Here is a 115,839-nt window from a genome sequence, read left to right on the forward strand (position 1 = left end):
AAGGGTTATTGCACCTGAGGGTGGAAAACTCCTTGTCAAGCCCAAACGTACATACCTACCACCTTCTCCTTTGTTCAAGACACAGCGTAATCCAGGCGCAGTCGATTGATTTGGTGATACCCAAACAAGATGCTTCAGTTCCCTGGTATGCAGATACTGGACAGAGGGGGCTGAATTGCTACACGAGAACATAATCTTTGTGGGTGTGACACTGCATTCTCATGTCATGTAACTGTATACACAGTAGAAACTACTTCACATTTTATTCACACCAAGGCAGCTCCTGCCAGAATTGAGGCTATTAACCAAGACAGACAATACACTCTTGACACTTCAGAATTTTTGTCCAAAGAGACCTTCGCCAAGGCAGAAGGTTCTTTACTTAAAAGTAATCACGGAAAGAAATCAGACCTTGGAGAGGGAGTACTGGCTCTGTACTAATGCACTCGACGGTCTATCCTTAAGGAGGCACTTCCAGACAGAAGGAATATGAAAATCCATGGGATGTCCTACAGCATGAGAATGATTCATGGCCTCTGGGACACACAACAAGGACAAGACTGCAATTCTGAGCAGACATAAGCAGCAAGTTCTGCTTCACTGATGAACACCTGATATCCTCAAAACAAGCTACATCTCAACAATGTCTTACACATTTGTGTAACTGAAATTTGAGTGCAAAATTTTTAAGTGTCCAGATACTCCAGAGCGGACAGCTATATGAAGAGACCTAGAGAACTATTCATGGTTCATAGACTAATTCTGAGTAATTTTAATGGATTGTACAGATTTCTACACGTGGTTTTATGAAGTACATTATATTCTATATAGACGTGATGCCATCTGGTAGATGAACGCGTATCTTCTGCCCCATGATGAAGCAACAAGTGATCCCATAAGGCTCTCACTGATAACTTTCCAAAAAGATGTATTTCTTGGCTAATTGCAACATGAAAGAGTCCTTGTTGAAAAAAGCAGAATGCACTCCAAGTTTTGCTCATAGGCCTCTCTAATTTTCACAGACACGCTAGGATCATATTGCAATAGAAGGATCTTCCAATAACACAAAGTTGACTGACACATTTTATTTTTACTTTCCAGTGTATAAAATCTATTCTTGCACTTCTTCCTACAGAAATATGCCACAAGTAAGAAGCAATGGATTAGAAGCTAGGCAGAATCCCTACCATATAAACTGAATGTAAAGGATAAAAACAGAGATGGCGAAGTCTCAGCTAAAACCTTTCATAGATAGCAAAAATTTTGCTGCATTCGCTTTCCCATAGTCAGGTACAATAAGTTACAGTAACTAACAGACCTTTTAAAAAGTTTTTAAAAAGAAAAAAAAAAAACAAACCAAAAGAAACAAACAAAAAAATCATATCAACTTTAATCCACCTGAAGAAGAAAGCCTGAACACAGCAGGCAAAAAGAAAATCCTGTTTCAAGGAAAACACCATCTCCAATATTCATATATCATGCATTAGAGATCCTGGGACTGAACCGCTAACACTTGTATGCTGCTAGAAGCTTAGGCATATTGTAAATGCATTATCTGCTGCAAGCAAGGATATTGTCATATCAGGCTACCTGAAAACCTGAATCTGAATAAAAGCTTAACCAAGTCTTCTTCCATAATTCATTTTACATGTGAAAAACAGTCCGCAGTCGGATCAGTTCCTTTCAGCAAGGCAGAAGTTACAAATTAACAATAGTGTCATAACGATGATTCTTCAGTCTTCATCTTTTTTGTTTGTCCATTCGAACCATGTTGCAGATCCTGCCTTTTCTTTTTCTGCTGCTGTAACCTTTCCTCCTTCCTCTGCAGGTAGGTGGCCGTGTCATCAAATGAAGCCTTGTAGAGATGGCTGTAGTGGCTCTCTTTGCCAACAAAACCTGCAAGTGGGCAAAGCAAGAACACAAGACAAGTATTAATTCCCTTCGAGGTCTCATCAATTACTTCCTGCACTGTAATTCTAGATAGTGGCATTTCAACTCATTTACTGTGGTCCTATACACTTTATTAAATATCAGCATTTACACTGTGTAAGCCTCATTTGTGCTGATCAGCATCTGTTCAGTATTCACACAGCCAAGCATAGCCTCTACTTTTAGGCTAAAAAATTTGTACAGAGGCAAGCACCTGACATTGAAGCAAAGAGCACGCAGCTCTCCTTACACGTTGGACACTTGCAGACTTCAAGGCTTCTGTTTCTACGACTGCTGTCACAGCTTATTGTTAGACATCCCATTGCAGTTGTTCCCCAAGACCGAAGCACTGCAAAGGGCGTAAGCTACCTAACTGTGCTTAGCTGACTTCTCTCCTGGAGTATTAACTTAAAAGAAGTCAAAAAAACCAGACTTCAAACAGGGATGTCCTACAGCACATACACATTTCTTAAGCATTTACTTCAATGGTTTTGTAACACCTTCTGTGAATTCAGCTAATATTCATCACACCATCTCCAAGACTGTAAGTTTAGATGAGTTTAATAGGGAACAAACTGCTATCCAAAAACCCCCAATCAGATTGCTTCTGTAGAGAATACAGAACGAGACTAGCTGACTAGGTCCACATTTAAAAACATTGTTAAGAGTGGTACCTGACAAAGCCAGCTACCTCTAGTTCTCTTTGTATTCCTACCTTTTCTCACTTCCAAACATTCTTGATCTTAAAGGGAAAATGCAAGGAAATCTAGTATTTGCCAGGGTTTGGTCCTGAAGCTAGCATGCTGCTCCACAGTAATGTACGTACAGCATCCCCTTGCTTCTTGGTAGACAAGCAAAGCAACTTTCACTTGCTGGTACTCAGCAAAGAGCATGTTTTTACTTTTGAGGGTCTTGTGCTCACATAGTAACCAATTTATTGGCCTTTGGCCCTGGAGAAATTGCATGCTGTCAGTTTGAATATCCATCCTACTGCCTACTTGATCAGTCTGCGCTAAATCTTGCTCCATCTTCTTCTGGGATCAGTTATAACAGAATGTCAAACTGTTAGACATCTACTTCAAGATTGTCCTATGCGTCTTAAATACTACAGAATCAGCAATCAGGTGAAACAAGTTTATAGAAGGACAACACGCAGGCATTAAGTCTGGGTTTAAACAATATAATGATCACCTTTTAAAAAAGAAGTAACTACCTTTTCAAGCACTAATTATGCACCGGAATAAATGCTCATCAAGTGAGCCTCCCCTTACTAATTAACAATAATAGACCCTGTCATCTGAGCAGTCCTCCTTTCCCAGCTGCAGATGTAGCCAGCTACCGTGTATCACAGTAATTTGCTACACTGGCTAATTATGCTCAGAACCTCTTCCCCTGCCTGCTCTTTCTACTTCTCTGTTGCTCATTTGCACTCAGACCTAATTATCTGCCTGTCTGTAACATCTACATGCAAACACTCTCCCTTCCAAAGGAGTACCTCACTTGCACTTAGATTGCAAAGACTGTACCAACTTAATGACAACTTAATGACAAACTTAATGACAGCTACACCCTAAACCATCCAATACTAGATATTAAGGAGACTTTACATTAGACTGCACATTCCTGCAACTCTTCCATCTTTACGTATGACCACAAAGAACAGACCAAAAAACTGGTGGGGACTGTAACACCTTTTTTAAGGAAGGTTCCCAGTCTCCCAGCAAAGTATGGGAGAGAAGTTTCAATTAATCAACTCTCAGTACATAATGAGATACCCACTAGCACATGCTGCAACCCTTGTCTACCCTGCAGCCAACACTGCCATAATTTCAGCTTCTAAATAAAGTTGGGTGGGTTTTAAATACAAAAAAACCTTGAAACATAGGGTGCCTCCCAACCAGTAAACCATATATTATTTTTCTGCCAGAGTTTGGGTTGGAGTAGAAATCAAGAATAAAATGAACCAGCCTTGACACCAATCAGTTTCATCTGTGATACCATCCAGGGTCACATCCTCCAGCCTCAGCAAGCTCCACAGAAGCTGCCGTACCGAGGTGGAGCCGAATGGTCCATCTTTATTCTGAAGTTGCTCCTCCCATGGCTATTCCATTCTTACTAACTCCACTGTACTTCTGATAAAGTGTCACGCTCAGGTAAGAGACAAGACGACAAACAACAGTATTCGCTATCACAGCAGTAAGACAGACTCCAGCAGCTCTGTCACAGGGTGTTTAGATACATCCCTGTGATAAGGTGTCTATGTAAAACAGTTATAATGCTATAATTCGGATCTAAATACCTACATCATTTTGTAATAACAGTAACCTGAACACGCTTCACGATCTACACTAACTTCCGTACCAGATGGAGTGATGAAACTGAGAAAACTGAAAGTTTAAGCGACTTCAACAGCCAGTTAAACTGACATGAATTCTGATCTTGCACATAAATCTTATGCTTTAGCTGTAAAAATTGCATTTCCTGGGCCTTTAGGCCAAATTTCTCACCTTTAAACACTGTCCAGTTGTCTTGAAGATATTTTGACATCTTCTGTAATCCTTTGTCATCAGTTACAGGCTGGGAAAAGAAGGAACACTGCATGATATTTTGGGAATAATAAACAATCTCATGTTTCACAGCACACTGAAAAATGCAACAGCTCTCAGATGAGTACAGCGAAAGGAGAGTGAATGTAAGCCCTCCATGATCTCCTTTAGGCTCCTTTTTTCGAGGACTGCTATAGAAACCTGGCCTGAGTTCACATGTTCTGCTGCAGAATCTTTGCAGCTTGAAGAAAATGGATTGCCACTCACTAATCTGTGAGGAAAAGGAATATCACAAGGAATACGTAGGGGTTAAAGAACATACTCAGAAGTTTAATTTAAAACCACTTCACAACCATACCATAACTAGCTGGGGACTTACAAGGACAACAAGTGAGTTTCCAGTTGTGTAATAGGCTATTACAGAGAACTTGATAGCACATACCTCAAATCTGACTCCCTTTTCTCAATTAAAATAAGAAAAAACCCTTAATGCTCCCAGAATGCCCTGTCCCCCAAAGGATCCCTCAGAGGCAGGCACAGGGGAAGCTGTGTGGAAAGCATTCCTGAGCAAACCATGAAAGGATTTTGTTGTTTTGTGGGATTTTTTTAAATAATCAAATGTAGCACACAGAAAGCACAGGCAATGGTTTAAAGTATTGAGTGCAACGGCTGACAACCACTCTGCTTGATCCCGCTATGCCAGATGTTAGCTTTGCCAGAGAAGAGATGGGTATTCAGAACAAGTTCTCATCAGCTTTGTGTTATACACAGGTGAGAGAAGCAGAATGAGTTGTGTATCTGTGACTTTTACTCAGACTCAGGACACAGAGAAGTGTGCCACTTAGCTTTCATGGAACATAGTTTACTCCATTTTTCTTATGGCCTCAAGACAACACAAAACATTCAGGATGTTAGTGTAACAGAAGTATCTACCTTCCACTGTCCATCACATGGTCTGTACAATTGAAGAGGAGCTTCACTGTCTTCCTGAAAAATCCACAGATCTCCCGTTTCCTCAAATGCAGTGTCCCAACCTTTATGTTTCAAAGAGATTTGCTGTCTGTAAACTAGCTGCCGGGCAATGGCATCAAGCTGAAAGACGTAGACTGTGGGAATACTTTTGAGAGGAAAAACTTAATTACCATTATTACCAAATCCACCTACAGCCATCACTTGTTCAGCAAACTACAAACACCCACTCTAATTCCACACAGAGCCAAAGCAAAGTCATTAGGAATTGAAAAAAATATCCTAGCACTTCAAGTGCAGTTTGCTTACATGATCTGAGGCACAAGCTGTAAATATCTAACACATCAAACGGATCTTCAAGTGTTACATGAAAGAAAAAGCAGTCAAGGCTGCCTTTTCTTTACAACAAAAGGTAGTAAAGGGAATTTTATAAGGATTACTAAGATTTATATAAGGAGTGTTGCATCACAGCATACTGGCCTACAGGGTTTCACTTGAAGGAATATGTAGCTGAGCACCAGTCAAAATAAAACAGGAAAGGAATCACATGGTGGGGAGGGGAGAAGGGAATGAGAGGGACAGGAAAGCTTGACAGGGCTGAAGAACAGGACTCTGGCACGGCACACATCTCCACCTCTCCCATCAGCACTCGCTCCTCTAACAGCCACAGCCTCTACGTGCAGAGTTTCCTAACATCCCTTGAACAGGTCCCCAGTGTGCCAGGCAGGACACCTTGGCTCCCTCCCTCCTGAGTGCCCTACCAGCTCCACATGACAGCACTGTTTAGAAATGCTGGGCTGTGGAGCTGGAAATAAAAGCCTGATGCAGAGCACAGTGCAGCCCCTGGGCTAAGTCAGACGGGTGCAGCCCTCAGCTGACATGGCTTCCCCTTCCATGGCCAGTTTGGATGCCCGTGCAGAACGCATGATGGGAGCAGCTAAGGCTCCTCGCTCTGGCAAAGAGCAAGCCCACTGAGGGGACAGATTGCCGATTTCACTGTACAGGCAGCTCTGGCAATCTCTCCCTTTCCTGTTGGCAAGCTTTTGTCAGGAAGAAAAGCTTCCTCGGCAGGCTTAAGATGCTGTGTAAAGAGAGGGGAAGAGGGCTTGTCCATCCCTGAAAGATGTTCCCCTGCTAGTCAGACTTTTAAGGTTCCTCAGTGCTTGGGCCCTTCAGCTCCTGGGTGCTCTCCCCCTATGGGAATGCATACGTTTGAAGCCAAAACTCAACATAGCCTCTCCATAGTTTTAAACTGAAGCAATGCTGTGGTTTTAAACAGAACAGCTGAACCCACTAAACAGGAGCAGAACACAGTAACAGAAGTTTGGCCACTATGTTGCCACAGCACCCTGAGCAAAACAGGACCCAAAATACATGGGTCAGGCACAGTGATTTAGGGAGACATCCTGAGCATCGAGCAGAGCTCTCGCACATCCTAGCCTTGTGTTTCCTCCCGTGAGGAGAAAGGCATCACAAATTCTGCAAAACTTAACTAAGCCTGGTAACCCTCACACTCACGCCAAGTACAATAAGGACTCAGAGGCTCCCTGTGAGGCCAGAGACATGCCTGGGACACTCGGAGATCCACACTACCAAGTACTTCAGGCCAGGGTAAAGTTAGGACAGCCAACAAGGGAAAGCTGCTCTTGCCTTCACAGGAGCTGTGATGATTTTAGCTCTTACTCCATTTATTCTTACCAGTCACACAGAACGGCAACATAACCACCTTGACAGCAATAGGTTATTCTTGACACAGTGTATTTCTATTAGGAAAAGAAAAAGAAACATCCTTGTAAGTTAAGACCATTCATGGGCAGAAAATTCACATTCCATTTCATGTCTTAGCCTTTAAAATTTAGCAGATGTCTTAATTTACAGCAAGTTAAGCAACGTAATTACCTTTAAACTGCATTCAAGTATATTTTTGTACCAGTGTTTGCTGTTTTATGATGTTTTCCATTAAGCCTCCTCAGCCGGGATATCATGCTAGCATCTTAGAGATTATAAACACAAGCCATTAGCTGCTGTTATGTTTGTTAAAAAAAAGAAGATAGTGATGCATAGCTAATATCCTTGCTGCGTTGTTTCTGTTTTCAACCTTTGTCTGGGTGAAGCCATATAACTTAAAAGAAAACGTGTTCTGAAGAACAAGTCAAGACTGTCTGAGGCCATTTTCCTCATTTAAAAAAAGCACAAACAAAAAAAAAAATCCCACATCGAACTACAACAAAAAACTCCACACCACACTCCTAATTTAGAAGATATATAGTTTCATCCGGGAGAGAATCAGTGAAATACCTTGCTGCATAAACCATACTACTTGAAGTATTTAACAACTGAGAGTCCTTGAGTGGGAAGTAAGAACTTGGGAGGAGCAGAGAAACTGCAAGAAGATGCCTTAGGGTGCTTTTTCAAAAGTGTCTGTTACATAATGTGAAAGATGAAAGTGCAAAGCAAAAGGCTGGTTCGCAAGTACATTTTATAAGCAGTGATAACACCAGCACTTCTGATTAATAAAACCTTCCTACTAGAGAAGTAGTAACTTATTCCCTTTAGGGCAGGGAAAATACATCTTCTTGACACTCGCTGGTAGAATTCAGATGCATCCTCTAGTCCTCTTTCCAGCCTTCACCTCTTTCCCTAACACAACACTGGTCACTACACAGAACCTCTGGTTCACCAGGTTAAGCTGAATTTGGGAGTAACCACGGGATTTTACCCTTTGAGCTACCACCTGATGTATAAGCATTGTCAGGTGCTTGTTTCAGAATTTTGCAATCAATGTAGGAAAGCAAAACAAGCTGTACAGTTTCCAAACATTCAAGTCAGCAAGTTTAATAGCAAAAGCTATTTTGTACACAGTACATGATGCAACTACTAAAAGATAAACCAACTGCAGGACCTGGAGGTCCTAGTGGACAGCAGGATGACCATGAGCCAGCAATGTGCCCTTGTGGCCAAGAAGGCCAATGGTATCCTGGGGTGTATTAGAAGGGGTGTGGTCAGCAGGTCGAGAGAGGTTCTCCTCCCCCTCTACTCTGCCCTGGTGAGGCCGCATCTGGAATATTGTGTCCAGTTCTGGGCCCCTCAGTTCAAGAAGGACACGGAACTGCTAGAGAGAGTCCAGCGCAGAGCCACGAAGATGATTAAGGGAGTGGAACATCTCCCTTATGAGGAGAGGCTGAGGGAGCTGGGTCTCTTTAGCTTAGAGAAGAGGAGACTGAGGGATGGCCTCATTAATGTTTATAAATATGTAAAGGGCAAGTGTCATAAGGATGGAGCCAGGCTCTTCTCAGTGACATCCCTTGACAGGACAAGGGGCAATGGGTGCAAGCTGGAACACAGGAGGTTCCACATAAATATGAGGAAAAACTTCTTTACAGTGAGGGTAACCGACCACTGGAACAGGCTGCCCAGAGAGGTTGTGGAGTCTCCTTCTCTGGAGACAATCAAAACCCGCCTGGACGCGTTCCTGTGTGATATGGTCTAGGTAATCCTGCTCCAGCAGGGGGATTGGACTAGATGATCTTTTGAGGTTCCTTCCAATCCCTAACATTCTGTGAAAGTAAGTTAATTAATGGCATAAATATAGCTGAAAACCAGGGTTACACACTGCATCTCCAGCACACGAGAGAAAAAAATAAAATTCATTCTGTGATACAGTCTCATGGGGGGAAGCAAGAACAATGGCATGCATATACTTTTCACTCACATACTTGATTGCCTGTTTGGACAGAAGAGGAGCACTTTATAAAAAACATTATCAAAAGGATATGTTTCAGAGCTCTTGGGAACAGACGGGACTAAACTCTTGCTACTCTGCAGAAATACTAAGTTGTTAGTCCATATTTGGCATTGGGACCCAGGACCCCTGTTTAACACAGACATAAAAAATGTTCATGGTTCCGAATACCGAGTAGGATGAGTGGGCTGAATCAGAAAGGTTCTCTGTAGCTAATATGTCTAAATGTAGTTACTGCAGTATGGAGCCATTTACACCACAGCTTTAGAATAGAACTGACAGCTCCTATTGTAAACCACCAGTGGGTTCTTTAGACATTTAAGAGAGCAAGCCAAGAGATATATACATATTAAAAAAAAAAAAACAACAACAAACCTGTGATATTTGTTTCTAATAACAAAGCTCTGTCTCTCTGCCTGTCTCATGAAAAACATGCAGGGCAAGTGCAGCGACAGGAAGTGCCCACCTACACAGCTTAGTGCTTTGTCAGAGAGACAAAGAGTTCTGTGAACTTGGAGCATGCAGCAGCTCTCCCCCACCCTCACTGGGGGAGGGAGGAGGGGGCTTTTATGATTTGAACCAAGTGTTATTCACAGCTGGAGAGACAAGAAAATGCATCTTCTTTGCAAGCTCTTTCCTTTCCATGTGTCGGTAAGTTAACACTTAGCAAACTGAATGCAAGCCCCAGCATAGTATCTTGTTCAAGGACAAGCCTATGAAATCACTTAACTTAAAGAAGAGCTACAAGAGCAGTTTGTGATAAACAGGTGTTCACTTGATACTCTCTGAACTTATTCAGCATTTATATGACACTGTTATCAGCCTGCCAACACCTTAAAATTAACTTTTGATGTCATCTGTGAGAAGAGGTGACCCTATGAAAAACTAATGTACTGAAGCACTGAGGTAGAATTGTGCAATTCATGTTCTGGACTTTAAACAAGCCTCTGCTGTCAAGAGGATCAGATGAGGTGAAAGCTCCGAAGCAGGAAAAATATTTATATAGCACTACAAAATTAGAGAATTATTCCCATTCTAGTGGGAAAGTGAACCGAGGATCTGCAACCCATCAGCTGAAACCAATGCTGCACTGCTCGAAAACACTCCTACGTTCCCAAAACAGACATACAGTCATCATCTGCCAAGCAAAATAAGCCCGCATTTATGTGCTCACGTGACCCACCATTACTAATGATTCCATTATCACTGTGCTTCAAGTTGTGTTTCAAGCTTCAGTGCATTCACTGTGGTTATCAATGGTAAAAATGAAATGCAATGCGAAAGAAAACAACACTTATATTCCCATCTGATCTTTGGTTGCCAGAGTCATTTGCAGACAGCATGCTAGTTACAACCTAGAAAGTGCTGACTCAGGACACTGTTCCCTTAAATTCAGACTATAAATATCACACTAAGTTGTGAAGATGACCTTTGATACACCTGGATGCACAGCATGACTAAATACTACCACCAGACATCCTCTCTGGCATTTCTAACACTATGATGCCAGGAAAACACAAGTCTCCTTTCCCCTTTGGTCCTGCTAGTCATCGAGACAGTAATTGCTGTGAAAGAAGTACATATTGACAGCTGTATAGCAATACAGCACACAGGTGGCAATGCACCACTTCGAGGTTTAAATCTGTCATTTATCTCTCTGTAATCACTGGGACGCTGCCTGATCACCGTTCCAGGTATGTACAAACTCCGGAAGTCAACTGAGTCTTCTGCACCCCTCAAGCACTGTGCAAGTTTAGTGTCATTGGAGACAGATTTTAAAACGCCCGTAAGAGTGGGCAGTAAGCAGAATTTCACAGATTCAAGGAACAGGCCAGCCTGAGGCTTCCAAGGCCACCGTTAAGAGACACATAAGGCAGTGGATAGCAGAACTGCAAAACACTGCAGAAATAGTTTATTAAGTGCTGTGTTATATTTATTAACCCACAGTTTGTGGGTTTTCCCTTTCTGTCATTGCTTACTCACATCGAGGTAAAGAAGCTAAACCAAGACTCCTCAGTCAAAGGGCACCCTAAATTTCTACTGAGAGACTCCATCAGCACACAGAGTATCCTATGGAAGGGACTTTATCAGGTGTGTTAGGAGACAAGGCAAGTATTACTAAACTACATTCAAAAGCCTTCAAAAATATTCTAAGAGAGTTGGAGATTACTTTTTATATCAGTTCCTGCTTGTAGCAACAAGATTTTTTCCCTCTAACATTTGTTAGTTTACCCAATACTACATTCAAGGTTTATTATATAGTTTAATATTTTTTTTATAAACTTGTTTGTAAGCAATGGAGTTCGGATTCAGCATGAGATCAAGCACCGTTAATTTACATGCAAGCTATCTTACTAAATGCTAAGCCAGTCTAAGCAACAAATACCATTTTAAAAATTAATAATAGGATTCCGAACTTCACAGCTAGTTGCTTACTAGTCCTCAGTGATCCAATAAAGCTACAACGCAAAGTATTTTAAAATAAAAACATTCTTCCCTCCAAAAGAAATGCCTTGCAACATTACTGCAGACATGGATTCCATGGCTGTCAAACCACGTTGTTTCAACAGAGTACTCTCATTTGCTACTTTTGAACACAAAGATAAACCACTTTGGCTTTGAAACTCCCCAAGCCACTTATCTCCAGAAGGCTAAACAAGGCAAAGTAATTCTGTAGGTTTGCCTCAATCTTAATTCTCCCTTCCTCACTCAAATACTGCTGCACCAAGACTATAAGAGGATACCAGCCAGATGGGTTCGTCACCTAATTTGGTACACCCATTTTTTTTGCTTGTGAAAAAAAACAGCAATAGTTAGTTCAAAGATTTCAAGCACTAGATTCAAGCTGAAATGAGTCAGAGACCTTGTGAATGTGTACAAGAGGTCTCTGCCTCAGGTGTGCTTTAAAGTATACTTTCAAGTTCAGGAGTAGGTTGAATTGTCCATATAGATACTACTCTGAATTCCTAGCCCAAAACCAAGATTGCCAGTATCTAAGCTTTGAATGCTGTGATGCAAGTGGCTGCCTTCCTGGGCTTATGTACAGACACAAAGTTGCATGTTATTATGCCAACACAAAGAACTTGTGTCTTCTGCACAGAAAAAAACCTTGAGCTGTCAGGTCTGTCCCTAAGAGCTTGGTCCTTCCATGGGATCCCTTCCAGCGGGAATCCCACTAACAAGATCAGGCCAGATGTGCACGGACAGCAAAGAATCTCTGCGAGATCCCCAGGAATGACTCCCAACTGCTGGGAGAGGCCAAGCACAACACATTTTGACCAACCAAAAACCACAATAAAACACAAGGGAAGAGAGAGAGAACTTTTCAATTCATTTCAGCCTGGATAAGAATCCTGCAGTGGATTTGCCTCAAGAGCCATGCATGGCTACAGGCTTCCCAGTCACCTAACAACTGGGAGACAGCTGTGGTCTTCAGAGAAAGAAGTGTTTTTAGAGATCCACGCGAAAAACACAACCAGGAGGATGGGTGGTAAGATTAACAACTCTTAAACGACCCAACAGATTAGCAGCTGGCTTAATATGATGTACACAGCAGGGACAAGAACGAGTGCTGTTTCACTGCTAATAGGTCATATGCCAATTCACATGACAAGAAAGAAAAACCAGAGATCAAGTACTACCAGAACCACTGCTCACATCAGATTAGCACTCCAGATCACAGTAGCACCTCAAATGCGTACGTTTGACACCACTCATGTACAGGTTAAGGAGAGCTCCTGGGGTATTCAGTTTTCACATAGGACTCATACTTTTTAATTTTGGACACTGCCCAGCTTCAGAACAACCCAAAGGAACAAGCCCAGTCTTCTGACTCCACAGGGCAGTACTATTGCAGATGACTGGTTACAAACGTTACAAAACTTCTTTTTGCTCAGATAAATTGCAACTTCAACAATTGAAATTCTAAGTATTTTTAAAAATGGGTGAATTTTTAGATCTTTCCAGTGTTACAAGATATTTTCTAGCTAAGAGACTAAGGCAACTGTGTTTTTGGAAAAACTTACAAGTGAAGGCTTCGTCCAGTGTGCAGAACTTATATTTGTGAAGAATTACAAACAGCACCTTTTGTTCACTGCTTGGCACGTTTTAGAAATGCACACAAGACACAGGAACGAATTTCAGGGACTGACTTCCTTTCCTGAAATCACAGGATATTTTAACAGTTTCTAGGTCTCACATAACTTCCAAACCCACTGACAGAAGGGAGGCACTCCTGACAAAATGCAACAAACACATCTGGGAGTCACAAGAATCAGGAGGATAGCAAAAGCACTAACACACATGGGCGTACCTGGTCAGTTTTGGTTGTCTCAGGCCCACAGATGCTACTCAGATGACAGCAGTACACTTCTTCCCCACTTTTGTACTCCCAAAGTCTCAGAGTCGAGTCCTGGACAGACAGAAGTGGACACAAGTCTATTACTAACGGCACCTCAGCCAAAGACAGGCCACTTGTGGCCTTCAGCTAAATCCTATTTCCCTGAAGAGCTTCCCACAGAAGCTGCTAAATAGTCAGTTAAGACCTCAAATTACAGATAAAGCATTTTAATTAACATAATTTTCCCCCTCCATTCTAAATTATTCAATCATGCTAATTTTAATTCTCCTTTTGAAGTGGAAATTGGGTAGCTAGAATTTGAGACAGAGTGCATTTCAACTCTGTCTCAAATAGCACAGTAATACATGTGTTCAGCATTTTAATGGCAATTCTTTCAGGTTGCCCTTCTCCGCCCCTACTCTTGTTATCACCCAAATTCTCATTTGATTTAGTAACCTCCTGGACAGAAGCTAAACACCTCTCTGGAAAAAGTCATCAAAGAGCGTTTGCTAAGAATGAAATACAGCCACACACAGCGCTAACACTAGAGTTGCTTCAAGAATTAGAGGAACAAGAGACAAGAGCCTTAGGGAAGCAAGAGCAGCAACTAAAACCAAGTGCTAAGAATTACTATGATCTTCTCATCTTCACAGAAAACATTATTTGATTCCTATGCAGTTTTGGTAGTCTGGGAAACAAAGAATATTGTTTCCCTTCTTTTAGACCAACTCCCTCTACCCACTCTGTACAGGTCTAGCATGACAGCAGGATGCCATCAATTTAAGAAAAGGGCTGGGGGGAGGAAAAGGAGGGAACACTCACTGCTTCAGTCTTCATCCAAGCATTATGTAGTACTGCACTGCAATCTCTACACAACATGCACTGTACATACTACGAGGACACACAGACAAGGACATTAACTCAGTACAAGTCTCACAGGGGAAAACAAGTGTGAAGGGGTAGAGGGAACAATTTCCTCATCTTAAAAGCTCTAAAAAACTCTGTGTTTCTAAGGCCATTCCTTCTCAAGACACTCACTACCATGGTAGGCTGGCATAATACCCATTCACTTCAAAGTTGTTTAATAGTCCAATGATTAAATTTTGCCTGTGCTCCAAAGCAAGAGTTAATGATGAAGAAATACTAAGGACTTTGTGACTTCTCCATCCCAAAGATCTTAGTAAGAAGCTAGCCTTGCTATAAACACAGTAAATGGCTCTTATATAATCTAGCAATAGAATGGCTGAACACTGAGCAGAAAGCTGAGAAAGGGGGGGAAGGAGTGAGACAGAGGGCATGCGGGAACCCATGAAAGGTTATTCCAAGTGTCCCAAGGAACTTGGGGGAAACACAAGCAAACAATGGTTTTAAAGTCTAAATTCTCAAGAAAAAATACTTTTTTGAAGAAATTGCAATACATACCCCAGAAGCTGACAACAGCAGATCAGGATAGTTGGGTATTACGAGTATTTTGCTCACAAACCTAAAGGGAAAGTAGTCAAAAGTTGAACTCAGTTGCATGCCACTCTGGTCTTCAAACACACACAGTAAGAGAAAACATGAATTTTAAAGAGAACCTTATAATAGATTCATGTATTATGGACTTGTTTAGCTGTGTGCTGGACATTTTATCCAGAAGGATACTGTGAGAGACAGTATCAAAAGCTTTGCTAAAATTAAACACATACACACACACACACACTCCCCCCATCTCCTGGCTTCCCTTGGTCAACTAGATGGGTGACCTTGTCATAAAAGGAAATTAAGTTGGTTAAGCAGGACTTTCCCCTCATGAACCTGTGCTGGCTATGACCAATGACTGCATTGTTTCTCAAGTGTTTTTCAGTAACTCCCAGAATAACCTTCTCCATAATTTTACCAGGCACTGAAGTGAGACTGACAGGCCTGTAATTACCAGGGTCTTCCTTCTTACCCTTCTTGAAAACTGGGACAAGGAGTCAAACCTTATAATAAACAAACAAACAGATTCTCCACATCAAGCTGATTAGGAAGAAGAAAAAAAAAAAATGTCTACAGTACTTAATATAGTATATATACTACACAAACTACTGACTTTCTATTTAATAGAAAAAAACATTTCCTCATCTGCACTCAGGGAATTCTACTGACTTCCTCCCGACTGAGAACATGCCATTTAGACCAAAAAACGCCAATGGAGACAGATCTACTTGGGTAGCATGTTCCCCTTTCTCAATTCATGATGCACATTAAAAACATGAATCAACAGATGCTTTTAAAACATAGCAGTGATGACTCAGCTTTCAGAGTACCACATCTCTCCCATCACAGTTGGAGATAATTCAAAAGCAGTCTTTACAAAATTTTAAAACAAGCATGTGGCAATTTACCATCAGTGACTACATTCAGCCAGAAACCTTGTTTTTCAGAAGTATGTAATACTGCTGTGTCTACCGTGACTTGTCTTTGCAGAGTAATGAGGACCCGAACTTCCGGAGTTTGTTATTATCTCAGAGCTCAGCAACTTAAAACATAGTGACCTGAGCAGAACATTACCTGAGTGGGACAGCCTTGCTTTTGAAAATGAGCATAATTTTAAGGTCATTAAAAAAAAGAAAGAGAAAAAAAAACAGAAGAGATTTGGTCACTGTAATACAAGCTTCCACGACAAAGCAGTAATGGCAGGTGCATGCAGACATAATAGATCCAGCAAGAATCATCGTGCACCCCTTTGAAAGAAGAAAATCCAGGAGCATGAAACAAGACAATTATAGTTGCTTTATGTAATCCTTTGCTTATTCATTCCTAATCTAAATATTGAATTTTTAAATATATTTCAATCGATTGACAATAAGTGCCTTTCCACTCTGCAGCCACTAATGAACTCCTTATGCAGACACAACAGCCCCCATTTAAACGTGTCTTTCTGACCATCAAGTTCTATTCATTAGAAAGAACAACCCTGTACACAGTAGGTGGAAACATCAGACATGACTCTGTAAATATGCTATAGAAACTGACCTGATCAAAGACTACTTAGACCTTTAACATGAGTAGTCTCTTGCTTTTATACTATGCCAATTTTACAGAGGTTAGACTACTAAATGATGTTATTAAAATCAGACTGACACTCCAAATTAATTCATGTCCTAAATGCTTCATTAGAACACCTTGGTGGGCAAGTTTAAATAGATTGCTACCCATATCTCAAGTTCCCCAGTCACATCGTCTTTCTTTAACTCTTGTTTCTGATATAGTGCATAGACTGCACCATGTTGCATCACCTCATGGAAGAACGTGCCTGGAAGGGTGTTGTTATCCCCAAGTAACTCTGTGGCCAGACACGGAGTATTATGAACATTCTCACCCTGTGCAGGGTCACGACTTCTCTGCTACTTTGTCACTGTGGGCTTCAAAATGTAGCAGTGGCCACACAGAAAAAAAACTTGCACAATCCCCCTACCCTACTCAAAAACCCTAACAACTGACAACAACAAAAAACCTCCAAAAGCCCACAAAACCACGTAGAGGTGGAAGGCAAAGTCAAGAAACTTTGAAAATACCACAACTGACAGACATTTTAAGCAGCAAAATGTAGAGGGAAAAGTCTTTTAAAAGTCTATTTGCCATGTGAGTCTGCTTCATGGGAAAAGGACTACTGAGAAAAGGGAAAGTACAGTCCCTCTTGTAGGCTGAAAAGGAAGTCCTGATAATCCGTCTAGAAGACAACCCATATTCCTATACCAAAACAACTACCTGTCTCCTAGTAAGTTAGGGCACATCTGAATCACATCAGTATAGCCAGCAGGTTGCTTTGCTGCCTTCTACTCTTCAGATGACTGTAATTAGAAGGAAACTAACAATCTCCAGGCTCTGGAGTCTCTTGTAGCCAGCAGGTCGAGGCAATTCTGCCCCTCTACTCTGCTCTCGTGAGACCCCATCTGGAGTACTGCATCCAGCTCTGGGGCCCCCAACAGAAGAAGGACATGGACCTGTTGAAGCAATCCAGAGGAGGGCCACAAAGATGATCAAAGGGCTGGAGCACCTCTCCTATGAAGACAGGCTGAGAGAGTTGGGGCTGTTCAGCCTGGAGAAGAGAAGGCTCCAGGGAGACCTTCTAGCAGCCTTCCAGTACCCGAAGGGGGCCTTATAAGAAAGATGGGAACAAACTTTTTAGCAGGGCCTGTTGCAATAGGACAATGGGTAATGGTTTTAAAATAAAAGGGCATAGATTTAGAGTAGATATAAGGAAGACATTTTTTTTACAATGAGGGTGGTGAAACACTGGAATAGGTTGCCCAGAGAGGTGGTAGATGCCCCATCCCTGGAAACATTCAAGGTCAGGTTGGATGGGGCTCTGAGCAACCTGATCTAGTTGAAGATGCCCCTGCTCACTGCAGGGGTGTTGGACTGATGACTTTTAAAGGTCCCTTCCAACCCAAACCATTCTACGGTTCTATAATTCTAACACAGACCTAGATGCTGTTTAATGTGATTTGAAGAGACAATCATTTCATCCACTGAGGCACAGGGAAGAGCTGCACACAATGAACTTACTCTTTGTGTCCCAGACAGAAGGATACAATATTATAAGGAGCCTTTGCCAAGCTGACTCTGATCTTCTCATCTCTGTCTGCAGTTAGGATATACCGATCATCAGGACTCAGTGCCTGTTAGTAAAGGGAGAGTTTTAGTGCCCAGTAGTTCAATGTTTGTTTTAATATAATTTTTCCTAACCAGGAGAAAAATATAAGCAGTAAACTATCTGTTTCTCCTGACTCTGAATGGCAGGTGCAAACATCAAGCCACGCTTTTCCACCAACAATGGAAGCATAAATCTTTGACAGTAATTTTCTTGCTCACTAAGACAAGCAACACTGACTACTGGGTCCAGTGAAAGCCACTGAGCTCCAACGGTACAGGCAGAGGTCCCACTGCATCTTAAAAAGAAAGAAACTTACCACATTGAAGAGCTCAACTGTTATTACAGACTGGGTGAACTCCCATATACATTCCATCACCAAGTCTTCTGTGACCGTAACATGAAGACTTTTTGAACACCCACACTCCCAGAACAGATAACCCTTTGGTAAGTTTGTTTCATTACCAAACTCTGCAGACACAAACTCAGTATGAAGAAATCCAGACCACAGAACTCCCAAATCTGGGACAAGAGCAACAATGAAAGACCCAAACTGAAGCAGGAATGCAGGTTTGTACACTAACTACAAAGAGACACATATTTACCACATCCAATATCAGAGACAAGTGACCCAGCTCAAGTTTTCCATCTGCCTGGGGTTCTGTTATTGAGTAAGAATAGACATCACCAGACTTGTCTGCAACCAGAATCTTATCCTCTGCAGTTGTAATAACCAGGCAAGTGCATCTCCTGTTCACGGACCTGAAAGAAAAATGGCACAGTATGAACAGCTCTGGATGGCAGCCTCAGCAAGTCTGGATTCAGACACAGTTAAATAGACCAAGAGACTGGACAAAAAGCTCTCAGATGCAACATTCGTGAAACAGCAGCAATGAGAATAATGTTAAGGGAGGGTACGTGGCTGAAATAGCACTTTTGAGGTCTATTAAATGACTCAACTATATAACAGCAAACACCTGGGGGGTGGGAGGAAAAAAGGAGAGACCATTAAAGCTTCATGCCTGCATTTTGCTCAGGTACTTTCTCAACTGAGCATTTTGCCTAGGCAGCCTGCCAGTACTCTAAAGAAAGCTGGTAGACTTTCTTGCACTCTCCGTAACAAAAATACAAGTTAAACACGTAGAAAAGAGAAGACAAGGTAGGAGTTCTCCTAGTAAAAGTCCTTTGCAGCAATGTATCTAAAAACTGTGTTGAAACTACTTTTCCAGTTGCCACTTTGTACAGTAAAAGGAAGCCCTTCCTTGTGAACCCTAAGGACTCTTCCCCTTTGCATCCAGAGTCAGAAAGCCACAGTCTCAGGGTACCTTGTCCAGGCAAAGCCCTGAACTTGAACTCTGACTTTCGCTCATCATCTGCCAGTATCTTACAGTTCCAGTTGCCAGCATAGCAGGTAACTGTTTTCTTACAACTTTTCAGATAAATGTAAGGACCATATATGTCAGAAAACAAGTTTTAAAAAAGGTTTAATCACTTAATCTGGAAAATGCTTCTGCAACTTAACAGCTATTGTTATTACTGTTATTCTTCTCTTTTCATAACACCTCTTTTCCAAACCGCTTTATGTCCTGTGTGTTAACAGGACTGCGGACATCGGGGATCAAAGGCAATGGACATTTCTGTTCACCTACTCTGAAATTCAGTGACTGTCAGAAGGCAAAAGAACAATATACTGTACTTCAGACAGGAAGACAGAAATTTTAATACTTCTTAGTGACTGTTTAAAGGAACACCATAACAATGGGAAAACATAGGCCAAGAATGCCTACTAACACATTGCAGGCTCAGGCAGCGCAGTCTCAAAACAGGTTACCTTGCCAACAAGAACAAGTCTTGCTCCAAGTTCATTGTACTGCCTTTGATCTTAAACACAAAGATTCAAAAGTTCACCTTGTCTGAAATGAGCTCACTACAAAAGCTAGCACCCCATGAAAACTTTTATACACCTTGCCACAAAACACCAACGCAAGTTACGTAGCTCAACGTTGGCATTCATTTTTTCATGCAGAGACCCTTTTGCCTGTATGCCCAGTTTCCTAGTAGGAGGTAGTGATGTTCCCAAAAAATCCAGCTGTGGTCCTAGCTGATCCTTTAGCAGAAAACTGAAACATCAAACAATTATCCAACGGTATATTACGGGCAAGACATACAGGGCAGGGCAGCAGGGAAGACAGAATATAGAATAAACAGAATTCGCCATTTCTGGTTTTGTCAGTGATTACTTACTCACTACAACATCGGTTAACCCACCAAAGGTTCATCATGTACCCTATGCACACGGCCAAGCTGCCAGAGACTCCATTTTGTTTTGCAACCAGGACCTCACATTTGTCAGAGACCACCAGAAGCAGAGACATCACACTGAGGTACTTTCTCAGGAAGTCCAAGGTCCTCTTCTTTACACACCATTGTCACAAGCAGCAGCAGCAAACTTGTAACTGGAGGACCTCTGGTGGACAGCTACAGACTGTTTTCTCAAGAGGACCGTACTACAGAAGGGAAACAGTTGGCAGCATCTGTAAAGATATGCTTTTAAGAGAGTTCACAAACTCCCCAGAACATCTTCTCCTCCAAATCAACCGAAACGGACAGTGCACTCACTAAACTGCTCAGTATCGCTCTTACAGGCCCAGCCTTACGTGTTCACTCTGAGTGGATAAAGTTGCAGTTCTTAAAGATTCAGATATTGTCTTTTGGAATAAAAGAGATTATCCTTTCCTTGGCCAATGATATAAACATCTGCACTCCCATTCTTGGTGTGGGGCACACCACACACCACTTCTTAACAAATATCTTTGAACTCCCAAGAACATTAAATTTGTTAAAGCAAGTATAAGGAAAAAAAAAAAAAAAGAGGAAGCTTAGTGATAACAAATGCCAACATCCCAAGTACTACTATTTTGTAACTCTAACTTGCGTCAGGGGAGGTTCAGGTTAGACATTAGGAAAAATTTCTTCACAGAAAGGGTTATTAGGCATTGGAATGGTCTACCCAGGGAGGTGGTGGAGTCACCATCCCTGGAGGTGTTTAAGAAAAGACTGGATGTGGCACTTAGTGCCATGGTCTAGTTGACACAGTGGTGTTAGGTCAAAGGCTGGACTCGATGATACCAGAGGTCTCTGTAAATTAATCAACCAGCACTCTGTAACAAAGTGACATGCAACATCCTCTTTCTTACCTGATGCTAACACATTCCCAGGTAGGTTTTGTATGGAACAGAATCAGACGTTTGTTGTCATCTGTCAAGGCAAAATAATCTCCTGATGGGGAGAAGACAAAAGCTAGGATGTCATCACTTCCTTTATCTGTTGGTTTTCCATCCTGCCTAATAGAAAGAAGGGGAACAACAGTTCACAACCTGAGAGTTACTGAAATCCTTAAGAAGAGAAAGCTGTTCTCACACCACCAAGGAGCATGAAGAACAAAGCAGAACACTAGAAGTTTTATTTCTTGAGCCAACTTGAACATTAACGCAAAGAAAAAAAGCCAAGAAAAAGGAAACTGATATAAGGTCTAAGGCTGTATCATTACCTGCTTAAAAAAAAAAACCGCTAGCGTTTGTGCTAGCAGATCCTGATACAAATTTAGGGGAAAACAGTAAAATTGGCTAGAGGTCCAGTGGTTGAATTTAAACTAAGAAAAAGGCTTTTTCAGGTTTTGAAATCGCATGACTTAAGAGAACAGACCTGAAGGCGGAGTTACGTAACTGGTTTGTGTTTTTTTCCTAACTGTCTTAAACGGTCTAATAAAAAATGCAGCATTTTTCCATAAATGTCTTGACCAAGAAGAGTCACACCGAATCACCGATTATACTACCGTTGCTTCTCTAAGTGTACAGTCTCCCCTCTAGGATGAAACAGAAACAAAAAAATACATACCTATATATCCATCAGGGCTAGCAAAAACAACCTAGACATCACCTGATCAAGGAGTCATCCTGTGACCTTCTTTTAGTATCTTCACTGCCACATAACCTCAGGAGGAGATGCACCCTCTAGGAAAATAGCAGATTGCCTAAACAGATTTTCTTACCCTTTATTTCCCAAGGTCTTCTTCTCTGCATTGACACAATCATACACGAAGAGACTATCATCACTGCAAATAAAAAAACAACAGATTAAAAACGCTGGAACTAGAACAATCACGAGCTTAACTATGAAGAGTGTCAACTCTTTTGTAACATGTTATTATTTCGTGGTTATTTGCACAACTGACCCCTATCTCGAGGAACCACACCTGTGAAATGGGCTCCCAAAGTGCTACAAATCCAGCAGTAGCTTAAAACCTTGGGGCTGTAGATGCATGCCAAAAAAAAAGAAACTGCCATCTGTTGGCAAAGCAACTGTGATGTTTTACTTTTGTCAGGCTTAACATATTTGTCACCAGCATTTACCCTGTTGTTCACATATCAGTGATGTGCATCTGGTGGTGCATAATCGTGTCAGAAAACCATCAAGGCTAAAAAGCTTTAAAGTGATATTTCATAGAATCACAGAATAATTTTGGTTGGAAAGGACCTTTAAGATCATTGAGTCCAACCATTAACCTAACCCTACCAGGTCCACGACTAAACCATGTCCCTAAGCACCACATCTACACGTCTTTTAAATACCTCCAGGGATGGTGACTCCACCACTTCCATGGGCAGCCTGTTCCAATGCCTGACAATCCTTTCGGTGAAGAAATTTTTCCTGATATCCAATCTAAACCTTCCCTGGCACAACTTGAGGCCGTTTCCTCTCATCCTATCACTTGTTACTTGGGAGAAGAGACTGACACCTGCCTCGCTACAACCTCCTTTCAGGTAGTTGTAGAGAGCGATAAGGTCTCCCCTGAGCCTCCTTTTCTCCAGACTAAACAACCCCAGTTCCCTCAGCCGCTCCACATAAGACTTGTGCTCTAGACCCTTCACCAGTTTCGTTGCCCTTCTTTGGACTCGCTCCAGCACCTCCATGTCTTTCAGTAGCAGAAAACGCACACAAGGAGCGCCGTAAGCCCTGCTCTCAGCCCCTGCAGAGCCCGCCCGAAAAGCAGGAGCCGGCAGAGCCTCCGCCACGCTCCCACCTCCTCCCCCCGGCTGCCAGCTGCGCAGCCCCGGCAGGCAGGCCCCGCCGCTCGCTGCGGAAGCCGCAGAGAACGAGCAAGCGAGCCTAGCGAGCCCCGCCGCGGGGCAGCCCCCGGCAGCGAGCAGCGGGGCGGCCCATGCCGCTCGGCCCCGCCAGCCCCGGCCCGCCGGCGGGGCAGGCCCCAACCCGGGCGCCTAGCACTGACCCGAGCTCCTTGTACCGCGCCGCCAGGAGCCGGCCGCCGCCGCTGGCGGCCATCAGCGCCCCGCGGAGGGCCAGCACCGGGCCGGGACAACGGCTGCGCCCCCCGCCACGGCCACTACCGCCGCCGCCACCCTCCATCCGTCAACACCACCACGTGCGCGTCGCGGCGGGCGCAGCGTATAGGCGTCACCGCACGAGGCGATGACGTACATACACCGCGCCCGCGCAGTGGGAGCGGCGCTGCGAGGGAAGAGTCTGTCCCGGTGCGGGTGACGTGGGGACCCGCTCGCATTGCATGTATAACTGCGGATAACGGACAATATAAGTGTCCGCTTTTAACGTAAAAGCAGTGATTCTACATTAAAATACTCGTCACTCCCGCAGGCCCCACGCAAACGCCGTCCCCGCCGCGGCGGCTGCTGCCACTGGCCGGGGGCGGGGCCTCATCGCTTAGGCCACGCCCACCGGGAGGGCCCAGAGCCGCCCCCGGCGTCAGGGCTCACGTCAAGATGGCGGCTCCGTCGTTACTGGGTTGCGGCCGGGCGGCGACCCGCAAGGTAAGGGGGCAAGGTGGGCGCTGGATGAGGGGAGAGGGATTAGGGAGGAGCTCCTTGGGGCGCCCTTATCCGTGTTGGGCTCCTCTCGGCCGGTCACCTTCGTTCTCCCGGCCTCAGGCGAGGCGGCCGGCATCTGCGCAACAGTCCTGGGGGAACGGAGTGCGCATGCGCCCTGGGTTTTGGAGCAGTGGGGAGTCGCCCCCGGGGGCTCCTTGTGCTCGGGGGGTCATTGTGGATCCAGGCAATCCCAAGCACAAATACAGGCTAGGCGGAGAATGGAGTGAGAGCAGCCCTGAGGAGAAGGACTTCCCTGGCAGTGTTCAAGGCCATGTGGGATGGGGCTTTGAGCAACCTGGTCTAGTGGAAGGGTGTCCCTGCCTGTGGCAGGGGGGTTGGAAGTAGATGATCTTTAAGGTCCCTTCCAACCCAAACCATTCTGTGATTCTATGATTTTTGTCCCTCTTCGTTCATTTGATTTATACGGTGCCTTGCAGGTTTTGCAGCTGGAGGCCCGGGCGTTGCGAGGGCCAGCCCCTTCCGCAGCACTCTGCACCAGGCCGGTGGGATCTGGGACGCCGCCAAAGAGTAAGATGCTTGTTTTGTCCTGAGTGTTGATGGGGGTGTAAATAAATGCAAATTGGGGGTTCAGGCAGGAAAGCCTCCTTTTCTGGTGCTAAACCAGCAAGGTAGCTAATGGCCTTCCCCTGTAGCTTGCCAGCTTCAGAAGCCCTCTGCACCCTGTCCAGACCTTAAAAGTTTATCTGCCTGTTGGACCGAGGAGCACCCGTCTGAAGATCAGGTCCCTTTGGTTGTCATTAAATAGGCAAGAAGAGCTTAGAAATGCTCATGGCCACGTCTCTTACATATGCTGCGAAAGTGAAAGGTCATCACCATGTAAACAGGGATTTTTATTCAAACGTACTGCATGGTAAGAAAACTAAAACTAAAGTCTGGTAGGAATGGGTCTGCGTGGATTATATTACTATTTATAGGCCACACTATGCGCTTGACACTTTTGTGTTTACCTGCACCTTAATATATTAGCTACTGTAATGCTTGATGAGACTTGAGAGCTATCGTTACATTTATCTTAAAAAGAAGCTTTGCAAGTTGCCTGAAATTTGATGGAAATGAGTGTAGCAAGTTACTTTTTTTAATGAGGTGCAAAATCTGGTTTTGAACTTCAGATGTTCCCCCTTGTCTTTTGAAATGTTTGGATTATGAGGGTCAAAAGCATCCCATTTTACAGAAGGAGAGAAAGACTTGCAAGATTTGAATATCTGCTCCAGGCAACAATGTTGAGAAGCTGCAGAAAACTAGCACAGCCCTGTTGTGGTAAATTTAGTTATAATGCTTCTTGCCCTGTAGGCTTGCAGGCAAGGCAATACATGGGCCTGGGTTTGGATGCTGCAGTGCATTAGACATTCAGAAGTATTTGAACCCCTTCGGTTCCTGACCAAAGTCAAAACATGAATACAAATTTCAAAGAGGGGTATCTTGTGCAAAATGCTGTTTGTAAATAGAGGTTCACTGATTCAGTGAGTAGGATTCCCATTCCAAACTGGAGATACAGGTGCTTAAACATCAAAGCTCAATGGGACCATATGTAGGAGTGATCAGACTTGTTGACAGCTGTTGAAAGATCACTGAAAGAGTAGTGGAATGCAGACTTCTGGCTTCTAACGTTAGCTTCTTAAATGTCAGGGCAAATAAAAGCTTGGTTGTTCCATTAAGAAAGACTTTGCTGCATAGATATAAGCTTAATTAAACAACAAATTGCTTTTTATTATTAATTTTTGTTTGCATTATTTTATGTATTTGAGCTGTACTTTAGCATCAGTTTTGAGATTCATTGTCCTGCAGCTCTGATTTCAGAAGGTGTCAGGAGACCTCTTAAGCCACCTCTTTCAGCCAGCTGCTTCCCCTGCAAATGGTTATGGTTAGTTGAGGTGTACAGGGTGCAGCTGTCTCTTTCAGATTCTAGCTGGAACAGGGTGTGCAAATTTTCTTTGCTTTGATAAAATGGTCGTGTTTATTTACAAAGTCATTGGTGGGGAATAGACCTGTGATTTCTGCATGCCACCTTTCTGAGTGCGAACATGTTTTAAACACATTCCGATAATGATACAGATGTTACAAGCATCAGTAAGAATGCATCTGGGAATAATATTCTTGTTACTGATTTGGATGTATTGTAGTTTTGGCAAAACGATGCAAATACAGAGCAGGTCGTACAAAGTTTGAAGTACCCTAATTAAAGTGTCTGTACCAGTTGCATTAGACTTTATGAATAAAAGCTGAAACATATATTTTTCACATACTCACATATTACTGTTTAAAGTATTTTTTCAGTAACACCTACTGTTAATGGTTAAGTTGAGTGTTACCTGCCTTCTTGGTTTCTTAGGATGTCTTAACATTAATACTTATTCAGCTTTTGCTCAGCTTTCACTTGTCTGTCATCCCTTTGGGCATTCTTGTATTAGTTCGACCTTCCTGTATGCTTCTTTGAAGAACTCCTCAATCCTGAGTGATGCTTCCTCATGTATTAGTTTCTACAGGCTGCTGTTTGGCTGTCAGTCTGTGCAGAGAGTCAGGCTTCTTTCAAAGGTGGCTGCCCATCCTCCTGCTTTCCCCTGCCCTTCCTCCCCGCCCTGCACCTTCTGTCTGGCAGAGAGAATATGCGTCTGAAATAATTCAGAAGTATTACCTGTATAGTAAACTGACATTTTTTTCATTTGTATGTATGTTAAGAACTCTATATTTCTTCCTTGAGTACTCTGCTGTTAATTTCATGTGTCTGCCTCTTCTGTGATGTTTTCATTTGGACATTTCTAAAGACTTGCTTCTGTTCAGAACTAATTATAGTAACTCCTTGGATCATACAAGTTATTACTGTAAAATACTAGTAAGGGGGAAAACTGCATCTAGTTTATGGTCTTGTAAAGTAGATCTGGGTTTCCAAACTTTGCAAATAAATCTGCACAATAGATTGGAAATCTGTTGAATTACACTGCTCGTTGGAAGTGGTGCAACTCATAATGGGGCTGGCTTTGCTACAGCAAATTTCAGCAGTGGTGTATCTTCTTAATGTGCTCCCAGCCCTCTTTGTCCTCCTGTTTTCTGTAACCACAACAGTATTCACTGTTGATCAGCCTCTTGAGGGCATCATTGGTGCAAGCATCCAAGGGGCATTTGGTATTCTCTGAAAGCGCCTGAAAGTTGCTGCTTTCTCTTCAACTGTTGGCTCTTTCTCTGGAGAATTTAGCTTAATGAAAGTATCTATGAGGGAGAAGAAATAAAGTCAGGTTAACATGAAGCATTAGAAGATCTTCTAAGACTTTTTTTACAAAGAGGTCTCAAACCAAAAATAGGAATTGGAGACTTGAAAACTGGAAGAGATAAGGTCTTGGGGGAATTAACATAACCTGTGTTAGATGCAATTCAGTTGGTAGGTCACATGGACACATGAAGGAGTAATACTTTCATGTATGGCCTCAGGTATCTCTTATTCCGCTACTTTGTCTCTTGGGAGTCATCCCTTCCTACTGCTTTAAAGATAACTATTGCAAGAGGCTGGCTATTGCTATGTCTGTTTACTATGTCTACTGCTTTGCTGGCTTGTTCATAGACAAGTATTATTTCTGTATCAGCACATTTGAAGAGCTCTGCTAACAAGCTATCTTAATGTTCATCTGAGATAGGAAGGTGGCTGTAAACCATTTTCAGTGATGCAGAATTGAAGCACAGAGAAAACCAGCTCTTGCAAGGAGTCTGGCAAAGCAAGGACCAAAAGGCATTATCTCATGAGTTTCAGCATTTCAACAGCAAAAACTGTTAAGTGCTAACTAGGAATGTAGTTTCTTTAACTTAAAATGTCTTAAAACTTTCTGCTTCGTAATGCCTGTATTTAGTATAATAACTTCTTTCAATTTGCTTTTTGTACCAGATTATCTCAGAAAGTTAAAATTGTATGACTAAGATCACTAACTAACAGCAGTGTCGGATATAATGATGATAATCTTCTTTATGCCGTTTCTTAGATGTAGTGGCACCACAGGGAGGCACCAAGCTGCTAGCCATCAAGGCACCAGCTGAATTTCCTAAAATGTTGTCTTCTAGCTCTCTCCTATTATCAGCAAACAAAGGTGAGAACATATCTAGTGCTAACCTCGAGGAAGCTCCAAAACCTTCTGCTGAAGACATGAGGATGTTTATGTCAAGAAAAACTGTGGTTGCATTTCCTCAGCGAGTAGTTCTTTCTTCCCTTGAGGAGGAAAACCTCACTACACCTACAACAGAAGGAGGCTTGAGGAAAGAGTTAGTTGAGGAAGAAACTTCATCTTCATCCAGCTCGGATTCAGATTCTAGCTCAGATTCTGAGGAAGAAAATGATGATGATGATTCAGAAGTTGCCATTAAAACCAAAGTTGAGTTTCCTAGACGAGATTCCGTCTTTTCTGAGAACATAGCAGTAAAGGCATCAATGCTAGCAAAGGAGAACTTGTGCCAGAAATCCCACAAAGAATATGTAGCTAAGAAGAAGCTGCGCAAAACAGAAACTGATGTGTCTCCTATCAAGCAGGTCACATTTTCTAAAACATCAGTCAGCCATGAAACATCAAAAGCCAAAGCAAGAGACACCAAAGTAAAATCAACTCCAAAAGAAGAAGATCGGCAGAAGCTGGTCTTGGAACCACACATGGCTGAAAGCCAAGAGCTGACTGATACCACTCATGAATCTGTTTATTTGGAGGAAAAGTCCATTGGAACCCAAGTAGCAGCTATTCGGCTGAAAGCTTCATTAGTGACTCAGGAAGACAAAAAGCAAAAACTGGTATCCAGAGAAGAACAAAAAAAGGTAAAAGAGGCACAGGAGTCAGAAGCAGAAGTAACTGCTCCTAAACTAGAAGAGGAGACGTCTGAAAACACAATGTTGGTGATGGGCACTACAGCAAAGAAGGAGACCATTCAGGAAGCAGGGGTCCAGGCTGGAGAAGGAAGCACAATAGAGGGTACAACTTTAAATTGTTTGAACTGTATTGATTCATCTGGGCTAGGGTTTATCTTTTTTTTAAAGGGTTTCCAGATCTTCTCTGTTCATGATTCTCTGATCTTTATAGTGAAGCTAACTGTGCAGCAGTGACTTTCTGGAAGAGAAATTTTTGTTCATTGCTAATTGTTAGAAGCACTCAGTAATACTCAGTTTCCAGTTATGCTGTGAAAGGAAGCGGTCTTCATTTCACTGTATTTATAGTTTCATAAACCAGTTACTTATAAAATGAAAACAAGATTGTTTCCATTGTGAACAAAATCATGGGTTTTATATGACAAAACTTGTTTTCCCTCTTCTCTTTTCTCAGAAGGATTTGGTAGCTGCTTTTCTCCTGAGCCAAATTCAATGCCATCTGATTTTTGGTTAAATCCTGCTGTCTTTCTCTTTCTTTTTTTTTTTCTTTTTTTTTTAAAAAAAAAAATCTTACAGCATTTCAGATTTCGCTAGACTTCAGGAAATCATAGCGTAATGCCAGAAACAGGTGTTGATTCTGAGATTGGTAGGCTGTAAGCGAGTCATGTTGAAGTACCACAGAGTTGACCTTATAACCGAGTGTTTGTAGTGAGTTGGGAAGGATACAGTGATATGTTTTAGGAAAGAGCATCGTGCATCATATAATCCCTAGCTATATTTCCCTATCTACCTTACCCTTCTTATTTACTACCAGTCCTGTTAACTTACCTACTGATCTCATTCTGTGTTATTTCAATAGCAAAGGCCCTTCTGTCCTGATCTGTGGTGACTTACCATTCTTGCCTTTCGACTTAGGCAGCATACCATTCTTAAGACCCTCACTTCTGGGCTGCAGCAGGAGGAGTGTCGCAAGCAGGCTGAGGGAGGTGGTCCTTCCCTGGTGAGATGCACTTGGAGTGCTGTGTTCAGTTCTGGGCTCTCCAGTACAAGAGAGATGTGGAGCTACTGGAGAGAGTCCAGCGAAGTGCGACTAAGGTGATGAAGGGACTGGAGCATCTCTACTGTGAGGAAAGGCTGAGAGAGCTGGGACTGTTCAGCCCAGAGACGAGAAGGCTCAGGGGGGTGGATCTCATCAATGTATGTAAATACCTGAAGGGAGACTGCAAAGAAGACAAAGCCAGGCTCTTCTCAGTGGTGTCCAGTGAGAGGACAAGAGGCAGTGGGTACAAATGAAATGCAGGGTTTCATCAAGAAACACTTTTTTTTTTTTACTGTGAGAGTGATGGAGCACTGGCACAGGTTGCCCAGAGAGGTGGTGGAGTCTACATCCTTGGAGACATTCAAAAGTTGTCTGGACATGGGCAGTGTGCTGTAGCTGACCCTGCTTGAGCATTTGGGGTTCGACCAGATGACCTCCAGATGTCTTCCAACCTCAACCATTCTGAGACTCTGTGAAGTGTCTAACCAGGTTAAGTGACAAATAATTGCTTTTGTCCATCGGTTTCCAGGATACAGTGCTGGGTGAAACACCTGCCTTCTCTTTTAAGGGGATAGACTGCTCATAATTTGATCTGTTTTAAGAGTTGGAAGCTAAGCTTACCTTCTTCCCTGATGGCAACTCAAACAGTAAAATGCAGCATTTTTCATTTACTTTTCCTCCTTAGAGTCAGCAGCAGAGGCTTTCTTTAAAAAAAAAAAATAATTTGGGAAGGGCTATTTGTGGTTATCTACAGATAACACTTTTCTCCCCATCCATCCACAGTGGAGTTCTAGATGCTCGAGCATTATTTTTTTTTTTCCACATTGAAGCTGATATGAAGACACAAAAAATGAGTTCAGTTAACTTCAAGTATGAGAGGGAGGATTTTGTCTTAAAACATGATAATGATTCAAGGTGAAGATTATGACACATCGAAGATCTATGAAACAGCCTCCTGTACTCTGATTCTGTAAATGCAGAATAAGGTTAAGCCCACATGACGAACTTTTCCTGCAGATCTGTATCGATGGGGCAATAGTACCACTGTGCCTCAGACCCACTTTTATCATAACCACACCAGCAAAACCCTTTTGGGTAGGACCAGGCTTTGCTCAAAACGGCACTTTTGCTGCTGAGCTTCCCTTGCTCTGTGGAGGTGGTAAGGCTGGGACAGCAGGAAAGTTGCTGTTGGGTACGTGCTAGAGGACTCTGCTGCAGTGGCTGTAGGAGAGGTGGGGGTAAGACCAGGCAAGTTCACACCTCTTTACTGCTGATGTAATGTTTTTGTGTGCTGAGGGTAGCAAAGAGTCAAACCTAGCTACACCGTGTTTAACAGTGTCACTGGTATCTCCAGGTGTATCTTGTTCTCTCTTCCTTTTGAGGCGTTCTCTGAGAACAGCTACTGCTTTTCCGTTAATGATACCTTCTGTAATTCCTACTTCTGTGCTGTCCCCGTGTTCTTTTGTTCATCTGCAAACTCTGCAGCAGGCACAATGAAGATGTAAAAGCAATTTTTTCCCATTACAAACCTGCATGTTAAGGTGATGTCATCCGCTTTGTAGAGCAGGCATGCTAAGCAGTCAGCAAAAACTGCTGACTTTAACTGCTAAGTAGCAAAATAGTACCATGGTAACTCAGAAATATATGTCTGATTCATTTTGGAAGAACATCCTGTGAAATGCTTGCTCCTTAAGAGAGAAAGCATAGATGAAGTCTGAAGTATGGGAAGGATGAACTCGGGGATAAATTTTTCCTTCGAGAAGCCAAGTACAGTGTATTTGGGTAGGAGAAATGAGACTCCATCTGCTTTTCTTACTAAGCATCTGTCTCCTAATTTGGAACAACTGTCTCTTGCAGGTTGAATGTACACTTGCCTACGCTTGCCTGTTCTTGGGGCTATTTGCAGCAAAGACTGCATCATCTGGCTTTTATATCTGTAGTGTTGTCTCCTATGAACTGTCTCAGTAGGAACTAAGCAGTAGGCACAGGGATATTTCCTTTCACAGGTTGTGTGTGTTGTTTTGCTGAAACCACAGCTTACTACATTGCGTTTCATAGGCAAGTCTTGTTAAATGTTACGGATACATGCTCTTAAACTGATAGTGTTACATTGCAATAATTATGTCATAATTAAAGGAAAATTCTGATGTTCCGTTGCTTGAGTTCTTGTATTTTTATTGTAGACGGTTGTATTACAAAAAGAAGCTTAATATGATCTAACCTAAATGACTACACACAAATTCATATGACGAAGCTTTTAGCTAGATTATGCTTATATCTTTCCTATTGTTAAAACTCTGAGTATATGAGAATGAGAATAAATTAATAGTGGGAGTAAAGTTTCATTTCTTGCAACTTCCTTGGTTGTAAAATCAGCCTGTTACAGGAACCTTTTATGTAAATAGTACTGCCTAAATTTGCATAATATTCTAAAAGTGTAAGAATTAATGTTGGCTTTAATGTGAAGTGAAGAGTTCTAAATAACTTTATTAGGTTATTCTTTTAGGAAGAAGAGCTGATAAAAAGTTTAGAAGATGATATTTAGAAGAAAGGAAATTTACATCAAAGGCTTTTGTTCAGTATAGCCATATTTGAAATTAAACTGTGGGGATCTCTATAATTCCAGCACTTCTCTCCATGGAAAAAAAATCAGCCTGTAAAGTCATTCTAATAGCTCTATCTCATGGTCTGATATGATGATGTATCATTTGTACTGCTGCTTTGCCTCTCCTGGCTTGCTAAGAATGTCACCTACTGTTCTGGCTGGAATGAAAACCAAGCATCTATGAAGAGGCCAGGAAATGCAGACATATGTCTTCAAAAAGTAAATTAAATGTTCTGCCCTATCCGCCCCCAGCATTAGGTGGTAGTTTGGATTTGAAAACCGGTGCTGTATTAGATGACTTGTACTGATTCCTGTTCCCCTACTGCATACTAATGTGCTGCTTTAGGGCCAGACAAGGTACCAGCAGAACTTAGTAAACTTACCCTTTTTTTATAGTTGCTGACTTTTTTTTTTTTTTTAAATGTTGACTGGATGGGGGATCTGACAGTATACGAAGGCTGGCTCAGTAGTTAAGAATATTGCCCTCTGGTGTGGCATCCTTATAGTCACCAGTTACTGTTTGTTTTCACAGAGACCACAGCAGCTGGTGAGCCTGCTCCAGAAGAATTTGATAATTCTACCTACAAGAACCTCCAGCATCATGAATATAACACTTACACCTTTGTTGATTCTGTTGTGGTTCTCTCAAAATTCAGGCAACCTCAGCCATCTTCTGGAAGACCATCACCAAGGCACTGAAGGAACCACATTTAAAACAAACGCCCAGGCAGAATGATAAATTGTTCTATTTAGCACTGTTGCTTCATCTGTATTATAAATCAGATAATAAATAGTAAATAAATACATGATAACCTATGCTTGTGCTTTTGAACAGTTCTTCTTGATTTTTGGAGTCTCACTTGACTTCTATGAATAAGCTGCAAATGAATCATCACCGAATAAAAATAGCTTTTCTACCTCTCCATATGTATTATTTGGTGGTAGTGTAAAAAAGTCCTGACTTTTCAGTGTCTCCAAACTTTTGAAACTGACCCATTCTTTCAGTACTGTCTCAAAGAACGTAATGGCCCTCGTGCGTGTGCCTGTTTGGTATGTGCTGTGATTTTAATAGGTGGTGTTATCACTGTAATGCAGCGGGCTGTTCTCCCTGCACACAAGCATGTTCCAAGCTCTGAAGAGGTTATGTTTGCTCTGGATTTGAAGTTAAAATCACTGGCTGGAAACAGCATAAGAAGTATTTGTCTTCTGTGGCAAGACTGTATGTTTTGTGTTAGTAGAGGAATGTAAATTTATCTAATGTGATTGAAACATCTCAAAACCTCTGCTGTTGTAAAGGGAGAACGTACTACTTTTCTTAATCTTCTGTTGGGGGTTCTAGCATCCAGGTTCTGCAGTAATTGAAATAATTTAAAGCATAAGAGAATCTCAGTGGGCAGTTCCTAATGAACTATACTACATTGTTTAAACTCTGAGATATAATGTATTTCTATAGGTAGAATCACTTCAATGTTATTTTTAAGTGCAATGAAAATAGCGTTATGGTAAGATCAGCTCCTGGTACTAGTTGTTCAGTGGGACTATGTTTCAGTTTCCACTTTTTGCCCCCCCCACCACAATAAAAGTTAAGATTGCTGTCCAGCTTTGCTCTCGCCCTGCAGAAAATGTGAGAAATGAGGCACTTCTCAATATATGTTATCAGCAGTTATAGTTGGTCTCGGTAAATTTTGTATTTCCATCCTATTAGTAACAGTCTTCTGCCCTCTGGGAAAACTGCCTTGATGACCACCATCTGTTGGGGGTTTAGTTCCATTTTGGCTTCTTGTTCATTTTGTGTTTTTTGGTGTTAATTGGTCTTTGAGCAGTTGTACTTGCAATAGCTCCAGCATTTTCCATCACCTGTCTGTATTCTTTCAAGCAACAGAATACACGAGATCAAAGGGAAAACTTGAGTCAGCTTTAGGAGTCTATCTGGATATTGGACGCAAATCCCTGGGTGCAATTAGTAGAACAGCTATTTTATACTCTTAACTTGCCAAAAATGTGGTAAGAAGGATCAAGAGGCCTACATCAATCTGCTGTGTAGAATTTTAAGTCAGAAACTTCTGGCAAGCAATTTTATTGTCCTGTAAAAACTAAAAAGCATATTACTGACTCTTAACTATGAAACTTAAAAATCAGCAAATGTATAAATCCACGTGCTTAGGAATAAAGAGCAGAAAGTCACTTTGAGGCACCAGTGGTACCACGTATGCTGTACTTGTAAAAGGGGAAGAAATTTGCTGTTAACACTAAAAACATGAAAGAATAAGGAAAAGGGTCTTCCTTTATTAAGGGCCCACCAGAGGCCCCCAGTAAAGCTGCTGTGTTTTGTTATTAACTGAGACTCGGTGTAGTAACCTGAACCTTGTAGCTTAGATCTGTGTTTGTGATTACAGAAGGAGGCTGCAAATTGTCGGATAGAATCTAAACAGTAAAAGTGAAATGTAATCCATTAGTATGCGTATGTATTTACTAAATCTACCTACAGTAGCTATGACTGTTAGCTGTTTGGAGTCAGACTTGTTCACCTAGTGCCCTTTTCATTTCTAAGGAGGGTTGGTGTTATAAACACTGACTTAATCAACTAAGGAGGAGTGGGTTGAAACAGAAGGGTGTCTTGCTTTCAGTCAACTCCTACGCTCTCCTTAGCTGCATTTCTAGCTAAGGAGAGTCTAATCTGTATTTGGGCTAGGCATTCTGCTACCCTTGTCTCACGATTACAGCAAAAATTAACGGTGAATGCCATTCCTATCTGTGTAATCCCATTTCAGTGTCTTCTGGTGATCTTTTCTGCATCTCTAAAATCAAGCTGGAAATCAAGTGACTTCATAACTCTTCTGGTACCTATAGTGTATGTCTTAATGTTTGTTCTGTTCAGTGAACCAGTCTGCTCCGGGAAGGGCAGATAATGCGAGGAAGGGCACCAAGACTTTTTCCCACTGTTGTGTTTTCCTGGACTTCAATGAAAAAAGCTTCATTTTTTTTTGTGGTTGACTATTATCAGATGTTATTGTGTTTGAGTCATATGCTAGCATTTAGATTTCAAGCAGGATGTGATACAATATGCTCCCATTCTGTAACGTTAGTAACTTTGTCTTGCTGTGCTAGGCACTTGTCAGATACAGTCAGGGACTTTGTTTTAAAGAATGTGTCATCCAGGATATTAACGTAAGTCCTGGAAAACCCCAAATGTGAAAGAAATTAAGTCTCAGCTTAGTTTTTGTGAAAACCAGCTCTTCAGAACCAGCAGAAACTTCAGAATTGGGGTCTTCAATGTAAATAGCATGCTACTGTGGGAGCGCATGAAAATCTGGAAAGTGGAATTCACTGACTTCTCGTTGAAAAGATGAAAACTATTTTCCTTCACAAAGGGAGTGGTTTTCAAACTTTAGGTCCTTTGAATTTTTTTTTTTTTAGTATAGCAAACTGCTAATAAAATTGCTTTTCATAACTTACTTCCACTTAGATCCTTCAAAAGTAACTTATGAGCCCAGAAGGTTCTGGACAGCAGTCGAAAACCCACTAATCCAAGATCCAGAAGTAGGAATGCAAGCAGAGTTTGTGGTAATCACTTATTACAAAGTCAAGAGGTTTTTTGTCCTCCTGGTGCTTCCTTTGGCATCCAGTCATGATACACACTGCAACCTATAAGGCTATCTTCAAGATTTATTTTAAATTTGGGAAATGCGACTTTGAACTGGGTGCACTTACAGAGCTTCCACAGTATGTCCCCAACTTTCAACAATCAAAACATGTTCAGTGCATCTCACTCTAGTTTCCTTTAAACTCATAAGCCATAAAAACCTGCCCTTAGGCTTTTCTCCCACCACAAGAGATGCCATCATCTAAGCTACTTGTACAATTACTTTGAGTCTGCTCTTAACATGTGATGAATGACATCAAGCTGTGCGGTGTGGTTGACACGCTGGAGGGAAGGGATGCCATCCAGAGGGACCTTGACAGGCTTGAGAGGTGGGCCTGTGCAAACCGCATGAAGTTCAACAAGGCCAAGTGCAAGGTCCTGCGTGTGGGTCGGGGCAATCCCAAGCACAAATACAGGCTGGGCAGAGAGAATGGATTGAGAGCAGCCCTGAGGAGAAGGACTTGGGGGTGATGGTTGACGAGAAGCTCAACGTGAGCCGGCAATGTGTACTTGCAGCCCAGAAGGCCAACTGTATCCTGGGCTGCATCAAAAGAAGTGTGGCCAGCAGGTTGAGGTGATTCTGCCCCTCTACTCTGCTCTTGTGAGACCCCACCTGGAGTACTGCGTTCAGCTCGGGGGCCCCAACATAAGAAGGACATGGAGCTGTTGGAGTGAGTCCAGAGGAGGGCCACGAAGATGATCAGAGGGCTGGAGCACCTCTCCTGTGAAGACAGGCTGAGAGAGTTGGGGCTGTTCAGCCTGGAGAAGAGAAGGCTCCAGGGAGACCTTACAGCAACCTTCTAGTACCTGAAGGGGGCCCACAAGAAAGCTGGAGAGGGGCTTTTTACAAGTGCAAGTAGTGACAGCACGAGGGTGATGGTTTTAAACTGAAAGAGGGTAGATTTAGATTAGATATTAGGAAGAAATTCTTTACAGTGAAGGTGGTGAGACACTGGAACAGGTTGCCCAGAGAAGTTGTGGCTGCCCCCTCCCTGTGAGTGTTTAAGGCCAGGTTGGATGAGGCTTTGAGCAACCTGGTGTAGAGGAAAGGTGTCCCTGCCTGTGGCAGGGGGGTTGGAACTAGGTGATCTTTAAGGTCCTTTCCAACCCAAACCTTCTATGATTCTATGAAAAAATGTGAGAAGTTTTAAGGCTATCTCGGGATGATGTGCACTTCTTCCTTCAGCTACCCACAGTAATGAGAACGTGAGCTGAGAGCACTCACCAGACTGTCCAAGTCTGCTGAAGATCCATAAAAGAGCAGGACTTCTCAGCTTCATGCTGACCAGAGCCCCACAGCTCATAAAGTGTTTTGGTGAGGTTTTGTGATCTTGCGGCATTTGGGAGGAAAAGGAGGAGAAGCTGGTGAGAGCAGCCACTTGTCTGTTCCAAACAGTTTTAATTCCTGGTGGGTCCAATCAATGACTGTTGTGCAGTGAGTGAGCAGAAAGCATGCTCACAGTATCCTGTAGCATTGTAACATTAAAATCGTGCGAACTGAGGTTGGAAGGGAAGTCTTGAGATGATCAGTCCTCTGCTCTGGAGCAGGTGCAATTGGATCAGGTTGTCCTGGACCTTGTCCCATTGAGTTTGGAATATATTCAAGGATGGAGATCCTACAGTCTCTCTGGTCACCTTCTCCAGCATTTGAACACCCTTATGATTTAAAAAACAAACAAAAAAAAGCAAGTAAAATCTTTACCTGTTATCTAGTTGGGATTTTTGGTTTTCAGACACTGATCCTTACTACACGCCTCTGACAAGCCTGGCTTTGTCTTTTCTGTACCCTCCAAGGAGGTAGTTGAAGGTAGTAGTAAGTTCCTCCTTATTCTCTCCTTCAGACCAGATAGATAACCTCCATTCCTTCAGGCTCATCTTGTGCGACATACTCCGGGCCCATTTGCATCTTTCTGAGGTCACAGTGCACTCTCCACACATCCTACTCTGTTCTGTAGCAATGCAAGTTGCCTAAGTGGTCCCTGACTCTCTTCCTCCACATAGCTTATGCTTCAAGGTCTAACAGCCAGAAGGGGCTTATGTTAATTTTCCTAATTTTTAGTGTGGAATCTTCCCCAGTGAATGGGAGCAGACCTGGGAAATGCCTGTTTCTCAGGATGCTACACAGAGACAGTAGTGCGGAGCACGCAGGTTCAGGTCCCCACTGTGTCCTGCTGTAAAAACACAAAAAAGTCTTGGAATCGTTCTTGGCCCCAGTATTTGCTGTCCGCCTGTGATTTATAACCTGCCTATGCTATTCTGTATTGTATGCTGTTGTTTGCATACAGAGTTAGACAAAAGGAGCTAACACAATGAGGGTAACACAGACACTCTGGTACAGGTGCTTTGAATGTTTGAGTGATTGACTTTACAATCGTGGTGTTCTTGTAATGTGGCTTTCTTTGTTTATTTGTTTTAATTTTGTCCTTTGAAAATAACTCCTCTCAACTCTGGATGATTTTAGTTAAACTCTTAGGACTCTAAACAAAATATCCTGTCAAGTTTCCAGATCATCCTTGTCCTCTCATGGTTCTGTTTCATGGAATTAGAAATACTTATCTTTTCTATAATTCTATGGTTTTTGTGCTTACATATTATCCTTAGTGTTCATCTCAGGATGATATCACACGCAATACTACCTGCACATATATTTTAGCTTCCTTATTTTTTTTGCCTACACGCATTTAATTACCTTTGGAAATTCATACCCACCTCTGAAAGTCTTAGGGTATGCGGCAGCTTTGGGATAGAAAAGACTGTGTTAATGCATAGTTAGGGACATAAGTTTAAGCATGTGTGTTCGCTATAATAAAGTATCCCACAAACTTTGGGTCAGTGTATGGAGTCCGTGGGTCGGCTCTCAGAATTTCTTCTGGGCTCCCCTGTGATCTCAACAAACTTTTAACTGCAAAATAGATTAACAGGGATATGGTTGTGTAAATCTGTAGCCTCACAGAATGCAGCCTATATGCATGTTAACATCTAATACTCACAGAACCCATGCTATGTGTCTTAGTTAAAATTAATGCCTAAAATTCTTAGCAGTAGTTGTCTTTGTTTCTCCAGTCTGACATGTCGTTCAAATGGCAGTATCCCTTTCCAAATCTAAGTAAGTGTTTTATCAAGTCTAGATAGATAGTTCCTAAAGTAGTTAACATCCAGTAGTGTAAAAAGTGAGCTAATTAAGAATATTTATGCTTTCTTTTTTTGTTGGTTGAGTTTTTGATTCGTTTTCTGTTTCTGTCTTGCCCCTCTCCATGGTTATGAGGTGATCTTGGTATTCCGTCTGGCTGTTTGCACACTGGAGATAGATACACTTGGTTTCTAAAATCTGTGACAGCATCTAACTAGCACCGGAGAGGGAACATGCAAGCCACAACACAGCTCGTACTAGGCAAATGCTAATGTCTTGTATCAAAGAAGGGGGCAATAGTTACTTTTCCCTGGAGGCTTGGAAAGGGACTTGAAAGAACCATCCCTTCATGCTTTCATTTCTCATTTTCATGCACTCCTCCTCCAAAAAGCATCTCCTATGCTTAATTTAGTTTAAAATCATGCCAGACTAGGCCATTCTAAACTGTATTGATGTTTCCTGAATTCTCCTGTGGTATCCCTAAAAGAGAGCTATATTCTATTGTTTGAGAACTGGGAGAAATATGAGGGAAACTGGAAAGAAATTCAGAATATAGAAAACAGAAGGATAATGTAGGAACTGAGAGCAAGGATGGTCCTTATGACTCAGGTATTGGACTGGCTCTGGATCATTTGTGAGACCCCTGGCTGCCTGTGTAACCGCTGGCAAGTCACATCATTTCTTGGGTTCTCATCCTCACTGTATACATGAGGAGTTAGTGCTCCCAACTTTCTCTTTGTACATCACATCTATTTAGCGAGCAACTCAGAACAAAAACTAGTAAAAAATGGGAAAGATTTTTTTCTTACATCTTCTGTGTCAAGCGTGCACACTGTTTAGAAACTCTGAGCTAGCTGAGGTTCTCCCAGGAGATGCAACACTTATTAACAGCATGACAAAAATACGCTTCAGATAGTCTGCACGGAAATGCCAGCAATTTTGAAATTGCATTGAGGCAATGGCAAGGCTGTTTAGATACAAAAAAAAGCTTTACAACTGTTCCAAATACTTACTAGTGGAAGACTGTTAACAGACAGGAAAAAATGGGGAGGTGTCCAAAACCAGCAATCCACCCCAGTGAGAAATCCAGCTGCTGGGAAGTGGAATGGTGCTGGAATTCATACCAGGTTGTTGTCTCTGGATGCTGGTCAATGGACTCCATCTTTTATATCACCCTCCCATTAGCCATAAGGATTCGGTATTTTTCAGCTCCTTTTCTTTTGGCAGCTGGATATGGAGAAGGAGCTTTTTCTCTCAAGTCCTTGCTGAAGAACCGTTTCAAAGCTGTTGTCCAGGGGAGGAACATTACTACTCTTACCCCACTCCTGCCTCTTGAAGGTTGCCATTGGGCAGAGAAAAATCGACCAGTCTACCCTTCCTCCAGCTGCTTAGCTCCTGCTGTACAATTGTTTACTGCTGAACCCTGAGCTGCTTATCTTCATAGTCTTCCTCTGAATAACTTTAGGATTTACCTCTAGAATCAATGAGTGCTTTCCTCTGTGCAGTCTTGGCAAACCAGCCTGTTTGAAAACCTCAAGAAAGACACCTCATTCCCCCTCTCCACCCCTGCAAATTTGAGATGACTATAAAAAAAAGAGAAATAAAGAAAGAAATAATTGGGAGTTCTTTTCCTTGATGTTAGTCGTACTTTTATGATTGTGTTTTTTGAGGTTTTCCACATAGCCTAGAGGAATGGGGAAGCTATTTTTTTGGACGCTAAGATTTCAGGTAACAACTACAAGATTCCAGCTGCTCGGGCCTCGGGCTTCATGATTCTCACCGATTTATGTGCGCTAATGTTAAGAGATTTGGCAGTACTTCAAGCAAGCGAGTGAAAATAACGTGTTTATTCTAAGCTTCGCTCTTGCCCTTTGACTCGACAGTGGCTGTGCAACTGGCCTGGCTGCTCAGCTCCGCTTTGCCGGAGCATGGGAAAAGTAGGAGCAGCAGCAAAGAGACAGCTGGCTGGCTGCTGACTTAGAAAGACATCATTGCGTCACGTCATGCTTGGTAAGTTATCTTTGCAATCAGAAGGGCCAGGATTTTCCCCTTTTTTAAAGCGGAAGGTAGGTGCTGCACAAATTGACCACGGGGATTCGGCCGTGTCGAGTAAAGCATCCCGTTCGTCAGTGGCAAAGTGGTTTTTCAGCCCTGAAATGTAATGCTTTTCTGACCCTTAAAAGAAAGGTCTCTGCTGGATGCCTTTTGAATTTGAAGTTTGTAACCTTATTAGGACCTTATTAAGATTTTCTTTTTCATTTTTAATATGTGGATTGTTTGAATGGAAATACTAAAGCCGGCACAAGCAATAAAGATGGACTGCCAGTAAAATAAACAGTTTGGCCTCTGACACACAGAGGAAGCTGATCAGTTCAAGAAAACATTTCCTAAAAGTCACTTCTCTAACTGTAAGACTATTCTAATAGCTGCTTCTTATTTAAAACCTGCACAATTTTGTAGCTTACTAATCCAGACATTTAACTCGGTGTGGAAGTGCAAGTTAATTGACATTCTGCTTCCAAAGTGATACTGAAATTATGAAGAGCACTAAACTGATACATGAAATACAGAGTAAAAGTGAATGGGAAGTAATAGAGATATATTTCTGAGAATCCAAAAAGAGTTTGTGAATGATTGATAGATAACGAGTGAACATGAAATAGTATTTACATGCATATGGGTTGCTAGTAAAATTCTGGGTCTGGATGAAATCTCATGGAAAACTTATGATAGATTTCTGTCATGCCAGACTTTCGCCTTGTCTCTTTAAAACTCTTATGGTGAAACTCATAGGGAGGTATGTCACATTTACTGTTGTAAAAGTATACATATGTAGAAGACTCACTGGTAGGGAATCACATATGGGACTCTATCCTTGAAGTCACTAAGCCGGTGAGTTTATTTTACACCTATTTATGTTAAGCGGGCTCAGCAACTTGCATGAGGAATGTAATGTCCTGAAGGGCTGACTTCATAATTTGCGGCTGTGTATATATTTCCTTCAAGAAACCACATTTATGTTTCTTCATTATCCTTATTATTTTAAAGGTTTTTAACTACTCGCAACTCCCGTTTCTTTTTCCATAAGTCCTGCTACCCCATCTTCAGTATTCTGACTTTTTAGATTTCAAATCTTGGCTATGGTGTTGAGGATCAGGTAGCCAGCTGGGGACATCTGGATGGGTTTGAGATCTGTGCATATCATAATCAAATCTCTCAACTATATATTTTGAGTCCATGTTTTCATTCTTCCTCTGCATTTCTCATTGCTTTGTATCCTCTCTATTTGTGTGACTGTATGCAGTCTCATGCAATTATATAAAAATGGTTTCCTTATGCATGGTATGAATTTTTATAGCTTCACATTCACTTTCTTTCTTTCTCTCCATCATCCCATTTCGTGTTTAAATAGGTAGAATAAGTTGGGTAATATGTACACCGGAGCTCTAAGTATCTCTGTTAACACATGCTGTAGCCAAAGAAGTTTACAGCATGCAGAGGGAAAAGGTTATTGTTAGTGTAACTGAATAAGTATTAGGGTTAATATATAATGTATAGGTCTATGTAATGGATAGTTTTTATTCATCATAAAATGTTCAAATGACTTGCAGATGTATGACTGCTGCAGCTGTTGCAGACCTTGTAATGGCATTAGGCTCTGACTCACAAAGCAGCTCGTTTGCCAAGAGATTCTGGCACTGGCTGCGGCTGTGATATTCCCATTGAAAAAAGTATTGTCAGCAGTGGAGGTGGTGATACAAAACTGAACTGGACTATGAGAAAGGGGCAAGGCTGGGTCTAGGTACGACAGGAAAATGGGGGTTCTGAAAGCTTTAATTTTTTTCATGTTTAACTATATCAGTAGCATCCTACCACTACACAGTCTACTAGGGGAGCAGCTGGAATTTATAGTCACCACAGATTCTGGCTACATGCAGCTTATGTTATACTAACTGGGGAAAAAACACAAAACACCAAACCTTTGATAATGTAAAAATTTGCTCCTGAGTTTTAAAAAAAAAAAGCAAGCTACAGTCTCTACAAGCAGACAGAATTGAATCTCACTGTGCAAACGCAGTCTGCCGCACAAACTGTGCAGCATGGGAGCTCAGATACTTGCTGCCTATGTGCAGTCAGGGAACACACTTGCTTAGCAGTCAGAGGAATGCCATCATCCTATGGATGCGTACAGTACTCTGAGATAGTACTGAGGAAGAAGAAAAATCCCCTGCATGTTTTGTGATTGTTTTCCTAGGTCTTGTTGAAATAAAGAAAAGCATGAAGATTGACATCCGAAATAATAGGCACACATTTTATACATGTGATCTCATACTGAGATAAACATGCTGGGTTTGACACAGCTTTTTGATTCCTGTGCAACTGGAAAAGCAGAAGCATGATCACTTTTAGAAAAGAATTGGAGAAGGCAGTGCAAAACGAAAGCACAGTTTTGACAGGGTTAGGTGATAATACTCAGAAAGTAGGACTGAGGGAAGCAAACCCTAGAGACAGCTGAACTGTAAATCTCTGAAATGGTGAGGGAGCATAACAAGAGTCACCTCTTAATGAAGAGTGGATTTCATCGCTGCCTTTTCTGATGCTTTAAACTACTTATGGAGTGTATGGGTTAGTTATGAAATGGACTGCAATGCTGACTCTTGCTTTCTATGAACAGTTACAAAGCCATAAGCAGTATTGTTTCTGGCACTTTTTGAAAGGCCTCTGCTGATTCCAGTGTGTTCTTTCTGACCCTGTTCAATGCCATATTTTTGAAAGTAAAACTACCAAAATATACATCTTATTAGAAAATAGATGCAGTCTACAAGAACTTCACTTACTAGATTTAAAAAACAAAAATTTCAACCCTTACTGATATGACCTATGCCTTACATGAGTAAAAGGGAATGAGTTGCTAATAGCTCGCTTCTCAGGGGCTCAAAATTCCTTGGATAAGAGAAAAAAAGCCAGCCAGCATGACTGAGTTGGCTGTTTGTTGGGGCTGTGAGCTGGGACCTAGATCTCCCCTCTCCCCGGTAAGTGTGCTGCTCACTAAACCAGGGTTACTCGTTCAGTCTGGACAAGTCTTGGTCAGCAGACCAAGGTCTGCTGGAGAACTTTATCAAGGTCCCATCAGTGGGAAGTAGTGTTTGACAGCAGTGCACTGTTGGGCACACCAAGCATTCACCCTGCCTCAGGGGCTGCACTTCAGCTCCTTCCTAAGAGCATCGTGTGAAGTATGGGGCTTTCTGATGGATGCAGGATGTGACTTGGCTTGGACATGGGGCATAAGAGCAATCAGGACATGATACAGGGCAAATTTAATTTCTGATCTGGTTCTGGATCAGATGTGCTTAAATAATTATACAGAGCATCATTCCATCATTGTCTGCACTGGTCAATAAATACTGTGTCCGATGAGGAGGAATCTCAGTAATGGATGGGTGCAGCTCCTGTCCCAGGAGGCCCTGTAGCAATGGCATGAGGCATGTGGTCTGCAGATCTGTGGGATTTCATGCACCCCTTCTATGGGAGGAGGCTTAAGTCTCTCCCTGGGAATCTGCGTACGCTCTGGAAAATAAACAGGATGTTGCAAACTGAAAAGAGCTGAAAAGTCACTGCCCCGCAGCTTCCAGGTTAGATGGTCCATGGGGGGAGGTGGGTCTGTACCCTCAGGCATTGCAAAGATTTGGGAGCACACCTCTCGGGATGTGCCGGTGGGGCACAATGCATCTCTGTGCTGCAGATCCCCAACCCAGGTCTGAATGGGCCAGTCTTTCTCGGAGGAAGGAGCAGACCTTGGCAGGGATACAAGCTTGGATCCCAGAAGCAGTATGGCCTTGCTAGCACAGTGCTCAGTCTCAAGCTAATTGGCCTTGCCTCTCAGCCCACCAACTAACCTAGGCACAGCATGAGGTTGGTATTACTTCTGCTGCTTCCAGATCCAAAGCTGTTTCATGCAAAGCCAGCACAGGGATCTCTGTACGTTATTGCTCTGCAAGCTGTTGACATATCCTTTCTTTCATAGAATGTTTTCTCATTGATAAATCTTAGGAAAAATGTCCAGAAAGTCTCCTGTATCTCCTCTTTCTTGTGAGGAAAGGCTGACTTCGGTAGTCTAACTCCAGGAGAGACTCACTGGTGGGCAAAAGGACATTTTAGAATTGCAATCTGTAAATGGGTTCAAAAAAGGGAATAGAGGAATTAATGGAGGAGAAGTCTGCCAGTGGCCATTGAATATGATGGTCTGACTGCAACTTCTGATTCAGAAAGGTGCTAAACTGTCAGCCCCAGGAGCTCCTGAGATACACCAGAGGAAGGCTGACCCAGTTATTTTCATATTTCTTACACTCTTTCACTAAGCACTTACTACTGGTCACTGTTGGACTCAAGGTAGTTTGACCCACATGTACATGTGGAAGGAAGGACTGTCCTGCATTTAAGAACTAGGTGCCAGCTAGGTCCATCCAGGCGGTCATGTGTGCATGTGTTAGCCTTGTACTCAGATGACAACAGCCCTTCATGTTGAGGAAGAGCCTGAAAATGTTAATGGGAATGCTACCCCAAACACCAACCATCAGCTGGTCCAAAGCCTGGTCCAGATGCCTGACTGCTCCAAAGAGGAAGGGCTTCAGCTAAATGTGGTGGTAGGAACGTGTATCACATCTGGAATGGCAGTGTGGATGTGGGCCTGGAGGACTTGGTGTAAGAACTGCAGTGTGGACCATCAGAGACAGGCTTGTCTGCTTTCAGCCCAGGGGTGGGTGTGTATAGTAGTTTCCACAAATCCCAGCTTGGCAGAGAAGAGAAGGGGAATGTTTGTGGAATGCTTCTGCCCTTGGCATTTCCTATTTGCTTTTAGCTCAGTGCAGACGTCTGTGTGGAGCTCAGCTTTTCTTTTGCTTTGTGCTAGGAGTTCAGGTGCCTGGCTAGACAGTTGCATTAGGCAGCAAAGCACCTAATACTTGCTGAAGGCCACCTAATCCTCTCGGCCTAATGGCCTTCTACTCCTTCAGATAGTCACTTCTTTATTTTTTCTCTGTTTGCTCAGCAGTTGAATTCTTTCCTCTTCCATTTGCAAAACAGTGTCGGGAGCAGGCTGGCTGGCTGGCCATTCTCATTCCCTGTTACCAACACCTCTCAGTTCTTCTAGGCTCCAAAATGCAGAAACCCATAAAAGCAGCTGGAAGTAAATGAGTAATGGAGAAGAGAGAGAGGTCTCTACGGACTGAAGAAAGTGCTCTGTAGACCACTGTTTGAGAACCTCTCATTAATGCTTCCTGGTTATTTTTTAGGCATTTCACTTTGCCGAATCCAGCTCCCGCTTAAGCCAGTGGGAATTGTTCCACTGACTTCTGCGAGAGTTGGATGTAGCCCCTGGTCTGGAAGGTAAAACTAGTCTCACTGGTTTTCTTTTATTTCAGTCAGTTTCACTTTCTGCTTCTCAACTCCCCGAATAACATGAATGCATTCATAGTCCTCCATGGTGGGATTCATACAAAATATTATCTTCTTATGTTTTTCATAAAATAAAAATCAAGATGTGCATTAGCAATTCCACCTCTGTCCTTCTGACTCTGCTTTTCTGCCCCTCTGCCCTGTTTTTTGCCCCTCCTCGCCCTTCCACAATGAGGTAAATGAAAATGTCTTTCTAAGTATAACACATTTTTGAATAAACTTTGCAGTCAAACAACAAGATACTCTCAACTTTTGGTATCATTAAAAGCAGACAGTTTGCCCTCTGAAGGTAATCTGTTTATAGTATCTCAAGTGGAAAAAAGATACATTAGTTTGTGAAAGATATTTGTTCCATCATCATGGAACTCCTTGCGCAGTTCCCAGGGCAAGGCATTGCGTGTGAGGAGGTGACAGTAGATTTCTACATCAGAGCTCAGTCTTCAGCTTTTAAGTGGAAGCTGTACTTTTATGATAAGCTCTTTTTCCTGAACAGCAGTTTGTTCAAATCAACATCTCTGATAGCAGAAAGCGAGCGATGTAGAGTATGGTACTACAGAACATACAGAAGGGAACATTATCTTATAGAGCTTTGGGGTTTTATCCTCCAGCTCACCTCAAATTCTTTCCAAGTAATGTGTTAAGTCACTGGTAATGCAGTGACTCAACCATATAAACAGATGGAGTGAGTAGTATGCAGCCAGTGATTCAGCTAATGTACAGCTTTGGAAATTCAAATTCAATTTAACAAGAGGAGAAATGTCTAATAAGACATTTATAATTTTTCCTTTTTTGAAGGAGGCTTTAAGTATGTTGGTTTTTCTACTGAACAGAGAAGATGATGGAAAAACACAGGACAATAATAGTTCAGCAAAAAGATGGCATCTTGATCCCCATATAGAAACTCCTTGCAAGTAGTACTGCACTGCAGTGCCAGCTCTTGGTCCGAGCCCAAATCCTGCTGTGGGACATGAGCTCTTAATTTCTCCAGAGGGAGTTACACAGATCTCCATGATCTAGTTCAAGCAAAGCTCGACATTTATTTAGGCTGAGTTAACTCATTAATTTCAGCTTTAAAATCTTAAAAGCCATATCCATTATAAAATAAGTCACACATTTTTCCCAGGCTCCTCCTATACCACGTAAAGTTGTGGCTGCAGATGTGAATGTGCTGTGCCTGCAAACAGGGCTTGCAGAGGTTGCTTTTTGGAGTGCTCTCCAAAGAGCCAGAGGACATCTAAAAGTCGTTGACATGTCTTATTACATACTTTTTTCCCTTGGAGTGATGAAAGAAGAAACTGGTTTGCTGCAGTGGCCTTCCATTGTTAAGAGGTCAGCACTGAAAAACTCACCTGTTTTTATGGAAATCTGGGGAAAACCCTGCTCTGTTTAGATTATTCCAGTCTTATCACTGCAATTTCAGTCTTTATTCAATAAGTTATGAGTACAGATTACTGCCACCAGCATGGAAACCCATCCCTTCAGCTCTATGTAAATGTTTCCTTTGAAAGCTTAATTATGAAAGAGTTGCAAAGTACACAATCAAGAGCCATAAGAAGTCTCCTTTTTCTGAATAGGTTAAATGCGTATGAATGTTATATTATGCACACAGTTGTAATATTTAGAACTTGGAAATTACTAAAGGATGTCAGAGTAAGCCTAATTCGTCTAGCAACTGTACGTAGGATCCAGTTTTGCCCTCCAATACATTTACGCAATCCTGATATCACTAAATTGCAACTGAAAGTGTGTTTCAGAGAATAGATCTGGGAGAGTGCTTTCCTCATTTGGTGAGATGGGGCCTTCATAGCTTAGTGTTTGCAAATATTTGGTCCAACTGTGAGGAATGCTCTTATATATCCGGCACTGTTCTCAGTAACCAAGTAAGGTCCTGACCCTACAAACATATTTGTGCATGCTTTAAGTAATGAGCTGTACTTAGTGAGTGTATTTAATACATATGATGTGAAGAAAGTAACAGAAGTTTGAGAATCTGTGTATTCTGTTATTTGCAGTTGTGAGCCTAAATATTACAGAACCTCATTTTTACTACTTGTAATTTGCAATTATAAAATATTAAAATGGCATTCACCCTGGCATGTAGCTTTTGCTTTTTTAGGAAAAAAAAAAGCAGCACTCTCACCATTGCATTTAAGTGAGTACACCCATACCAATGGAAGTTCATAGCATAAAACTACATCAGTTGTGTAATAATCCTTATAAAATGTGTAGTATGGAGAATTTCGTCATGATTACTGTCTTCCGTGCTGTGTATCGAACCCTTGTCCTTTTGCAGAACTGATGAGGGGCAACACAGTTTTTTTTGGACAATTAGAAAGAAAGAAAGAAAAAAAAGGGTACCTATCCTTTCCCTTTTTGTTTGTTTGGGTTTTTTTTGTTTGCCTTTGAATCACTTGTCTCAGTTACTTCGTTCTTTTCCCCTGCTGCTCCTCTCCTCCCAGTTCCTTCTATTTTCCAAATGTTTCAGGCTTCTCTCAAAACCCTTGTAATTTTTAGTCCTTTTCTTAAATCTTCATGTCCTGGAGTCATTTCAGCTGTGAGATTTTAAAAATTAAGCTTAGCTTTTGAGACTGCAGGGGCAGTATCAGAGAGAACTGAAGACAAAAAGAAAAGCAGGGAGCTCTCAACACTAGTTGGGAACAGTGCATTCAGTGAGCTTAGAGCTGGGCAGCTGGAAGACATAAGTTAGATCACAGGGGATTTTTAGGTTACTTTCTTATGGGAACGAGGTTTATAGGGTTATATCATCTAGGTACAGGTATATTTGGGGGTGTATCCATGTCGCTTAATAACATTTGAACCTAGCAACTTACTCCAGCACCGTAGGAGATAGGATTAAAGCTGTCAGAATATTTTAGTTCCTGTAACTTTCATGAAAATGAGTTGTGGAGCAGGGAAGTTGTATCATGTACTCCCTAAATGATGGAAAGTCTGCAGTGGGAGCTTTCAGGCAACAGCATCCACTGACTAAAGAGAGACCTTATGTACACCACAACTTTGGAAGAGATTTCAGTCAAAGCTTGTACCTTAGACCCTAAAGTTAACAAAACATGAGGCACAAATGTGTGGGGAACCAGGCTTTCTTAATTCTGGTGTTTGGGGAGTCACGTGCTTTAAGATCAAGGTAGTCAGAATATTTATTGATACCAAGAAAAGCATAAGAGGCTGAGGAGAGTAAAGGATGGAGTAACCTTAATTACAAAGGAGACTAAGAGGTGGGATTACTGGGGTGAGGGGAAGACAGCAGATGAGGAATTTCTACACCTGTTGTGTGTGAGGGGGGAGCTGGGGAAGAGCAAGTGGCAGGCAGGAAGGAAAGGAAAAGCAAAGGCAAGCAGGAGGAGAAAGGAAAATTCAAGCTGGGAAAGGCATCAAGAAAGTCTTTGAAGATCACTGGGAGAAGAGATTAAACAGAAACTAAATTAGTTTGAATTTGATCTGTACTTTCTCAGAAGAAATTGGTGAACTCCTATCCAAAGAAGTGCAGGCAAGGCAGAAGGAGAACAAAGGGTTTGCAAGGAGAATCAATTTTGAAGAAGAGGCAGGTCTGGACACGGGAACCAGTTAATTTTAAGCACTATTTAGTGAATGTGTCACTGATGAATGTGTCAGGGATAATGAGAGACGAAACTTGTGGTAGAAGAAGCCAGCCTCACCACAGGAACTCTATTAGAGGTGGTGTTACACAGCACAAGAACAGAAATAGAGAAAGAGGCTCTTGTGAGTAAGACAAACTGAGAGTTGTATTTTTTTTAAATCTTGTTTAAATAAGTCATTCACATGAAATTTGAGACCTGATTCACACATCTGAGCACTCTGGATTAGCATAGTTCATTTTCTTTCCCACTCTCTTTGCTCAGTGTACAAGTTCTTTCTCTGTTCACAAGCCTGACATCCACGTGGTTCTGACTGTACGGGGAAAAATGGCTCAAAAACGAACTCCTGTAAAGGCTCCAAGTGGTCTAGCAAGGGGATGAAACGACGGTTTTGTTAGTGGACAAATGGTGGCAGTGTGCACAGAGCGACTAGATTCCCGAAGACCAAGAGCAACTGTGTTGGCTGAGCAAAATTTTGACACAGGAGTTATGCTCAGAGGACTGAAGGCAGACCTGGCTTGCCAGAACGTTTAAGTAGCCATTTCTATTACCAGTCTATTAGCCAGATCTTCTTTTAAGTGGCCTGGCCCAAAAAAAACCAAACTAGGCGGCTTGCTACAGTTAAACCAACACAAGAGTGTCACGGACCTTGAAAAAATGTAGGGCATTCCCAGCTTACTGGGGTACAGGATAATCAAGTAGATTCCCAGCTGCTGTTCTGTGGAGGAACTACAAAACCTGAAACCAAACCTGTTTTGGTTTTGAGCTGAGCTTCCTAAGACGAAATTTGCTCTGTATGTATCAGCTTCTTACCCCCTTGATAACTTTTGCCCTCAGAGGGAGAGGTCACTCAGATGATCTTTCATGTGTCTTAAGAATGAGGAGCAAGGTAGAGATGAGAGATCATCTCAGTGACCCGACTGTGAGGTGTACATTCAAGCCCCTTTGCACAGCAGAGAGTCTACAAGACAGAAACTTTTTAAATATCCCAACAGCAAAAGGGCTAAGCCACAAGGCACGCATCTATCAGGAACCGCATTTGCCTGGTTCTCCTGCTCCTTATTTAAGAACAGTTTAGGGAAACAGCAGTGGCCAGAACAGTTTTGTGGCCAGCAGGTCGAGGGAGGTGATTCTGCTCCTCTACTCTGCTCTCATGAGACCCCACCTGGAGTATTGTGTCCAGCTGTGGGGACCCCAACATAAGAAGGACATGGAGCTGTTGGAGTGAGTCCAGAGGAGGGCCACGAAGATGATCAGAGGGCTGGAGCACCTCTCCTGTGAAGACAGGCTGAGAGAGTTGGGGTTGTTCAGCCTGAAGAAGAGAAGGCTCTGGGGAGACCTTATAGCAGCCTTCCAGTACCTGAAGGGGGCCTACAGGAAAGCTGGAGAGGGACTTTTTCCAGGGGCATGTAGTGACAGCACGAGGAGTAACGGTTTTAAACTGAAAGAGGGTAGATTTAGATTAGATATTAGGAGGAAATTATTGACTGTGAGGGTGGTGAGACACTGGAACAGGTTGCCCAGAGAAGCTGTGGCTGCCCCCTCCCTGGCAGTGTTCAAGGCCAGGTTGGATGGGGCTTTGAGCAACCTGGTCTAGTGGAAAGGTGTCCCTGCCTGTGGCAGGGGGGTTGGAACTAGATGATCTTCAAGGTCCCTTCCAACCCAAACCATTCTATGATTCTATGAAACACTGCATGTTTAACGGTGGTAGAACAGGAGGGAAGAGCTGCGATAGTGCTGTTTTCTTTCCAAGTGGAGAACAGAAGCGGAGTTTCAGTAAAAGACAAGACATCCGTTCCCAGCACCTTTATTTCTGGTCATGGTAGGACCTCAGGGCAGGATCCTGATGTCCTGGGGACATGATGGTTGCAGTGCAAGGACCCCTCTCACGCAGAGCCTGCAGTGGGACAGGAGCTTGGAGGAAGGCGGGAGGAGGTTTGGGGTCACAGCACGGCAAAGGATCTGCCCAGCAGTTTCCCCAGGCAGTTTGCACCACGCACAGCGCTGAGAAGAAGTTCCCGCCCTCCCGCCCCAGTTCTGGGGCAACTCCCCCCACCCCCCCCCGCGGGCCTTGTCTGAGGAAGGGGCAGGCGGGAATCGACCGGTGGCGGAGCCACTTGGTATCTTCCCCCCCGGCCCCGAGGACGTGGTTTCACCCCCGCCTCTGACCCAGGGGAGGGGCGCGGCCGGGCCCGCTCGGGCTTCCCCGCCCCCTTCGTCCATATTCATGAGCGCGAGCCGGGAGGCTCCGGCGTAGGGAGGTGGTGCGCGGAAGCTCCGCCCCCTCGCCGTGGCGGCGGGGCGGGGCTTCCGCGCACCACCTCCCTACGCCGGCGCGTGCCCCGCCCCCCACGGTGAATATTGATGAGGCGTGATGCGCGGCGTGGTGTCGTCTCGGGCGGCGCGGCCGGCGATTGGCCGGGTGCGTGTGTGCGCGGTGACGCGTGTCGCGGCGGTGCGGGTCCCGATTGCTGCAGCCGCTTGTCAGTGTGACGAAGATTGGCACCCAGGTAAGCGCTGTCACTCAAACCCGCTCCCAGCCAGCCAGCCAGCCAGCCATCCATCACGGCGCGCCCGCCGCCGCCGCCACCGCCGCCGGCCGGGCTTAGGCGTACCACCACACCGGGGGGGTGGTTGGGGAAGGAGGAGAAAAGCAGGGCGGGGGGGGGCCGAGCCCGTCACACGGAACAGCGGGGAGGGGGCACCCGCACTCCCGCAACTGGCCCAGAGGGGGGTTAGGGGCGGTGGCGGTGGAGGGGAGGGGGTTGGGGGGGGGGGAGCGAGGAAGTTTCTCGAACGGCCGCCGTGTAACCGTTGTCTCTCGGGGGCGCGCAGGCGCCGCGCGCGGGCGCGCGCAGGGAGGGGAGAAGGGAGAGGAGCCGGGGCGAGAGGGAGCGCGGGCCGCTGCTCGGCGCCGCGCGGAGGGGACGCGGCGGCCGTGGGGAGGAGGAGGAGGAGGAGGGAGAAGGGAGAGGGGGCGACGGGAGGGGGGAGGCGATGTGATACTTAAAGGGCCAGCGCCGTGTTGGCCGTCCTTGGTTGGGGGCAGGGCAAGGGCTCTGCGGGGTCCTCCTCGCCCCCGCCTCCCCTCGCTGCCGTGCCAGGCCCCGCCGACCCGACCCAGCCCAGCTCAGCTCGGGAAGCCCTCGCCTGTCGCGGGGATCAAACCGCCGCGGCAGCTGCCAACCCCTCGCACCTGCCCCGGCCCGGCCGGGTGCGGCCCAGGGGGGGAGGAGGAAGGGGGCTACCGATGGCAGTTGGCCGCAGCGGCCGCGCGTAGCCCCCCGTACCGGAGCCGTGGGGTGCCGGCGGGGGTGGGGTGGTGACCCCCAGACCCTGCCTTCGTCCCTGGTGCCGCTTCGGTGGCGTAGCGGTCCGGCGGAGCCCGGCCCGCCTCCCGGGAGAGCGGGGGCTTGCGCGTCTGTGGATCTGCTCCCCCCCCCCCCCGCCTTCCCTCTTATTCATAGAAAGCAGATTCTGTAGCGGCTGGCACTTGGGGCAGTGTGCGCAGTTGTGGCGTGAGGTGGTTTCTTCCTCTTTTTTATTTTTGATGTGACCTCATTGTCTCTTGGCTCGGTTACGAGCAGAGGCTTCTTGACACCTAGACCGAGGCATCCTGAGTGTTCACACAGCCGCAATTAGGAGCTGAAAGTTGACATTGCCCAGAGGCCCCGCTTATGATGTGTGTAAACAATAATAAATCAAGTGCTGGTTTTATACTGAAATATTGCCTCAATTAGCCACATGTCCCGGGTCTCCGTGGAGTAGTCGATAGCTTTCTCTCATTCCCACAACGGCAGCTGTATGGCCCAGAGTTCATCATTTAACAACATAAGTAGTTAACACGTCTGTGTGGTACTTCTCTGTATAGCTTATCACTATCTTTTTTTTAATATTTATTAAATATTTTCTGTTGTCCTAAATGGAAAAATATAGTGTAGTTTTAGAGACGCATAGTATTTTTTTTTCTAAATCTGATGCAGTTCATGACCCCTTTTTATCACTGAACGTGTAAGTAAATGGTTATTATGGTCTTGGGAGGGAGAATGAGACTAAATCTGGTACGATACCCTTATAAGTGAATTTTTATGCCATGCAATAAATTACTTCTTTTTTTTTAAATTGTCACATGCAGTTAAGAGCTGTCCAGGCAAGATTCATTTTTGTCCTTGCCCCTATTTGGAATATGGTGTGTACATTCCATTAAACAGATCACAGGAACAGGAGGCATCAACAATACGTTCTGGTCTGTGGATGTTGGAAAACATTTGAGCCAGCATCCTATGGAGGATAGTAGGAGGGTGTACATAATTTTCAGTGTATGCTAAACGTCTCGTCTAATTGTTTTCTAGAAAAGCTAAAGATTTCTTTCTTAGTCTTTACAAAAACATTCACATATAGTTAGTTCATAATACTGTTCATAATTTTATTCTAGAGCATGCTCTGCAACAAAGTTTCACCCCTGTAGATTGTTTGATTAGGGGAATTGTAACAACTATAGCTTAAGAAATGTATCCAGCTTGCTATTCTACATACTGTGAATACACTTACAGGTTGTTCCCTTTCCTCTGTGGGATATAAACTGCTTACAGTCTGCCTGGGCTTTGGGGTTATATCCCTTTAGTTATATACGTGTAGTTAAACTGATACAGCTTCTGCAGCTGGATAGGCGCTGAAGTCTTGTTTAAGAATGAATCCTGGTTAGTCTCTGTTAGCTGCATGTACAAATTTTATGGAATATACTGAACCAGGAAACAAATTGTTGTGATTGTATCAGAAGTCCTGTGTATTTCCAGACCTTGTCATTGCTAGAGTATCAAGCAACAGCAAATGCATTTTGAGTGCATTTTCTAAATAGCTTTGTAAAATAAAATCGCAGAATTATCCTTTTAGTCTGTGTAGCCATATATAATCACTACATTTAAGTTTTAAAAAACTTGTGAGGAAAAAATCCCAAACATTTCACGTTTATTCAGTCTGAAGAAACAATTTCATGCTTCTTGGCATGTCGTCGTTTTTAGCCAAAATAAGTAATTCTGATTTTTTTTTTAATGTATGTTCTATCTTCAGTTTATTTTATGAAGTGTATAGTATATTTTTACTGTTACGGCTTTACATGTTTTCTTGTCATCTTATGATTAAAGTATCCCGAGGAAATCTTCAGTATAGGTTTCACTGTTTTCCTAACGTAAGCTTCAGTTAAATCGTGAAAGGCACAGCTCCATTTACTCCATTCGCAGGGTAAAGATAGGTAGTGTAGAGGCTATTGCACTGCACTGAGACTTTGGAGACTGATACTGTTCGTTCTCATTGGTCTCCTGAGTGATTTTGGGGCATGCATTTTTTATCTGTGCCTGTGTATCCTTCTCTACATAAATTGAATACTAATACCTGTCTCTTATCTGACGTGGGTCTTAATATCATGTAGTTAAAGTGCTTTGCTGGACTGGTATTTTTATCTTGTTACAGTTTCCTATGTGCAAATAGGAAAATTGAGGATTTTTCAAATTTTGTGTATGTTGTTGTTATGAGTGGTTGGAGTTTTATTTTGTATTTGGAAATTTCACTTTGGCATGTAAAAATTCAGTCTAATATTAAGAAACTTACAACCCTGATTTGTGCTCGCTCTTATTCTAGATACAATTTTAAAGATTGAGATTATCTTTTGAATATAAAAAATAGCATTCTAAAACTAAGTCCTTGCAATTTTCCATTAGTGCAACTGAAAGGAGTTTAGAATGAATTAAATATATGTGTTTATTCTAAATACTTCAGTCATAAAATGGATATGTCTTCTAGAAGCTGTACTTTCTTTTTCAGAATTTTCCTTTCAGACTGTATTTTTCTCATACATTTCCCTGTACTGTAAATGCAGTGCTGTAATAAAGTCATAATAATTCTGATTTCTAAACTTGCTGTGGTAGCAGTGTTTAGGAGCAATTCAATTTCCTGGAAAAGAATAATTCTTTTGCTGTTATTAAGCCCTGTACTAACGGCCAAGGGTGAATGATCCACAGAACCACTACTGTGATAGTGGAACTGCTTGTTCTAACGGCTCTGTTAGTGTCCTGAATGAAGAGAGACGATGTCCAAATTGTATTTCAGAATATTATGTAGTGGTCTGGGAGCCAAATGTTACCTCTGCAAAACTGGCACACATGTGAAAGCTTACAATAAAGCAGACTAATATTTTTATTTTGGTGTAAGAAAGACTGAATTATTTTTGTGTGTGTGTGAAATTTAAAATTCCACAAATGTTACTTCTCTCTTGCAGCAGCTGGTTGCTTCAGTCTCACTTGTTAAAAGACTCCGTAGGCTTACAAATGATAAGTCTCTGGCTGGAGGGGTATTTTAGCACAGCTCAATGCTGTACAGAATGTAAAACAACTTATGTCTCTTCTAAGCAAGAGGATTCCAAGAGCAAGGAAAAAAGCTGCTGATGGAGTTCTTTGCTTACTTGCTGCCAGATGTTACCAAAGTATTTTACCCAGACCATTATAGCTCTCCCTAAGATAACCGAATGCTGAAGTATTCGTGTTTGTTAGCAGGTTCTTTGCTTTGTTCAGTAAGATTGCTTATGTTGTAACTGTAGAACATGGCTGTCATCAAATGGAGCTAGGAGTGGGGTAGAAAATAAAATGACAACACCAAGAATCTGGAAATACCAATCTTCATTGTTAATGGAGCACTGGCGTGCTTTTGTGAAGTTGGTAAAGGGCAGTAACTTGGTGCCCCCGCCAGCAGCATGAGGATACCAAGCCGTGTATGTTGCTGAAGGACAAAAAGGGAGTTGGTGTTAGACGTGGAAATAAAACTTAGGTCTACTTGCCATCACATGCTTCCTTATCATCCTTTGTGTGAACACGCTTGTTTGTTTTTAATATAGCAACTACTCCAGGCCATGTTGTTCTCATTTTTTTGTACATAGGTGTATAAAAGAGCTATTTGCTGTTAAACAGGAAGGCCACTTAAGCACTTAGACAGTCAAAAGGTGATTTTTTGAAAATGGGAGCTAACTGATTGTGATAATCATGTACTGTCCCTTAGCCTGCTATACCTATGGGTCTGTAACTGTCATCTTCTGCAGTGGACAGTAAATTCACACAAAAAAAAAAGCGCAGAATACAATAGCTTACTGCTGGTGTACTAAAAGAGGGATCAGGGGTTTTTTAAACCGCCACATTCCATTTTATATTTTATTTATGAGCTTTTGGATTTGTCTGTGTTTTTTCTCGAGGGCAGAGGAAGCTAGGAAATGTGGCTATGCTTCACATCCTGCTTAGCTGTTTTTGCAAATACATGGCAAACAAAACAAAGGGAAAAGGATATTATAATACTTATTACTGAAAAATAAAGTCAAAGTCTTTTGTATTCAAAGGAAACAGAAGCAATTATGAAACAGCAATTGGAGCATTATACATGTTTAACATGCCCAGAGAATATGGGAATGAAAATGTGTGAGCTGTGTTGTATGTTTTATAAGTAAAGAACTTGAGCTTCCAGGTCAGTCTATGATCACTTAATTTATATGTGTTCTAGCCCATTTGTGTGTGTTCTGGGCTGTGATAGTCGCGATGCCAGGAGTAAGGTTGTCTGGTTATTTTTTTTTTATGTTGAGATGTTGTTTCCAGTAGCTTATTTCTTAGTCATACTGAAATTTGCCATGATGAGTATGTTTGAGCAGGGTTATTCCAGAAACTTTAAGCTAAAATGACTCAGCATTTTTAAAATTACTTTAAGATAAAATAAATATGTTAATTTAAAGGGGGGGGAAATGCTTGTTTGGCTTATTTAAGAGCATGTCAACACTTCAGTTCTGGAATTTAGCATTGCAGAGGAGAGAGGGGAAGAGAGTGTAAACATTCACACAGAGCGTATGGCTGTTCCTCGAGAAACTTCAACAAATCATAAGCTCTTGAAAAACTGGTTCATGCATGTTAGTTGGCAAATACTTATTAACTAAACTATCAGAATATTCCATGTAACACAAGTATCTTCCTGTCTGTTGGTCCTTTCATGTCACCTGACTGTGCAGTCATCATCTGGACCAAGTAGTTAAGCATGATGCATCCCACAGTAGGTGATGGGTAAGTTTAATCATAAATAGTCTTTCTTTATTTGTGCTTCTCCCCCAAGCCCAGGATGCTTAGGCAGCAGTCATACTCATGGAGGCATGAATACTGGTGTTTGGGGAGAGATGGGGAATAGAGATTGAAGCTTGGTGGAAAGGCAATAGGCCCAGGAACCTGAAAAGGATGGTACTAGCAAAATTACAAATTGTCAGAAGTGGGGAATGAGATAGGGCAAGAGGTGAGAAAGAGGATGAGCTGTACTTTGTTGTGGAAGGGTAGAACGAGGCTGAAGAGCAGAAAGAACGTGGATAGGCAGGTAAGGGAGTATGAAGGGTGTTGGCAGCAGGAACAGAAGAGGCCAAAACATAGCACATCTTCCTTGTAGAAACTAGTTGAACTGATTGCTTCTGGCTCACCATTACTAAAGAGTTGTGGATAAAGTGAAGCAAGAAAGGAAGAATTTTTATTTAGTCACCATTTTGAAAAGAAAATAACAGTTCATTTTAGGGCCTGCACTTAGCAGCAAAACAAAATTGTTCGTGTTCGACGAAATGTTAGAGTCTAAAGAGGGAAGATTCTGGAGAAGTTACTGATGATCGGAACCGGATTTGACAGACAGTTGCAGGACCAGGATTTTGTGTCACTTCGGTTTATTCAGCTAGTCCAAGTTAATGCTTGGTTCATTGACGAGCTCATTATTTCTGAAATCATAAAGGACATAAAAATGAAAAAATTGACAATGGAATGTATTCATTTAGATGAAGTGTTTAAATGCCAAAAATGTGTAGATGCATTCAACATCTTAAGTCCATTTCAAATGCAGTTATTAGTTAAATAAAACTCTTCATCATCCTTTAAGTGTACTTCAGTAGCATTAGGAATTCAGTCTTTCATAGAAAGGAAAATGAGGAACTTTCATAGTTTTATAATAAAAATGTTGGAAAACTTACACATGCTTACGTAAACTACTTGCTAACACTGTGAAGTATTCAATAGCAATAAAGGCATAGTGAGATTGGTGGTTATGCTGTGTCTTCTTTATGAAACCGCAAAGTATAAACAAAACAAGATTAGTTTCAGTCGTAGTTCATTGGGTGCTGATACAAATCATGATTAAAATAGGATTTCCTGTTGCTTTGGTTTAATTTGCCTGGAAGGTTATGATAAAATTAGTGTCTCCAGAAGAGATTCACTACACACTTGTGTGGGTATTCCAAAGGCTTCAATGGCAAAGGAACAGAATTGTGTCTAGCACATATGCAAACCTGCTGTTTATCCACGTGGGGAATGTTGGGGAAATGTGGAAGGTGGAGTTGTTTTTTTGTTTTTTGTTTTTGTTTTGTTTTGTTTTTTAAATGAAATTGTGTTTGAAAAAGTAATTAAATATCATTAAGTAGGAAAGTTGTACTAGAATCAGTTCCAGCTGTGGAATTGCTGATACATGTCCTCTGGTATGTACGGGGTTTTTGGTAGTCTTTCTAATGCAGTCCTCTTACCACGATAGCAGCAAGGCAGATACTACACTGTCTTCTTGATTTTGAGTCCAAAATGTTATGATGACAGCACATTGGGTGAATACTGCGGGGGAAAAAATACGTCTATATCCTGTGACAAGTAGATAGGCATGTGGAATCATGATGTGTCTGCTAGGATTCATAAGCAAGAACTGTAAAAAGGCCTTCAGTTTGCAGTGTTAATACAGAAAAAAAAAACCCTGAAGGAATCTTCATTTACTATGTGAATATTGGGAATGAATGAGGGAATGATGGGAAATATTTTTGCTCCTTCAGACCCTAATCCCTTGGGCATCTTGGAGCAATTAAAGAAGGGAAGTTTCCTTTCCACTGAGTTTTGGGTTCCTTTTACCAAAATTTCTGTTTAGTCCCCTTAATTTCTCACTATTACTTTATGGAGCTAATAAAGCAAGGTCAAATTACAGTGTGAAATGGGTAGGGGAAAGTGAGATGCTGCAGGAAGTTTCTTGAATTTGAGAATCTTTTAATAGTTGGAAGAAGGAGGTTTTCATTTTGCAGAAGGTAGGAGAGCAACCTGAGGATTTTCTTATGCAATGCCAAGAGCTACGTGGAGGGCAGGATACCTAAGCGTACTGAGGTGACATTATTTTATGACTAGATTGGATAGGATTTCTCATCTTTCTCTTCCTTGTTGTTAAGAAGAATTGGTGATTACATGAACCATGAACACGGACCATGATTGTGCACGCTTCCCAAGAAATATGCTGCTGTAAACACAAAGAGTCTATGCAGAATTAAGGAGCTGAAGTTCTTCAGAAGACCCACATGCTCTTAATTCTGCTTTTGTTGTTGTGCCTTGAGATATTTATGTTATTTTATGCATCCTTAATATCCATTTTATCAGTTACTGCATATGCAAGTTTTAGCTTGTAAAGTGGCACATTTTTTATAAAACTTTTTTTCATTTTTGATACCTGCAAAGAGGAGAATTTCCAGAACTCCTGCAAAACACTGAAAGCAGAGTTTACACAGAGAGTGAATTGCTAAAGGGACACAAATCTTTCCATGAGATGCTTTGTTGTTGATCATGCTGTGTGACATTGTGTGGTGATGCTTGGAAGATAGTCTGTGATATAAAGACTTAGTATGGCTTGTTAAATTCTGAGATGGGGTGATAGGAAAAGAGAATGCTATGAAAGATTGATGGGACAACAAAGCAGTATATATAGTGTTGGAGAGGTCTTGCTGCATAAAATCAGTGTTACATAGTATATATGTTCAAAATCCTACAGGCAAAGAAAGGTTGATGATAGCTTGTAGTGTAGCCTGTGTTTTGAAGAATTTTAACCTTAGTGGTGGATTTTAATTTATTTTTAATTTTCAGTTAAAGTTGAATATGCATTTGTTTTTTTAATGTAATCTCATATTCATCAAGATTAATATATAAATAACTTTATTGCAGTACCAAACAATAAAGGGAAAAAAGTGACACAAAGTAAATCTCATTTTACTGCAGCTGAAAATTGGTTTTGTGGCTTTTTAGGGCTTGTCTCCCAGGGAAATTGACAGCATAGCTGTTGTGTAATAACTGTTTAGCTGTATCTGCATAGTGCAACTCCCCGAGGCTGGTATTATATTCCTGAACAGGAACATCATCTTTCTAAAAGTATAATATTCTAAATAATAACTATACTTTGTAAGTACATAAGATAGAGGAAATGGGAGCCACCTTGCTGCTGAATGAGGAGTACATTCTCATTGAACACAGTTTTAATAAACTTGTATGCATCAACTTCATAACGATTTGTTTGTCTTAATTTTACTGAATGTCTCTTTGTAGGCAGGTTGACGGAGATAGGTAACCACTGCAGCAAAGGTAAAATGAATCCCTGATGGCACGTTGTCATATATATACTACATATTGCTTCATTATTATTATTTGAATCTATAAAAATATAAATGTATCTTTATATTAATGTCTGCTAATATTTTTATATGTGAATGTATGCACAGGTCTTTGTTTCTTACTATCTGACATGCAAAATGAGAGAATGACTGAACAGAGGGTTCTTCTACGCTTGAATGAACAAGGTCATATTTTACTTTGTAGTAAAAACTTCAATCATGATAACGCTTTTTAAGTGACAAAGCAAGTTGCCCTTGGTTTTGGTATCATAGTAAAGTATCTTCTTTATTATGATGACATGACTTTAAATTGTCTGCAAGAGGAGTAAAGGGAAAAAATGAATTGGCAATAGCAATTTCAAGTTTAGGCTCCACAGTGCCTTGATACTGTCTTCATCTTTTAACAGGTATATCTGCTCCCTCTTCTTGCCCCCACTGGGCTATGCAAGAGGACATAACATGCAAGCTCAGATCTCTCTTGTTTTCTTGTCTGATATGTTTTAGGGTAGACTCTAGTCTTAATTGCTGTCAAGTGTCTCTTGGAAGAAGGCAATATGACTGCAGTGTCCTCTGGCTCCTTCTCAGCCAAACCTTTTCTTCTGCGGCACCTTTCACCTGGGCCTGCATTTCCTCAGTATCTCTTTCTTTCTGCCCTCAATATCTCATACACTGTCTAGAAACTTGCCTGTTTCCAGAGTTTCAGCAGAAGGCTTTGCAGGCAAGGATTGCTCTCTTCTTCATACATGAAATATTTTTGAGTGACCAGATCTGGCAGTAGTGACACAATCGGTTCTTTACTGCAGTTGTTTTTGAATGAATGGAGCAGGTTTTTCGATTTGCAACGGTGAAGTAGTCTTTCTTTATGTCTGAGCAGAGACAACGAACAGATAATCCCAATTTATCTGGCAGTGACCTACATTCAGAAGATGCTATGAATAGTGAGAAGTCCTTTATTGGAAAGTAGTGCAGTAAGTTGAGGTGGATGAAAATGAGTACCAAAATTATAGAAGATAAATAGCATGCAAAGAAGGGAATAAGAGGGTACACTGTCTTCTCAGAACAGAATTAAGAAGTTACAAAAATGAGAGAAGTCCGTTCTTTGGGGACATAGGTCTTTGACAGTTAAAGTGGTAAGATCTAATGCATCATCTGCCCCTTGAGGCTTCAAGACTAGGTGTATCAGTTTGGACTGAAACTCCTTCTAGCTCAGTATTTCATCTCTAACCAATGAAGCTTATACTGCCTTAGAACTCCTCAGAGTATCGTCCCTGCTCTTTTAGAGCTAGGTTTCATGAACCAGAGGTGGCATCTATATTGAGTGGCCCTTAGCATTTTGTTTTTCTGTGAACTTGTCTGAAAAACATTACTTCTACATTACGCATGGATAAATGTCGGTTGTCAATACCAACTTCATTTCACTTTCAAAAATGTTTGAGTTACTTTTATTCCAGTTCTTATGCAGTTGGCAAAACTGGGAACACAGAAACTTTGTCTATGTGAGAAATGGAGATAATCTGAATCAAGATCTCAGCTGCGTGTTTCAGCCATCATATCATTTCAGATGGCCTTTGTGCAACATCAGTGTCTGGAACTTCCCCTGAGGTAGTTTTGCAGGCTTTTTTAAATGCTTTTCAGCAGTTGTATTTTCTAAATACATTTTCACAATCTTTGCTACTTTGCTTTCACAGTCATTACTACTTTTTAAAAGTAGCTTTAGTAGATTAAACAGGTGCTATTAAATTAAATATAATTAAAGTAATTTTGAGTGGTAATGTTTTGAAAGCTTTTCAAAATTGCTGAATAATCCTGTAGCAGAACCTGTCTTCACAGAACACGTGATCCTAACAATGGCTCGCGCCCCTCCCTATAGTCTGTTAGTTTCTTATCATGTAGTAGATTACTTGATCATAGCCGTCATTAGAATACATCCCCTGGTAAAATCAAAGCATGATTATGAAGGAGATTTAAATGAAAAAAAAAAAGTCTTTCACCTTTCTTGGTTTCATGCTTAATTTTTACAACACTGATGAGTTATTCCTATTTGCATTTCGTGGTTTTATTTTTGGGATGTGTCTTGTCTAGTGTAAGCAGACAGACACTGAGCCAGAGAGTAAAATATAAAGGTTGAACAGCAAGTGAGTTAGCAGTCCACATGTAGCCTTCTGTTAGAGGAGTCAGCAAAGACAAAGATAAATATGGAGAATGAATGGAATAAGATGTAGGAAAGTTCAAATAAGAGCATGGGATAGTGGGTGTGATTAGAGATGATTAAAAATGCAAAATATTTTGCAAAACATGCAAAAAAATTCCTGTCAGTTTATTTAAACTCGGGGAGGGAACCACATAATAAACCAAAAAATTTTCTTTAATCATATTGTCTCAGAAAGTATGTTCTGTGTTGTTGCCTCCTTCTGAATATTTCTCTGTTGGTTTTTAGGTTTCTGTCCTCTATGTCATACATCAGTGGGATTCACTCTGCTGGAACAAGATAATGTCGTCTTCAACCCATTGAAGGAAAGGGGTGAGCGGCTTTCTCACGGCCAATATTTTATCTCCTTTAGAAAGCCGTGTGCCCTGGAAGCAAATATCGTTACGTATTTTGATGAAAAGTGAAGCCAGTTCTAGATGCTTTTCATTTGTCAGACAGGCTTGCTGTTTTGATTTTTGTTTCTTTGTAAATTTGTATGTGAATATAAGGATCCATGTTATAGAGCAAGTGCCAGGACTAAAGTTAAATAAGAACGAACAAATAGCCATGCTGAATCTGCCAGTCGTCCATTTCTCTCTGAAGTTCGGACAGGACTTCAAAGGAACATGTATAGGGGAAAATTAGAAGGAACAATTACTTGTTAACAACTCTGTTGGGTAGTTTCTTCACAACCCTAAGACAGTTAGTGGTTGGTTTATACCCTGAAGCATAACTATTTATATCTATTACAAACATCTGTTGTAGCTTGTATATGTTAAAAATGATATTACTGAACTCCCAACAGCTTACTTGCACCTTATGTTAACAGTGGGTGGTCCCTTTGCTCTTAATTATGAAGGAGTAAGTAGAGCAAGTGAGGAGTGATGTATGTTAAGTGATCACTTTGTGTACATGTTTCAGCTCACCTTTAATCTCTTCTCTTAGATACTCCTTAACTTGCACAAAGTCTTCACATTTCTAATTATGATTACCCCTCTTAATTTGGCTTCTTTTCTGCTCTGTTTTACCTTCACACTTATTTTTATTAAAGGCTTGAATTTTTTCCCTTTCGCTTTCTTTGCAGAGCACAATGATTTTATGAATTCCCTTTCGCCACAGATATCACTGGAGTTTCTGATTGCAGTTCGTGCATCAGCTTCCAGTTTACATGACCTTAAACATTTCCTTGGGTTTTCCTCACACTTTGTTTTCAAAATAAATAGAATGAGAGTTAATTCTCTTCTGCATGATGCAGACTGGCTGACTCTCTCAGCCTTGGGTTATTTTTTTTTCAATTTGTAACTCTTTGAATATAACACAAATGCACAGTTTTCCTTCTACTCTCGATTTCTTTAACAAAGAATCGTTGGCATTTTTAAAGCTAAGTTGTCGAGAAGTCATGTGTTCTTAGGACCACTTCAGATACCTTAGGCCATATAGTGTTGGGTATAGCTGTGCTGGTTAAAGATGGTCCTGCTGTGAGTTGATAATTACCGCACATCAGCCAGAAATTACCACACTAATAGGTCAGCCAAGAGCAGGGGTTGTATGAGTGCACAGCAACGTGCTTCAGACTAAGTCAGATGGTTTACATCATAGCCACCTTTAACAGCGGGTTGAACTAGCCTAGCTCACTTTATGTAAAAAGGATCAGAAATCATTCATGTGTTCTGTGAGCTCAGTGGTAGAGCTGTGGAAGTAATTAGCTCTGGCAGGGTGGCGGTGATAAACATCTGGCAGCGATACCAGCTTCATCTAACATCGTTGTTTGCAGAATGAACATCTGCTTAGGCTGTGTATCTGCTAACTAGAACTGGATGCTCTATCCTAAATTAGGTTATAAAAGCCAAATGTGTAAATACCTTTTCAGTTATTTTTCTTAAAGTTTAACATAGTTTGTCTCTTACCGCTACTGGGTAATGAGATGTTTCTCTTTAGTGAACCAAAGTAATTCCTCAGTTAATTGCCTCAATTTAAGTGTGTGATTAGCTCAATTTGTTCTTCTTGATATGCAGTAGTTGTCTTCACTAAATCTCATCAGTTGCTCTCTTGCCTAATAGCTTAATCTTCTTCTACTGTAATTATAAGTCAGAGGGGAAGCTCTTACGGGAAATAAAGGATATACCCACGTAGAATTCTTTCCTGCCGTTCCCCTGGGAGAGAATAGGGCAAAAGTCCTTCTTGATGAAATAATCTATGGATCTAGCTCAAAGCTGTGCACCTCTTTCTTCCTTCGTGTGGCCTGAGGCACTTCCAGATGTGGAATGTCTCTTCCTTATGGAAATCTGGAAGGAAGGGTTGGTGGAGCTTGTCTGATTCTCCAGAAATTCTTGCCATGTCCTATTCTCTTCACCAGTTTACATGTGTTATCTTTGTTGCCTCCCTCTCCACAGTGTTCTTTGTGTCACTAGTATGATCTCACGTCCTTGCTTAAGTCTAAGGCATTCTTCCTCTTCTAGGACTGTTTTACATCTTCTTATTTCCTCCTTTCTGACTAAAAACTTCATCTTTCTCCCACAGCCAAACAATTTCTGTAACAGCGTTTTGTGAGGAACTTCTTCAGCTTCTAAAACAATCACTGAATACTGCTTACCCTTTCCTTGTTGACCTGTTCAACTCTTCTGCTTTTATTTTGAGAATAGTCTGGTCTGTGCTTTGGATATCACAGTCAGAAATGAAATTTGTGCCTTTTGAGAAGAAAGAAAAGCAGCATTTTGTATGTGCCCTTTCACTCTACAAATACAGAAAGATACTAATGCCCCGGTTGTAAGCTGCCATTTTTGAAAGGAAATAAATGTTTAAATGTAAGGCAAATGCTTACAGGGCTAATGTTTTAGAACATGTCCCCTTAAAGTATTTTGAAAGATATCTCACTTTGCTATTGTGGCAAATGCTTTAACAATATATGATTCATAACTATTAAAAAAACCTTTAAAAATCTGAAGTACTTCTATCGGTGAGTGCATTTATGTCATTCCCATTTTATTTTTTTTTTATTTTGGTGGAGAAATAAGTAATATTTTTGGAGTTTTAAAGAAAGAGATACTGATGTTCTACAAAGACAGATAGAGAAGCTAGGGCCAGAAAATACTTCCATTAAAGCTATTAGAAAATCTCTAACTGCAGTCTTTACTCTTTTCCTCTGTAAACTGTATTCTTAAGAAAAACAGGTTGCAGCATAGAAGTTCCCAAACTGTAGCATACCTTTTAGCTAGTATCCCACAAGCTACTTAAGATGATACGTGCACATTGTCTATGGATAGAAAATTGTTGAGCTCTGCACATGACCCAATGCCAAAACCCAGCCTGCTCTGTCTGATCATATTTGTGGTTCCCAAGATGCTTTTGTGTGTGTAAAATGACATAGACTCCCAAAGAGTAACAGCTCCATTTAAGCATGAATGAATGAAAGTCAGTAACCTTGTTTGTAAAGGAAGTCATGCTTATGTCATCCTGGTGAACTTCTCTGGTCTTTAAAGCTGTTCTAAAAAAAAAAAAATTTGCAGTGATGCTTAGGAACTGCACTTTGAATAGAACTTGATGCAAAATAAGGCTTGAGGTTTGTACTGAGGAGTTAGGTTTGTCTCTGTGCCTGAAATTGTTAAGTAAACAAAGAAGGGAATCTTGAAAATTGTCCTGTGTTTCCTAAATGAACCATTTACCTGAGACTCTTATAATCTGTAGGGGAGAATATCCAGAAATGTAAAAATTGCTCTTCAAAATGGTCGCATACTGTAGTAGTATACAATGGTGAAGGAAAGATTTGGAAATAATTGAAAAATTTGTAGTGATTAAACACATTACAAAGAAAAATGTTTTTGTTTCACCAGTTTAAGATCTGAAAATTCTAATACTTAGTTCTTTGATACTGACATAAGTGGAAGAGAGCAGAAAACCTGGAATTAATACCTGGATGTAATCTTTTTCAAGACATGAGCTCTGTCTTCTTTTTTAATATGAATATTTTTTATAGTAGCCAAACATTAGAACTCCTGTGCGTCAAGGAAAATTGAGTTCTATGGTAATATTTTATGGTAATAGCTTAATGAGTTACGTGATTTCAGTTGTAATGGTTGCTAATCTGACAAGAAAATGAAATGTAAATTAGTAATTTGGTGGATAAAATCTTAACTGGTGGTGGTGCTATGCTAAGTATTTTTTTTTTTTTTTTAAGTTACTGAGTGTCTTAACTTTAAAAAAAATGTTTAACTCATCTGGGCACTGAACTCCAGCTAATGCTTAGAGGGAATAACATACATAAATTTACTTGTGTTATAAATCCTATTAAAATTAATATTTTCCAAAGTATCAAATGTCTATGAAAATGAGACGTATGAATTCCTATGTCACTTTTGAAACTATATAATCACTAGGCCCAATAGTTTAAAAGTTGTCAGATATTGTTCTGTCCTTTGTTGAGCCTTAAATTCTTGGATGGTAGATTCTTGATGTCAGAAGTGATTTGAGATGTTGGTTTCTAAAAGTAATTTCAGGCCCTAACTTTAGAATATGAGATTCATACTCATGAGTATGAATCCAGAGGGAACTTGACAGGCTTGAGAGGTGGGCCCATGTGAACTGCATGAAGTTCAACAAGGCCAAGTGCAAGGACCTGCACGCAGGTTGGGGCAATCCCAAGCACAAATACAGGCTGGGCGGAGAATGGATTGAGAGCAGCCCTGAGGAGAAGGACTTGGGGGTGATGGTTGACAAGAAGCTCAACATGATCCAGCAGTGTGCGCTTGCAGCCCAGAAGGCCAACCATATCCCGGGCTGCATCAAAAGAAGCATGGCCAGCATGTCGAGGGAGGTGATCCTGCCCCTCTACTCTGCTCTCGTGAGACCCCCATCTGGAATACTGCATCCAGCTCTGGGGCCCCAACATAAGAAGGACATGGAACTGTTGGAGCGAGTCCAGAGGAGGGCCACGAAGATGATCAGAGGGCTGGAGCACCTCTCCTATGAAGACAGGCTGAGAGAGTTGGGGCTATTCAGTCTGGAGAAGAGAAGGCTCCAGGGAGACCTTCTAGCAGCCTTCCAGTACCTGAAGGGGGCCTACAGGAAAGCTGGAGAGGGACTTTTGCAAGGGCATGTAGTGATAGGATGAGGAGTAATGGTTTTAAACTGAAAGAGGGTAGATTTAGGTTAGATCTTAGGAAGAAATTCTTTCCTGTGAGGGTGGTGAGACACTGGAACTGGTTGCCCAGAGAAGCTGTGGCTGCCCCCTCCCTGGCAGTGTTCAAGACCAGGTTGGATGGGGCTTTGAGCAGCCTGGTCTAGTGGAAGGTGTCCCTGGCCATGGCAGGGGGGTTGGAACTAGATGATCTTTAAGGTCCCTTCCAACCCAAACCATTCTATGATTCTATGATTATATAAGGAAATAGGGTATTCCTTAACACTTCTTACATTTGGTTTATCAGTTGTAGACTATTATTATTTCAATTATGTTAATGTTCAATGTGTTGTTAGCCTTCTCAAAACACAGAAACATAAATCTTTGCTCATTTCTAAATTTTATGTGTTACCTTAGAATAAGCTAGTTAAGTAGTGCAAAAATAAAAAGTATACTTGAAGTCTGTGAATGTAAAATAACCTCAGCCTCTTATATTTTAATGTAAGATTTTTTAATAAAATGATACAACGAACTTTTTGTTGATAAAACCTGTTGCATTTTCCAACTTGGGTTTTTTTTTTGAGAAAATGCACTAACTATCATTGTCAATAAACTCCTGACTTTTTGGGCAGAGGTGTGCATAAATCTTTATCTTTTTTTCATCTTTTAGAACTGGATTCTAAGTGGTCACTTTTGTAACTGACTTTTTTTTTTTTTTTTTTTAAAGAATATTTGTTCATACTTACGATGATTTGACATAATTAATGTTTTATTAACCATGATGGCAACACAGACATTAAGTATAGACAACTATCAAGATGGACAACAGGTAGGTGTGTTTTTCTTTCTCTATGAGCTAAATACAGTTAGCAAGAGAAAAAAGGAAGTGACTTTTTCCTTAATGCCAGCTTTGGCATTGTTTAAGTATCTGTTCTTGTTTGTCAAACAAGATCTTTAAAGTGATAAGCTGCTATTCTTTAAAAAAGTATACTTTTTAAAGACTTAGCTAATCTTTGCATGACTTTGCTTAACTTCTAGAAGAATGGTTAGATAAGGGGTTTTCTTCTGAATCTACTCTAGACGATTTGTGTGCTATAATGTTCCTATTTATAGCAAAGTCAAATGGGCATCCATAGTATTTTGTGTATATGATACTTCAGTGTTCTTACGTGTCTGCAGTTACAATAGATACATGACATTTATGCAGTCATAGACTTATTGGTCTTGAGCAAGTAAAGGATAAATTTAGTTATCTAGAGTTATATACTACTTTGACTATGTTTAAGTTGATGCAGTTAGGCTGCAGGCTGAAAACTGGTAAAATACTTGAACTCATTTTAATGAGGTTATCGATTAGAATTGCTAATTAGAAAGCTGGTCAGTGGGCTTCCAGTTTCTTATTTCTGTTAACGAACAGCTAGAATAATGAAACATACTCAGATATGTCTGGTCTGTGATGTTTCTTTTTTGTACAACAGGCTGTATATTGCAACAATTTGAATGGCTAAATTAAAATACTGATAACTGTCAACGAGTCATGCCAGTGGCCTGTACTCTGAAGACCCATATTTACGCTGATATGTGTCAGCCCTAAGCAGTAAATACAAGTACTTCTGTCAGCAGATGGCAACAGTGGCGAACAGTCAGAAGAAAAACAGCAACTTTTTCCATCTCTCACAAAAAGATGTTTATCTGAATGCAGTCTGGGATTATTTATTTTTGTTGTTGTTTGCTGCTTTTATTGCAATTCTAATTTCTCTCTCTCCTCTCACCTTACATCTTTTGCTTTATTCCCCCAGCAAATACATGCCATCCTGTGACACATCAGTGAGAGTAATACATGTTTTTGTAAATAATGAATTGGGAGAGAGCATTTTCTTTCTATTTGTTTTGTATTTTAAGCTCTCAGTGACTAAGACAGATAATTTGAGTGCCTGCTGCTTTTGTAGTTTGGAAATGGCCACAGAAAATAGCTTGCCGTTTTAAGTGAGCTATTTCCTCCTTCTAGTGAGATGGAGTCCTAACTGAATATACTCTCTCTCTTCAAACTCTGCAGATTATGGGTCAAAATTTATAATCACTTCTATGAGTCATTGCCTTTTATTTTGCTCCTTCTTCTTGTCATTAGCCAAGAAATGAGTCCATTAGTTGCATCTTTTTTGCAAGCATTCTGGCTTAAAAATCGTCTGTGCTTGCTGGGGAAGTTTTTTGCAAGGCAGGCTGTTCTGTTGGGTAGGATACGCTGGCATTTTCTCAGTTTCTGATTTTGCTAGGAGATGGCTTGACCCCTACAGATAATAAAAGCACAAATCTTTTTGTTCTCCCAGACTACTTGTTGGGAATAGTATAAATTCCTTTTGCTTATGTTGTATGGAAATAGATTAAATTCTGTCAGTCGGGTTCTGTAATAGTTTCTGGAGGCCAGCTCTGCTCTCAGAGGGTTCCTGTGAGTGATGTGATGCATACATCTCATGGGAAAAGAGGCCTGATGATTGCATTCTGTACACTTCCTTTCTGTGTTTGTCAATTCTTGCTGCGTGGTCATGTCTGGAACAGTGTCTGTCTACTGGAGATAAAACTTGTCAGGGTTTAAGCAGAAAAAAAAAATTGCAATGATTTCCTGTCTTTGTACAGATGTTCCCAGTGCTCAAAGGGGAGAAAACCAAGGAGTTTGGGTTGGGGGTGGAAACGATGACTTTCAGAGGTCAGGTTCCTTTAAGACCTTTTAGTCTGAAAGATATTTAGCTGGAAGTGATGGGAGAACCACTTTAAACACCTTCAAAGGACCTCAAAGGCATTACCAGGCTCTAGTGCAATTTAGGAGGTGCTCAGTAGCACCTGTGGCTCTATGTCATTTTTTCCAGTGGTGGCAGATTGTGTAACTGTGTGTTAAATGGATTTGTAAAAGCAGTTACTGCTGTTTTCTCCAGTAGCTTGATGTTCCTAAAATAATTTCTTATTACAATATGTAAATTTGAGCAGTAAAGGTCAGGGGAAGTTATGCTCCTGATAATTGAAAGATTGGAGGGACAGAGAATATTTCAGTTCTTTGTAAGAAAATGTGCATATTAGTGGACAAAGAAAAACTTCAGGATCTCTTTTCTTCAGTATCTTGATAAATATACAGTAAGAAATAAGAAAGAAAACTTAAGAGTAGAAACTTGCCTTTCTGTTGTTTTCATCCTAAAGGCTTTTTATGCAGACATCCCCATAAATTTCTTGGAGAAAAAAAATTTCTATTTTTTCTAGCCTGTTCCAAAACCAGCCACTTCAGAGACAAAATGCTCTAATAATTTACTAATATCTGTCTTTCCCGTTTTAAAGCCAAATGCTGAAACTTGAAGTGACCTTTACCCATCAAAAAGTGTCAAGGATTAAAAGAGGGGTTTTGTTACTGCCATGGCTTTTTATGTAACTGCCAAGTCATACCAACCTTCTGGCAATTTACTGGCCCTTTGCATTGCTATTTCCTTAAAAAACAGTACACTTATTTTACGTCAAGCATACAGATTTACTTATAACTTACTCTTTTTCTACAGATGCAAGTAGTAACAGAGTTAAAAACTGAACAAGATCCCAACTGCTCTGAAACTGATGCAGAAGGGGTGAGTCCTGCCCCTGCAGAATCCCAAACTCCAATGGATGCAGACAAGCAGGCCATTTACAGGTAGTAATGGACTCGTGTTCTGTCTTTTGAAGGGTAAAGAATGAGGATTTTTTTAAATTAATAATAAGTAGTTTAAAATCAGATGATCGCTTGGCTAACTGTCTCAGTAGTTTGCAGGGGAAGAATGAGATCAAATTAGCTTCACTGTCAGTCTTCAGCTAAGAAAAAACCTTCCCTTTATTGTGGGATTCTTCAATTTTAGCCTAGTTTTAAAGGATATTCTAAAGGTGACTACCTTTATATCACAACTGAAATTTAGGAAGCTACTCAGACTGTTGAACTATGGTCACTATTTGTTATACTGTAGTTTTTATCTTTAATGTGAGATTTTATTTTTATTGTAATTAGGCCGATCTTTGCTCCCTTTTCTTTAGGAATAACAATCTATTGCCCAGTAATTAGCTCAAACAGGATTAAATGTTGATGTATAAACATGCTAATTTGAGATTTTCCCAGTGTTAAGTCCTGTGCTAAGCAATATGCTCAGTTTTGATGAGGTTAAGTGTTCTTTCACCTTAAGTGCTTTATAAAGACATACTTATTACCAGTTTGCAGGTAAAAAAACGTACAAACCAAAAACCTGAAGCAGAAAGATATATCCACTCGTTTACAGACTTGTGCTAACAAAATCATCTTCTGCTCTGAGCATGATTTCATAGGAGGCCTCTTGAGTACAGCCTGCATACTATTCTCAGTTCTGTAAAGTTATTTGTGATGTATAAATAAGGCCCACATTGAAGAATAAATGAATTTTATTAGACTTTATTTCATAAATCAAATCTGCATTCATCCTGTTTGTAAATCCTAATCCTCATTTCTAATGCATTGTATTAATGTATCTCTTGCCACTCAGTTTCAGTGAATTAAATAGTATGTCATAGCTTTTTAGCTTGTGATTGTTCTCTTTATTTAAATATACATATTTTACTGCTTTACTTGCCTCTAGAGTGTGTGGTAAATCAAAATGAAAAAAAAAAAACCCAAACTTTCATCATGTTTTGCTATAGCCGGTGGTGTTACATGCAGTCTGTTCCAAGACTTGTCTTTCTATTTCTTACATGAGTGACTTACCTTACATGAGCTAGATGTCTTACTTTTCAGTGGTGTACATATAAGTGAAAATACTTATGAATAAGTATTTTAACTTTTATTCTAGGCACCCACTATTTCCCTTGTTAGCACTATTATTTGAAAAATGTGAACAATCCACACAAGGCTCAGAAGGCACAACTTCTGCTAGTTTTGATGTAGATATTGAAAATTTTGTAAGGAAGCAGGAGAAAGAAGGAAAACCCTTTTTCTGTGAAGATCCAGAAACTGATAATTTGGTAAGTATAAGCTGTTTCTTTTCTTCCTGAAACAATCATTGCGTTTGCCACTTCTTCCTAATTTCTGGTCTCAACTGGTGCTTACAGTTTCACCTCACATTATTCTCCCTACAAGAGATTCTTCTTTATGTTAATACTGAGAAACATTTTTTTTAAAATTTCTTCTGACCCCTTTTTTCCTTCTTAACTGCAAACTTACATTGGGCCCTTCACAGTTGTTTGCCATTCTAAACTGGCTGAAATCAGTGTATGGGAGATTAACAGAAACATATGCTTGCCATAGCTAGGTTGACTCTACAAATCAATTTTAGAGTGTCAAGTGTACAATGCATGTTTATCAAAAACATGTAATCGATGTAAGTTTTTACCAACTTTTTTTTTAATCAGTGTTCATCTAGTTAATGTGGGAGAAGAGCTGTTATAAGATGAGCTTAGAAACTTTAATATATACAATTTTTTTTTACGTGTCATTGTCTCCTTTAGGCTTTCTGAAAGTCTTTCCTGTGATGAAGCTGTGATTTCCCCAGTCCCTTAGTCTTCCTCTTGAATCACATCTCTAGAGGACACCTCTCTTGGCATGCTAGTTTCTAAACTGTCTACCTGCCTTTATCTCTTTAGAGTCATGTTGCAACTGGATTTTATCATATTCTAGAATGTTAGAGTTACAGGGGTCAAGTGTTTTGCTTCATTTTTGAAAACTTGTTCCTTTAAGGGGACTGTGTAATAAAACAAGTCTTCATCCTTGAGTCTACCTCACAGGAGAAAAGGTTCACAAACAAAACTAAATTGATGGGAGGTTGTGAACAACAGAAATGGTGATGTTTTAAAGCTGATATCTGGAAAGATTTATGTGGGCAAATAATACCGTGTGTGGGAGCCTAAGGTAATGTACCTGGAGAAAACTCCTAAACAAAACCAAGACTTAAACAAGAAATAAATCTGACTTGCTGTTTAGAATTTACAGGAGTGTTGCAGTGAACAGCATGTTAGGAGTGGCACATTTTGTCTCAAAAAAGGGGTCAGTTTTGGCTGCTTTTGCAAGCAACCTAAATAGTCATTTTGCATAACTTGATTTCTTTCCAAGCACTTTATGACCGGTCGTTAGTGTGCTTAAGTTCTGGGAAGATAGTATTTAAATAGTATCATGGAAAATAAAGCTACAAGAGTCTCTATGTATAATTAGACCAGTGTGAGACTAAAGAAGGCAGAAGACAGTATGTTCTAGAGTGGGGCAAGCTTTCACAGCTCTAGCTAAAGAGGCATGAAAACTTACCTTCTCAGCTACTTGAAACATCCTTTTAACTATAGGTTGCAGTGCCCAGGATTGAAATATCTTAATACATTGCATCAGTAATCTTAGTCTATGTAAATATAATGTCATCTTAGATTAAATCTTCTTCAAAATTGGATCACATTAACACAATTCACTTTGCACTAATCCATCTGCAAGAGTGCCTTCAAAAAGTTCTCTTACAGCTTTGGCTGTGGAGCTAATTGTCTTACAGAGGCTTTTATTGTCAGTTTGGAAACTTCTTGAGGCTCAAATAAGGTTTTTGTTTTGGGTCATCTGCTAACACAGTGCCCTTCAGAATGATGGGAAAGCAGCTAAAGGAGGACACGTAATATGATACATAATGATACTCTCAGTGTTAGTGTAAAGATTCTCAGTTTATAAATTAAGAACTGAAGAACAGGCATTGGCCACTGTGACCAAAGTTACAATTAGAACAAACTGAACTCCTAAAATCTCAATTTAATGTCTTAATCATTAGAGTTTTGTGGGCAAATTTTGGTGCAGCTCACCTGAGAAATATTTATTGATACAGACAGTGACTTAGTTTTCTAAGCAGAAAGAAGCATTGACGTACCTCCTAAAACAGTTCCATGAATAAACCCTGTAGCAAAATGACTGTTGTCACTGTAGGAATTAAAAATAGAATATGAAACAAGAAAAATAAAGGCAAGGGAAAATAAATTATAATTCTCTTCTTTAGTTACTGCCCTTGTGTGAGCACCAGTGGTGTAGGGTGCTTTGCTTTTTTTAATTTTTATTTGAAATGTGAGTGATGTAATATTACATTTATTAAATACTTGTAGTACAATATAATGATTGCCTTATATTTGTGAGCAGAAACAAGTACTTCAGAATGGTTATAATGAGATGGTCTGTCTGTGAAGAGTCTGGCTGTTCCATTGGAGTGCAGAAATCCTTGGGAGGTTGAGGGCCGCTGGCACCATCACTTTACATCTTTCTTGAACAGGAAAGCACTCAGGCAAATTTGAGGGGTGGGGAAGTGCATTATTGAGGGAGAAGGAGATGAATACTTTAAAGAGCCATTAGTTTCTGAGCAAGATTAAATCCAGGCTAAAAACTGCAATCCATCACAGATGCTAATTTGCACATTTACAAAATCTTGTGGGACCTTTCCTTGTTAAAGAATGAACTCCACACAGAATTCCCCAAATAACATACCAGTTTCAGGATCTTGTGGTTTGACCCAGGTATCTAGAAAGTTGACTACCAGGAATGCTTATAATTTTGGAATTGCTTCTTTCTTTATCTCTTGCTCTGTAATATGTTTGGGTTTTTGTTACTGCTGTCAGTGACACCTCGGCGGTGCTGCTTGCACATCAGCTGTGAATTTGAAGGCACCAGTAAAATTTTCCATGGGTCTTTCTTCAAAGGCTTTTTTTAATATACTTGCCTCCAATACTTTACTCAAAAATGAGAGTTAGTTCTGTTTTGCATGAAACAGGTCTGCTGACTGGCTAAGCCTCAGGTTTCTTCATTTGTAACTCTCTGAATTCAACACAAATATACTATTTTCCCTTCTCTCTCTAATCCCAATTTCTTTTCAGAAGCACATGTGAAATCTAATAGTTGGAATGTAGTAGGTCTGGCTCAGTGGATGAGAAAAGAGCAATGGATGTGGTTTATCTTGACTTTAGTAAGGCTTTGGACATCATGTCCTGTAATGTTCTCATAGCCAAACTGATAAAATATGAACTAGATAAATGAGCAGAGAGATGGACTGAAAACTGGGTGAACTGCTGGGCTCAAAGGGTTGTGATCAGCAGCATGAAGTCCAGTTGAAGGCTAGTCACTAGTGGTTTACTTCAGGGATTGATACTGGAACCAATACTGTTTAACATCTTCATTAATGACCTGGATGATGGGACAGAGTGTACCCTTGGCAAATTTGCAGTTGTTGCAAAACTAGGAGGAGTGTCTGATGACCACATGGCTCTACCGCCATTCAGAGGTACTTTGTAGCTTTTGTAGAAATAGGCAAACAAGAATCTCATGGAGTTGAACAAAGGGAAATGCCAAGTCCTGTACCTAGGGAGGAATAACCCCATACATTGGTACACTCTAGGGGCCAATCAGCTGGAAAGCAACTTTGCAGAAAAGGGCCTGACAGTCCTGGTGGACACCAAGCCAAATATGAGACTGCAATGCATCCTTGCAGCAAAGGAATTCAACATACTTGGGCTGTGTTAGGAAGAGCATTGTCAGCAGGTCAAGGGACATGATCCTTTCCCTCTGCTTGGCACTGATGAGACACATCTGGACTGCTGGGTACAGTTGTGGCTCCCCACTACTAGACACAGACATACTGGAATGAGTCCAGCAAAGGACCAAAAAGATGATTAGGGGACTAGAGCATCTCTCATATGAAGAGAGGCTCAGTGAGCTGGGACTGTTTAGTCTGCAGCAGTGAAGGTTTGGGGGGATATTATCAATGCATCTAAATACCTAATGGGGGAATAAAGAAGACAGACTCTCTGCCTCTTCTCAGTGATGCCCAGTGAAAGGGCAAGAGGAAATGGACATAAACTGAAACACAGGAAGTTCCATTAAAACAAAACAAAAAAAAAAAACACAACACATTTTTACTGTAAGGGTGATTAAATACTGGAGCAGGTTGCCCAGAGAGGTTGTGGAGTCTTCGTCCTTGGAGACAGTCAAAACCCCAACTGGATGTGGCCCTGAGCAACCTGCCCTAGTTGACCTTGCTTTGAGCAGGGGGTGGTGGATTAAACAGTCTCCAGAGGTCACAGAATCACAGAATGGTTGGGGTTGGAAGGGACCTCTGGAGATCATCTAGTCCAACCCCCTGCCAAAGCAGGTACCCCTAGAGCACGTTGCACAGGGTCATGTCCCTTCCAACCTCAACTATTCTGTGGTTTCGATGAGCCTTAGAAGATTGGTTTTGCAAAGATCCTGCATGCTTTGGCCTGTTTCACATGCTTTTGGTTGTACCCAAACATTCTGTCAGATCTAGCTTACTTTGGTTGTAGACGAGTCTGCTGTGTTCAAATAGTCCTTCCAGGCGATGGACGTGTTTGTGATTTTAGTGGCGACAAAGTCTGTTGGTTTATGTGGTATTCACCTTTGTTGATGGGCTGCACAAATCTGGCTGATTTTGCTTGACATGGATGAGGAAGTATTTGTTTATGTCTTGTATTCCATGCCTGCTAAGGTCCATACTATCTTAATCTGGACCCACATTGCAAAATCAAAAATCTTTGGCATTGAACTCCTGTCCTGTAGTCATATTGTGAGCTATGACTTTCTATTACTAGATACCAAATGAAATCTGAGTGCGACTTGTCCTCTGCCTGTCCTGAAGGCTGGGGACTCTGAACAGCTGACATTCTGACAGGCTGTTCATTTTGTCAGGGGCAATGAGCAGAACAGCAGAAGAGTTTCTGTCAAGTTGTGAAATGGCTAGTAAGGTTTTCAGTCTCTTCTTCAGCTTGAAATATTGGTACTTGCACAGAGAAGGCTGTAGCTGGGCAGTTTTTTCTGCCTTGGGTCACATAAATATATACATTTTTATAGAGATTAAAAATATCTTTTTAGTAGAGAGGGATTCTAATGTTGTGCACCTTTGTTACATCTTCTGTTGTTGCTGTCCCTCCCTTTTTAACTCCAATTCAAATCAACCATTCACTTGAGAAGCTAGTGAAGACTGCTAACTAGAACAAGCCAGAAGGTTGGAGCAGGTAGGCCAGACAACTACTTACTTTCCAGCTGTTCTCTTATCTGGCCCCAGCAGAGTCAAACAAATAAGGTGTAAATGCTTGCTTGGTAGCAATCATTAATCTTGGAGCCAGAGCTAAACTGAGATGAATGGAATGTTATAGTACTACAAAGAACCAAATTCAAGTCCTATCTGAAAAGAGTCACAGGCCTGCCTACAGTAACGAAATTGGCCACTAATTCAGCTGTTTCAGTTTTTTTCCTTTTACTTCTTTTGGAAGTGGCATGTAGAACTCAACTACACTGCACAGGTTTTGTGATGGAGCTTAAAGTAATGGCTCCAAAACAGCAGAGTATCATTTCAGGCTTCATACTGCCTATAGGCTAATTGACTAGATAACAGAAATAGTGAAGGGTCACAGATACTGATTGTAGGGCCTCTTACAATCCTGGCAATGTTTCAGATTGCACACTCATTTGAAATGACTTGAATATTCCAAAGGAAGGGTTTGGTTTTCATCCAGAGGACCACAGAATGATAATCTGGATGGCATGGGCATTAGGTCAGTTTGACCAGAAAGGAAGTTCATTAAGAGCAGTGTAAGGTTGTTCTACCTTGACTAGCTCTTAGTAAGGTCTAGATTACCTTGTTACTTTGGTATTATGGTTCCCATTCTAAATTAATGGGTGGTTTCCTGCGTTAGTAGTATAAAGCATTTCAGCACTGGGAAGTACAGAAAGCATCCACCTGAAACTTAATTTTAAGGATATCCATATATTACTAAGGTTGGCCTGTAAACCAAGTTTCAGGCCTTTTTTATTATCTAGATGGAGGGATTCCGTTCTTTCCAGTTAACCACTCCAACAGCATCAGTTGGTGATCTTGGATGTGACATGGCAAAGGACTATAGTCAACACAGAAATGCTGTTACTAGGCCTTTTGCTTTTGCAGTGTCTTTCCCAACTCTGACTTTGTCAGACACATTGTCAAAATAGAGTGTGTGCCGTGAAATGGATGGAAACATTTCTATAAATATTGATGGCTTCTGGATCAGTTCAGAACTTTGGTATTAGGCTTCAGCATATTTAGAAGAGCGAGAATTTCTCAGAATAGGTTGTAAGAATTTGGAAGAGGTGGAAAAAAATGGCACTTTCTTGCGGAAAGTTTTTTTTCCTTAAAGTAATTTTAAGGTACTCTATGAAATCACCTGGATTAAGCATATTTTTATTTGATCTATTGCTATGTTCCTATTCTTTTTCTATATGTGCATTCATGTAATAGAGTCAGCAATGGTTTGTGTTCAAAATCTGCAGCACTAAAAAACCCACAAAACTGTGTTATGACTTCCCTGAGGTGTGAAGTTTCAGTTGCTGTCTCTTCCTTTGTCTGAGAGGTGTATAAGGTGCCTCTTGTCCTTCCAAGGAAGAGCATATTGCAGAAAAATGCAAAGTTCAGTTCTAAGATCTGTTGAAAGAAAACTGAGAAGCCTCAGTGCTAGCTCCTGGACAGCTTGCCCTGAGATATAGGAAGTCCAGACGTTCTGGGTATGTCTTTACATTTAATGCAGGTTCATCTTCCAGTCAGAAGAGATAGTTAGTTGCCTTTGGACTGAAACTCTCACAGGAGTTCCAGTCCATACCTAATAAATACACATAGAAAGTGGCTTTTCTGTGATAGTTACATGTTTGCTCTTCAGGAACTATTGGCCACAAACAGAACTTTGAAACTTTTCCTTTCCAGCTTCACTGCCTCTGACCAAGCAGGTTAGACTATTCAGGGTGGTAAAACAGAGAGGTACAAGTTTATGATTTTTTGCAGTAAATATTTAGCTCTTATAGATATGCATGGCACATCATATTATTGGAATCAGAATTATCCTTTATCTTGGAATATCTTCTGCAGGGATCTTCTGGGTTTCAACAATTTTGTTCTCTTTTCTGATTCATGGTCACTCACGCTGTCCGTGTCTCCATTGATCTTCTCTGAACTTGATTTAAGTGCAGACCTCCCCTTTTCAAATCCTAGTTGCTGTGGGAAGGAAGTGGACGCTGAAGGTTGTGCTCATGTTTTATTTACTAGACTGGAAGTGAGCTTTCTTTCCCAGAGCTTTAACTTCCTCCTTATCTTTTTGGATTGTTACTTTGCATCCACCTTAGTCCTTATATCAAGCATCAGTGCCAGAAGAGATGTGTTTGCTGTTAACCAGATATTGGTGGTCTGCATTGCTAGCCAGAGGTTCCCAAGTGCATGTCCTTCTTTCTGGAAGTGTTCTCAGCTGTATCCCCATAACATGGAGTATCATCTGTTGGAGCTCCTTACCCTATGCCCCTTACCCTTTGACATCTCTGTCTCATTTTCACAGATAAAACAGATCTTGGAATGAACCAATGAACCAACTTCTCTTTGTTCTCCGTTAGTATCCTTTTGTGCTTAGGACTTAAATGCACAGGTTCCTCCATGTCTAGGAAGTTGTTCAGGATGAGCGTTTGTAGGTAATTTTTAGAACTTTCACAGATTACATTATGTCTTAAGACATTCAGTACTTAACACTTCTTTGTTGCTTACTGTTAACCCAGCCACTGCAGAAACATCATGTTGCCTCAGGATGGTCCCTACCTCTTGTATAGCTTCTGTTCAGAGTAAACTATTCCCATATATGGGTGGCTTTTTAAATTTCCCCACATTCGTAGGACCATAGGATGATTCAGGTTGGATTACAAGCTCAAGAGGTCTGTAGTCCAACCTCCTGCACAAAATAGGGTCATCTGTGAAGTCAGAGAAGGTTACTTACAGCTCTATCAAGTCTAGAAACAATACGGAGCATGGGGTGTTAAATATACTCTCACTTTTGTATTTGAACAGGACACTGCCTTTTTTGAAGACCCCCGAGTTTTTTGTTTCATTTGGGGTAAGGATTTTTGGTTCAGTACCCTCTTCTCAAAGACTATCCTATTGAATTTTTAGTTGTGTCAGGAAAAGTTGTGGTGGTGGTGAAGCCAGATGATGTCATTTGAGTATTCTTGAGTGAACAAGCCATGCTTTTGCATTTCTGAAAAGTATTCTTACTATTGTAGTGTGTAGAACTGTCTCATAAACCTCTAGTCATACCTTCCCAAGCTATGTCTCATAGCTGGGGACTCAAAATAGGGGAGAGAGGTTATCAAATCAAAACAAATTAAAACAAGATACCCCCTCTCCCAGAGTTTATGTTCTTCCCCTGAAGACTTAAATCGCCTCAGAAGGATTTGCTCAGGGAAAGTAGGTGAGCTGTGAATGTACATATTTTAATTGTTTTTTTTTTCAAATGAGGAGTCATTTGAATGAGAAGATTACTTGTCAGTATATGGAGATTCTTTCATATATGTTGTCCACATATGTATTTGCTATATACTTATGTTATGTGCTCTGAAATCCATAAAAAATTGTGGGTATATGTTTTAGGTAAATAAGGTCAGCTGGGGATTATGAGTAAGGTAGGGCATAGTGTGTTCTGTGCCCTTTGCACCACATGCTTGAGGCACTGAAAAGACAGGACACAGGCACATTCTAAAGCATTTTTAGGGCTAAAAGATGTCTCCAAATTTAATATATTATATATTTATATGTGGATATGCTCTAGATACCATTTTTAGCAAAAACTGAAAGTTTTCTTTCTCTGCTTAATAGTTTACCATTATCTTGATTTACAACAGTTTCAACAATATACATATACCTCGTGGTTACTTCTGTCCTTGTGCATTTCTCTGAAATTATGCTCCAGGTTTATTTCTACAGCTGAAAAGGCTTAATCAAGTGGGTTATAAAAATGCATTGTTCTGTGGCATATTCTGCTCAGTAGCACTAAATAACGAAAACATGGTTGTAGATTTTTAAGGTGTGCCTTTTAAGAGTATAGGAATGAAATATTACTGCTGCTGTGATCTGTCTGGAAACATTTCATTGTATTACCTTTGTTCAACATGGGTGATTTTATTAGGAGTTCTTGATTTTTTTAGTTTTAAGGAAAAAGTGAACTTCTGCCAACAAATTTAAGTTTGATCCACCCATGCTGCAAGAGAACAGGAGCCATATGGCCACAATTAGTGTAGTTGTAAATGAATAAATAAGTCCTGGTGGCAGGCATGGCATATTTACAAAGTTTTGTTTGCCTTCCTAACCACAGTAGCGCAGCTTCCTGCAAGAGTAGTGTGACTGTGTGGGGCTCTGCAGAAACCTGGATAGTGTTACTAGTTCTTGGTTTATGGTTAATTTTGACTTTCATTCAATTTTCACTTCAATTATCAACCATCAGTTTGAAATTAAATCTAAACTGAAGAAAGAACTTTTATTTTTCCTCTAAAGAAATGCTGATAAATAAATAATACAAATATGGGTAATGGTTTAAGAAAAAAAAACCCTCCTGACTGAGCAAAACTAATCACTAATACAGTCAAATATTATGTGCCCAAAGGCATATTTTTGTTACCTCAGTTTTAGCTGATGTCTAAGGCATTCTCTACTATGTGTGCTCTGTGTTGGTCTGCCACACATGAAGAATTTTATAATTTAAGCTTTTTTGTCTCTGAAACTCTCTGGCTATTGCAGTATTACAGAGCAATTGTTAATAATTCTGAAAGGAGCAGAATATCTTTAAATATAGATGGCCTTTATTTTGTGTTAAAATCTAGTTAAATTAAACATAAGCAAGTTAAACTATGCAAAAGGTACTTAAACACAGTTTAAACAGCAGCCACTGCTGAGGGCTGTTTTAGAAGATTGCTGTTTTATATACCTTAGCACTGGGCTGTTGCACTTACTGTTTCAAAGGCTTTTGGTGTCATAGGTCATAAGAGTTACCAGGTTTTAATTTGGATCAACTGCCCCAAGTCTACAGCTCAGACTTTTCTGCAGCTGTGCTTTTAAAGATACATGTCTTTTTTTTTTTTTTCTTTTTAGCCCTGAGAAGGGATAAGATTTCCTTTTTAGTTATCACTTCATTTTTTTTTCTCTTGTTTATTTTAACCTACAATTTTCTACACTGGGTGAGTGTTATACAACTGGAATACCTTCTACTGAAAAAACGGGAAAGATCTGTCACAGTGAAAGCTAAAGTCATTGTGGTGGAGACAGGAGTACACACAGTAGCATGCCTGCCTTGATCTCCTTCAGGTGCTTTGAACAAAGGCAACTTCAGCTCCCAGTTGGCTTCTTTAGTTAGAATAAGAAATGGATTACTCTAGTAAGCTATCATTTCTGGACACTGGGTTCAGTGCTCTGGCCAGGTACATGACCCTTCATATAGGACAAATTTTTCCAAAGAATGCTAAAATCAAGCTCTGCACTGTGTTTCAAAATTATAATCTATTTAGTTTCATAAAACTGAAGGATATTTTTCTTGGAGATCTAGCATAGCAAGTAAGTGTTGGGGATGGCACGCTGTATAAAAAGTAATTACTTTGCCAATGTGTTATGTACATATTTGCATGTACTGGATTTCCTACTGCCTCATGAAAATTTAGACCATCTGGATTTGGTTTTAGCTTTTGATCTTCTGCCATGACCCTTACAATCACCTAAGCTATTTTTATGCAGTATGTAATACCATTAGCTGTCCAAGCTTACAAGTCTTTTTCTTGCAGTAAGCATAATGAGTATTTTCATCACGTACATATCTCCTGTACTTCAGTTTTTGTTTAAACATGGATTTGTTCTTGGATTTAGTGCTTCGTATTTAATGGTTTATATTTCAAAAACAGTCTCCTCACCTGAAAGTTCTTACAAGATTTTACCCCAGAGTTGTTAATCTTTGACGTACAATTGCAGAGGAACTTTAAAGCTCTAGGACTGAAGAACTGTTTTGTTACTTCAAGCTTTGTTGAACAATATGACAAACTTTGGGACCTCTTTATTGTAATTTTATAGAAAAAGAAAAGCTATTGTGTTTTTGTTATAGGCGAGATGGCAGGCCATTTTCTGTTCCTTTCACCCTCCCTAGCAATCTGTGTAACAAATTTACGCTAAGTCACAGAAGGTTCTTCACAGTGTATCTCAAATTCATCTGTACACTTTGGGTTTTCTTGGGTCAGGGTGTAATGTGCAACAGAACCTGATAGTTCTGACGTGTAGCTCAAGATGACGACTGCTTACCAAGGCTGTTCCAACCACACTTTCCAAATAATATGTGTGGATGGGATTACTTTCCTTCACTTTCGGTCTTGTGTGATGTATGACTCGGAGCTGTATGATGGGGATAAAAGATCACATGGACATGCAGGCTCATTGTGTGTTCCGTGTACACCTTAACTATGCTCTGTATTCCTAATGTGTCACATGTGACAGAGACAAAGATTATATTGTTGTCGTGTTTTATTTCCCTTGAATGGTGGTTTACTTATGCAATGGAAGGATACAGATTTTTTATGTAAACATGTTCCTTTCACATTTCAAGAGCATAATGGTCAGAGCTAGGGAAATCTAGGCAGCACTTAACGATTAGTAATTCAGCTTTAATTGGATGGTCTTTGTTACTGGAAAGTAGTGTTTGCTTAAATCTCACATTAAATATTTTTTAAATTAACAGTTATTTTGTTTCTAAATTTTTTCCCAATTCTCTCCCTAGATGGTAAAAGCAATCCAAGTTCTACGTATCCATCTGCTTGAGCTAGAAAAGGTTAATGAACTCTGCAAGGATTTCTGTAGTCGTTACATTGCCTGCCTGAAGACAAAAATGAACAGTGAAACTCTATTAAGTGGAGAGCCTGGAAGTCCTTATTCACCTGTGCAATCTCAGGTATGTTTCAAATAGAGTTAAATGAATTTTTGCTTAGTTTTCCTTAGGAATTTATAACTACACTTCTATTGCTATTAGCTTGCAAACAGAGTTTCTCCAGTTTCTTTCACTTTCTCAAAATCGGTTATTAAGAGTAGAAAGACCTGTATCTTTTTTTTATGCACACCTGTGTGCCACTGCCCGAAGGACAAATTTGTTGAAATGTGCCAGAACATGAGTCACTTTTTTTGTCTGTCTTCCTTTTATGATTTTCCCTCAGTTCAGCAAATGGAGATATTCAGAATAGCCTGGATTTGCTATTTTGTTGGAAGGAGGCTGGGAAACAGAATAAACAAAGGAGAAGAAAAACAGTTCCTTGTTTAGAAGGTCTCCTTAGTCTAGACTGCTTCATTAAAGTATTGAGATGGCTGATACTTGTTATACACAATCTGTATTCTGGAACAAATAGGCAATGTCTGATGGATTATAGTTGCAATATTTGAGATGCATGTCACCTGGGGTGACTGTTTAATTATGAACAGTACCCATTTCTATACATGTGAACCTCAGTTTATATATTGTTGACATTACCTAAATGCAATAACCAATTGAATTTTTTGTAGTAAATCGACAACAGTTAATTAACAACAGTACGTTATGGATGATGCTTCTGCTGTTAGATGCTGGAAAGTGAGCCCTGCCATCCAACTACCTACTAGATATCTAGTCTTAGGGGATGGTCCTTCTCTGACTTACTAATGTGTCTGATGCTATGTATTCTGAAAAGCCTCAATGATTTTTAAACTTCACTGTCTGGACTCCTTACTTAGGTTTTGGTGTCTGGAATTGTGGAAAGCAGAGTCTAAAATCAGACAAAACCAACTTTTAAAAGATGTTTTCTGTATGTCTGTTACAGTCTTCTGTAGAGACATGAGGGACTGAATTTAGAGATCATTCATACATAATAAGGAATGTGTAAGAGTTTGCATGGTCAGGGTTGAGAAAGGACTATCCTGTGCAGAATAAAACATACTGGGCACCTTGAATACTTAATACATTATTTTGAAATTGAAGGAATTAAGGTAATAACTAAAATTCTAAAGTTTTGATGCTTATAATAAGAGCGTCAAGGGTCCATTTCAGCTGTCCTTTTTCCCTTGTGCCTTTGGAAACTGTTTCTCTTAGTGTTTATATACCTAGAATCATTTATCTCCTAAAATTTCTCAAGATAGTTTTATGTCTTTTCTAACAGTTGCTTTCATGAGGGTTTTCAAAGGCAATGGTTGGTGATAATGAAAAAGTTAATGTAGGTAATGAGGAACCTCTAATGAAGTCTCTTTCTCTTTGAAGTTAATCTTGTGATTAAACTCTAAATGTATTTTTAGAGCGAAAACTACACAAGCATGCTTTATCTCCTTAAAAAAAATTAAAAAAAGACTTTTTAAAAAAAATGCAAGCAACTAATTGTTTTATTTTTCTAGCAAATTCCAAGTGCCATTGCAAGCACACTCAGTCCCCAAGGGATTATGGTGCCAGCATCAGCATTGCAGCAGGGAAATGTAACTATGGCAACAGTGGCAGGTATGACACAGTAAATTAAAACTGGCACCTTGCTCTTTATTTTGGTTTCTTTTATAGTTGTTACAAAATATACACAAATACTTTTAAAAATGTGTTTTAACTGTAATATCTGAGAAGTTGTTATAATACAGTCAAGTGCCTTAGTTGTTTGAGTGTTCATTAATTTATATGTATACCAAGTATGCATATGTGAGTGGAGGTTGCATATATATAATATATATAACATTAAGAGATCTTTTGTTAAAAGACATTTCATAGACTGGGGTGTTTTACTCTCTTTTTTTTTTTTTTTTCCCCCTTCAAAAAAATAATTCTGTTTGACAAAAACATGCATTACCTAAAATACTGCACTTGCTGGCTGTCTCATGCTCTGTGGAGTTTGGAACCACACCTACAAGTCTCTGAAATCCTTGATGTCCAAGTCATTCTGCTGTTGTATGGAGATGACACAGAATCACAGAATGGTTGGTGTTGGAAGGGACCTCTGGAGATCATCTAGTCCAACCCCCTGCTAAAGCACGATGACCTAGAGCACGTTGCACAGGGTTGTGTCCAGGCGGGTTTTAAATATCTCCAGAGAAGGAGACTCCACACCCTCCCTGGGCAGCCTGTTCCAGTGCTCTGTCACCCTCAAAGTAAAGAAGTTTTTCCTCATATTCAGACGGAACTTCCCATGTTTCAGTTTGTGTCCGTTGCCCCTTGTCCTGTCACTGGGCACCACTGAGAAGAGTCTGGCCCCATCCTCTTGACACCCACCCCTAAGGTATTTGTAAGCATTAATAAGATCCCCCCTCAGTCTTCTCTTCTCCAGGCTAAACAGACCCAGCACCCTCAGCCTCTCCTTGTAGGAGAGATGCTCCAGTCCTCTAATCATCTTTGTAGCGCTCCGCTGGACTCTCTCCAGTAGTTCTTTGTTTTTCTTGAACTGGGGGCCCAGAACTGCACACAGTACTGCAGGTGTGGCCCCACTAGGGCTGTGTAGAGGGGGAGGACAACCTCCCTCGACCTGCTGGCCACACTCTTCCTAATGCACCCCAGGATGCTACTGGCCTTCTTGGCCACAAGGGCACATTGTTGGCTCATGGTGAACTTATTGTCCACCAGGACTCCAGATCCTTCTCCGCAGAGCTGTTTTCCAGCAGGTTAGCCTATAACCTGTACTGGTGCATGGAGTTATTCCTCCCTAGGTGCAGGACCCTACACTTGCCTTTATTGAACGTCATTAGGTTCCTCTCCGCCAAAGTCTCCAGCCTGTCCAGGTCTTCCTGAATGACAGCACAGCCTTCTGGTGTATTGGCCACTCCTCCCAATTTTGTGTCATCAGCAAACGTGGTGAGGGTACACTCTGTCCCTTCATCCAGGTCATTGATGAATAAGTTGAACAAGACTGGACCCAGTACTGACCCCTGGGGAACACCACTAGCTACAGGCCTCCAACTAGACTCTGTGCCACTGATCACAACCCTCTGAGCTGTGCCATTCAGCCAGTTCTCAATCCACCTCACTGTCCACTCATCTAACTCACACTTCCTGAGCTTTCCTATGAGGATGTTGTGGGAGACAGTGTCAAAAGCCTTGCTGAAGTCAAGGTAGACAACATCCATTGCTCTCCCCTCATCTACCCAGCCAGTCATGCACAGAAGGCCATCAGATTGGTCAAGCATGATTTCCCTTTGGTGAATCCATGTTGACTACTCCTGATAACCTTACTTTCCTCCACATGCTTAGAGCTGACATCCAGAATGAGCTGTTCCATCACTTTTCCAGGAAGGAGGTGAGGCTGACTGGCCTATAGTTTCCCGGGTCCTCCTTCTTGCCCTTTTTGAAGACTGGAATGACATTGGCTTTCCTCCAGTTCTCAGGCACCTCTCCTGTTCTCCATGACCTTTCAAAGATGACAGAGAGTAGCTTGACAATAACATCTGCCAGCTCTCTCAGCACTCGTGGGTGCATCCCATTGAGGGCCAAAGATCTGTGGGTGTCTGGTTTGCCTAAATGATCTCTAACCCGATCCTCCTCGACCAAGGGAAAGTCTTCCTTTCTCCAGACTTTCTCTCTTACCTCCAGGGCCCAGGATTCCTGAGGGCCAGCCTTAGCAGTAAAGACTGAAGCAAAGAAGGCATTCAGTAACTCCGCCTTCTCTGTATCCTTCATCACCAGGGCACCCGCCTCATTCGGCAGCGGGCCCACATTTTTCCTATTCTTCCTTTTGCTACTGATGTACTTGGAAGAAGCCCTTCTTGTTGTCCTTGACTTCCCTTGCCAGATTTAATTCCAAGTGGACCTTTGCCTCCCTCGTCACATCCCTGCATACTCTGACAATGTTCCCAAGTGGCCTGTTCTTTTTTCCACATTCTGTAAACTTCCTTCTTCCATCTGAGTTTTTCCAGAAGGCCCTTGCACATCCATGCAGGTCTCCTGCCCCCTTTGCTTGATTTCTTACTCATAGGGATGCACCTTAGAGGAAGTGATGCTTGAATATTAACCAGCTCTCTTGGACCCCCCTACCTTCTAGAGCCCTAATTGATGGGATTCCTCCAAGCAGGTCCTTGAAGAGGTCAAAGTTAGCTCTCCTGAAGTCCAGGGTTGTAATCCTACTTATTGCCCTGCTTCCTCCACACAGGATCCTGAACTCTACCATCTCATGGTCACTGCAGCCAAGGCTGCCCCCAACCTTCACGTCCCCAACCAGTCCTTCTTTGTTTGTTAGTATAGGGTCCAGCAGCACACCTCTCTGCGTTGGCTTCTGCAGCACCTGTGTCAAAAAGCTATCATTGATGCTCTGCAGGAACCTCCTGGACTGTGGGTGCCTAGCTGTGTTGTCTTTCCAGCAGATATCAGGGTGGTTGAAGTCCCACATGAGAACCAGGGCCTGTGATCGCAAGGCTACTTTCGGCTGTGTGTAGAAGGCCTCATCGACTTCCACTTCCTGATCAGGTGGCCTGTAGTAAATACCTGCAACAGTGTCACCCGTATTAGCCTGCCCCTTAATTCTTACCTATAGGCTCTCGACTCGTTCTTCATACACCCCTAGGCAGAGCTTGATACATTCCAGTTGCTCTCTCACATAAAGAGCAACTCCACCACCTCGCCTTGCTAGCCTGTCCTTCCTAAAAAATACGTAACCATCCATGACAGCATTCCAGTCATGTGAGCTATCCCACCATGTCTCTGTGATTGCAATGAGATCATGGCCCAGCGACCGCACATAGATCTCTAATTCTTCCCATTTATTCCTCATGCTGCATGCGTTGGTGTACAGGCACTTCAGAGAGGTAATCGAGCATGCAGGTTTCCCAGGAGGGGTGCAAGAGGATCCACCATAGCCATATACACTCTTGAGGTGGTTGGCCTTCTGGTTCGCATCTTGGGAGGCAGCTAAGGAACATCTGTTGCTGCTCTGGTTGGCCTGGCTTATTCCCCAGTTGGATGTGATGGTGTGAGCACTGCCACTTTGGACCCTGCACCCCGAATCCTTCAGTTTAAAGCCCACCTCACAAAGTTGGCCAGCCTGCTGCCAAAGATTTCCTTGCCTTTTCTAGACAGGTGGATTCCATATGCTTGCAGAGAGGTTATCCTGAGACACAGTATGTGCTTTGTGGCTTTGGTGCACAGGACACCCTATGTATTCACCAAGATTCCGTCACTTTAGTTGACCCAAACATCTAGGTGTCACCCAGCTGACTGCCCTAACCAGTCAACACACACAGGTGTGGTTTTGGTGTTGTGACCCTTGTTGGCTGAAGAGTTAGCTCAGTTAAAACAGTGAACTATTTTATAGCCTGATAGTCGTAGCATTTTCCTTTGAAAATAGATTTAGAATGCCTAAAGTACAGGGAAACATACTCAAATTTCATACAGATTGTTGTGGATGGAAAAAATTTTTGTGTAGCAAAGAGCACATCTTACATGCTTACTAGAAAAGAACAGTCGATATATTATCAAAACTGTTGTATTGTCTGCAGTGCTGATGTGTTTGTGTGTTTAAAGAGAATAATATTTGAAGGGCTTTTACTTACCTATAATCTTTGTTGCTGTTTTGTTTTAAGGGGGGACAGTGTATCAGCCAGTCACTGTGGTCACTCCACAAGGTCAAGTGGTAACACAAGCCCTGTCACCTGGGACTATTCGTATCCAGAACTCTCAGGTTTGTTTTGTGGGCCTCACAGAGTAGTATTCTGGGTTCAAATAAATCTCACTGGTTTTAAGAGTTTTGGTTTAAACTTGACACGCTGACAGAATGAGCTGTGTATACACACATAGTAACTAATGTAAAATTAATGCAAGCACTGCTGTAGGAGTTACAAGTTGTATAACATGGCATAAGGTCCCAGACAGATCTCCCTTGCCATGACAGGTCATCATAGTTCCTGTTAAATATCTTTTTTCTTTTACTGATGGCAGAAAAGTATAGGTACATGGATTTAAAAAAAAAAAAAAAAAATTAAAAAACTCACCCCCAAACCCAACAAACAAACAAACAAACAAAACCTCACCAAACCAAACCAAAACACCCTCTGAATTAAATAGACACTTTTTCAATGATTAAAACTTTTCTAATTGTTGAACTAGGTTTATGGCTGGATAGATTTGCTGTATCGTGTTATAGTGCCACACTGCTGTTGTCAGAAATTTGACTTTTTATCATGATGGCAACCACTAGTACTGTGAAATTTCATGTATTTCGGAATTTATGTATGTTGAGAAGCATTTTGTCATAAAACCTTCAAAATACTTAGTTGAGACTATGGGAGATCCTCACACTGGGCTCATTATACCATACCCTAAAAGATAAGGGCCAGCACTCTTTTTTTTGGGGAGGCTCTTAAGAGTTGGATCTGGAGACCTCAAAGAAACAGCTAAGGAAAAGGAAACATGAAAACTAGACCATTTTCAGTTTCAGAAAACCTTGCTAGCTTTCTCTTGGAGCTGGAAGTGGTAAATCAAATCTTCCAGGAATCCCGAGTCAATTAAAAATGTGAATGAGGAGCTACCATTTCCACAGCATAAAATCTGTTGGTAATCACTGACTCGCTGTCTTCTCTTCTTCCTTCTTCTGACCTTCCAACCGAAAAAGTATGCTTAGAGTATTCTTACCTTGTTTTTATTGGCAGTAGCATGTATGTACTTGTCCATATTATTCCCTAGAATGCACGCAGTTCTGTCCTCAGATACCTTTCAGAAAGAAATATGTAAAATCACTCTCCTAGACTGAAGTGTTTTTGAAGAAAAATGCTTTTTATACCTCTGATGAAAAAAATAAGATAAACAAAAAAAGGACTTGACCTTCTGTATGTATTTGTGGATACTCTTGATGTTAATAGGAATCTCCAAACCCACCTGTACGTAGGTTTGGACTTGTATTCTTTGTTACCCATAGGAAATCCTTCTTCAAATTTTTATTTTTCGGTGTTCCAGAATGCTGTGGAGGTAGGTGAAAAATACTGGAGAAGAGCTGTTGAAAGTTCATTATACAACCTCCATATACAAGCAGATTATTTAGAGTGTAAAACATTATTTTGGAAAAGAAAGTATGCTCCAAATACATATTTGTTGTAATTTGATAGCTTAAACCTCGCTTAAAACTTGTTTCGTACAGGACATAGACGTAATGACTGGCTTGAAGAAATTGCTCTATATTGTCTGAAAAACCTGATTTAGAATTATTTCAGTTATAATTGTCTGAAATATAATCTCAGATGCAATTTATATGCTATTTCTTCTTATCTCTGCATAAGCATTTAAGAATGTATTCCCTAATGTTCAGATAACCAATGTACAAATGATTTGATGTGTCCATAGGAAGTGAAAAAGAAGCGAGGAAGAAATATGAACCTTTAGGAAAATAGTAAGAGTGTTTTAAGTGCATTAAGGGTTCTACCGTATATATCTTCTTGCTCTTTGAGAATTCAGATGCATTTATTTAGCAGGGCCTTTAGCATCTTTGCAACTCCAGCATAATAATTAATTTACTTTAAGTCCTTTGTTTAAGTCTTAAATCAGTACTATTTTATACCTCCCATAGTTGTTTATGTTCACACCCATTGAGTATATTCAGCATTGTGTTTTTCATTTCCTCCTCACACTTGCAAATGACTAGGTAGGGTGACAAGGCAATCGGATCCCTAGGGTAGCATAGATTAGTACAGAGGATCATTAACCTGACGTGTACTACATAGGTGGATTTTATTCTAAATTATAGTAAATTAGCATTTGGCTGTTGTTACAAGATCACATACATAGCCTGATAACAGCTGTAATTCTTAAAACAGAAGTTACATGAAATGTGAAAACTATAGCAATCTGATACAGCATTTTCCCTGGATAAAGACATTTTGGAATGCTATTGTAGAAGAACTGCTATTGTAAGTCTTCCCTAGCAAATAAAGTAGCTTTTTATAATCAGCATGCCTCAAGCCTAATTTCTTTTCATTCCTTCTGTAAATGAGTTATTCATACATTGATACAGAATACTGCTATTACTATGTTAACTGCCTTATTTCTTCTAAAATTATATGTGCAGCTTCAATTGCAACTGAACCAAGATCTAGGCATCTTGCATCAAGATGATGGCTCATCAAAAAATAAAAGAGGAGTTCTTCCCAAGCACGCTACAAATGTGATGAGATCTTGGCTTTTTCAGCACATAGGGGTAAGGACTGAACATGATCAGGAGTCACAGGTTTTTATGTAACTCTTTTATGTGGTCTCTTATGATTTTGCTTCATAAAGAAGGTGAATTTATTCTGTTGTCATTTGTGTAGTCTCAGTTCAGTTTTCCCTGGAGTCATTTGGAGTAGTTCCACAGTCTAATGTTGGTTCATTTTATTATTATTTTAATAAGAGTGTTACATTTGTACCTCATGATCTCAATAAACATTGTTAAAAGGGATTTTTCTTCATTTCATTGTGTCGAGAACTTAATGCTCTCTACACCCTGGTTCATGGCACAAGGAAAAATAGTTCCATCTGTGTTTTGTGGGGTTTTTTTGTAGTGGAGAATTTCAAATTTTCTGGCTTTATCTCCCTTCCAACAATCCTTCTAATGTGTACCAAGTGTGTTACTATCTACTTGTGCTTTTAACAGTATGTCTTTCCTTTGCATAAATACTTATCCTGAAAGGATAAATCGGTCTCAATTTATATGACAATGTTTAGTTGATTGATATTTTGTCTTTTACAGCTATCTTATAGCAGACAAATGATACAGGGAAACTGCGTGTACGCTTCTTCTGTTACGTACACTCTCTTCATCCGTTTAGTTCAGAGTAGCGGTATTTAACTAGAAGATGCTTGTCAGTACGCTCATATGACATTGCCTTTAGGCAGCATAACTAATCAGATCTTATCACATGCTGTGTTGCCCAGGGATCATGCTGTTTAATAAAGACTGTCAGCCATAAGAAGCTCTTTCTTCTGAATTACACATCAGCAGTTTAATGATATCATATACACTTTCAAGGATAAAATCAGTTCTGTGTAGTAAAGCAGTCTTTGTTAAATGATCTTTATCTATAAAAGTTTGTGAGGTTTCTAAAGTTTGGTTTTTAGTGAGTCAGATGGTCTTAATCTAGCAGCTTTCATCAGTTGTAATAAAGGAGCCCTTATTTTTGATGAGGAGATGAAACAAGCTTATGCCCTTTTTGTTCTTTTTTGCTTGCTTTTTTGTCCTGTTTAGCATCCATATCCAACAGAGGATGAGAAGAAGCAGATTGCAGCACAAACAAATCTGACACTACTCCAGGTTAACAACTGGTAAGGGGAAAATCTTTTACTTAATGTCTGTCATTGTCTCCACATGCTTATAACATAGAGAAATAGTTAAGAGTATAACTTGGACATCTAGAGTTGAATTACTGCTCTACATATGTTATAAAATACGTATAAAAATACAAGAATTATGCACTGGTACACAAGCATATTATTTTTATAGTAAGGTACAATAATACATGTGCCATTTAAATTATATAAGGTCTCCAGAAGACTTTGCAACATTAAGGAATTACATTCTGTTCTATTGCTGAAAGAGATGGAAGTCCTCTTATGTCTCTTCTGCAAGTAAAGAAATTGAAGTTTAAAGCCGCTTAGTGACCTGAAACTCTGAAAAGTGTTCTCTGGTAATCATGGTTGCAAATGTTTAAGAAGTTACTGTCAACAGATAATCATTCTGCTCTTCTATCAAAGGATGCTATCTCCTGAGCAGTGATGTCCGAATGGAGAGTGTCGGTACCTCAACTACTCTAGTTCATGGTTCAACATGTTTTAGCATGTCTTATCTCCACTAGAGGTTTAAGATAATCTACCTGCCCCTGCAGAAGAGAGGAGCGAGGATGCTGACATGCATCCTATTCTGCTTGTGGTATTGGTTCCTAAAATTATTGCAGCAAAGTCCAACAGAGATCTTCCTCAGATGTCAAAGATGACACTGGCTGCATGGATGCAGAGGGGTCCAGTGGGGAAATACTCGAGATAGTGGCAGTACACTGGTTCCGAAAGTGGAACAGTGTAACTATGCCTGTGTGACATGGTAGTGACAGAGCTCTGTGATATTGGGACCTGACTACTGTCTCTGCAAAGCATTGCATTACACCATGTGGTCCTGCCAGCTGCACCTTACTTCCTTCCATTGCAGGTAAAGATGGGTTCTGGGTGTGTTTTGTCAGATTTAGCAAGAGATGCTATCCTCCATCACAGCTCCTTGCCACAGCTGTCCTTGTTGAAACTAGTTCAGCTAACTGCTGGTAGCTAAGCGAGATGTGGTTTAAATATTTTCTTGTTCACTAGCAAAAAGGGGAAGGGCAGCAATTAGCATGCTAAAGTAAACAAGTGGAAATCAGGGAATGAAAAGGAATTGGGAAAGATGTGAAAAATGTGTTGGCTGTTGTCTCCTGGATCAGGAACCAGACCTTGGAAAGCCAGGGACTCTATAAAATAAGTAATGTGGGAGCTTAAGGAAGTAAATGAAACCAGACCAAACAAACTAGGTTAGGCAGGGGCTAGATTTTAGGTGAACCCTAATGAGAGGAGTATCAGCTTTCTGAGCTGGACTGTCAGAAAGTTTTCTGGTGCTTAGTTTCTAATAAGATCTTGAAATGTACACCTGCCATGCTGTTTGGAGAATTTCCCCTTCTGGAATTGGGGAAAAAATGCTGCTAGCAGCAAAATGATAGAAGTACTTTCTCAGCTAGTTTGCCAAAATCAAAGGATGCCAGTGTTCTAGTAGCAGTTTTACACGTTATAAAGAATATCAAGCCAAGCTGGTAGGGAGCAGATTTTATATTCCTAATTTTTTTTTTTTTTGCTGCTGCATAATTCATGAGTCTGAGAGAGAGAGAATTTACAGCCAACTGATCATAAGTACTTCTTGCCTTTGATTGTGTTTAGGTTTATCAATGCTAGAAGGCGAATTCTTCAGCCGATGCTGGATTCCAGTTGTTCTGAAACTCCAAAAACAAAGAAGAAGACAGCTCAGAACCGACCAGTTCAGAGGTTCTGGCCTGACTCCATTGCCTCAGGTGTTGCTCAGCAGCAATCAAATGAGCTCACCATGTCAGATGGTAAGGGGAACTGGCTAAACCACAGATAATAAAGTTAATTCCTCTGTAACAGGGAAATAAAGGGTTTGATGCCTTTGAGGGGAGGGGAACTTCTTGATATTTCAATATAAATGTGTTTTTAATCTGGAAGAACATAACAGAAATGTGTCAAATTTTCCCTCTTTAAAAACTTTCTGTGTTTTGGAAGGGTATTCTATTGGAATTTATGTTGAGAGACTGTTGCTTTTGTTTCAGAAGTTATGAAACAACAGAACAAAGGTTAGATGTGCAGCTAAGTTCTCTCAGTATGTGTATGCACATTAGTAGCATTCTGTTTGATTATTGGACTGCAATTTCAGTTTCATGTCTCCCTATCATGTTCACATTCCTTTCACTATTGCTAGAGGAACTGAGCATCTGCAATTCTATATATGCCTCATGTGTTTCAAGTTGAACATTGAGAAACAGAGAAATGTGATAGAGCCTCCAAAGACTTTGACTGAAGTAACTTCCTTAGCATCAGGTCAAACAAGTAGACTCAATTTAAGAAAGATAAATAACTGCTCTAATCTCAGGACCATCCTTTCTGTCCTGCCGCCTGCTGCTTTATTCCTTTCCAGTTTGTAGCAACTTTTCCCTCAGCCTCCGCTGGATCTGACAACAGCTTTATCCATGAATCTCTATGAACACTCCCATTTTTTTGCAATTAATTAAGCAGGAATACTTTGCAGAAATGGTCTTGTGGTGACTTGATTGGAGAATTGCTGTAATGGGTGTCCATAACACAGCTAAGTTTAAGATTGCTGCCCAGCTGAATTCTGGCATTTCCTGATATTTAAGTGTTTGACAACCTATACAGCTTTTATTTTAATTTAGTTCCTTAGGTTTTCTTCCTGTTGATTATAAACAAACTCTGTTACATATAAATATGTATTACTTAAAATTAGAGACCAAGAAAGATGCTAAAGTACTACAATTGTGCTTCTCCAGGTGCTGTTGTAACAATTACAGCTCCAGTCAACATGAATGTAGACAGTCTCCAGTCTTTGTCATCCGATGGTGCTACTTTGGCTGTTCAGCAAGTTATGATGGCAGGGCAAAGTGAGGATGAGTCTGTAGACAGCGGTGAAGATGATGGAGGAGATCTCTCAACAACAAATATCAGTGGGCTGGTCTTGGATAACAGCGATTCTCTGCAGTAGGAAGCAAGAGAGAGTGACAAAATGTTTCGGAAAAAGAATGGACTGACTGACTGTTTTTATAGTTTGCACAGCAAACATTTTACACAAGTTTTATTTCTAATATGTTTTATATGTAGATATAGAAGGGTGCACTTTTTTGTATTTCATAGTAAGCTTAAAGAGTGTTTTTGCAGGTGCAGCAACTTCTTTCAAATGTGTTTTTTCATTTCTTATTTCAGAAAATTATATCTAGTAATATAAAGAACCACATAAGCACCCCTTTGTTCTATGAATTGGAAGTGCTGCAATTTCTAAAGAATTATGCAGTTTCAATTAGTGCTGTTATTTAACACAGCTCTTGATGGGCAGGTGATGTAAATTTAAAGCATGTGACACTAGTGTGTGGAACTTGATCATTAAGTTAGATGCATATATTTGAAAGATGCTTCTGCACCTTAAAAACTGCTAGTCTGAGGTGGACAGCAACACACATAAAAAGAAAATGTTGATGTGTGATTCAGTAGCGAATGTATGGCAATTTAAATAAGTTTAGTTTCTCTCATAGTCCGTGAGCCTGTTTATCATTTGCTATAAAAACTCCTATTTTTACCTTGCCGGGGTTATTGGATAAAAAAATATTTTTATAAATTCACTAGGAATTGGGATGATGACTGTATTAAGCAGGAGGAAAAAAAAAAAAGAATTTCCAGAGGGGAAAAATAAATGTTTAGTATTCCTATTTGGAAGGTCTGAAAACTGACCAAATTTAGTAAAGAAGCCTACACTAGCATTCTATGATTCTCAGCTATCCCACAGTGATATACTATATTTGATAATAGCATAAGAAGGGCCCGCTGTTTGCTGGGATTTTGATATTGTCAAACATTGATTTATATTATGTGTAAACTAATATTCAAATTACATAAACTCTGTATTTAGACTTGTATCTGAAGATATTTGCTAAATGAGTGTTCAGGTAAGTAATTTCAAATACCCACAACTTTTCCAGTTATTAGAGAAATTTAACAGTTTATAGTTTGTACAACTGAATCTGAAAAATGAAAAGTTGCCTACTATACAGTCATGAATTCTGCTATCACTCTGCAATTTTATTGCATTTGAAATATTTGCCCCTAATACAAAAAGAAGTATAACTTATGGATTTATATAAAATTTCTTCAAATCTGAAGGTTACTACCAGAATATACAGCAGGCTTTATTAGAGTAGAAAATCTTTGTGTGTCATTTGAAAGCTAAGAGCTAGTGATGAAAATGCTTTTTTTTTTGTGGTAACAGTTAATTTCTTTTTTTCCCCGAAGTATGGTGTCTCAGTTTGTCTGTTCATGAACACTTACTTTTGGAACTTTGTATTTCCCGTTGTTGAGTACAAATAACAGACTCCAAGAGTCTCATGGTAAGATCAATGTCCTCTTTTCCCCCTGTCCATTTGTCACAATGTTGGGTTAGATCAAAGCCAGAACTTCATTCTGATATAGACCAAATCTAGTTGCATTTCTAACTTGACAGGGAAAAAGATGTTAGCTTTTGGAATCTTTCGACATTGTATTTGAACACAGCCCTTTGACAGATGCAGATATTTAACTGAATACTTGATTTCTGCTTCACAAAACACTCAGGCATGTGCTTAGGTTGCACTGATTTCAGTAGGATTAATGCATGTACTTTTTGACATGCTGAGACGGTTGGAAGCTGGTCTTTAAAGATTGTCTTCCATGGCAAGTATAAGTTGGTATGAAGAAAAACTTCGGAAAGAAATGTCAGTAGCATTGGCATGCATACATGAACAATAATACTAGCGTTCAATGACTAGTAGCTATTTAGAAGAATTGGTGTTGGGTTTTAATCAACACAAGTGATGTTTCTGCTATGGCTTTTGCTTATTCATGGCTGAGGATCTTCCTTCTTAGTTCAAATGCTGTAATTATCTGCTCCAGCTGGAGTGGTAATTTCTAAAGAATTTGTTTTCTTCTAACTTCTCTGCTTTGCCACTAATGTGCCATGTTTGTTAAAAAGCACAGTAAGTGAATAATGAAAGATTTAATGAGAAAAAATTTGACATAGCGTAACTGTCTCAAAGGCTATTGTCAAATCCAGTTTGACCCCAAAACATTTAAAAAGACAGGTATCATGTACAAATCGTGCTCCTTTGGAAACATTCAACCTACTGGTCCTACAAAGGATACCTGAGATGACTAGAACCGAGAGACAGATTCTGTATTTTTCTTTTCAGTTGTTTTTTATTTAACTCCATAAGTGGTTCATCACCCCCACAGTTTCCATTATATAGTAGGTTATATTTGTTGGTTTGTTTGGGGTTTTTATTTTTATTGCCTGTTGTTCTTTAACTTTAGAAACATTCTGTTTTAGTAAATCAATTCCAAATTGATCAGGATATATTTTTAAATGACTGTTCCAAAGAAATAATAATGTTGGAAAACATTTAGAACTGACAGGCATGGCTCTGGCTCTGCAGAGAATTCCCTAGAGCTGGATATTGGGTCAAAGTGGAGTCCTGCTGACCTCATGTAAACTCCGTAAGGCTGCATGTCGGGCTGCATTTACCTACAAGAGAATGGGTTTCTTGTTCTGGTCCCTGATCACTATTAGGAACCTTTTGGAGAGCCCTCCGACTGTATCTTGCCTGCAAAGCTAGGTTTTCTTCCAGTGGAAACCGGAGTATGGATGAAGGGCTTAGAAGGGCAGGAATTCATGTTGACCTGGTGTGCACCACATATCATTTTGATGTTCAAATTGTGGCCAGAGGGCAGAGCTACACTGAGGAATGAGAGTTCCCAGTTCCTGTGCTTTAAAAGTAGCTTCAGGTTCATGGATATTCTAGTGGAGTAGGGCCACAAAGACTTAATGCATGAATCATGTATCTGTTTGTTTCTCTAATCATGTGGAAAAAGAATTAGAAGGCAGTTCAGCTTCCTGACTTTATGAACTTGACAGCTCAAAGGGTGAAATAAAGCCTTTCCAAGGGATGATAGGTTCATAAAACCATTAGACTTGTAGCACTTAAACAAACAAAACGGCCTAGTATTTTGAAAAATTGGAACACATGCATTTAATTGTAATTAAAGTTGATTTAAGATTTATTTTCTGAAGCTGAGTCGACTTGGGAGAAAAAAATGAGTATTTGTCTATGCAAGACATAAATGTCAAAAATGTGTGAATTACCCATTTTTAGATGCTGTATTGTTATTGTCTTTTTGACTTCTGTTACTTTGATTAGTCTTTTAAACCTTTCAGCCTTATATTCAGCTTAGTTTTTAGAGTTGAATAGGCAAAATGTAGTTTTGAAATCCTGTTGGAAATGTAACTAACCTTCATTCCCTCATGAAAATCTCGCATGTTAAACAGTTAAGTGGAATGTTTTGGTTTCCTAATAATAAATTCAAACTCTCACCACCTCCTAAAACCAGAGCATATCCATGAAAATGCAGGTTTAATTGTAGTGTGCAAATGATCAAAACATCAGCCTTGTGCTGAATACACTTTGCTCTTTCCTGTTCAGTGCAGCTGAATAGTAAAGCAGCTTGGTTTTGCCAAACTCAAACTCAGTGTGGATTCTTTCCCCCCACCAACCACCCTTGGCTCACTAACCTCCCTCAAATAGGCTTTGAGTTGCTTAATTTTTACGTCCTGAAGTAACTTGATCATCCCGTGTAAAGTGTAGTGAAATTGGCACTAATGTGCTTTTAAGTGATTGCCCAAATCACGTTATTTGTTCATTCTTGTCACCTGGAAATATAAAATCTGTTCCTTTTCTGTGACTTAGTTCTTTAGGACCTGCTGAGTGATCACAGCTGGTTTTGCCAGAGAAAAGCAAGGTGCGAGAAAGCAGTGAAATGCCCTATCGACCCTGTAGACTGCTCTAAAGATACTGATTTCATGTTAACAGAATCCAGTATTTTCAGGTCGTGACAGAAGTCACCCATAAATCTTTCCATGGGTTAGCAACATTTGGTCTATACAATCGACAATCTTTAAAATGTGAACCCTGTAACTTTTTTTTTTCCTTGGTTGTTAAGGGATTTTGAAGCAACTGATCTATCAAGGGATAAAATTAAAAATCAGAATATGTTTCATGGATTATTTATTTTTACACTACTGTTCTCTGTGAACTGCAAAAGCACATTTTTAAAGCAAAGCATTCGCATTACTTTAACATTAACAGTATTGTTTGGCTGAAAGTCAAATATGTTTTCAAGAAATCTTGAGCATAGTTTCAAACTAGTTAACCAGTTCTTGGCCAGGGACAACCCTTGGCCTTTTTATTTGTTTGGGTGTTCTTGTTTACGCAAATGAAGAAAAATGTTTACTAGTTCTTACCAGTATGGGGATTTTTATTACGCTTTTGTAATGCAGGAGCAGATTCGATGAAAGAAAGAATGAGCAGGTTAAATAGTCCATAATGTGTGTGACTTTTTTTTTTTTTGTTGTTGTTTCAAAATTGTTAATTAAACTGGCATGGACATCAAACTTTAAATAATGGTTCCAAGCATATATAGTAGCGACTTATTTGAAAAGACTTCCCCTTGTGCAAGTCCCATGTGTTAAATTGTGTAGCCAGATAGACTGTAATGCCTTTGGAAAATTACCGTGTTCTACTAGATCAGAACTCTTCAGGAAATGATCAGCCTTTTTGTTACAAGACAGCGATTCCTCTCTAGCAAGAAGCTCAAACTCGTTTCATCCAGTGTGTGAGTCTTACCCAGCAAAGATCAAGACAGACATGGGTGCTCTGAAGATAAGATAGAATCATAGAATTGTTTTGGTTGGAAAGGACCTTTAAGATCGTGTCCAACCATTAACCTAGCACTGCCAAGTCCACCACTAAACCATGTCCCTAAGCACCACATCTACATGTCTTTTAAATACCTCCAGGGATGGTGACTCCACCACTTCCATGGGCAACCTGTTCCAATGCCTGACAATCCTTTTGGTAAAGAAATTTTTCCTAATATCCAATCTAAACCTCCCCTGGCACAACTTGAGGCCGTTTCCTCTTGTCCTATCACTTGTTACCTCGGAGAAGAGACCGACACCTGCCTTGCTACAACCTCCTTTCAGGCAGTTGTAGAGAGCGATAAGGTTTCCCCTGAGCCTCCTTTTCTCCAGACTAAACAACCCAAGTTCCCTCAGCCACTGCTCATAAGACTTGTGCTCTAGACCCTTCACCAGCTTCGTTGCCCTTCTTTGGACTTGCTCCAGCACCTCAATGTCTTTCTTGTTGTGAGGGGCCCAAAACTGAACAGAGTATTCAAGGTGCAGCAGGATGTACTTCTGCTTAGCACTGAAGCATTATTTATTACTACTTTTGCTTCACCAGTATCTGGCATGGTGACATCCAAGTGTGATCCCCAAACAGTACAGCCCTGAGCCCAGTACACCTGGCTGAGGAGCCTGTGTGTGACTGTACTGGCTACAGCTGGGACCGTCTCGTGGTGCTGTGCCAAATTTTTACAGCTTTTCACTTACTCCAGAACATGTCCCCAAGGATTTTGAATCCTATTTTGTTTTTAAAGGGTTAGTCTCTGATTAACTGAGTAGCATGCATTCTAGACACGGGAGTATTTGATCATTTCTTTGCCATTAAATGAGTGCCTGAGAATAACTCCTGCTGATACTGTTGGAAATAGTTTTAAGTCAAGTCCACTGCTGCCAGGGAGCAATTCTTTCCTTAATCTGAAGAGAATAAACAAGCAAATAAACAAAAAATTCTGCAAAGCAGATTATTTCACCTAAATTATGTCCAGTATAGTGTATTCGTAGTCTGTTCATTTCAAATTCCCCTGAAAGGTGAATCCCTTCTTCAAGAAGGCATTACAGGAGTTAGAAACATAGTCATAAGTAACTTATAAGCCTGTTTGCTTTTGTGGAGCACCTGTTTACAAAACAGTAATCCTTTAGGATGCAGTTTAGGGCTGTTTCTAAACACCCCTCTTTGTAGCAAACCAGAGCAATATCCTCAGCACTAAAACGAGGGAAAATAAACGTACGGTGGAAAATGAGGGTTCTGCAAAAAGTAACAGATCAGGCTGGGACACATACTAGGTACTGCATTTTTTATTTGAAATCCGTATTTAAATTCATGTAAGTTCAGAGTGTGCAAGGTATGCAGGATTAAGCCCGTGGTGTATTTAAAAAACAAAATGACAAACCACCATTTAGATACCCTCCTAAAATCTGGAAGCAATGTGACCTTCATAGGTCAGGTTTGGTTTGTCTGCCTCATGCAACCAAGATGTGATGGAGCTTATGAAGTAATCAGGGAAGATCTCCTATGAATATTTGTCTTCTCTGTTGGTCTTTGGACTTTTGTGTCACTACTAGCACAAGGCAGGACTTCAGGCCCTTGGACCTACTCCTGACCATTATTCCTGGCACACTTCCTGTTAAGTTGGTCACTGGATCCTAAATACAAAATGATGCATATACTAAATGTGAACGTGGTAATAAAATTTAATTTAGAGACATTTTTGTTAAGATCCAAGCATTCTTAAACTTTTAGATTTTTTAATAGTCACGAAAAATACGCAGATCATACTTAAGAAACTTGTGATTGACTCATATGCCATTTTTGCTGTGGCAAAATGCAAACCTTTCACTATGAGCTACAAACTGCAGAGACTCTCCTTAACGTCTTAATGTTCATCAAGTTATGTTTACTACGCATTTCTGCGTAGCTCAGTTTATAACCCTATTTGGTGTTTAAGATTTAGACCACTTTCAGCAAAGGCTAGCACAGAGAAGAGACAATGGGGCTTAATTATGTGTGCAATTACATAAGTAAAATCAATTACTGCGCAGGTACTGATTTTTTTCCCTAGGATACTTGGGAGTATATATGTTTCCATGGGTGAGATCCAAATTAAGGCTGGGAAGGAGAGAGAGAGAGAGAATATTTCTGTTACTGGTGTCTCACTGTATTTTTATATTGGAACAAGAGGATGGGGGGTTTTGTTTCAGGGCAGGGTTTGCTACACGAAAGGACTATTTTGCACAGCTGACTCTGATTAACTTTCTTAACTCAGTACTATCGCTGGTTGAGGCCTGAAAGCTCTTGAAAAATTTAAGAAGCATCATCAAATGAAACACAGAGATTTTGAGGAACCAGGCTGGCATTTGTTAGATAATACCTGTGCTCCCTTTTCAGGTTTTCAGATGCTGGGGAAAACGATACTCCTGACTCGCTTGTAAATGCAGTGACACTTTAAGCAGCTACAGAAATCATAGTTTTCCTCTGAGATCCTTCCTTCTGCTTTCAAACAACTGCTTTTGTATTCCTATTCTTTTTTTTTCTCCCCCCCTTCTTTTCTTTGAAAGCTGGCAACAATTAATCCTTGATTACATTCCCTAAACTTTTTCTGTGTCTCTTGAGCTTTTCAGCTGTGAATAGTGCTGGATACAGACTCTGTAAATTACTTCGGGATTCAAAGTCGGCTTTGCTGGAAAAAGCCCAACAACTTTACAGAACTGAGTTGTGGCTGCTACTACGAATGCAGCATTGGAATGAGAACCAAAAATAAGCTGTTCTTAGTGTAGAGGCACAACGTTAAAAGGTAAATAACTTTAGACCTAAAACAGTTTGTACATTCTTTTCCCAAATGAATGTGTGTCGTTTTTGTCACATACATGCTTTTTTACAAGGTTTGTGTTTACTCTAGTAAAAGCTCTTAGGCATAGAAATATGCATATTTTAATACTCTGCAGCTCAAAATAGGCACTTGTTAGGGAAACGTGCAAAAACCCTCCCTACTAAATAATGCAAATCCTTGATTTAAAGAAATTACACTTAAAAATGGTCAGGAAAATCCATTTCAGTTTTAAATTTCAAAAGTAAAATATATACTGCATCAAGTGCACACATATTGCGTTTACCCTGAAACTCTTTACCAGCAACTCCCTCTTCTTATGCAGCACCTTGCTGTTCTGTGATTTTGACTAAGAGGACCCAAGTGTCACCTCCTCTCCTCTTCCCAGAGGACATCTCTTCTAGATGCTAAATCTACTTTTTTTTGTCCCCCCTGCCCACCCACACACAAGAAGGAAAGGCTGTTATTTGTAACACAGAGAATATCTAACAATCAGGACTTACCTTACTGCTACGCAATATTGTTTGCAATTTTTTCTAAATTATCTCCATGATTTTTTCACTGTGATACTGAACCAAATGGATACGGGAAGAAGACGCATTTTTAAAATCTGCTTCAGTTTAATGCTCTGGTGTAGGTCATACATTCTACTTCATAATATTTTTCTTTTTATGTTGACCCAGTCATGTTTGTTTGTGTGAGTTTAGTTTTCATCCTTGTGCCGTTTGCTGGTTAGCACGTCGCATTGGTGCCACACCAGCAGGCATGTCAAGGCAAATAATATGCTTAAAATTTCCTATAAGGAACATGTTCAAAAGATAAAGTGCCAAATTTTACCTCTCTCCCTGCCCCCAAATTTTAAAGAAAAAGTATTTCTAGTGGTGTGTAGCCACTCCATTGCCAACACTGAGTGGGTACATTAGGCAATCATCAAGGAAACCTCTGTAATGTTGTTCTCATCCTGATGAGAAGTCACAAGTGCAGAACCTGCTTCAGGATCAGGATTTCTGATAATTTAAAAGCGTAATAACTAGACAAAATGACAGGCACCCATCCCCCTATGCCCGGGCTTCGCAGTTGCAGGCTGGGGGAGCAGAGCAGCAGGGATGCTAAAGCTGTTTGGTGAACCACCCAGAAGGGATTCACTACTTCTGGTGCGGTGTCAGGAAAGGTAGAAGGGCTTGGGCAAACACTTCAGCTTCCTGATTGTGTATAGTTGTGCCGAAAGGACACCTTCTGATGGGCTTTCACTTATGAATATTTTACCCTAATATTTTACAGTGTCATAAGGCAGGAACTGAGGGCATGTTTAAAGGGCTGATACCCAAAACATGGTTCTTTTTAAATTACTGTAATACAATGAAGAAAGGTCCCGTCCATTCTACAACTAACTTAGCAGCAGTAATGATCTTTTAGAGTTATCGGACACTGAAGAACACAAAAAAACCCACCAACCACCCCAATTTGATTGCGTTATATGTAAAATAAATTCTTTTTAGGAGTTGCAAATTTCAGCTTTTGACTCAATTTTCAGGGCTAGTTTAAGGATGCACAAGAGTGTGTATTGCTGCTTTGCACTTAGAAACACATACGGCTCCTTACCTGCAAACACGTGCCTGGCTGTGATGCAAAATTACAGTGACCGTGCAAATCAGTAGCCACAAAACTACACTGATGTCCAGACTATGGGGAAAATCTGACCTGGGAGAATATAAATAACGATACCAGCAATACTGTGTCCAGAATGTAGAAAAGCACATGGGTGATTAATACTGGAGAACCCAGGACAACACCCATTCAAATAAAGCATGCTAAAAACTAAGGCGTTAAACATAAGTGAATAAATCCTGACAACTGAACGGTGTGTCATCTTTGAACAGGTTTTTTGTTTTCTTTTCTCCCTGTGCTGGTGCAGCTGTTCATGGAAAAAGTAGCATAATGCAGCTACTTATTCCGATGTGATGAAATGTAGGCAGATCCCGCGAGACATCCAGGCAGAGGCTGGAGATGCAAGCTGTCCTCATATCGGAGATGGTGGCAGAGCGAAGGAATTGTTCACCACCTCCAATGAGTGGCTTGCAAAGGGGCCAGCGGGGACTTTTTGCACAGATGTTTGAAGAATAGCTCCTCGTTGCTCCTATGCTGACCCTGGATAAAGAGCATTCACACAAAACCAATATTGTCCAGGGATTGCCGTCTGTCGGTCATTCTCTCCTGTTCAAAGGTTATCAGTCACGCAAGGGGGGGAAGCGGTGGGACAGATAAGATGCGTGACAATAAACAGCCTCAGCCGACCCTCCCCAGGTGACACGGAGTCTGCTCAAATCACGTGTGACTCCCTCCGAACAATCACTACGCTTGCAAAACCAATCACTACCCTCACAAACCCATTCTGATTTCCTTAAATGCTTGGCAGACGCAAAAGAGAGCTAACCCCATGGACTGAAATGCACTTTGCAAGCATATATACGATATGAATTTATTCAGCTATTTGGAAATACCTGGACAGCACGCAATTAAAGCCTCTAATGGGAGGAATTTCTTGCACTGCTGGCTTCAACAGCAGCACGGGATGCTCAGATGTTGAGTACAGTTGGTGTAGGTGCTGTTTTCCCCCACCCCACAACAGATATGACGGGAGCTGCTTTCTCCCTGCTTCATTCATGCTGGTGTCTGGTCTGTAAGGTGACGGTGAGCTTTAATCTTATTAAAAACTAAGATTTTTTTCAACCAAATGGAGAAGAGTAGAGGGAGAAGGGACACTGGGTAAAACCCCTTTCCCGGTAACAGAAACACGTCCTCTGGGAACAGGGCAGGGGCGCGTGTGAGGCCGGGGGCTCAGCTTGGGCTGGAGCTGGGGAGCCCTGGCAGCCGGCCGGACCCCGAGCACACAGAGGTGTGGACACCCTCGCTGCTCTGCTGGGGGAGGGCGATTTCTGACCCCTTCCCACGGCTCAGCTGCCATAGAATCCGTAGCGGAGGAGTTGAGCGTTCGGTATCGCAGCTCCATGTCAGTTTACATCCGGAGTTGCCACCCACCTTCTCTACCAACACCTGCCTCAGGAAACCAGGGGAAAGTCAGAGGTGGTGTTTCCCAACCTTCTCACGAGTGACAAGCTTCTCAACTCCGAACTGCGAAGCCTGCACTGCAGAAATTGCTGACTGCCCGAAGATGACTCGACTTGGTGCCTCCTGTGGTTCTTCCTCATTGACTGGGAGCACGTGGCGGCTTTTGCGAGGCCGTGTCACGTCTTGGTTTGCAGTGAGCGCTCTTCCTCACCCAGACCAGCTCTCAGCTTCACAGGGCAGGGATCTTGCCAGGCGCGCGTTGGGTGCCTGGGTGGTGATGTTTTCCCTATTAAAGACTTCTCTCCTGCTCCCTTATTTCCCCGTCCCTGCAGCAGACGGTGCAGGACCGGGGCAAGGAGATATCCTGGCTGTCCCAGCTCCACACAAAACACATCCCCTTATGTCCCTAAGCACATCCCCTTCATGTGCTCTCAAACTGCCCAGTGCAAGACCCCAAACCAGCATGGCCCTGTTAGTCCCCAAGAACCTTCCAGCCTCAGGAAAAGTCCAGGCTGGGGGTCCCAGCCTACTCCCACCCAGCAGCTACCAGCCAAGGGCCATTGGTGGGGTGGCTGTGTGGAGGGAGGCAGTGCGGCCACTCGGATGCCCTTATTCCCCAGGCCGAGCTTTGAGGTGGAGCAGTTCTTCAGACATGCTGAGCTCTCACGTCTCTGGCTGAGGCTCACCAAAGCCCAGTGCAGGGTCAGCCTCTGACAGCCCCAATCAACAGGGACCCTCGTTTCATCCTGAAAAGCAAATTTGCCCGTTTCCTCCAGATTTTTTCCAACCCTTCACCTGAATCCCACCCGCGCACTGATTTTTTTTTTTTTTTGCAGTCCACCAGCATAAGACAGAGCATTAGAGAGGAATATGAAAAGAAGCCATGGGGCATATTTAATGTTTCCAGGTATACCTGGGGCCAAGGTGGCTGGGGAGAGTCTTGCCTGGCCCAAGTAACACCAGCTAATGCATGAGGAAAGTATATGTGTGCTTATCGTTAAAGTTTTCAAAAGTTTATTAGTAAGATTGATTTTATTCAATGCCTTGAAGGAACACAGTTAACACTTGTTAACTTCTCAGCCTGATGAAGCTGTGTTTTTTATTACAGTCTCTGTACATATAAATATATGTGTGTGTATATTTATATATGTCAATGCATTCAGAAGATGCAGTTCTGCCATATGCTATGTCTCCAGCAGTGATAAGGGGAGAGCAAGAGTGAGGAGGACACAGTCACCGACACGCAGTTTGGGGTATTCCCGCTGAACTGGGACACAGCAGGGACTGACAGCAGGGTCAGCCCTGGGTAACTGCTTCATTGAGGTGGCTGTGAAGGATTGCCCCTTGGCTGCAAACATCCTTTATGGCTTTGCTCTGGAGGATGGAATCACGAGAGGCGTTTGCCTCCTACTAAGAACACAGCCATGTGCTAACCCACCTACTCCCGCCACCTTCAAAAAAAGCCTGGAGAGGGGGACATCAGCCGATCTCCTGGTTTTTGATCCCACCACTTTGAATTTTATGGAATTACGGGAAGCGAAAACCTGAATCCTGGGAGGAAGTTTAACCAGCGAGCTGACTTAAGGCTGTGCTGTCTACACACTATATAAACATAAACACACACAAAAAGCACAATCATCTTACAAATAAATAAATAGCTGCATTTGTTCCAGTTACATGCTAGCAGCGACCTAAGCTCTCACAGCCCACCGCCATGGAACAAACCTCACAACAAAGAAAGCTCACCCGCTACAGACGCTTTGCCCTGGTTTATAAATGACATGCACCGCGGCATCTCTCGAGTGCCCTGTGGCACGGCCATATCCATCGCCAAGTCCTCTAGGACAGTTTGAAGCACTTAACGCTTTTCAGCGAGGATGCCCCAAGGTGCAGAAAGCCTTCTGCTGCCAGAGAGGCTCCGCTGCCCTCCTGCCCTTACCCGGCAGAGAGGAGAGGTTCACTCCTTGCCCTCGCCGCCGCTGCACTGCAGCTGGCCCCCCTGGGAAGGGCAGGTGCAAATCTGGGCACCCTGGGCGATGACAGTGCCGGCGGGCACTGCCATCTCCTCCTCGTCATAGCAGACGCAGCGGGGGCAGCCGTCGGCCACGGGGCTGCCCACAGCCTGGCAGGTGGGGGGCAGGCGGGGACACAGCAGGATGCAGGTGATGTCCCCACCGGGTTGGCAAGTGCACAGCTTGCGGGCAAAGTCGATGTAGAAGGAGCGGCCGGCGGGGACGTGGCGGCTGGCGAAGCCTTGCATCTCGCAGTCGCTCTCCAGGTAGGGGGGGCAGGCGCAGGGCGGGGGGCAGGGGGGGCAGCAGCCACTGGCAGTGGTGGTGGTCGGCTCCTCCATGTCCCTTTCGGAGCACGGGATGCAGGTGCTGGGGTCACACGTGGGTTTTGGAACAGCACTGCAGAGCAGGAGGCAGGCGAGCAACAGGCAAAGGGTGCTGGTGAGAGCCATGCTTCTGGGGAGAGAAAGGGGGAGATGATAGGTGCAGGGGTCACGCTGAGCATGGGTACGCCAAACCCCCAAGGTCTGGACCCCCTCGAGGTTTAAAGCAAGTGGGACACAGCCTCCTCTCCCCAACACACCCATTAGCTGTAGTCTGTTAGCTGCAGTTTGGGTCATCTGCAGCTTGCTGGGACCAGGGTGGTTTGCTCTAAACCAAGAAGTATTGCACCTGAAAGCTCATCCTGGCTTGACCGAGGTGTCCTCCACCCACCAGGTGTTTAGACGGCTGCAACATGGTCACTGGGTTAGCAAAGTCCACGTTGCAGCACACACTGAGCTTTGGCATGGTTGCCCTCCAGCAAATGTCACTTGTTCACCCCTATACTGACGCTAATAATTTACGTTTCAGTGACTCATTGTTCCTGGGAGGCATTCAGGCATGGTCACATGAAGGGCTCAAAGAAGCACTGTCTGCTTTGGTGGCTCGTCCTGCGGCTACTACTGCAGTTGGGACCCTACTTCTCCACGGACTAGGTCTGGATGTCAGCTCCCAGCCCCTCATGCTGTGCCATTCGCCACCCAGCAGCTCGCTGCCTGCCTTTTCCAGCCTCCTCACTCCCTCATGGGAAGCCAAGCGGGGGGTTCACCCTGTCCTTGTTTCAACTTGTGAAGCCTTTGCTTCACAAGGAGGATGTTTCCCGTGTCAGGTATTTTTGCATGACTCTGCTCTTTGACTTCTTCAGCTTCTCGGCCAGCCCGTTTTCAAGCGGAGTGCCGTTGACAGGCATGAAATCCCCTCCCTGTGCCTGCTCCCTCCTCCTCCATGTACACCTCCTAGGATGCACAGCACTGCCTGGCAGCTCATGCTGACTCCCTTCGCTGTTTTAAGGCTGAGGGTTCTTTTTTTTTGGACTGCCAGCTCTCCAAGACCCAACATTTCCTTAACACTTCCCCCTGTCTGAGTGACCTTACGTCCTGCTGTATTAAATACACTTGCTTCCCTCCTGCACTGGGTCCTTCCAGGTTGGGTCTTTTCTCCAGTTGCCCCAAAGCTGCCTTTGATTACAGTTATATCATTGCCTTCATGCTGTGCGTTCGATAGCCCCATTTCCTACGCTTGCAGGACATGCAACTACTTGCAATTACTTCTTAACATTTCTTTAAACAAAAATATTTCCAAATTGCATAACTATAAGGAAAAGCATGAAAGCATGGGCTCCATCTATCTTCAATTTGAAAAAATAAAGGCTTTAAAGCTTTCCTGTTTTTAAAGCAAACTCTTGCTTGTTTTAGTTACCCGTAACTGCTTCATCCTTGCTGTAAATTACTGTTCTGCCCCTTTGATTCACACATCTTAATCTGCTGGTTACTTTACCATCATTCCCAGCGGACTGATCGCTGTGCTGAGCAGCACGGAGCCCAGGCCCACTCCCCGGGGAAGATCAGGATCCCAGACCCACTCCCCTGCTCAGTGAGGATCTCCCTTCCGCAGCCCCGTGCTGAGAGCTCCCTCCCGGCTGCCCCAGCTTCAGCCACCCGGTTCCTCTGGGCTTCACACACACACAGAGCGGGGCACCGCTGTCAGACACCATTAAATCAAAGGTTTTGCACACCCGAACCTATGTCCAACCGTGTCAGTCCCATTCACCACCAAAACCGCTGACCCCACCTAGGAATGAAGTCAGGTTTTTTCAGCAGAGCCGATTTCCAGCAAAACCACAACATCAAGTTTGTCCTCCAGCGGCTGCAGCAGGAACAGCCCCTCCTCGCGCCAGGACAGGTTTCCTGGTGATAATGTTTAACCTCCCTCTTAGTTTTGGAAAACTGAGCTGTGGGATGGATAAGACGCTCCCCTCCTGCCCCACGCCAAGTCCCTGCAGGTCCCGGCCATGGCCATGCCGAGCGGCACTGCAGCAATGGTTACCTGCAGGGTGGCCGGGCCAGGCAGGACAGGCGCTGGGGTGCGGTGTGGGACCCTGAGCAGCGGCTCCAGTCTTCGCCCCGCAGCCCACCTGGGCCCTCCATTTATGTGCTGCGGGTGGTGGCTCCATGATGAACTGCTGGTGGGGGGAGACAGGGGAGGCGGGGAAGCCTCCGTAACATAAAAGGTGGCTGGGCAGGGCCAGCAAGATGTTTATCTTCCCAGTGCTGTTGGTTTAGTCCGTCTGACCGCAGACTAATCCGGCATCTCCCAGCCGTCTGCAGGTCTGTCATCTCTCTCCACACCCCTCTTGGCAGGCTTCAGCCAGAGTTTCTGAAGAGTCAGCATCCCCCTGCGCTTTGCAAGCTGCTGGGGGCACAGACACTGGTGTCCTGAGGGAAAGCAAAATGATGTAAAAGCTCTAGCGAGGCAGCACAGGTGGAGGGTAGCCAGCTCTGGGGCTGCATTGCTCCTCCTCAGGAGCAGGAGATGGGCATGGACCTTCTTGGGGCACACATTTTATCCCTGCCTCCATGCAGCCCCCCGCCCTCCAACGCCGCATGCTCGACATGCACCATGTAAAGCACCTTAAACCATGCGTGGCTGTTTTCCTCTGGATTAAGCTGCAGGGAGCCAAGGCCGTGTGTCCCAGCAGAGGAGGTTTTCATGGGTTTCATGTGTGGGCATAACCCATGTGCCCTGACCAGTGCAGGCAGCCCGAGGTCCCCCAGGGCCATTTGCTCCCTGGTGTGAAAACATCTTAGCCTGGTGTACTAATGAGCTTGTTGGAAATGTGCCCCCAAAACTTGCAGAGAAATGGGATGAGGAGCAGGGAAATTTTGCAGTAGATGGGACTGCAGAGAGAAGCAAGGGTTTCGGGAGCACACCGCCCCCCCATGCACACACACACACACACACACACACACACACACACAAGCCCCTCGGAACAAGAGGTGTTGAGGGAAGAGCCTGGGGTGGTGCTGCAGGACCAGGGTCTATCTCCTGCACCGGAGCTGGGTACTGCACTCAGGGCAGCGGGACAGGATGCTGCCCAGCCCTCACCCTCCTCCTGCTGCCCTCTCATGGCTCCTTAAGCCTGAAAATCCCTATTCCTCTGGCAGATATGTGGGACTCCCACACCCCGCAGAGCCTGAGAGCACTGAGTAGCGCTGAGCACAACGAGTGCCGTTGGGTGGCCACCTCTCAACGGATACGTAAAATACTGGTAGGGCCTCGGTGGCCAGGGAAGGGAAATGAACTTGAAAGACCAGTTATCTCGAAAGGGTTGTCACTGCTGGAGGGCAGCCCTGGGGACACTGGGAGAAGGGATGCAGGCAGAGGGTGCAATGCTCGGCTCTTGGTCCCTCTGCTGCCACCAACACTGTGTATGGGTGCATCTTTACAGGTCCTGTGTGGATTTCTGCAGATAAGGCAAATGAAACCTCCTCCTCTGCTTGCTGAGGCCTTTTGCACCCCCGAGAAGCAGCGGGCAGGATAGCAGCAGCCAGTCTCTCTCACCACCCTGCATGCCCACGCCAGCACCCCGGAGTGCCGGTGGGGCAGCGCTCTGACCTGGGCGTGCGCTGCGGGGCACATTTGCATCCTCAGGGTCATGGTCTGTGGCAAAATACAGCAGGTGCAAAGCCGACATCCCTGGCCAGGGCTCTGCCACTGTCAGATGTTGCCTGCTGGGGTCAGCCCTGGGGACAGGGGCTGGGGGCCCTGGGAGCCCCTTGGTGAGCCTGGCTCCAGCCCAGGTGGAGAAATCTCGAAACGACCGGAGATCCCACCTGACTTTATTAGTTCCCAGACTCATAGTTAACCTTGTAAGTCGTTAACAGCAGTCGTTACGTGCTGTTAGCCCATCATCTCATCGTTTTTTTTTCCAGAGCTGCCACATTTTGCATGCCCAGGCGAGCGTGCAGCCCTGAATGCTGCACACTCAGCGCGCTGGGCAGCAGCCCGCTCTGCAAGCGGTCAGTTCAAACGTGCCAAATAATGTGCTCGTTTCTGTTCAAACTCACAGTAGTGCAACATCTTTTGCACAAACATAAGCAATTTCTGAGAGAACAACCCATTAGCGTGGCTTGTCCCCCACAGCCCTGGGCACTGCTGGAGCAAAAGGAGAGCTGTCTTAAGCCTTTGTTTGCACACACATGCAGCAGCAGCCTGGAGCTCTCATTCCTGCTGCAAAGCTCTTGGGTGCAACCCAGGCACCCTAAAGCTTCCCTAACCCCCTGCCCAATATGCAGGGTCTTATTTCCATGTGCATTTAGAGGGGGTCTCTCTGGGGCAGGGTGGCAGCAGTCTCCAGGCATGGGCAGGTCACCCCTTCAAAGGTGACCATATCTCTGGAGTAGCCTAAGGAGCTGTCTCACACCTGACCTTAAAACTCATCAGCTGCCTTTGGGACAAAAGCCATCCCATTGGGGTACTCACTTAGGAGGTGGGGGATATGGGGGTTGGAAAGAAGGGTCCCAGCCCCCAGTGAAGGGGAGCTCCCTGCAAAGAGAGGTGTGCCCCTGGCTGTCAGGTGGAGGCAGATCTCCCCTCCTCTTGCAGCCAGGTCTGCTGCACAGGAGGACATCCTGCAGTTAGGGACA

General features: G+C 41.7%; 3 protein-coding genes across 4 annotated transcripts; 2 read left to right on the forward strand and 1 right to left on the reverse strand.

Moving 5' to 3' along the window:
* Window positions 1–1,070: 1,070 nt before the first annotated feature.
* WDR4 (WD repeat domain 4) lies at window positions 1,071–23,576 on the reverse strand. Its single transcript, XM_068425198.1, has 11 exons — window positions 23,437–23,576; window positions 22,198–22,260; window positions 21,344–21,490; window positions 18,752–18,908; window positions 18,062–18,174; window positions 14,948–15,008; window positions 13,499–13,597; window positions 7,143–7,207; window positions 5,409–5,592; window positions 4,437–4,506; window positions 1,071–1,896 (listed from the first exon to the last, which is right to left on the reverse strand). The coding sequence occupies exons 1-11, from the start codon at window positions 23,571–23,573 to the stop codon at window positions 1,718–1,720; spliced, it is 1,275 nt and encodes a 424-aa protein (XP_068281299.1). The 5' UTR covers window positions 23,574–23,576; the 3' UTR covers window positions 1,071–1,717.
* A 143-nt stretch (window positions 23,577–23,719) lies between these two features.
* On the forward strand, window positions 23,720–33,361 carry NDUFV3 (NADH:ubiquinone oxidoreductase subunit V3). 2 transcript variants are annotated; one of them, XM_068421838.1, is made up of 4 exons: window positions 23,720–23,992; window positions 24,487–24,577; window positions 28,036–29,007; window positions 33,078–33,361. In XM_068421838.1, the coding sequence occupies exons 1-4, from the start codon at window positions 23,945–23,947 to the stop codon at window positions 33,242–33,244; spliced, it is 1,278 nt and encodes a 425-aa protein (XP_068277939.1). In that variant the 5' UTR covers window positions 23,720–23,944; the 3' UTR covers window positions 33,245–33,361. The 2 variants fall into 2 exon arrangements, with proteins under 2 accessions (XP_068277939.1, XP_068277937.1); XM_068421836.1 differs by lacking the exon at window positions 28,036–29,007 and having other exon boundaries at window positions 23,887–23,992.
* Window positions 33,362–52,802: 19,441 nt separating this feature from the next.
* PKNOX1 (PBX/knotted 1 homeobox 1) lies at window positions 52,803–102,279 on the forward strand. Its single transcript, XM_068425288.1, has 12 exons — window positions 52,803–52,897; window positions 64,277–64,360; window positions 69,868–69,969; window positions 72,680–72,807; window positions 73,964–74,135; window positions 85,722–85,892; window positions 87,353–87,452; window positions 91,502–91,599; window positions 93,976–94,104; window positions 95,131–95,207; window positions 96,837–97,009; window positions 97,979–102,279. The coding sequence occupies exons 3-12, from the start codon at window positions 69,919–69,921 to the stop codon at window positions 98,188–98,190; spliced, it is 1,311 nt and encodes a 436-aa protein (XP_068281389.1). The 5' UTR covers window positions 52,803–52,897; window positions 64,277–64,360; window positions 69,868–69,918; the 3' UTR covers window positions 98,191–102,279.
* Window positions 102,280–115,839: the final 13,560 nt, after the last annotated feature.

The sequence above is a fragment of the Nyctibius grandis genome, chromosome 2, assembly GCF_013368605.1.
Source record: "Nyctibius grandis isolate bNycGra1 chromosome 2, bNycGra1.pri, whole genome shotgun sequence".
NCBI classification, from domain to species: Eukaryota; Metazoa; Chordata; class Aves; order Nyctibiiformes; family Nyctibiidae; genus Nyctibius; species Nyctibius grandis.

Coding starts and splice junctions, on each gene's coding strand:
- WDR4 (XM_068425198.1), bottom strand. CDS start 23,573: ATGGAGGGTGGCGGCGGCGGTAGTGGCCGTGGCGGGGGGCGCAGCCGT. Junction 7,208..13,498: donor AGACAACCAAAACTGACCAG/GTACGCCCATGT, acceptor TTTTCCTAATAG/AAATACACTGTGTCAAGAAT. Junction 4,507..5,408: donor CATGTGATGGACAGTGGAAG/GTAGATACTTCT, acceptor TTCTTTTCCCAG/CCTGTAACTGATGACAAAGG.
- PKNOX1 (XM_068425288.1), top strand. CDS start 69,919: ATGATGGCAACACAGACATTAAGTATAGACAACTATCAAGATGGACAA. Junction 85,893..87,352: donor ATTCACCTGTGCAATCTCAG/GTATGTTTCAAA, acceptor TTATTTTTCTAG/CAAATTCCAAGTGCCATTGC. Junction 94,105..95,130: donor GGCTTTTTCAGCACATAGGG/GTAAGGACTGAA, acceptor TGTCCTGTTTAG/CATCCATATCCAACAGAGGA.
- NDUFV3 (XM_068421838.1), top strand. CDS start 23,945: ATGGCGGCTCCGTCGTTACTGGGTTGCGGCCGGGCGGCGACCCGCAAG. Junction 23,993..24,486: donor GCCGGGCGGCGACCCGCAAG/GTAAGGGGGCAA, acceptor GGTGCCTTGCAG/GTTTTGCAGCTGGAGGCCCG. Junction 24,578..28,035: donor ATCTGGGACGCCGCCAAAGA/GTAAGATGCTTG, acceptor GCCGTTTCTTAG/ATGTAGTGGCACCACAGGGA.